The 141,136-nt window shown below is 48.3% G+C and overlaps 5 protein-coding genes across 23 annotated transcripts; 4 read left to right on the top strand and 1 right to left on the bottom strand.

Moving 5' to 3' along the window:
* On the top strand, window positions 41,475–67,405 carry EIF4B (eukaryotic translation initiation factor 4B). 2 transcript variants are annotated; one of them, XM_018047710.1, is made up of 15 exons: window positions 41,475–41,629; window positions 48,955–49,092; window positions 49,993–50,201; window positions 51,517–51,633; window positions 52,876–52,930; window positions 53,590–53,724; window positions 56,418–56,555; window positions 56,636–56,809; window positions 61,004–61,232; window positions 62,230–62,327; window positions 63,142–63,355; window positions 63,883–63,938; window positions 64,504–64,609; window positions 64,866–64,938; window positions 65,307–67,405. In XM_018047710.1, exons 1-15 carry the CDS (start codon window positions 41,617–41,619, stop codon window positions 65,382–65,384), a joined length of 1,833 nt encoding a protein of 610 aa, XP_017903199.1. In that variant the 5' UTR covers window positions 41,475–41,616; the 3' UTR covers window positions 65,385–67,405. The 2 variants fall into 2 exon arrangements, with proteins under 2 accessions (XP_017903199.1, XP_017903198.1); XM_018047709.1 differs by having other exon boundaries at window positions 62,230–62,342.
* On the top strand, window positions 68,958–87,418 carry TNS2 (tensin 2). Of its 6 annotated transcripts, none has more exons than XM_018047706.1 (29): window positions 68,958–69,122; window positions 75,760–75,868; window positions 76,331–76,368; window positions 77,242–77,280; window positions 77,603–77,641; window positions 77,802–77,851; window positions 78,088–78,259; window positions 78,562–78,612; window positions 78,877–78,999; window positions 79,082–79,146; window positions 80,179–80,262; window positions 80,658–80,770; window positions 80,864–80,924; window positions 81,187–81,262; window positions 81,517–81,646; window positions 81,752–81,817; window positions 81,895–82,008; window positions 82,225–83,436; window positions 83,522–83,690; window positions 83,818–84,407; window positions 84,523–84,612; window positions 84,905–85,030; window positions 85,216–85,308; window positions 85,434–85,511; window positions 85,673–85,750; window positions 86,159–86,327; window positions 86,424–86,492; window positions 86,599–86,628; window positions 86,771–87,418. In XM_018047706.1, exons 1-29 carry the CDS (start codon window positions 69,048–69,050, stop codon window positions 86,907–86,909), a joined length of 4,248 nt encoding a protein of 1,415 aa, XP_017903195.1. In that variant the 5' UTR covers window positions 68,958–69,047; the 3' UTR covers window positions 86,910–87,418. The 6 variants fall into 6 exon arrangements, with proteins under 6 accessions (XP_017903195.1, XP_017903193.1, XP_017903191.1 ...); XM_018047704.1 differs by lacking the exon at window positions 68,958–69,122 and adding an exon at window positions 71,468–71,488; XM_018047702.1 differs by lacking the exon at window positions 68,958–69,122 and adding an exon at window positions 71,615–73,235.
* Window positions 87,624–101,685, bottom strand: SPRYD3 (SPRY domain containing 3). Its single transcript, XM_018047708.1, has 11 exons — window positions 101,575–101,685; window positions 99,997–100,143; window positions 98,951–99,026; window positions 98,374–98,498; window positions 97,935–98,070; window positions 96,888–97,073; window positions 90,714–90,863; window positions 90,217–90,274; window positions 89,497–89,616; window positions 89,230–89,402; window positions 87,624–88,954 (listed from the first exon to the last, which is right to left on the bottom strand). The coding sequence occupies exons 1-11, from the start codon at window positions 101,595–101,597 to the stop codon at window positions 88,820–88,822; spliced, it is 1,329 nt and encodes a 442-aa protein (XP_017903197.1). The 5' UTR covers window positions 101,598–101,685; the 3' UTR covers window positions 87,624–88,819.
* Window positions 108,041–111,671, top strand: IGFBP6 (insulin like growth factor binding protein 6). The gene is given in 4 exon segments (NM_001314243.1): window positions 108,041–108,416; window positions 110,373–110,512; window positions 110,670–110,789; window positions 111,507–111,671. Coding segments are annotated over 4 exon segments (711 nt in total). The 5' UTR covers window positions 108,041–108,091; the 3' UTR covers window positions 111,633–111,671.
* SOAT2 (sterol O-acyltransferase 2) lies at window positions 112,963–123,052 on the top strand. 13 transcript variants are annotated; one of them, XR_001295667.2, is made up of 15 exons: window positions 112,963–113,193; window positions 113,637–113,692; window positions 114,209–114,345; window positions 114,693–114,752; window positions 115,102–115,209; window positions 116,890–117,166; window positions 117,581–117,650; window positions 118,234–118,318; window positions 118,749–118,852; window positions 119,062–119,191; window positions 119,793–119,890; window positions 120,992–121,090; window positions 121,605–121,740; window positions 122,242–122,387; window positions 122,604–123,052. XR_001295667.2 is itself a non-coding variant. In XM_005679927.3 (15 exons), exons 1-15 carry the CDS (start codon window positions 113,073–113,075, stop codon window positions 122,652–122,654), a joined length of 1,608 nt encoding a protein of 535 aa, XP_005679984.1. In that variant the 5' UTR covers window positions 112,963–113,072; the 3' UTR covers window positions 122,655–123,052. The 13 variants fall into 13 exon arrangements, 11 of the variants coding, with proteins under 11 accessions (XP_005679984.1, XP_005679983.1, XP_005679987.1 ...); XM_005679927.3 differs by having other exon boundaries at window positions 112,963–113,181; window positions 118,807–118,852; XM_005679926.3 differs by having other exon boundaries at window positions 118,807–118,852.

Raw genomic sequence — 141,136 nt, 5'->3', positions numbered from 1 at the left:
AGGAACCTTTGGCAGTAATTAGCTTGTCACATGGTTCCAGTTCTAAAATAATTGGGCAGTTTTTATAACAAAAAACCATCTTTTTCTGTTACAAATGTGTCTATAAGAAATTCATTTCTAAACAGAGTGAAGTAAGTCAGAAAGAGAAAGGTAAGTGTGGTATATTAATGCATATATATGAACTCTAGAAAGATAGTATTGATGATCCTACGTGCAGGGCAGCAAAAGAGACACAGATATAAAGAACAGACTTTGGACACAATGGAAGAAGGAGAGGGTGGGATGATTTGAGAGAAGAGCATTGAAACATATACATTATCATATGTGAAACAGATAGCCAGTGGCAGTTTGCTGTATGAAGCAGGGAACCCAAAGCCAGGGCTCTGTGACAACCTAGAGTGGTGGGACAGGGGGCTTCAAGAGGCAGGGGATGTATGTGTATCTATGGCTGAGCCATGTTGATGTATGGCAAAAACCATCATGATATTGTAAAGTAATTATTGTCTAATTAAAAATAAAAAATTTTAAAAAGAAATTCACTTCAAATCAAGGACATAAAAATATTAGAAATGTTTCAAAATTTTACAATGTCCTGAACTTGGAAATAATCTATATGCCCAACCATAGGGACTTGGTTGAATACATTTTTGAACAATTGTTTAATGGGTTATTAAATCTAATGAGTTGTTAAATCTATTTAGAATATTGACATGAAAAATGTATCAAATTTTAAAAAATCAAGGGTATAAAAAGTGAAAGAATGAAAAAAGAAGCTATGTAATGGAATATCAATCGAGAGAAAGCAGAAGTGGCAGTATAAATATGATACAGTAGACTTAAGAGCAAAGAAAATTGCCAGAGATGGAGACACTATATCAGAGAAGGCAATGGCACCCCACTCCAGTTCTCTTGCCTGGAAAATCCCATGGACGGAGGAGCCTGGTGGGCTGTAGTCCATGGGGTCGCTAAGAGTCGGACACGACTGAGTGACTTCACTTTCACTTTTCACTTTCATGCATTGGAGAAGGAAATGGCAACCCACTCCAGTGTTCTTCCCTGGAGAATCCCAGGGACAGGGGAGCCTGGTGGGCAGCCGTCTATGGGGTCGCACAGAGTCAGACACGACTGAAGCGACTTAGCAGCAGCAGCAGCAGAAACACTATATAATGATATGAATTCAATCCACCAGGAAGACACAGCAATCCTAACGTGTATGCACTTAACAACAGAGTTGTAAAATATGTGAAGTAAAAAAATTGAAATGAAAGGAGAAACAGAAAAATCTACAATTATAGTTGGAGATTTCAACACCTCTTTCTTACTAACTGATAGAACAACTAGACAGAAAATCAGCAAAGCTAAAGAGGAACTCAAAAACACTATCAACCACTAAAACTTCACTGTCATTTATAAAACAGTTCACCACCACCAACAGCAGAATACACATTCTTTTCAAGTGCCCACTGGACATATACTGAGACAGGCTATATCCTGGGCCACAGCACTAACCTCAGAAAATTGAAAAGAATTTAAATCATATAAAATGTTTCCTTTGACCACAATGGAATCAAACTAGAAAACAACAACGTAAAGATAAGAGAAAAATCTCCAAACACTTAGAAATGAAACACACTTCTAAGTAACCCATGAGTCCAAAAAGTCTCAAAAGAAATTTTAAACCACAATGAACTGAATGAAAATTAGAATACATTATCTCAAAAATGGTAGGATACAGATGAAGCAGTGTTGAGAGGGGAATTCATGCTCAGCTCCCATTTCAAGAATATAGAAAAAGAACAGCAACATAAACCATAAGCAAGCAGAAAGAAGGAAATTTAAAAGGAAGAAATTTTGAAAACAGTGACACTGAAAACAGAAAAGCAACAGAGAAAATAATTGAAGAAAGGACATTCTTTTGGCTGCTCTGGGTCTTCCTGGCTACACTAGGGCTTTCCCTAGTAGTGGGGGCAGGAGCTCCTCTTCATTGCAATACACAGGCTTCTCATTGCAGCGGCTTGTCCTGTTGCAGAGCACTGGCTTTAAGGACACAGGCTTCAGTAGTTGCTTAGTCACCCCAAGGCATGTGGAATCCTTTCCAACCAGGTATCGAACCCACGTCTCTTGCACTGGCAGGAAGATTCTTATCTACTGAATCACCAGTGAAGTCCCAAGAACTGCTTCTTTGTGGGGCTTCCCTGGTGGCTCAGTAGTAAAGAATCCACCTGCCAAAGCAGGAGATACAGGCTCGATCCTTGATCTGGGAAGACCCCACGTGCTGTGAAGCACCGAAGCCTGTAGGCCACAATGAGAAGCGTGAGCACTGCAGCCAGAGAGTAGCCCTGTTCGCCGCAACTAGAGAAAGTCTATGTGTAGCAATGAGTTCAGCTCAGTTCAGTTCAGTCGCTCAGTCATGTCCGACTCTTTGCAACCCCATGAATCACAGCACGCCAGGCCTCCCTGTAGCAATGAAGAGCCAGCCAAAAATAAGTACATAAATAAAATTTTTTTAAAAAGAACAACTTCTTTGAAAAGATGGACAAAATCGACAAATCAAAAGAGAGAAGAAACAAATTGCCAACATCAACGATGAAATGGGATTGTGTGTGTGCGTGTATGTGTGTGTGTGTGTGTGTGTGTGTGTGTGTGTGTGTGTAGAGACAAGATTATTCTAAAATTTACATCCCACTCCAAATATTCTTGCCTGGGAAATCCCACGGACAGAGGAGCCTGGCGGGCTACAGTCCATGGGGTTCTCAAAGACTCAGATACGACTTCCCAACAACAACCCACATATTTAATCCTCACAACAAACCAATGAAGCTGATATTATTAGTTTTAACGTCTTTGCAATCTTTTTATAGTCACAAGACTATTTTTTCCTCTATAGTAAAGTAAGAAAAGCTTTTTAAAATAAAAATATAATGTATATGGAAAGGCAAAGAAACAAGAATAGCTAAAACAATTACATGAAAGTAGGAAAAATCAGTCCACATGATGTGAACACATTATTTCACTAGAGTAATCAAGACTGTGTAGTACTGGTGGAGAGACAGACATGCAAATCACTGGAATGACATACAGAACCCAGGAATAGATTCACACAAATATCCCCACTTTTTGACAAAAGGAAAAGAGCAATTCAATGGAGGAAAAAAATGGCCTTTTCAACAAGCAGTATCGGGGCAACTAGACAATCACAAATGAAAAACAACCACCACCATCTCAACCTATGTCTTACACCTTGTACAAGAATTAACTCAAAATTGATCACAAACTTAAATGTAAAACATAATACTAAAAAACTCTAAGGAAAAAAAATATAGGAGAAAATATTTGAGATCCAGGGCTAGGCAGAGCTCTTAAACTTGACATTAACAGCAAGCTCCATAGAAGGGAAAAATTGTTAAATAGGACTTCATCAAAATTAAAAATGTTTGCTCTGTGAAAAAAGCTGTTCAGAGGATGAAAAGACAAGCAACAGACTAGGAGAACTTAGTTGCAAACCATACATCTCCTAGGTACTACTGTCTAGAACATATAAAGAATTCTTAAAACTCAACAGTAAAAAATAAACAATCCAATTAGAAAATGGGTTAAAATTTGAGGAGACAGTTCCCTGAAGAGGATATACAGATGGCAAACAAGCATATGAAAAGATGTTCAATATCACTACTGGGGAGATACAAGCTAAAATCACAACAAGATATCAGTACACACCAATTAGGATGACTAAAAATTTTTAAATGGACACCACCAAATGCTGGAGTGGATGTGGAAAAACTGGAACACTCATACATCACTGGCAGGGATGGAAAATAGCACAACTCTGAAATCCAGTTTGGCAGTTTCTTAAAAATCTCACACACAATGCAGCCTTGCACTCCTGGACATTGATCCTAGAGAAACAAAAACTTTATCTTCACAAAAAGAATCTGTACTGGAAAAGCAACTTTATCCTTTGTAAAAAAAAATTTTAATTAACTTATCTGTAAAGATTGATTTATTCGTTGTGACACAGAGGATCTTTTAGTTGAGGCATATAGAGTTTAGTTCCCCGACCAGAGAATGAACCCAGGCCCCCTGCATTGGGAGTGCAGAGTCTTAGTTGTTGGAACCACCACAGAGAAGTTCTGCAACTGTATTCTTAAAACAGCTAAAAACTAGAAACAATATAGATGTCCTTCAACAAGTAAATGGTTAAATAACAGTACCACATCCTTGCAGTGGAATATTTCTCGGCTATATGCGATAGCCCAGGTGAATCTCCAAGGAATTATGCTGAGAAAACTCAGTCCCAAATGTCACAAATTGTATGATTCCATGTCTATTTCATTCTCCAAATAACAAAATTATAAAAATGGGGAACAACTTGGTGATTTAGTGGTTGGGGGAGGGGCATGGGTGTTAAGAAGGAAATGGGGCCAGAGCAAAGTGTGTGGCCATACAAAGATAACACCAGAGATCCTTATGGTGACGGAAATGTCTTGTATCTTTACTTCATCAAGATCAAAGCCTTGTCTGTGATCTATAGTACTACAGTTTTGCAAGAGGCTACCCTTGGGGGAAACTGGGTAAAGAGTGCGTGGGATTTCTCTGTGTTATTTCCAACTGCATGTGTCTACAATTATCTCAAAATAAAAAATTAATTTCTTGAAAATAAGTTTGTAAAATGTTTCTCATTTATTCTCTCAAAAAATAACCTTAAGATTACTTTTTAATACTCGATCCTTACCTTAAACATAGACGCGCTCAACACACACATACGTGAGATTTTTCCCCCTGAGTTCTATGTGTTATGATAGGAAAGTGCTCCTCCTTCTTATCTTAGGAGACTGAGGCGTTGCAGGTGCCCCGGAACTCGCCCTGGGTGCTACCTGAAGTTCCAGAACAAACTGGAAACCAGCAGACCCAACTGAGGAGTTCTGGGGATACAGAGGCCCTGCACCGGGCGCGAACCCAGATTTGCAGAGGCCACGGTACAGGGAACTGGGGCTGCAGACACCCAGGCGCCCCCTGCTGACGCCACTGGGGACTGGGGATAGGAGAGGCAGACGCAGGGGTGTGGGGACGCAGTGGGAAAACAAGGGTGCGGGCCGAAATGCAGCTTCCCCACGCGGTTTGCTCGGGAAACGAGCCGAGACGGGCAGCGCAGAGCTGAGAAGCAGCTCCGCCAGCTCCAGAGTCCTTTAAGGAGAATTTTTGAGATTTAGGGTCCGGCTTCCTGCCCGCCGGTCCCCACCCCCTCCTGCCCGCGGCTCCACGCTCTGGCGCCGTCTCTGCGTCCTTCTCAGCACCCCCATCCGTTCCACCTTGGCTGTGGCTTTAAGGGGAATCCCACCCCGACACAAAGCTTCTTTTTGTTCTCACATTTCTCACATTTCCTCTTCGCCCTTCAGCTCCACTCACGAGGACTGCAGCCCTGGAGGAGATCTTGGATGTGATTTGGCTTGAGTAGGGCCCGCTGGGTGCCAGGGCAGTGGGTTGGCCAGGTGCCCACTGAGGGAACTAGGAAGGGAAGACGGCTTCTGGACCCAGGGGTGGCAACCCCTCACTAGACAGCCCAGCCTCAAATCCTAGGAAAACCGCTCACAGACTGGGTGACCCTGGGACAGATTCCTTACCTATCAGTGCCTTAGTTTTCTTGTTCCTAAGATAGAGCTAAGGGTAGTGCCTGCTTCTTGGGGTTGTTCAGTTCAGTTCAGTCGCTCAGTCGTGTCCGACTCTTTGCGACCCCATGAACCGCAGCACGCCAGGCCTCCCTGTCCATCACCAACTCCCGGAGTTTACCCAAACTCATGTCCGTTGAGTCAATGATGCCATCCAACCATCTCATCTTCTATCGTCCCCTTCTCCTCCTGCCCTCAATCTTTCCCAGCATCAGGGTCTTTTCCAATGAGTCAGCTCTCCACATCAGGTGGCCAAAGTATTGGAGTTTCAGCTTCAGCATCAGTCCTTCCAATGTTGGGGGGGATTAAATGAATTAACACATGTAAAGCTTGTTGGACCCATCTAATCTATGTTGTTGTTCAGTCCCTAAGTCTTGTCCAACTCTTTACCACCCCATGGACTGCAGTACACCTGGCTTCCCTGTCCTTCACTATCTCCAGGAGTTTGCTCAGACTAAGGCAATGGCACCCGACTCCTGTACTCTTGCCTGGAGGATCCCATGGACGGAGGAGCCTGGTAGGCTGCAGTCCATGGGGTCGCGAAGAGTCAGACATGACTGAGCGACCCCTTTCACTTTTCACTTTCCACTTTCATGCATTGGAGAAGGAAATGGCAACCCACTCCAATGTTCTTGCCTGGAGAATCCCAGGGACGGGGGAGCCTGGTGGGCTGCCATCTATGGGGTCACACAGAGTCGGACACGACTGAAGTGACTTAGCAGCATGTCCACTGAGTTGGTGAGTGATGCCATCCAACCATCTCATCCTCTGTCGCCCCCTTCTCGTCATACCCTCAATCTTTCCCAGCATCAGGGTCTTTTCCCAGTCAGCTCTTTGCAGCAGGTGGCCAAAGTATTGGAGCTTCAGCTTCAGCATCAGTCCTTCCAATGAATATTCAGAGTCGATTTCCTTTAGGATTGACTGGTTTGATTTCCTTGCTGTCCAAGGGACTCTCTAGAGTCTTCTCCAGTGCAGTTTTAAAGCATCGATTCTTCAGTGCTTAGCCTTCTTTACAGTCTAACTCTCACATCCATACATGACAACTGGAAAAACCATAGCTTTGGCTCTCTAGACTTTTGCCAGCAAAGTGATGTCTCTGCTTTTTAATATGCTGTCTAGGTTTGTCATAGCATTTCTTCCAAAGAGCAAGCTTCTTTTATTTCGTGGCTGTGGTCACCATCTGCAGTGATTTTGGAGCCCAAGAAAATAAAATCTGCCACTGTTTCCACTTTTTCCCCATCTATTTACCATGAAATGATGGGACCAGATGCCATGATCTTAGTTTTTTGAATGTTGATTTTTTAGCCAGGTTTTTCACTCTCCTCTTTCACCCTCATCAAGAGGTTCTTTAGTTCCTCTTCCCTTTCTGCCATTAGAGTGGTGTCATCTTTGTATCTGAGGTTGTTGATATTTCTCCCCAGCTTGTGATTCATCCAGTCCAGCATTTCACATGATGTACTCTGCATATAAGTTAAATAAGCAGAGTGACAATATACAGCCTTGTCATATTCCTTTCCCAATTTTGAGCCAGTCCATTGTTCCATGTCCAGGTCTAACTGTAGCTTCTTGATTTGCATACAGGTTTCTCAGGAGGCAGGTAAGGTTGTCCGGTATTCCCATCTCTTGTAGAATTTTCCACAGTTTGCTGTGATCCACACAGTCAAAGTCTTTAGCATAGTCAGTGAAGCAGAAGTAGATGTTTTTTGGAATTCTCTTGTTTTTCCTATGATCCAGAAGATGTTGGCAGTTTGATCTCTGGTTCCTCTACCTTTTCTAAATCCAGCTTTGTACATCTGCAAGTTCTTAGTTCACGTACTGCTAAAGCCTAGCTTAAAGGATTTTCAGCATTACTTTGCTTGCATGTGAAATGAGCACAATTGTACAGTAGTTTGAGCATTCTTTGGCATTGTCTTTCTTTGGGATTGGAATGAAAACTGACCTTTTCCAGTCCTGTGGCCAATGCTGAGTTTTCCAGATTTGCTGACATATTGAGTGCAGTACATTAACAGCATTATCTTTTAGGACTTGAAATAGCTATGCTGGAATTCCATCACCTCCCCTAGCTTTGTTCATAGTGATGCTTCCTAAGGCTCACTTGACTTCACACTCCAGGATGTTCGACTATAGTTGAATGACCACGCCATCATGGTTATCTGACCCCATGGACTGTAACCTTCCCGGCTCCTCTGTCCATGGGACTCTCCAGGCAAGAATATTGCAGTGGGTAGCCATTCCCTTTTCCAAGGGATCTTCCTGACCCAGGGATTGAATCCGGGTCTCCTGCATTGCAGTCAGATTCTTTACCTCTGAGCCACCAGGAAAGCCCTTGTCCGGATCATTAAGACCTTTTTGTGTATATTCTTCTGTGTATTGTTGACACCTCTTCTTAATATCTTTTGCTTCTGTTAGGTCCATACCGTTTCTGTCCTTTATTGTGCCCATCTTGGCATGAAATGTTCCCTTGGTATCTCCAATTTTCTTGAAGAGATCTCTAGTCTTTCCCATTCTATTGTTTTCCTCTATTTCTTTGCATTGTTCACTTGAGAAGGCTTTCTTATTTCTCCTTGCTAGTCTCTGGAACTCTGCATTCAGATGGGTGTATCTTTCCCTTTCTCCACTGTCTTTCACTTCTCTTCTTTTCTCAGCTATTTGGAAGGATTCCTCAGACAACCATTTTGCCTTCTTTCATTTCTTTTTCTTTGGGATGGTTTTGGTCACTGCCTCCTGTACAACGTCTAACCTATAGTAAGTGCTATCTAAGGCTGGATATTATGATTAGCAGGTGAGCACTAGTATTCCCCCTTCTTCTCTTCAGTTTCCATAATCGCCCTCCCTTGCTCTTTCCCTCTCTGCCACAATCTGCTTATGCCAACTGGTCACAAGGAATCAGAAGGGTGGTGCACAGACTCCTCCCAACTAGTGAGTCTCCTCACTCTGGCCCAGGTCCCTCTCCCATCTCCCCACCCCGGGGAAGGTCTCAGCTCTCCTTGGTGAAGAGGGGTAAGGAGAAAGATTTTCCAGCTCCGCTTGGGCTGGGTCACCCACTGGGGTGTGAAAAGCAGGGAAGTTCTAAACTCTGAATCCCTGGGACTTCCCTGGTGGTCCAGAGGTTAAGGACTTCGCACCTACTGCAGGGGCCCAGGTTCAACCCCTGAACCCAGTCAGGAATCTGAAATCCCACAAGCCATGGCAAAAGAAATCCAAATCCTTGTCCCAGCCTGTCACTATCTCTGTGACCTTGAGTCAGCCACCCTCGGGGCCTTAGTTTTTTCATGAGTGAAATAAAGATATTGCTTTCTTGAGCACACATGTATTAGGTGTAGACACCGGCCTGGCCTGCCCTGCCCTAACTACTTCATGGGTGGCTGTAAGGATTACTTGAAATAATACAGGTGGAAGTGAGTCATGATGTTCCCTAGAATTCCGCACATTTCACAGTCCTGGAGTTTTAGGAGGCGGCCCAGGCCACTCAGTGCTTGACTTCCCATTCCTCCCACCTCCCAGCCATGTTGGCTCCAGGAGATTAGGGATTTGGGTCTGCTTTGTCCTCAGAAGTAACAAAGGTTCAAATTTGGTCTCTCAGGGCAGGAATCTTCCTTGTGGCCCTCCTGACATCTGTCCTGTGTGTGAAGACTTTAAGATAGCCTGTAAAGGACTTCCCCCATCATCCAGTGGTTAAGAATCCGCCAGTGCATGGGACATGGGTTCGATCCCTGGTCCGGGAAGATCCCACATTCAGTGGGGCAACTAAGCCTGTATGCCACAACTACTGAGCCGCACTCCAGAGCCAGAGGCCTACAGCTGCTGAAGCCTGTGTGCCCCAGAGCCCGAGCTCTGCAACGAGAGAAGTCACTGCAGTGAGGTGCCCGAGGACCACAGCTAGTCAGTAGCCCCTGCTCACCACAATTAGAGAAAGCCTACATGCATCAGTGAAGACACTGAACAGCCAAAAATAAATAAATAATCTTTTTAAAGATAGCCTGTATCTGAAATCACTTTGCTGTATACCTAAAACTAATATAATATTAGAAATCAACTATACTTCAATTAAAAAAAAAAAACATTTTTAAAGCTAGCCTGTAAGTGACTTAAGATAGTGTCCCTTTAAGGGATATTTAGGGAGTCTGGGATGGACATGCACACATCACTATATTTAAAATGGATAAGCAATAAGGATCTACTGCATAGCACAGGGAACTCTGCTCAATGTTGTGTGGCAGCCTGGATGGGAGGGGAGTTTGGGGGAGAATGGATGCACGTATATGTATGGCGGAGTCGCTTTGCTGTCCACCTGAAACTATCACAACTTTGTTACCTGGCTATACTCTAATATTAAAAAAAAAAAAGTTAAAAGGAAGATAGTGCCCCCATTGGACACTCTAGTTACTAGAGTATTATTGCCACTGATAGTGGGCTGAAATCTACCTTCTTGTACCTTCAAGACACAGCTCTGCCCGCTAGAATTACACAGAACTCCCTTCTCAGTGAGATATTATCTGTGAAAGTGAAAGTGTTAGTTGCTCAGTCATATTCGACTCTTTTCGACCCCATGGACTGTATCCCACCAAGCTCCTCTGTCCATTGAATTATCTAGGCAAGAATACTGGAATAGGTTGCTATTTCCTTCTCCAGGGAATCTTCCCAACCCAGGGATTGAACCCGGGTCTCCTGCATTACAGGCAGATTCTTTACTGTCTGAGCCATCTGTGAGTGATTATTTTTCTCCTAACCTGTGTAGAGGGAGCCCCAAGCACTGTGTACAGATTCAGCTCCACTGTTGGCCTTGGACTCCCCCTGCTTGGAACTAAGCTGGGAAAGCACTGCTCTACCTAAAAACATACAAAGAATTTGAATGAATGAATGGTTTTAGTGATCCTCAGCTCTTGGGAAGCTGCTTCTCCCAAAGGCCCTGACCAGAACATGAAGAAGTGGCTGGTGCTGCAACAGAAGGGATTTAGGGTAAACTTCTAGGGATTCAATGCCCTGGGCCTAAAGCAGGCAGAATTCCCCCCTACCCCAGCCCAGGCAGTAGGGTCAGCAGATCCCTACCAAAGTAGCTGAGCTCTCTCCACCAGCCAACCCCCCAGGATCTGAAGACACTCATTTATATTGTTGACTTTCCTCCAGGCCTTTCCCACACATACCTGTGTTGGAGTTCTGTTTTGTGTCCCCTGCTAGAGCTAATGATTAACACTCAAGGCCAGATGAAAGGGCTTGGGAGCCCGCGAGGGGAGGGAGGAGAGCAGGAAGAGACTTTGAAGCCACCTAGGTTTGGGGAATGAACTACAGCCCTTGTGGCCCAAGTCCTCCACCCCAAGTTAATTCACTTTGCCAGACTAATTCCTCCTTTCCCTCGTCTTCCAAAGCCACTACAATCTCTTCCGGGAAGCCTTCTTCACTCTTGCATCAGTTTTCTCTTCTCTCCCCGTCACCTCACCCTACCCTCACTAATGTTTAAGGCAGAGTTTTTCAAATGAAGGAGTATGAGCAGAAGAGCTGTCTAACCAGCATATACATATAATTTTTTAACAAAATTCATAGAATACAGTAAAATAAACTAAATTGGAGTGCATCCCATGTGGTAAGGGTGGATACTGTTATACTGTTTCATGAAACTCTTAACGTGAGGAGAGAGATCTGTTTTATAAATATATATGTGTGTATGTATGTATACATATTACTGTGGATTTTAATCAAAAAAAAAGTTTAAAAGCCACAATCTAAAGCACTTCATTCTGTCATTTTGATGACATGTATCTGGATCTGGATATATGACCCATCTGTCTTACCCATCCCTCTTCCTCCTTCTGCCTCTAGATAGCATTCAAAAGAACTTTTACTTTCTGCAGTAAAGGAAGTATACTATATCTGTCCAGCATGTTAGTCATTAACTCCATAGGGCCTACTGAGCATTTGAAGTATAGCTAATGTGACTGAGGAAATTTATTTTTACTATATTTAATTTCGATTAATTTAAATTTAAATAGTCATAGTAGTGGCTAGTGGCTAAGACTACTGTATTGCACAGCGAAGTTCTACACTGAAAGCTCCCTGTGGGCAGAGACTAGGCTGTCTTGCTCACTCTTGTACCCCTGAGACTTGGCAGAGTTCCAGCAGACGGTAAGTCACCTATAAACAATCAGGTGTCTTTGTTTTTGAGACAGAATGAAGTGGGGAAAACCACTACACCATTCAGGTATGACCTAAATCAAATCCCTTATGATTAGACAGTGGAAGTGAGAAATAGATTTAAGGGACTAGATCTGATAGACAAAGTGCCTGATGAACTATGGACAGAGGTTCGTGACATTGTACAGGAGACAGGGATCAAGACCATCCCCATGGAAAAGAAATGCAAAAAGCAAAATGGCTGTCTGAGGAGGCCTTACAAATAGCTGTGAAAAGAAGAGAAGTGAAAAGCAAAGGAGAAAAGAAAAGATATAAGCATCTGAATGCAGAGTTCCAAAGAATAACGAGGAGAGATAAGAAAGCCTTCCTCAGTGATCAATGCGAAGAAATAGAGGAAAACAACAGAATGGGAAAGACTAGAGATCTCTTCAAGAAAATTAAAGATACCAAGGGAACATTTCATGCAAAGATGGGCTCGATAAAGGGCAGAAATGGTATGGACCTAACAGAAGCAGAAGATATTAAGAAGAGGTGGCAAGAATACAGAGAAGATTGTACAAAAAGATCTTCATGACCTGGATAATCATGATGCTGTGATCACTCACCTAGAGCTGGACATCCTGGAATGTGAAGTCAAGTGGGCCTTAGAAAGCATCACTACGAACAAAGCTAGTGTAGGTGATGGAATTCCAGCTGAGCTATTTCAAATCCTGGAAGATGATGCTGTGAAAGTGCTGCACTCAATATGCCAGCAAGTTTGGAAAACTTAGCAGCGGTCACAGGACTGGAAAAGGTCAGTTTTCATTCCAATCCAAAGAAAGGCAATGCAAAAGAATGTTCAAACTACCGCACAATTGCACTCATCTCACACGCTAGCAAAGTAATGCTCAAAATTCTCCAAGCCAGGCCTCAGCAATACGTGAACCGTGAACTTCCAGATGTTCAAGCTGGTTTTAGAAAAGGCAGAGGAACCAGAGATCAAATTGCCAACATCCACTGGATCGTGGAAAAAGCAAGAGAGTTCCAGAAAAACATCTATTTCTGCTTTATTGACTATGCCAAAGCCTTTGACTGTGTGGATCATAATAAACTGAAAAATCCTGAAAGAGATGGGAATACCAGACCACCTGACCTGCCGCTTGAGAAACCTATATACAGGTCAGGAAGCAACAGTTAGAACTGGACATGGAACAACAGACTGGTTCCAAATAGGTAAAGGAGTATGTCCAGGCTGTATATTGTCACCCTGCTTATTTAACTTCTATGCAGAGTACATCATGAGAAGCGCTGGACTGGAGGAAGCACAAGCTGGAATCAAGATTGCCAGGAGAAATATCAATAACCTCAGATATGCAGATGACACCACCCTTATGGCAGAAAGTGAAGAGGAACTAAAAAGCCTCTTGATGAAAGTGAAAGAGGAGAGTGAAAAAGTTGGCTTAAAGCTCAACTCTCATTAGTTTTTTTTAAATTAATTTATTTGACTGCACTTGGTCTTATTTGCAACATGTGGGGTCTAGTTCCCAGACCAGGGATGGAACCCAGCTCCCTGCTCTGGGAGCTCAGAATCTTAGCCACTGAATCAGCAGGAGAGTCCCCCTCATTCGCGCTTGAATGAATGAGTGAATGAATGAACAAATAAATGAGTGAATAACCTATCAAGATGGGATGCTGTAAGCAGAACACTTGAGGGAAGGATTAATAAGGAGAGTGAAGGTGTTAGTCCCTCAGTCGTCTCCAACTCTGTGAGACCCCATGGACTGTAGCCCACCAGGCTCCTCTGTCCATGGAATTCTCCAGGCAAGAATACTGGAGTGGCTTGCCATTCCCTTCACCAGGGGATCTTCCCGACCCAGGAGTCAAGTAAGGAGATTTTTGAAGTTGTCCACAGTCATCTTTTGGGAATTTCTTGGCAGTCCAGTGGTTAAGACTCTGTGCTCTCACTGCCCAGGGCTGGGTTGAATCCCTAGTCGGGGAACTAAGACCTCACGGAGCCTTGTGGCATGGCCACAAAAAAAAAAAAAAAAAAATCATCTTTCTCCCTCTGTAAACCCTCTTTGTGCAAAGAAGTAGAACCCATTGGGAGAATGGTTAAACTTCCTCAGTCTGTGGTCCCGCTTCACAGCCGCACACTGTTAGGAAACCTCAGACTTTCCAACAGGCCCCAACGTAAGCCATTCTAGCCAGAAGAAAATCCTGTGTATTACAAAAGCTATCGAATGAATATTAAAGTATGTGGGTTGAATACTTAGCTCATGTAATATAGTTACCGTATTTTTAAATTTCCAGGTACAGAAATTATACAGCCTCCCCCAGTCAGGTAAATAGCCTTTATAATGGGACGTGCTAAAACTATAAATCTTGCTGTCTTTTAGGAATGCGCAGAGCAAATGTTTATTGGCCCCAGGCACCATTTTCCACCTATCCTTTGAAGGGCTCCCCTGGGGTCGATCCTGCATTCCACACGTGTTCAAGAAAGGAAGGGCAGGTTCCTATTTTTCAGATAGCCTGAACTCCTGGTAGAGACCTTAGCCCTAACTGATTCAAAACAACAGAGTGCTCAAATAAAAATTCAGTCAACAAAGTATGAGACGAGGATATGAGAAAGGTCATGAGCTGAATTCAAAGCCAGGGAATGGCAGGGCAGTAAACGCGACAGGCATTGGGAGCAAAGATGGTGATTGTGATTCACGCAGAAGTGGGCTCTGAGGGGTGCCGGGGCTTGCACACTGGGAGCAGTGTGCAATCCAGATGAGAGAATACTGAGAACACCGTCCCCAAGGTCAACCATGACAGCGACACTAACACCCGCACACAGTGCCCCCCGGCTCCTCTGTCCATGGCATTCTCCCCACCCCAGGGCTCGAGCCCAGGTCTCCCCCACTGCAGGCAGATCCCTTACCATCTAAGCCATCAGGGAAGGTGTCCTCATAACAGGCATTCAATAAACACTTGTTCCTAGTGTCCCAGAGAACCTGCATCTGCTCTTGGTTATGGTAATGGCAAGAGAGCATGGGTAGGCGAATGCCAGGTGTCAGGCAGTCAGCCCATCTCTAGGGAGATAACCTGAGGCTGACAGGAGCATACCTTAGGGCTGAGCTGAGCCAAAAGCACAGACAAAAAGGTCTTGTCCCTGCAGCTGCTATCTAGGATGCCAGCTCCTCAGCTGCCTCAAAATCTCAGACCTAACTAAGGAGGTGACATCCTGCCTGCTGAACATGGCTCTGCTCAGCCAGGGTCTGAGCAAGGGACAGCCAAGGCCTGCTGTCCACCTTAGTGCTTCCTTGGGCCTGTCTGGCACCAGCCCCAGCTTCTCAGGGCTCTCAGATCTCTCTGCTTCTCAGAGCTCTCAGATCTCTCTGCTTCTCAGAGCTCTCAGATCCCTCCATTGGCAGGGCTAAGGGTGGCTGGACTGTGACAGCCCTGGTCAAAGCAGTCTTCTTGGGGTCCCCTGGAGCTATCTCTCGTTTGCCACCCCCTCCCAGGCCTCTATCACATCTCCTTAGCCTTTCCTAGCAACTTCTTTGGCTCGTTCAAGCTCCTACCAAGTAATGAAAAATCATCCTTAAAAGGCAGTATCATAATGTTCAAGCCCTTAACCAACAGTTTCAAATTCCAGAAACCTCTGAAGACCAGAATTCTGTTTTGTTTTGCTTGGCTGCGTGGCATGTGGGATCTTAGTTCCTTGACCTAGGATCAAACCCACACTCCCTGCAGCAGAAGTGTGAAGTCTTAACCACTGAACTGCCAGGAAGTCCCTAGAAGTTTTTTTTGTAATTTACTTACCTGAAACCCTGACATGAGGCTGTGTCTAGGTTTTATATATCTCACCTGGAAGGAATGTTCCTACATCTCCCTGATGAAATAGTAAAGTATCTGATTTCATGATTCCAGGGGCCATCTCAACCCCCACTGCGATTTTCTTTAAACATTATATGCACTCCATTTCCTTTCTAAAATCTAAAAGATTCTGAATTCCAGGAGTCATCTGGACCTCAGGGTTGGGTTCAGTGGTTGTGGACTTGTTGTATCAGCCCAGGCTTAAATTTAGAGCGAACAGATTCCAAGCCTGAACACCTTAGAGCTGATGATGGGCAGGGACTGCAGGAAGACAAGACAGAGTGGGGGGTGGGACAGGGACCGCTCAGGCAGTGACTATTTCCCAACTGAGACACAAGTGCAATGTTTTCATACTTCAACAACTACGAGGCGGCCTGGGGGCATACCTGCTGCCCAGCAGCCGTGGCCTCACCCTTTCAGCAGTCTGACCTTGAGCAATGCAATCTCCTCACCTGGGTTTCTTCATCCTTTAAGTGAACCCACCTTGGAGGAGCTCCGGCTGGGGACGAAACGAACTGAAACTGAAGGAACTCAGAGGGTAAGGACTACTCAAAGTGTTCCTTCACCCAGTGAAGGCTTCCTGGACCATCCTGTACTGCTAGGCCCCTGCGGGCAAAACTGTGTAAGTTACAGGGTGAACTCAAGGAGAGATAGGATGTGCACACACACACAATTAAAAGTGAAGATCAAAGTAAGATCTCCAGGGAGAGGAGAGTTTGGGGTGGAGAAAAGAAAGCTTGGGAGGTAAGAAAAGCGCCCCGGGCGGTGTCAGGAGATGTGGGTTGGGCCAGGCTGACTCACCAGGCAACTCTAATGTGGCTCTTCCCCTCTGGGTCATTTTCCTCACTGACAAAATGTAGGTTAGTCTTCAGTGTCCTCTGAGTTCCCTTCTGCTTTCTTTGATCTGAGGGCCTGTCACTCAGGGGAAGAGAAATTAGACCTGGTCTTTGTAACTCGCTGTGAATGGTCTTCCCTTGTGGCTCAGCCGGTAAAGAATCCGCCTGCAATGCTGGAGGCCTGGGTTCGATCCCTGGGTTGGGAAGATCCCATGGAGAAGAGAAGGGCTACTCACTGCAGTATTCTGGCCTAGAGAATTCCATGGACTAGTCCATGACCTCGCAAAGAGGAGTTGGACACGACTGAGCTACTTTCACTTCACTTGTAACTCCCAGAGGAGCAAAGCATGTGTATTGCAGTTGACCCCCAGAAGTCAACAAGGCATGGGTCTGGGGTCACAAGAGAGAAAGGAGATATTCTGGGGAGCCTCTGTGATTAGACTGAGCCTCTGGGATATACCCCTGAACCCAGTAAGCTAGCCCCAAACCATCCACCACCTTGCTCTTGAATTTCTGCCCTCCATTTCTCCATTCCCCATCCCCACTTTTCCACCTCCCTCCCAGTGGACTGAGGTCGCAGTGTGCTATGCAGAAGTCAGGTGGTACCAAGGAACTAAACCCTTCCCTGTAAGATGCCAGGCCCTGTGGTCCAGAATTGTTCACCCTGTCCTGTGCCACCCGGGAGGCAGGGAAGCTCCACTGTGGACAGAAGCATTCACACAGTGTAGTCTGGAGAATCCCTGGGTCGAGAGATGGGGGCACGTGTCTCAGCCCCACGCCTCCTGGACCTTTACTCCAAACACTCCCGGGCCTGCTGGGACAACAGCAACAGCAGAGGCTGAGGAGTGGGGGAGATAAGAGTGCATGGGACCCTTACCTCTCTACTCTGGGACCCTTACTTCTCTAATCTGTAAATCCACACCTGTCCCCTATCATCGCTCCCTCCCCTAACAGATACCTTCAGTGACATCCCATTGTTGAAAGCATACAATCCGACCTCCTTATCCTTGCATTCCATCTCTCCTGCGACCCTGTGTTTGTCTCCCTACTTTGCCTGCCCGTCTCCTCTTCAAACTCTTTGCTCCCTCACAATGCTTCCTCAGCTGCCTCCTGATGCTTCTCTGTCCCCGCTACTCTTCTCTTTCCTGGTCCACACGTCCATCAAGGCTCAGCACTAAGGACACCTCCTCCCTGAAGCCTTCCCCACAGCTCTGGCACCGGATATCTGGTGCCCTCTCATTAAGACCTCTGGCTGAGATTGTTCTTTTAGTTCTGGGGTGCCTGCTCCTGTATGTTGGCTGGAATTGCTTCTTTGAATGAATGTGTTTTGGCTCTATGATGCCATCTGCTCTACTCCCCAAGAAGAGAGAGTGTAGAAGAGCCCACAGCAGGGGTCAGTTATCCCCAGGCCAAACCCAGGAGATGTTCATATGATGCTGAACTTGAGATGTTCCCCTCCAGGCTCAGAGACACAGGCCCCACTTAAGACGAGGAAGCCATAGAGATGCAAAGAGACCCAAAGTTGGAGGCAAGGCCTGAAGTTGGGGGCAAGGAAAGCACTTGGGAAACAAAGATTCACTCTCCCCAGGAAAGAGGATAAACTGCAGGGACTAAAGGGGGCAGAAACTAGTTCCTGGGAAAGAATGTGTTATTCATCCTAGAAGAAAGAAAATGGGAGCTTCCTGGAGGGGAGGGGGGTACTGATCTTATCTGACATTTACATTCCAGAGGCCCCATGCTGCTGCTTTTCATCTTAATTAGAAAATACCTGAGGATCCCTGCTAAGTGCTCTGAGAAAGGAATTCAGGCACCTCTCCTGACCCCCACCCCAGCCTGGCCCCCCTCACCTCTGACCTCCAGGCTTGCTGTGTGGATAGACTGGTGGGAGCCGGGCATTGCCTGCATTTCTGTTTCTTCGTCCACATTGGGTGGATCCTTTAAGCTCCTTGAGAGATAATATGAGGGGGTCTGGGAACTGTCAGGACTCCACTCCTGCAGGAAAAAAAAAACAGTGCCAACCCCCTCATCGCCCTTCCTTCACCACATGGTATAGGGTGCTGACACTTCACCCATTCATCCATCTGGCTGTCCATTCAAAGTAATTTATTAAGGCCTGTTATATATGTGCCAGGCACAGTGCCGGGGCACAGACGCTCTGTTTTCAATAATATATGACAAAAGCTATAATCCAGCTATATATATACTATGAGTGCATGGAGACAAAACTTTGTCTTGCAGATGTCCCAAAAGCGCTGACATTTGAGCTGGTCCTTGAAGGATCCGTCCAAAATGGCAAGGCGGTGCTAAGATAGGGCACTGCATGTTTAGGGAAGAGCATGAGCCACGGTCTGGACTCCATCCCGTTCTTAAACAGCATGAACTGGCCTTCCTCTCCCTCCTCCATCAGATTTCTTTCTCACTCTCAAACATGTCCTAGTGGTCCGCATCTTAAGACAGGCCCCCGGACCACATCCCCTTTTTGAGTTCTCCGCTCCTTTCCACAGGCTCTCCCCTCCCTTGCCCCCACCCACTCCTCGTCCCACTCCAGGCTGGCCAGGGCTCCCATGAGGGCTGCACCAGTCAAGGCTCCAAGAAATTCCACATTGTCAAAATCAGTGGATGCTTGACACTCCTATTCCTTGACCTCTTAGCTTTCAGCTGCCGAACATAAACACTCCTTTTTGGAACGCTCTCTTTCCCTCATTTCCTTGAACCTCACTCCAGGTTCTCCTCCAGATGTAGCTCCTCAGCCTCTTTTCTCAGCTCATCCCTTTAATCTGCCCTATATACATTGGTATGCCTCTGCATTTATCCCTGTGTATTATTCCCTTGAGTAGTCTCACCCGTTGCCATGACTTTAACTCCATCCGCTATAGACCAAAGGCTTCCAGTCTTAGATGTCCAATCCACATCTTCCTTCTGAGCTCCTGACTAGTCAATGGAACTTTCTACTTGATGCATCCCTTTGAATTTCTCTTAGACATCTTGGACTTAACCTATTCAAAACTGAAAACTGAACTATTGATCTTAACTCCTCACCAGCTCCTTGTTAATTATTGCTCAGCTTTAATAAGTGACACACATCCAACTGCTCACTCCCAAAACCTGGGGATCATATTTGACCTCTTCTCTCTTACCCCATCCCTCTGCACCTAATGAATTACTAAGTCTACTTCCAAAATAAGTCCAAACCTATTCCCTTCTCTTCTTCTACACTTGGCATCCAGGCTGCAGCCATCTCGTCTCTGTATTACACGGTCTCCCTAAGTAAAGGCCTTCTTGGGGCCGCCTATGACCCATTAGCCTTCTTTGACACGCCAGCCAGCACTGTCTTCTTTGAAAATAAATATTATGGAACCTCCCCAGCAGTACAGTGGTTAAGATTCCAGGCTTCCACTGCAGGGGGCGAGGGTTCGATCTCTGGTCAGGGAACTAAGATCCCGCATGCTGCTCTGTGCAGCCAAAGAAACGAAAAATAAATAAATCTCATCATGTCTGTCACCTACCTGGAATCCTTCAGTGGTTTTAGAAATGTGCAAACTACATGGTCTCTCCAGGGTCTTCCCTGGTGGCTCAGATGGTAAGGAATCCACCTGCAATGCGGGAGACCTGGGTTTGATTCCTAGGTCGGGAAGATCCCCTAGAGAAGGAAATGACAACCCACTCCAGTATCCTTGCCTGGAAAATCCCATGGACAGAGGAGCCTGGCAGGCTGCAGTCCATGGAGTTGCAAAGAGTTGGGCACTACTGAGCGACTGACACAGTTTCTCCAGCCTTCAGGGACACTGAGCTTCCCCCACTTCTTGTAACCAGGAACCCTTTCCAGCCCAAGGACCTGAGAGTGACCGTCACACTTCACACACCCATGCTACTCATACGCGTTGCCCCCCACTTAGCTCCCTCCTACCTCATCCTCAAGGGATCTGTCAGGCTCTGGCTTCCACTCCAGGCTCTGGTCAAGTGCTCTGGTGCCCAGAAGGTGCTCAGAGAACGTGGGGTAGGGAGGGAGAACAGAGAGGGGAAAGGAAGAGGCCTGGTGAGGGAGGAGGCTCACAGCCAGGAGCGTGTAGGGGAGAGGGGGTGGGCAAGGGCAGTGGCTGGGCAGGTCCTCTGAGCTTCCTCTGAGCATTTAGCTTCAAGATCTGCACCTGTTTGAATTATTCTGTTTTGTCCCTGGCACTTCATTGTTATAATGATCCGTTTTATTGAATGGTATTGTACACCGCTGGCTCCAGCAGGCCCTTGGGAAGCCGCATCCTCTTAACCTTCGACTGCCCTCTGGTGGCTTTTCAGAAGTAGATGGCTGTTCCAGCCTAACCCGGGACTACTGCGCTGTGCTCTGATTCTCTGCCTTATAGCACCACCATCTGGCCAAAGCTATTAACAGTCGGCTGCTCCACCCACATTCTTTTAATTTCAATTTCAAAGAAATTAAAAGACGCTTACTCCTTGAAAGAAAAGCTATGACAAACCCAGACAGTATGTTAAAAAGCAGAGACATCACTTCATCAACAAAGTCCATCTAGTCAAAGCTATGGCTTTTCCAGTAGTCATGTACGGATTTGCGAGTTGGACCATAAAAAAGGCTGCACGTGTATGCTGTCCCTTCAGTCATGTCCAACTCTTTGCAATCCTATGGACGGTAGCCCACCGGGCTCCTCTGTCCATGGGATTATCCAGGCAAGAATACTGGAGTGGGTTGCCAAGAAGGCTGAGCAGTGAAGAATTGATGCTCTCAAACTGTGGTGCTGGAGAAGACTCTTGAGAGTCCCTTGGACTGCAAGGAGATCAAACCAGTCAGTCCTAAAGGAAATCAATCCTGAATATTCATTGGAAGGACTGATGCTAAACCTGAAGCTCCAATACTTTGGCCACCTGATGTGAAGAGCCAACTCACTGGAAAAGACCCTGATGCTGGGAAGGATCAAGCATAGGAGGAGAAGGGGGCAACAGGGAATGAGATGCTTGGATGCCATCACCAACTCAATGGACATGAGTTTGAGCAAATTCCAGGAGATAGTGAAGGACAGGAAAGCCAGATGTGCTGCAGTCCATGAGGTCACAAAGAGTCCAACACAACTGAGCGACTGAACAACCATCACCCATATTCACCTCCAATTTCTTTTCGACCTTCTCACTGGGCAGAGTTCATAGAATCACAGCTTCTTGGAATGCAAATGACCTCAGTGGACAAAGTCACATCCAGAGTTCATCTATGCTTGAAGTTCATTCCTGCAGGGCCTTGCCAGAGATAAGGACAGAGACGCAAAGACCATGGTCCAGCAGTCAAGGGTCTGGTAACGGCAGGTGCAGAGCCCCAATCCCTGACAGCTTCTTTGTACCCAAGCTATCCCAGCTTTCCTGGTCGTGCCCTCCATCTCCTCCCCACCCCACCTCGGCCCCTCCTCACACACAAACACCTATCACTCTCCTTCATCCTGGGTGGAAAGTCATTGGCCCTTTACTGGGTTCTCTTCCAGATTAGCTCAGTTGCTTCCCTGGTGGCTCAGACCGTAAAGAATCCGCCTGCAAGGAGGGAAACCTGGGTTTGATCCCTGGGCTGGGAAGATCTCCTGGAGGAAGAAATGGCAACCCACTCCAGTATTCCTGCCTGGACAATTCCGATGGACAGAAGAGCCTGGGGGGCTATAGTCCATGGGGTAGCAAAGACTCAGACTCGACTGAGTGACTTTCACTTTCACTTTCATTAACCTATTAACACAATCTTTGATTCCTATCCAGTGACTCTCACCATGCTTTAAAAAATAAATGTGGTTTTTCCTTATTGTACCTAAGTAAGATGTGTTCACTGTAGAAAATTAGAAAACACAGATGAACAGAAATAAGAAAAAGTTTAAACCTTCAGAATACCGCCACCTAGAGATAACTATTATTAACACCTTGATGTGTAGCTTTCAAGGTCTTTTATAGGGCTTGTGGCTATTAGGGCTTGAGCCTTGTGGCTCAGCTGGTAAAGAATCCACTTGCAGTAGGGGAGACCTGGGTTCAATCCCTGGGTTGGGAAGATTCCCTGGAGAAGGGAAAGGCTACCCACTCCAGTACTCTGGCCTAGAGAATTCCATGGACTATGTGTATAGTCTATGGGTCGCAAAAAGTCAGACACAACTGAGCGACTTTCGCATACTTGTCTTAATTTCACAAAAGTGAGATTAGATTGTACCCACTGTTTTATAATCTCTTCACATATCACATATATAATGGACATTTCTTTCCCTGTCAAACATTCTTCCTCTAATAATATTTTTAAGGATTGAAGAGTATCCCCTCATTGAATGGATATAGAGCAATTTATTTAACCATTCCCCTAGTTTGGGATATTTACATTGACTTTGGTTTTCTGCCATCATAAACTGAATTGCAACAAACATCTCTCTGATCATTTAAAAAATAACTTCGCATTGTAAATGTTCCCATTGGTGGGCTGCTTTCTCTGTTCCACTGTGAGGACCCCACAGATAGAACAACCCTGCACCTTTCCCCTCATACAGAGCCACACTTGCCGTCCCTGTGGTCCATCCCCTTCTCTCCTTCTGTATCATAGGGACCAGTAGGCACTTCTCATATAACTCCCACCTGCTTCAGCTCTCCACTTCTCCAGGGCTCCCTTGTTTATTTTTCTGACTTGGGACATACGTCAGTACCTACCTATGAATTAAAAGTAAGGAGATATTTCACTATGGTATAGTGGAAAGACCTTTGAAGTCAGCCCAGACCTAAGTCTGAATTGTTTATTAGTGGTGGGTGCCATAGACTGTCAGCCCACCCCATGGGCAGACTGGACCTGCCTCAGAAAGGGAAACAGGGCTTCCCTGGTGGTCCAGTGGTAGAGAGTTTGCCTACCAGTGCAGGAGACACAGGTTCGATCCCTAGTCCGGGAAGATCCCACCTGCCGGGGAGCCACTAAATCTGTGCACTACACCTGTTGAGCCTGCGCTCTAGAGCCCAGGAACCACAAGAGAAGCCTCTGCAATGAGAAGCCTGGGCACCGCAGCTAGAGGAAAGCCCGCCCAGCAGCGAAGACCCAGCACAGCCAGAAGAAATAAAAAATTTTAAAAGGTGCTTCCTGCCTAGCTCACAGGACTGACATGACTTAAAAAAAAAAGAAAGAAAGAAAGAAGACTGATAGTGAACATCTCTAGTCAGGGCGCGCCCTCCTGGTCTTCCACGGACCGCACAGCGCTCTGTGACTTACACCCCTTTACAGACGTGCCCCTCTGCACTCTGCAGCAGTTGAATTTGAGACCCAAGAGGATATTATCCCATTTGGTCTTTAACAAGGACCTTGTGAGGAGAGCAGAGCTGTGGGAACCGTCCACCCTGAATTAGGCATCAAGGGGGCTCGTTGTCAGTAGAGAAATTAAAAAAAAATAAAACTGACTAAAAGCCTGTTTTTTCTTATCTTCATGTGTAGACAATTCTAAACAAGGTCAGTAAGGGAATTCCCAGGTGGTACAGTGGTTAGGCGGAGAAGGCAATGGCACCTCACTCCAGCACTCTTGCCTGGAAAATCCTATGGACAGAGGAGCCTGGTAGGCTGCAGCCCACGGGGTCGCTAAGAGTCAGATACGACTGAGCGACTTCACTTTCACTTTTCACTTTCATGCATTGGAGAAGGAAATGGCAACCCACTCCAGTGTTCTTCCCTGGAGAATCCCAGGGACAGGGGAGCCTGGTGGGCGGCCGTCTATGGGGTCGCACAGAGTCGGACACGACCGAAGTGACTTAGCAGCACAGTGGTTAGGATTCCTTGCCCTTACTGCCAGGGGCCCCCGGTTTCATCCCTGGTCGGGGAACTATTAGCAAGAATCTGCAAGTCATGCCACCTGGCCAAAAAGTAAAAAATAAGGTCAATGATCAAATATTTCATAAGGAAATCTTTTGTTGGTCCAAGTGTTAAATGATTGCCATGATGACTGTTGAGTTTTGATAATAAATGTATAAACTTCAAATGAACATTTTCATTATTTATCTACCAATAAACATAATATTCTTTACCCAGCGAATACCCTGTTCATTTTGAGAGAAGTTTGTAACAGTTCAGAATTCTCCAAGCCTTTGGATGAAGCATAAGCTGGAATCAAGATTGCCGGGAGAAATATCAATAACCTCAAATATGCAGATGACACCAAACTTATGGCAGAAAATGAAGAGCCTCTGGATGAAAGTGAAAGAGGAGAGAGAAAAAATAGGCTTAAAACTCAACATTCAATAAACGAAGATCATGGCATCCAGTCCCATCACTTCATGGGAAATAGATGGGGAAACTGGAAACAGTGAGAGAATTTATTTGGGGGGGCTCCAAAATCACTGCAGATGGTGACTGCAGCCATGAAATTAAAAGACGCTTACTCCTTGGAAGGAAAGTTATGACCAACCTAGACAGCATATTAAAAAGCAGAGACATTACTTTGCCAACAAAGGTCCATCTAGTCAAGGCTATGGTTTTTCCAGTGGTTATGTATGGATGTGAGAGTTGGACTATAAAGAAAGCTGAGCCCAAAGAACTGATGCTTTTGAACTGTGGTGCTGGAGAAGACTCTTGAGAGTCCCTTGGACTGCAAGGAGATCCAACCAGTCCATCCTAAAGGAAATCAGTCCTGAATATACATTGGAAGGATTGATGCCGAGGCTGAAACTCCAATACTTTGGCCACCTCATGCGAAGAGTTGACTCACTGGAAAAGACCCTGATGCTGGGAAAGACTGAAGGCAGGAGGAGAAGGGGACAACAGAGGATGAGATGGTTGGATGGCATCACCGACTCGAAGAACATGAGTTTGAGCAAGCTCCGGGAGTTGGTGATGGACAGGGAGGCCTGGCATGCTGCAGTGCATGGGGTCACAAAGAGTTGGGCTCAACTGAGCAATTGAACTAACTTCCCCAGCCAGCCTTTGTGATAATACATCTTCTGGGTTTATTTAGACTGTAGACAAGAAATAGACAATGACCACACACAGTGATTATTAAGAAACAACCTTTGGCTTACTCCAATTCATCATTCTGTGTGGACATTTCAAAATTTTATTTGTGTTTAAAATTAAAAATAATGACTACAAACTGCAAGGTAGAATATTTTGCTTGGTAAGTTGTAAACTTTAGTTCATACATAAAATGTTATACTGAATTTGAATATCTTGTGTGTATATATATATTATATGTATATTATATATATATATATATATATGTAAAATTGGCTGTACCTCATGGCTTGTGGGATCTTACTTCCCCAACCAAGGATCTAACCTATGACCCCTATACTGGGGGTCATGAGTCTTAACCATTAGACTGCCAGGGAAATCCCTTAAAAAATGTTTTTAAATTTCTAATTATTCTGAAGCTAAAAAATGAATCAAGAAAAAAAACGATTCTTTCTAAAAATAATTTTGTCCTGTAGAGGAAGGAGTGTTCAAGTATGCCACTGGAGAAAGACACAGTTTTATTTTTATTTTTTAGATATATTTATTTACTGGCCTGAGGCTTCCCAGGTGGCACTAGTGGTAAAGAGCCCGCCAGCCAATGCAGGAGACAGAAGGGACTTGGATTCGATCCCCAGGTCAGGAGGATCCCCTGGAGGAGGGCATGGCAACCCACTCCAGTATTCTTGCCTGGAGAATCCCATAGACAGAGGAGCCTGGCAGGCTAGAGTCCACAGAGTCGCCAAAAGTTGGGCATGACTGAAGTTACTTAGAACTCATGCACATTTATTGGCTAATTAGAATTATTATGAGCTAATAATTATTTCTTGGTCAATTAGCATTGTTATTGAATTAATAACATTTGCCCTTCAATTACCTTGTCAGTCAGAGTTCTCCAGAGAAACAGAACCAATAGGAAATATAGAGAGATATGAAGGACAAGATTTATTTATTTATATCTGGCCATTCCTCACAGCCTGTGGGATCTTAGTTCCTTGACTAGGGATTAAACCTGGGCCCTACGCAGTGAAAGCATGGAGTCTCAACCACTGGACCACCAGGGAATTCCCAAGACAAGAATAATGGAAATTGGCTCACATGGTTATGGAGGCCAAGAAGTCTCACAGGCTACTGTCTGCAAGTTGGAGACCCAGGAAAGTCAGTGGTGTTATTCAATCGGAGTCCAAAGCCCTGAGAATTGGGGCCCAGTGGTCTGATGGGGCCCATAAGTCCTGGTTTGATGCAAGGACCCACTGAAGCACCAATGTCTGAGGGCAGAAGGTGGACGTCTCAGCTGAAGTAGAGAGAGTGAATTCACCCTTCCTACACCTTTTTGTTCTATTCAGGCCCTCAGCAGACTGGACGATTCTCATACAAACTGGTGAGGAGGATCTTCTTCACTCAATCTACTGATTCAGATACTAATACCTTCCAAAGATACCCTCACAGACACACTCAGAAATAATTTTATTACCAATCTGGGCATGTCTTAGCCTAGTCAAGTTCACATAAACTCAGTCATCACAACCACAAATTTGAATGGTAAAAAAGATATACAGTGAAAAGTATGTCTTAACAAGAGTACATGCTAAGTCCCTTCAGTCATGTCTGACTCTTTGCAACCCTGTGGACTGTAGCCTCCCAGGCTCCTCTGTCCATGGGATTCTCCAGTCAAGAATACTGGGGTTGCCATCAAGAAGTGGGTTGCCATTTCCTCCTCCAGGGATGTCTTAATATATGATGCAGGAATTCCACCCCTGGGTATATATCCAAAGAAAACAAAAATACTAACTCAAAAGATACATGCACCCCAATGTTCATAGCAGCATTATTTTTAATAGCCAAGATATCCATCAACAGAAGAATGGATAGGGAACTCCCTGGTGGCCCAGTGGTTAGGTCTCAGTGCTTTCACTGTCAAGAGCGCAGGTTCCATCCCGGTCAGGGAACTAAGATCCTGAAAGCTATGTGGTATGGCTGAAAATAAATAAAACAGAAAAATGGATAAAGAAGATTTGGTGTACACACACACACACACACACACACACACACACACACACGGAATACTACTCAGTCATAAAAAAAGAATGAAATGTTGCCATTTGCCGCAACATGGATGGACTTGGAGGGCGTTATGCTAAGTGAAACAAGTCAGACAGAGAAGCACAAATACTGTATGTTACCATTTACGTATGCGTTAGCTGCTCAGTTGTGTCTGACTCTTTGCAACCCCATGGACTATAGCCCACCAGGCTCCTCTGTCTATGGAATTCTCCAGACAAGAATACTGGAGTGGGTAACTATTCCCTTCCCCAGGGGGATCTTCCCAACCCAGGGATCAATCCCCAGTCTTCTGCATTACAGTCAGATTCTTTACTGTCTGAGCCACCACTTATATGTGGAATCTGAAAAATAAAGCGGCTTCCCTGACGGTCCAATGGTTAAGACTCCAAGCTTCCACTGTAGGGGGCACAGGTTCGATCCCTGGTCAGAGAATTAAGATCCCACATGCCACAAGACATAGCCAAAAAATAAATAAATTTTAAAAATAAGATAAAACAAACCAGAGAATAAAACAGCAAAAAAGAGTAAGTCTTCATCCTATCCCAGATGCCCAGCCTCTTACCTTATACCAGATGTAACCACTGTTTACAGGTTTTTTTAAGTTTCTGCAATTTCATAGTATAACTTAAATCTCATTTTACAAGTAAGCAAACTGAGACTGAGCATGGTTGAGTGACTGCCTGAGATCACACAGCTAAAGGGGCTAGTAGAAAGGAATAGAGATCTTCCTGGACACCATATTGCCACCAACATCATCTCAGGAGTTCACACGCATGTCCTGGATGTACAGCCTGGACTGAGGGCTGTCAGAGATACTGGGCTGCCCAGGGGGCCGGCTCTAGGGAGTCTCCAGCACTGGGTCAGTGCAACTGCAGCAGGCCTGCGATCTGGTCCGCAGCTAAGCTGCTCTGGAGGTTTCTCTGGATTTCCTCACCTGTTCTCACTCACTGGGCTATGCTGGGACTGACACATGCTAAGCAGAAAGATGTTTGGAAAGTAAAAGTGTCACATGACACACCTGAGGAAGGGAGGAGGCCGATACTGACAACAGGTTTAACTTTACACCTGAATTTGGACACACATGTCCTCACTAGATGTAAAGTTCCTAGAAGAAAGTTGCTTGCTCACTGCTGCTCTTCTTTTGAAGAGGGTGGACTCCTGCTGCTCTAATGAGTCACCAGCGCCCCCCATCACCACCCAGTGCAGACAGCGCTCCTGTTAAACAGCCCTGTGCACACCTAGAAGGTTTGGAGCCAAAGAGCATACTTAGGTAGTGATATTTCTGTCAAGGAGCAGCACAGGGGTGCCAGTCAGCTGGGGCGCAAGATATTTGAGCCAAGAAAATTCAAGCACGGGCAGTAGCCTATATCTGCTACTTGTCCCCTGTCCCCTGCTGACATTCTGTGACTGCAGAGACACCTCTCCATCGGTGTAGCCATCCCTACACAGCAAAGGAGGGTGAAGGACAAGGAAGCCTCACGTGCTGCAGTCCATGGGGTCGCAGAGAGTCGGACATGACCGAGCGACTGAATAACAACACAAAACAAAACACCCAAGACTAGAGGCTTGAAACAGCAATCATTTATTAGGTCACAGTTTTCGCTGGGTTCAGCTTGGCAGTTCTGCTGGCCTCGCCTGAAGTTGCTCAAGCGGCTACAGTCACCAGGACCAGGATGGTCCAAGCTGGCCTCACTTACATACACTAGGGTCGGCTGGGACTCTCAGTCAAGGCTCCTTGGTTCTCCTCCATGTGGCTCTCCAGAAGAAGAGCCTGGGTTTCTTACTGGGTAACAGCAGGTCCCAAGACACTGAAAGTGGAAGCTGTGGGCTCTCTGGAAGTTTTAACTTTTTGCTGGCCAAAGCAAGTCACAAGACAATTCCAGATTCAAGGAGCAGGACATTAGACTCTACATCTTGATGAAAGAGATGCAAAATATTTTGGTCATGAAGTTCAATCTACTACAAGCTTTACAATCATTTAATAATTCTCATCAGGACTTCCCTGGTGGCACAGTGGATAAGAATCCACCTGCCAATGCAGGGGACACAAGTTCCATCCCTGGTCCAGGAAGATCCCACATGCTGTGGAGCAACTAAGCCCATTTGCCACAACTACCGAAGCCCGGACACCTAGAGCCTGGGCTCTGCAACACGACTTCTGCCACTGCAATGAGAAGCCCGTGCACTGCAACGCGGAGCAGCCCCCGCCCTCCACGACTAGAGCAAGCCACATGCAGCAACAGAGCCCCAACCCCACCAAAAACAATAAACAAATAATTTAAAAAGTAATTCTCATCTATCAACCAATCAGCACTCGTGGAAAATCTAACATGCACTAGGTGCTGTGCTCAATACCTAAGTATGAAAGAACTCTAAGACACAGTCAACGTAGGAAAAATCATAGACCAAAATGAGCAAGAGATTACTGGGTGCCTTTCAGAGGACTGCTGGGCTTTGTCTAGGGACCTTTCAGTGTTACTTGATTCTGTTCATGACTACGCCTTTGGTTTTTTAAGTTTGTAAAACTATGATATGCCAAGAAGATAATGTGTTCAGTACAGTCTTTGATTGCTTTTGTTTTATGATTTTTTTAACTTATTTTATTTCTGTCTGTACTAAGTCTCCGTTGCTAGGCTCGGGCTTTCTCTAGATGTGGCGAGTGGGGGCTGCTCTTCGCTGTGGTGCACGGGCTTCTGGATGGATTCTCTTATTGCAGAGCAGAGGCTGTAGGGCCTGCAGGTTTCAGTAGTTGTGGCTCGCAGGCTTAGTTGCTCCGAGGCATGTGGAATCTTCCCAGACCAGGAATTGAACCCATGTCTGCTGCATTGGCAAGCAGCTTCCCATCCATTGTGCCACCAGGGAACTTCATTTGATGATTTTTATTAAATTCATTTATAGCTCTGCAAGTTGGAAAAACTGACAGTAATGCAGACAATGTGGGGTCACAGAAATGCAAATGAACATTGAGATAAACAGTGAGATAAAATTGCTTTCTGAATTAAAGAAGAAGACACATTTGTTAAAGGCTTTTAAGTAGCTCACAGATTTCTAAGAAGGACAGTGAGATAGACTCTATGGCTAAATATCCAGGGGTAAGGTCGCCAAAGAGTCATACATGACTGTAGCTTATACATGACTTTGCTGATTTCATGGCAAATAGATGGGGAAACAGTGTCAGATTTTATTTTGGGGGGCTCCAAAATCACTGCAGATGGTGATTGCAGCCATGAAATTAAAAGACGCTTACTCCTTGGAAGGAAAGTTATGACCAACCTAGATAGCATATTGAAAAGCAGAGATGTTACTTTGCCAGCAAAGGTCCATCTAGTCAAGGCTATGGTTTTTCCAGCAGTCATGTATGGATGTGAGAGTTGGACTGTGAAGAAGGCTGAGTGCCGAAGAACTGATGCTTTTGAACTGTGGTGTCGGAGAAGACTCTTGAGAGTCTCTTGGACTGCAAGGAGATCCAACCAGTCCTGGTTGTTCTTTGGAAGGAATGATGCTAAAGCTGAAACTCCAATACTTTGGCCACCTCATGTGAAGAGTTGACTCATTGGAAAAGACTCTGACGCTGGGAGGGATTGGGGGCAGGAGGAGAAGGGGATGACAGAGGATGAGATGGCTGGATGGCATCACCAACTCAATGGACGTGAGTTTGAGTGAACTGCAGGAGATGGTGATGGACAGGGAGGCCTGGCGTGCTGCGATTCATGGGTCGCAAAGAGTCGGACACGACTGAGCGACTGAACTTAACTGAACTGAACTGAATACACTGCTCTCCTGGAATAGGAAATAACAATCTATTCCAGTATTCTTGCCTGGAGAATCCCATGGACAGAGGAGCCTGATGGGCTATAGTCCATAAGGTCGCAAAGAGTCCAACACGACTGAAGCGAGTTAGCACACACCGGTGCACACGACATGCTGCTGGTGCGTGCTCAGCTATACCCGACTCTTTGCCACCCGATGGGCTGTAGCCTGCTAGGCTCCTCTGTCCATGGCCTTTTCCAGGCAAGAAAACTGGAGTGGGTTTCCTTCTCCTGGAGATCCTTCCATTGCAGTGCAGTTCAAGTCACTCAGCCGTGTCCAACTCTTTGCTACCCCATCGACTATACAGTCCATGGAATTCTCCAGGCCAGAATACTGGAATGGGTAGCCTTTCCCTTCTCCAGGGCATCTTCCCAACCCAGGGATTGAACCCAGGTCTCCTGCATTGCAGGCAGATTCTTTACCAGCTGAGCCACAAGGGAAGCCTGAGGTTCTTTTCAACCCAGGATCAAACTTGGGTCTCTGATGTCTCCTGCATTGGCAGGTGGATTCTTTATCACTGTGCTACCTGGTCCCAGCTGGGGCAGCTGTAGAGAAAACACCATCACTGCTTCTATTCAGCATTAATGGAGCTCCAGGCTGAATGATGGCAGTTTTGCTACTCAAGTCCTTTAATAGCCAGACTCTTCTACTGCCTTGCATGCCAGAAGACCAATTCTTTCCAGTGTTGCCATCTCCTCCCTCTGCTAAATAAATAGACTATTCATTTAAAAAATAATAATAATAAAATATACTTTAAAATAAAATTGGTTTCTGGGCTTCCCTGGTGGCTCAATGGTAAAGATCCCACGTGATGCAAACCAACTAAGCCCATGTACCACAACTACTGAGCCTGCGTTCTAGAGCCGGCTCCACAGAAGAAGCCACCACAATGAGAAGACCCCACCACAACTATAGATTAGCCCCCGCTTGCCTCAAATAGAGAAAAGTTCTCGCATCAACGAAGACCCAGCACAGCAGCAAAACTTTTTTAAATTAAAAAAATAATAAAATTGATTTCTGGCCAGCAGAAAAGATAATTCCAAATTTTAGTATATATAGGACACGGCAACTTCATTTCAGTATTCTTGATTGCCCATAAATTTATCTGCTCTTGAATCTCCTTTCAGTTGGTTTTTAACAAATTGCAGGTTTTCTCCTTAATTAGGGGAGTTAAATAATATCTTTGATGTGTATTCACTTTATGTTTGTGTGAGAGTCATTATGTTACCTTTTTGAAAATTTATACTATAACACAGCTTCCTCAACTGTAAAATAGCAATAATAATAGAACTTCCTCATAGAGTTGTTGGGCAGATGAAATTACCTTAAATACATAGATATATTAGCAAAGTACCAAGCTCATATTAAATGCTTAATAAATACTAACTGCTCTATTGTTGTTATTCTTACCATTATTCAGAGGAGTAACCATTTAGTTGGGAACTCGCACAAAACAGCAGCGAAGAGTTTAAGGATACCTTCAAGCTCTAAACTTCTGGGGCAAAGGTTATTAACCCTGGTATTCAAAACAGCTTAATGGATTCTGGAGTCATCCAGGAGGCTTCCTGAAGGATGGGCAAGATTTAGAGAAGGAAAGATAGGCGGAGGAAATGGTCCCGGGTCAGGCAAGGTCAACGTGGGAAAAAGTATAATATGGCCAGGATCTGTGACAAGCTCATCCTCAGCTCCTTATTCTGTTGTGTTTACCTTTGATTTCTCTAGTAGAGAACATTTCACTATTCATTTCTCCACAGAAATACAATAAAAAACATTAGTCAGCCAAATTATATTCTTACCAATACCTGTCAAGAGCACACAATTAACTACAGCTTTGTAAACTTCTCAGGAGCAAGGGTTGGGCCTTTAGCTATTTCTCAAACATTCTCCAGCATTAAAAAGCTTGCACTGATAAGTGAGAAGGAAAAGAAGGGGAATTTGAGCCTGCTGCTGTCAAACAAGCCTGTCCTAACGAGCAACCTGACTGCTTTCCTGCCAAAGGCCACAGTGAGTTTCAGGTTTGAAACCCTTCATGGCAAATCTCTAGCCAAAGCCCTCACATGCTCCTCTGCTGACTAACAACTTCTAACCCAGGAAGTGAAACTATGGCATCTTTGGTGTCAGAGGTTGGATTTGGGCAACAAGGCCTTGGAGGAGAGGAAAATGAGACTGTAAAATAGCTCCTGGAGTTTATCATCTAATGAGGAGGATAAAATTAACCAAGTGTTAGTAGCTCAGTCATGTCTGATGCTTTGCAACTCCATGGACTACAGCATGCCAGGCTCCTCTGTCCCTGGAATTCTCCAGCAAGAATCCTAGAGTGGGTTGCCATCCTCTTCTCCCGGGGATCTTCCCAGCCCAGGGATTGAACCCAGGTCTTCTGTATTGCAGGCAGATTTTTTACCATCTGAACCACCAGGAAGTACAAAATCAAACAAGTACACAGTTAAATAGGAGCCAGGCCAAGAAGTCTTGGGACAATGTCTTGGAGTGAGTAGGGCTTCTCCTGCGAGACTGAGAGGGTACAGGCTATTCTAGGTGAAGAGAATTGCGAGTAACAGCAGGAAAGCCCAGCATCTGCTCTGAGCAAGACAGAAGTTGGGGGCAACATTAAGTTGGAGAAACCAGTTGAAGACAGATTATGAGGTGCTTTCAGTGCTAGGGAAGAGTGCCTTGGAAAGAAATGGACTGTGTATTAGTCAGAGTTCAGAGAAAATGGAAACAACAGCACACACAGAGGTAAATATAAGAGGAGGCTTATTATAGGAATTGGCTCACATTATTATGGAGGTTGAGAAGTCCCACGATTTGCTCTGTGCAAGCTGGAGAGCCAGGAAAGCTGGTGGTGTCATTCACTCAGTTCAAAAGCCTGAGTACCAGAAGCACAGATGTCTGAGATGGGGTGAAGATGCTCAGCACAAGCAGAGAGAGCAAATTTGTCCTTCCTCTGCCTTTTTGTTCCACTCAGGCCCTCAGTGGATTGAATGACACCCACCAGAATCATTGGTGGAGGTTATCTCTACTCAGTCTAGCGAGGCAAACTCTCATGGCTTCCAGAGATACCCTCACAGAAATACTAAGAAATGATGTTTTACCAGCTGTCTGGGCATCCCTTAGTTCAATCATGTTGACATATGAAATTAATCATCATAGAGGCTTCCCTGGTGGCTCAGTGTTAAGGAGTCCACTTGCCAATGCAGGAGACACAGCTTTGATCCTTAGTTCAAGAAAATCCCACACGTCTCAGAGTAACTAAGCCCAAGTGCCACAATTTCTGAGCCTGTGCTCCAGAGCCCAGGAGCCACAACTGCTGAGCCCACGTGCTGTTAACTACTGAAGCCTGCGTGCTCTGGAAGAGTCTGCACTCCACCACAAGAGAAGCCACAGCAATGTAAAGCCCTGGCACTGCAACTAGAGAGCAGCCTCTGCTCTCCACAGCTAGAGTAAATCTGAAAAAAGACCAGGCAGCAACAAAGACCCACCACAGCCAAAAATCTAAGGAAAAAAAAAAAAAACCATCATAGAACCCAGGTTTAAGAAGACTCATCTGGGCAGCTTGTACTGGGTAGACTGGGCAAAGTGGGGACAATTCCTGAACCAGTCCAGAGGGGAAAGGACAGTCAAGGCTGGAACAGAGGTGGTGGGAATGGAGCAGAAGGCAAAAACGAGAGAGGTGGGTAGCCACCCCATCACCCTCTCCCCTGCCCACCAAGCTCCAGCCACAATAGTCTCCCTGTTGGGCAACTCCCTCCAGGGACCTCAAAACATGCCACGCATGCCTGCACCCAGGGTCTCTGCCTTTGCAACACTCTTGCCCTGAAGTACGTTAAGTCTCATTCCCTCTTTTCTTGACTTCTACTCAAGTCCCCTTGACCCCCTTCCCCCATCATGGCACTCCTTATCTCTTACTTTCTTCAATTTTCTTCAAGGCACATATCACCCTATGACCTAATATATATTCATTTTCTGCCTACTTCCAAATGGATGCAAGCTCCATGAAGACATGGACTTTTTTAGTTCATCATAGCCTCAGTGCCTAGATCAGGACACACTGTATGAATACTTAACACCTGCGTTGGTTTTAGATGGGGAGGTTAACTTGACACCAACAGTTTGAGATTGTGACATGGAAGACAGCAGTACCTTTAATGGAGATAGGAGAGTTGGGATAGAAAAATATTTGTTCAACATGAGATATCTATGAGATTAACTGGGCTTCCATGGCGGTTCAGCGGTAAAGAATCCGTCTGCAGTGCAGGAGCCACAGGAGATGTGGGCTCGATCCCTGGGTTGGGAAGATCCCCTGGAGGAGGGCATGGCAACTCACTACAGTATTCTTGCCTGGAGAATTCCATGGACAGAAGAGCCTGGCGGGCTATACAGTTCATAAGGTCGCAAAGAGTCAGACACAACTGAAGTGACTTACCAGGCACGCACATATGAAATTAATTAAAAAATCCAGACCTATTCCAGAGCAAACCCACAGGGAAATAGAAGGCAGAATCCAAATCTCTAAATAGTTAAAAAAAAAAAAAACAACTGAGAGGAAAAAGTTGAAAGGAGCTGGACTGAGTTAGGTACAAAGGGCACAACCATAAACGGCAAGGCCATATATGGGAAAGCAAATCACTAGGTCAGAAAGCATAAAGAAACATTCAGGTTGAGCATGGAATATGTCAGGCAAAGGTGACCGAGGTCAGGGCCATGAGGAAGAACCATTTAGGACTCTTACAGGCTGCATTTATCAGTGCTGGCTATAGGGAGCCAGGTCAGACTCGTGACTTAGCAATCAGCAGCTGCCCCCTACAGTTTAGACCAGGGCAAGAAACCCAGAGTTGGAGGCATCATTGAGCTCATCAGGTGCTGTGAATTAAAGAACTGATCTCTGCCCCATTTGAACAGGAGTGACAACAGAAGCTTTGAGTCACTGATGAGAACTGATGAGTCACCAAATGCAGAGCTCAAGTTCCAACTGAGTGGGTTAAGCTGACCCCCAGGAAAGTCTTATTTGGGGTATACAAGGTTTTACTTTTCTAATTAACATCTATTTTCAAATGTTGATTCATTGTCACCAAAAAATCTCATATTTCTGGTTTATCTTGCAGAAACTGGAAGATCTGGCGACACTAGGCGTGATAGTAAGAGGCTGAACTGAGCTGTGACTGCTGCCTTTAAAGAAAGTGTGTGGGGTAGGCTAGGCTACAAACTAGAGGAAGGAGCTTAGAATGAAGATTTGTTTCTTGTTCACTCCAAGTCCAGGGTCAGTCGGACAACTCTCTGGAGCAGCTCTCCTCCTGGCAATATCGCAGGGATCCAGATTGCTTACACCTTTTCCGTCTACTTCAACTTATATTCTCCGTGATCAGCAAGGAGCAGCAGCTGTTCAGATCAAGCTGCTCCATAGCTTTTAACATGCTTCCTACTTGATGGGACGCAGCTCCTCCACTGCCAGTCTGTCTCCCTCCCCACCCCTCAGCAGGGAGCTGAGAAATGGGGAGTTCATGGATTGGGGTGAGCAGTAAACATCTCTGCCGCATGGAGCAAGTACTCTGCATGAAGTTTGCCACAATGCCTATGAGGCTGCTTAAATCATTCCCACTAGCTGCCTAGCTCCTGGAGGTATCTGCATCCTTAGCCTTTGGGCAAAAAAAGAAAGAAGGGCTGGGAGAGAGCCTCCTCAAATGCTAGCTCACAACAGAATCCTAAAGTGGCAGATGTCTTCCAGCCTTTCCTCTCCTCCCCAAGGTAGCTGGCTGCCAAGAGAATCCACACCCACACGTAGCCATCTCTTTCCCACTCTTCTGGGTACACCACTGAGGAATGCCTGCTTCTTCTCCAGAGATGATTCAAAATGTGCCTGAGCCACTGCATACTTCAAATTCCTCATAGTCAAGAATACTGTACGATATTCTATCCATTTGACTCCCCCTTGCATTGTGTTTTTTTGTTTACCTTTGTTCTGCACAGATGCGTAGCAACAGAATTGCAACAAAAATCTGCACTCCTAGGCTCTTGAAAGTACAAATCCCCATGTAAACTGTTATTCAGGAAGACAATTCATGTGCCATCCCTTTCAAGTGCTTGCTTTACATATCTTATTTTTCCCCCAGCTAGTTTTTAAAATTATCATCAATTCCTCTTTTGCCTTCTTTTTGATTAAATGTCTTTAAATCCCATATTAATTAATTTTAACTATATTTCTTTGCATTATTGTTTAAGTTCCTGTTCTAAGGCTTAGAATATCTATCCTTAACCTTTCATAGCCTACTTAGAGTTAATACCGTATTTCTTCAGACAGAAGAACCATCATCCTTTACACTATAGTTGTAAATAACACAGACATTACACCTGAATACATTACAAATCCCACAAGACAATATTCTAAAATTTGCTTTTGCTCTTAACAATGAGATGAATTTCAAAGACATTTAAAGGGAAAAAAGTCTTCTTTATGCATCAGTCTACTATTTCTGAAACTCTCCATTCTTTCCTGAACATCTGAATTTCCTCTGGTGTCATTTATTCTCAGCTTTCTTCTTCTGGCATGCTAAGAATCTTGTTTCTCTGTTTTTAGACCTCTACAGTTCATGGAAAGCCCATGGCCATTCAAATCCCCTGTACACAATGTCACTTTTTTTCTGAATGCTTCCAAGATTTTTCTGTTATCATTGGTGTGTGTTCAGCATTTTGACTATGATACACCAATGCAGTTTTCTTTTTATTATTTAGGGTTTGCTGAGCTTCCTGAATCTTAACCAAATGTGAAAAGTTTAGGGGTACTATTTCTTCAAATATTTTCTACCCCAACTCTCTCCTCTCCTTTTGAGACTTCAATAACATGCTCTATTTTTTATATTCTCCACAGGTCCCAGAGAGTCTGTTCACTTTTTCTCCAATCTCTTTTCCCTCTCTTCCGATTTGATCATTTCTATTGATCTACCTTCAAGTATAGAGACTCTTTCCTATCATCTCTATTCTGCTTGTAATGTCATCCATGAAACTTATTTCAGACACTGTATTTTTTATTCTAATGTCCTCTTGGTTCTTTTCATATTTTCTATGTCTCTGCTGAAATTTCCTACCTTTTCACTCATTACAAGGATATTTTACTTTAACTCATTGAGCACTGTTATAATAGCTGCATTAAAGTCCTTGTCTGATCATTTCAACATCTGGCTCATCTCAGGGTTGGTCTCTGTTGTCTTGTCGTCACATTTTCCATTTTCCTCACATGCTGAACAACTTTGATTCAAGTACATCATGTATATTATGTTTTGAAGACTCTAGATTCTGTCATATCCTTCTGAGGCATGCCACAGCTAAGGGTTCCCAAAACTCAAAGATTCCTCCAGCTGCAACTAAAACCCAGTGCAGTCAAACAAATAGATGTCTACACCCAAACCTCTGGAACCTGTGAATATGTTATATTATCTAGCAAAAGGGAATTATGGCTGCAGATGGAATTACGGTGGCACACCGGAAGACCTTAACAAGAAGAAGACTATACTGGATTGTCCAGGTGGGCCCAATTGTATCACAGGGGTCCTTAACAGTGAAAGAAGGTGGCAGAAAGAGAAGTCAGAATCAAACTCATCAATACAAGAAGTATTCAACCCAACATTTCTGGCTGAAAACAGAGGAAGCGGACCATGAGCCAAGGAACATAGCCAGTTATACAGAAGGTGGATAAGGCAAGGAAACAGAATCTCCCACAGAACCTCCAGAATGAATGCAGTCTTGCCAACACTTTCATTTTAGCTCAGTGAAACCTATTTCAGGCTTCTGACCCAGAGTCATAAAAGAATAAATGTTTTTTAAGCCACTAAATTTGTGGAAATTTCCTACAGAAGGAACAGGGAACAAATGTATCCTCCAAAAATGTTTATGTTTTCATTTTAGCAAGCAATTAGACTGGTTGGACCCAAATTACCAACTCTCTTTCTCACATGAGGCAGATATCAGCTCAGATCTCAATTCAACTCTTTTTTTGCTTTCCTCAGCTGAATTGTTCATGCATTCATGCTTCAATGACCAGTCAGCGGTTTGGATAAAGTCAACAACAGAATTCAGGCTCTCTTCTTTCCAGGATTCCCTAACAATGCTCGGAGAAAAGAGACTATAAACGCATGGCATCACCTAAGTGTTCATGCCAAAAGCTTGGGAGAGTTCCTTCTCCTGTGCCCTTTTACATCTAGTCCACTTCCAAAATCTGCATCCATCTCTTTCCATCTCTACACTCATGTCTAAAGCACCAGCTTCTCTCACTAGGATGACAGCAGCCAGGGTTGCCTTATTCAGCAGGCATAACAGACACAGTGCCTAGACACCACCATACTTTAAGGGCCCCACAAAAACATTTTAGCTTATTTTTAAATTATAAGAAAAAAACATTTAGGTCAAAGAAAATATATTTTATCAATATGTTGGTTTTTATACCAGGATAATCATAAAATACAAATTTTAATATTAGGACTTCCCTGGTGGTCCGGTGGCTAAGAATCCTCCTTCCAATGTAGGGGGCACAGGTTCAATCCCTGGTTGGGGAACTAAGATCCCACAGGCCATGGGGCAATTCAGCCCATGCTCTGCAACAAGAGAAGCTACCATGTGCTGCAACTAAAGAAAGCCTACAGGCTGCAAGGAAGACCCAGTGCAGCGAATAATGTTAACACTGTTTTAAAGGAGAAAAGGGCCTATGAAGGCAAAAGTGCTTAGGGTCCATGAAGACATTATGAGGTCCTGGCACCAAGAATCTTTTAACTGATCTTTCTCTTCCCATCAGTGCAGGTGTATAACCCACTCTCCATTCAGTAAACTGAGTAATCCTGTTGTTGTCATCACTGTTGTTTAAAGTATGACCTCTATACACTAAGTGCACAGTTCTTGAGTGTACAATCTGAGGTACTTAAATATACACTTATGTAACCATCACCCATATCAAGATAGTAAGTAACCATTTACAAAACTATGTCAAGTCCTCACACTCCCCTGCATAAAATCTTTCCACGCTTTCCCAGTCCACTTGGAATAAAATCCAAACTCCTAAACCTGATTTACAGAGCCTCACATGATTGAACCCCAACATAGTTCTCAAACCTCATCTTTTACCGCGCCCCCCCTTCCCGTCACCAAACTGAGACTCAAACTTGCCAACATGTTCCTGTCCTGGAGCATTTGATCTAGTTCCTCAGGGGGTTGGCTCTCTGTAACTGAGATCTCAGTTCACATGTCACTTCCTCAGAGGCCTTCCCTGACCATGCAATTTAAGTTGCACAAAATCAGCTTTATCAAATTACCTTAATTACCTCTAGAGTGCTTAACATTTCTAATATTTCATTTAATTACTGCTTATTGTCTGTCTTTCCCTCACTGAACTATATAACATGCTTTGGAGCAGTTTTATTCTCCAGTTGTACCCAAAATGCCAATAAAAGCGCCTGACACGTGGTAGGAGCGCACAGCAAATTTTCATTGAATGACTATCTATGGGGTTTCCCTGGTGGCTTATTGGTAAAAGATCGTTCTTCCCATGCAGGAGACGTGGATTCCATCCCTGGATGGGGAAGATCCCTTGGAGAAGGAAATGTCAACCTACTCCAATATTCTTGCCTGGGAAATTTCATGGACAGAGGCGACTGGCGGGCTACAGTCCACCGGGTCTCAAGGACAACCTGGCAACAAGAGGAAGCGCAGATAGCATTAGACGGTGAAATCCTAAGGGCCTGAGTTTGACTGAATTTAGTTTGCAAAACGAAGGATTAAAAGATTTTTAGTAAAAGATCATGGCAAGTAAGTGATGAATGTTACCTTCTTTTCCTTCTAAACATCCCCAATTAAAACCATCCTTAAGCAGAATGGTGGTTTATTTTGCTTTAACAAAAAGCGATTTACAAAGAAACTCAGAATCTTCCCAGGAAACCAATTGTGGCACGCCCATTCTGGATTCCAGCCCGCCTCCAATCGGCGCCAGAGAGGTGGAACTTGACAACGCCGCACCACCCCTTCCGTTTACCGCACAGGCAGGAAGTCTGCGGATCAGGAGACCCCGCCCCAGGCTGAGACCTGCCCCTTGTCCGCGCGTCGCCCTACGTAAAGCGTGAGGGGTTTCGCGACAGCGCAGGCCCCACCCCTTTGGCCACATGTCGCGCAGGTCTTCCCGTCGGATGCCGCGTCACCTCCTCGCGCTGCTTTACGAACCTAGAGGAGCGCCGCCCCGCCTCCTGTGTCCCTCCTTAATTCCCCGACCCCTCCCAGTTTCGCGTCTCCTAGCCCGACGCGCTCGCTCTAATCACGTGACTGCCTCATCCGGGTCCTTTGCGTTCTCTCTCCCTCTCCCAACATGGCGGCCTCAGGTGAGTGAGCGGCCGAGTGCGGCCAAGGACCAGGCTCCGAAGCGACTCTCCGAGCCAGATCCACTGATTCTTCGGAGTCGGGGGGTGGGCGGCACCTCTTCCCTTCGGATTTTAGGGCTGCGGCAGGCTGGCGGCTGGGCCATGTTAGGTTATTGCCTCGGGATGTTTGGGGGGAGGGGAAGGTGTCCTTCCCCTCCCCCCTCACACCCTTTTCACCCCATCTGCGCGAGGTTGGACTGGGGAGTAATGGTAGACTCTGGCTTGAGTTGGAGTGAGGAGGAGGCGCAGAAAGATCAGCGGGAGATGTAGGCCTTCTCATAGACGTGAAGCACTGTGCCCGCGTGAAAGCGTGGAGGAAGGAAGGAGGCGGTTGGCGCGCGGACGGGTGCACTCTGAACTAGGTCTCCAAGGCGCGAGGCCGTTGCGGACGGGAGTGGGGGCAGGGAATAAAGGGGGGGCAGTTAGAACCCGAGCGCGAGTCGCCGGAGGGGCGGAGGAAGGTGGCGGTGCGCGTGCGCGGTCGGAGAGCCTAGGGTACTGGAGACTGGCGCGCCTGAAAAGCACGCGCGAGAGTCCAGATGGGAAGGTTTTACGGGCCTCTGTTGCTTTCTCTTTAGGTCCTTCCACTTTTTGCTCTTCGCCTTCTAGAGTGTGATCCGGCCCCTATGTTCTTCCAAGGGTAAATGTATTAGGTTTGGAGGTTGGCGCTACTAGAGTTAAGACGGGGGTAGGGAATCCGGTGTGATGCGCCCACGTGTTGGAGGAGAGGAAACAGGGTGGAGACCTAGCTTTCTTCTGGACTTTTTCTTACTCAGTCAACACAGTTTTACTTGAGTGTGAACTGTATATTTGTCAGGCATGCTTCTGGATATTGGAGATCCAGTGGTGACCAAGATCAGAGCCCTTGACAGCTTCCGTTTTGGTTGAGTTTTGATAGCCGCAGCAGTAGGGTAGGGCCTGTTTTTTTTTAGGGTAACTGCACAACTGCTAGGAGTTCCTTTTAGAAGAATACTAGTGGCTGGAGTTGACTTATTGTTTAGAATTTGAGAGGAAATATCACTTTCATGTAAGTCTGCCTGCACTTCTGATGGACCTGGTAGAGAGTTGTGCCAACATTTTGTTAACAGTGATTTTAGAATGGGGGATATGATCTCTTTTCCCTGGCATGAGCCTACATTGTACAAAACATTTATTGAACGACTTATCTCTGAACACTGATTTCTCACCAAGAATTTCTCTTCTCTCTTACATAGAGATGTATGCCTTTGGAAAATATTGAGGAAATTGACGTGCAGTTGAGCATAATATCTTTCACTAGTGTAGCACTTGACAATTGACCTGGCACTTTTCTGCGGTGGTCTAATTTGATGTTCTGTGAGATAATGCAGATGTTGGTTATCTCCTGTGTGAGGAATATGAAAATTACTCGTTCAAGGTCACTATCTGCAGATGGCAGAGTAAGGTTGCAATCTTTGAAACTTCTCGTTCTTCTCCCATTATCAACTTGGGACTAACAAGGTTGGTTTATCATCATAAGTTTGGGATGCTGCCCAGGAGCTTCATCTGAAGTACTTTGGCCTGAATTTGCCGTCTTGATGTCTTAGTGTCATAATTAGTGAAAAGCCTGTTTTCCTTTTCTGTATAACTTGTGTGGAATTTTTTTATAGGTGAAAGACGCCGATAGCATTGTGTAAATAAAGTCCAGACTAGTAAAACAGATGTGCTTAGTGAGGTCTCTTCTTCCACTCTACCCAATTGGAAGCCCTCATCTCCTTTAATACAGTTACATGAATCTTTTAGCTTGTGTAATACATATAAGGGACACTTATGCTGGTATCCGGGTACAATACATCTGACAGCCCTTGAGAAATTATCAAATTTCTTTCCCCACTTTGGATCTTTTCCCATCGTATTGATTTGGTGTATAATGGGTATACACCCATTATATTAATACAGGCCCACTGTGTTAATGGGTCTATAAAATTAATCTATTTTCAATATACTTCTTGATGGCCCCTGAAAAAACATCTTATATTTTCTTTGTGAAGAAACATGATAAAACTTAACAGGCCTTTTACTTTTTTTTTTAATTAGAGGAAAATTGCTTTACAATGTTGTGTTGGTTTCTGCTGTACACAGGTGAAACAGCTATAACTGTACATATATCCACTCCCTTTTACTTTTAAATGAAACCAAAAATTCTTTGCAATAATATAGTATCCAGTGTGACTAATTACTGAACTTCAAGAACTGGAGGTGTCCCAAAGCTAACTATTGCATCTGTGTCCTTCCTTACCTATAGGGGATCAAATGTATTTGACATGGGTTAGCAGTTTGTGAGACTAGATTGCCTTGGGATTGTTAACAGTGTACCTGTGTGCGCACAAGGCCTTTCATTTGCATAACACTTCAGAATGCCATTATATGTGGCATCTTGTTTATTTTTTATGGTAAGATAGTGTCCAGTGGTGGTTTTCATACAGTGCTGACTCCTATAGTTAAAAACGGTTTCACTGGTTGCTATTATATGCAGTTCATGTATTACCTATCTTCATACCCCTTCCTGTACCATATGTTTGTTATTCTGGGAGTAAGATACCCAGATACCCAGAAGGTGAAAGTTAAAATGTCTTATGAAAATTTAAGTACAAATACAAAGAGAAGTATCAAGGTAAAACATTGTATTTCTAAGTAATGTCACTTTTAAAGAATGTATAAGTCACATACCATGTATGTATCACTTGAGATAGAATAACCTACTACATTGCATTCATTGCAAAACATCCTAGAATTTGTTTTCCTGATCATGGGGAAAGGGATTACCTTTGGAGTTTTGGGTGTTCTTGTTTTAACTGGTTGGTTGTAGTTAAATATATGTGTGTACATTTATAAGTTCACTCAACCAAAGTCAGTTTCTTAGATTTGTATCGGATATTGCTGTGGTCCATATGTGATCAAAATTGAGTATGTGTGGAGAGGTAAGGAAAAAATATTGTGGCATTTTCCTCAGATTGCGTCAAGATGAAGTTGGACAAAGAGATCTCATAACAATTAAACACAGGGGTCAAGGCTCAGTGGTTTAAAAAAAAAAAAATCAACCTGCCAGTGCTGGAGATGCAGGTTCAATCCCTGGTTCAGGAAGATCCCCTGGAGAGGGAAATGACAACCCTAGTAATGACACTCTAGTATGCTTGCCTGGAAAATCCCGTGGAGAGAGGAACCTGGCAGGCTACAGCCCATGACTTCGCAAAGAGTTGGATATGACTTAGCACGAGCAAGATGCTGAAGCTTGTTGATCCTGACTCGGTCTTTATTCTCTGGTCTGCAAAACGGTAGCATGGTAAAGGTCAAGAACTCTTAATGTTATGATACTGTGCCACACTGTATGAAACATCTTTTCATGCTGTGCTCTAAACAGCAGTACATAAGTCTAATTCTAGGCAGTCTGGTCTTTGGGCGGGTTGCATTTTTTTATTACCATTGTTATTGGCTGCATTGTGTCTTCGTTACCCTGAGAGGGCTTTCTCTAGTTGCAGAGCACAGGCTCTAGGTGTATGGGCTTAAGTAGTTGCAGCTCACTGGCTCTGGAGCGCAGGCTCAGTAGTTGTGACACACAGGCTCAGTTGCTCGGTGGCAGTGTGGGATCTTCCTGACCAGGGGTTGAACCCATGTCTCCTGCATTGGCAGGCAGATACTTATCCAATGTACCACCAAGGAAGTCCAAGAAACTTATTTTTTTTTAACAATGCCTCATTTAATTATTAAGAACTATGTGAATTCTCCTTCCTGAATAAGAGATACTAGTTTGAGAAAGAGGGAGAAGTAGGGCTACGTTGTACAACAAATAAGCGTTTATTGCTTAAAGTACTTTAAGGTGTCTACTGTTTTATTTAAAGAACTAACAGCTTGTCCATAGATTTTATCACTCCAGTATATGTCAGTTGGAGCTTTTTATTACGAATACAATGGAATTAGGACAGGAAAACATTCCAAGAAAACTAAAGCATTTTTACTTTTGATTAGCCTGATAATCCTGAAGATTTGGTTTATTGTAGTCACTTTTCTGCTAATGTGCTTTGTATAGGGCTAACATTTCCTTTTGTTTGTCTACTTATTTATTGATGTGAAAATACCACTTAGAATGCTGGTTCTCAACCATGGGCAGTTTTGTCTCACCCACCCAGGACACTAAGTCTAGGCTTGGAGATTGCTGTTAAGTATACAGTACATGGTGGAGAAGGCAGTGGCATCCCACTCCAGTACTCTTGCCTGGAAAATCCCATGGATGGAGGAGCCTGGTAGGCTGCAGTCCATGAAGTCGCTAAGAGTCGTACACGACTCAGTGACTTTCACTTTTCACTTTCATGCATTGGAGAGGGAAATGGCAACCCACTCCAGTGTTCTTGCCTGGAGAATCCCAGGGACGGGGGAGCCTGGTGGGCTGCCGTCTGTGGAGTCGGGCAGAGCCGGACACGACTGAAGTGACTTAGCAGCAGCAGCATGTAATACGTGGTACATTGTCTCCCCGCCTTCCCCCACAAAGGATTACCCAACTTAAAATGTCAGCCAACAGTGCAGAAATTGAGAAAGAGTTAAGCTGATCAGTTGTAGTATTTATTTTTATACCTGTCATAACAAAGCTTAACTAGATGAGTATATAAAGAGCTTCACAAGTATCTAGTATTTAGTCAGTAAATTACAATTGTAATGAGACAAGCAGGCAGTTAGAGGGTTTAATAAAATTTCTTCTTGTCCAAGTGGATTTGGTCTTAAGTAATTGGGATGTGTTTTATTACGTGGTTGGACTTTCACCAATTCATGAAAAATTTAAAGACATTTAAGAGTTGGATCAGCTCAGTCATTGTGTCAAGGGTTTGATATTGCTGGAGCATTAAAGGATGCTTTGCTTAGTAAAGAAGAGAACATCAGTGAAGTCCTAAACATGGAATGGACATAGATATTGTTGGAGCAAAAGGTGCATGAAGGATTTAGATAACATTGTTTCTCAATTGTTAGAATAAAAGAGTGGAGAGAGCATTTAGGTTTGTTAATTTTACTTTTTTAAAGGCTTGTTCTGTTAAATCTGCTGCTTATATTATGATTGAGCCAGTGCTGCTGCTAGTTTTAAAGAAGTTGGAGGTCTTGAGGAAGAGTTTTAGTTTGTATATGAATGCTATCCATCATCCAACAGTGATTTCTCAGCCGGAAGTTTTTGGAGGGGCCAGTCACAGAATCAGAGGGGAAAGGGATATGTATCGTTTGAAAAGATATTCTAAAACAGTGTTTTAATTTTCTTTTTTGGACACACTATTTTGAAATTTCAAATGACGTTAAAGGAGAATGTGAGATTAGTTTGTCAAGAGGTAAAAACTGAGAAAACCTGATTTAGGAAATTGATTTACGCCAAAATCAAACAAAGGGCAGATTGGTTTTCCAGCTTGTGCTGTTTTGGCATTAGATTTGTACTCAGATGGTAAAGCATCTGCCTGCAATGCGGGAGACCCGGGTTCAATCCCTGGGTTGGGAAGATCCCATGGAGAAGGAGATGGCAACCCACTCCAGTACTCCTGCCAGGAAAATTCCACGGATTGAGGAGCCTGGTAGGCTACAGTCCATGGGGACACGGCTGAGTGACTTCACTTTCACTTTCACTTGTATGTAAAACAAAGGGGGAAAAGCGATACCTCAATCAAACTATTATTCTCGCGTTGGGCTTTACCTTATTGTATGGGCTGACCACCAGTTCTATTTTTATTTTCTCAATGACCAGACAGATCATGAAGCCCCATGAAGGTAAAGCTCTCTAGCTAGCATCATACTAGTCCCACTCATTTTTTAATTAAACAACTAAAATAAGCCTATACATTATCATTCTACCACAAAGGTATGTTTTATGTATTCAAATTAAAATTTCCCCCGGCCTTTGCGTATGAACTAGGAGCAGTATCGGTATTATCAAACTTTGCATAGCTACTTTCTTCCAAAGCATAGGATAGATCCACAATATAATCTGGTGATCATAAATGAGTTTTGGAACAGGGTTGCTATTAAGTTACTTGAGAGAAGCATGAAAACTTCACATTCAAGACCATATTTTCCCTGTGTAATTGTAGCCAAGTTTGTCTGTTTTGCACATCGAGACCATAATTCTTGAGGTTCATTTTGTGTCCAGAAGGTTCATAACATTCATAGCAAACAGGTCTTTAGTTCTTGAAAATTGTATTTTAAAGGACAGGTAAGTACCAGGTGAGAGAATAGCCTTCGTTCAGTTAAGTAAATGGTGCATCAAGTTACAGACTCTTCATCATTTTGGATTGAAAATTGAAAGTTTGTTGAAAATTAGAACATGGAGAAGGAACTCATCATTATAAAAGGCATGAAACTGATCTTTGTTACAACAGAGCTGCTTGTTACGGTTTTGGGGGTTTGTTTGTTTCCCTTAGCCGCGTCACAGCTGCTCTGAAGGGCCAATTCTAGAACTTCAGTTAGTCCTTTCAGTTCTTCTGCATTAGCTGCTGACTGGTGCCATCTCAGAAGAAGTTCTAAGGACTGGAGAGTTAAAGAGCCATGGTCAGGATTCCTAAAGACTTCATAACCAGGGAAAACATTTAAATTGCTGGTTCTCAGGGCTTTCTTACGTTTTTCCTTTAGTATAACATCTCGTTTTCATATGTGGTGTTAAGGTAGGGAAGGAGTGTCAGAATATTAAGAGTAAGGATTTTGTTTTGTTTCTTTGTGTCCCGGGAGCAATGAATGTAGTAACCTTTCTTAAACACAAATAGTTAAAAATCTCAAATGATACACAAGAGAATGTAGTAGGAAATAAAAGCTTGCCCCTACCTCATTGGCAATGGTACCCCACTCCAGTACTCTTGCCTGGAAAATCCCATGGATGGAGGAGCCTGGTAGGCTGCAGTCCATGAGGTCGCTAAGAATCGGACACGACTGAGTGACTTCACTTTCACTTCTCACTTTCATGCATTGGAGAAGGAAATGGCAACCCACTCCAGTGTTCTTGCCTGGAGAATCTCAGGGACGGGGGAGTCTGGTGGGCTGCCGTCTATGGGGTCACACAGAGTTGGACACGACTGAAGTGACTTAGCAGCATTTTATTTTTCAGTTCTCATTGGGCTTTCTGTCCCAGTACATTGTGCTTTCTCCTTTATGTCTGGATGAAATTCTTTCATATAAATGTACCACAATCTAAACCTTTGGTGGGACTTTTTTGTTACTTTCTTATAAGTACATTTAACAATAGTGCCGTGTACAATTCTGTAAAGGCCCAAGTATTGATGAGTAATCTTTCTCTTGTCTTTTTGAAACAGCGAAAAAGAAGAATAAGAAGGGGAAGACTATCTCCCTAACAGACTTTCTGGCTGAGGATGGAGGGACTGGTGGAGGCAGCACCTATGTCCCCAAACCAGTCAGCTGGGCTGATGAAACAGACGATCTGGAAGGGGATGGTGCGTTTCCTTCTGTTTTCCATCATGCCTGGAGTTTCTGGACAAAATCTATCCCATAATAATGCTTCACACTTGCAGTTTGGAAGACGCTTACTAATTTTGTAGAACCTGAAATCTTATGTTTATGTATTTGTACATAACAAAATAGGTTAAGGCTGTGAGTTTGAAGTAGGGACTGAAGTGGTGATTCAAGAGGGCTTAATGCCAAGTATGACTATTACAGTAATAGAGTTTTGTCAGGGTACTGTCCTTTTAAGCCTTGTTTTCATTTGGAAAGTAAGGACTAGATGATTTCATTTTAGGTCTAAAATTCTGTAATGTCCTCATAAAATAAGATAGCAGTATAATCTGTAAGCTGTTTATACTTAACAGTCAAGGAATAATTTGTTCTAGGAGCTATTAGTATGAAGGCATGGTGTTCCCGGGTAAACAAAAATGGTCTGAGGGAAAGGAATGGGAATAGTAATTATGGTGGGGAAATATTTGAAGAAGTTCCGTGCCTTCACAGAATAGCTGGCAACAGGCAGGAGCTATAAAGTCATTGGGCCTGACACATCTGATCACCCATCATTTTTTTTTGTATTAAGAAATTTCATCTGGATGGTACCTTCTGTAAGTGTTGATACCTGAAGTACAAACTCATGGGCAGTACCGTAGGGACAGTATCTCCTAGCTCCACTAGGATCACCATCCTGCTGGGCTACCACCTGTGAGACCTTGGTAGGCAAGTTACAAAACCTTCCCAAAATCTTGGTTTCCTTTTCTGTAAAACACAAGATTCCTACAAAGGTAAGATGGAATAAAATGGTCTAGCACTTGGCACGTGTGTAGGTCCTCTCATTCTGCAGTGGCACCAAGGGAAGTTGCCTCAGCTGTTCAATGTCTACTTTTCTACCCTAGTTTCAACCACTTGGCATAGTAATGATGATGATGTGTATCGGGCACCTCCAATTGACCGTTCCATCCTGCCCACTGCTCCACGGGCTGCTCGGGAACCCAATATCGACCGGAGCCGTCTTCCCAAATCTCCACCCTACACTGCTTTCCTAGGGAACCTGCCCTATGATGTGACAGAAGACTCCATTAAGGAATTCTTTAGAGGATTAAATGTAAGTGTAAAGGATTTAGGTAATTAACTACATAGGGAGGGTAGCATAGTGATTGTCTCTTGAATTCCTGTGTTGAGAAAAGTTCTGAGGTTATATATGGACTTAGAAAAGAAAATCATATAATTAAGTGGCATTTAGGCCCTCTGGCTGAGAATGTTCTCATCCAGCAGCAGTCGGACAGTCTTATCAACAAATTTAATACCTTACTGAGACAGGGAGAGTCTGTCAAGAACATATACCATTCTCATTAAGAAATCTAAAGGTAATGTACCCAGTTGAATGTTGAAAAGTGGGAAGAAAGTTTCTCTAAACTCAGCTATTTTGTTAATTACATTCAGGCTTATAGCAAAACTACATTTAAATATTTTATATGAATACATTTAACTGAACAGATATGTAGTTTATGTTAACAGAATCTGTTCACATATAATGGGATTCACAGGCTTGCTTAAAAAGCGTAAGGCAAGATGTTTAAAAACACTGATCGGAAAGTTTCCAGAAAGACAAAGTATGAGGTGTGTAAAAAGTCCTTTTTCCAAACTTTGATGAGAGGACATCGTTATTCCCCTTTATTTTATTCCTTTTCCTGCTCTACTCATGAGTGGAGTTAAAATAGAATTTGAAAGCAACTAACAAAATCCATATCTCAGAAGGCCAGAATAAAGTATCAAGTCAGTGATGCAAAAGATAACTTGAATATATGCACAATGTTAGAGAAGTGAAGAAATACATAATAAGGATTAGAAAACAGACACAGAAGGTGACAAGAAAGTAGTTAGAAGTATGGTTCAGTGCTTTATCATCTCAGAATTTGGCAGCGGGTAAGGATGGTGAGAGTTTACAATCCAGTGTTTGATTCAGCCAAGCTATAAATAGGTAAAAACAGTAAATAATGTTTCTCAGATAAGTCAGCTTGTCATAAAATATACTGCCCAGAAAGCCTTTTGGCAAAAACTGAGTCTAATATCTGAGAGAGAAAAATTGAAAATCAATTAATTGTGGGATAGGCGATTCCTCTTAATTGAGAAACAACTAAAAAATAGAAATACAAAATGAGGCAGAAGTCAGGGGTGCAAGAAATATACTGAACTTGTCCAAGTTTTCTAAGGGTTAAATTCATACTATTCAAGTTGAAAAGATTTTAACAAGGTATATAGTGAAGTCTCTCTTGTATCCCTCTGTACCAGTTTTCCTCCTGGAGACATCTAGGTTCTTGTGTATTCTTCAGATAAATCTATTGCATACACAGTGTCAAAAAAGAAGGCAAGTGAACAAGAACATTGAATTTGGGAACTATTTCTTATTTCTTCTTTAGATCAGTGCAGTGCGTTTACCGCGTGAGCCCAGCAATCCTGAGAGGTTAAAAGGTTTTGGTTATGCTGAGTTTGAGGACCTGGATTCCTTGCTCAGTGCCTTGAGCCTCAACGAAGAGGTAAATAAAAAGGGTGGGGTTGAGGGCTGGGAGCTAACAACTCTTTATGTTTAGCAAACTGATTATTTTTTAGTCTGGGTCTGTAGCTATTTCAAAGATTCCCACAATATCTACAGAAAAAAGCCTGGATTATTTATCAGTATTGCACTTTCAACATCTAGCAAGTCGCACTTCCCTTCAGCAAGTTCAGCAGGGCCTAGTAATAATTTTGAGAGGGCTCAGAAACATTTCTAAAATGTCATTTGTAGCAGTAATGCTTGCTCCTGGGAATGACAGTGAACATCCAGTCCTGCGTTCCTACTATTGCCTGTAAATGTTTTCCTGTCTAGACACACCAGAGGTTCAGCAGGGGGAAGAAATGCAGCTCTCAACACATGAAGGGGAATGGAGATTAAATGTAATCAGTTATTTAAGGCCATGTATGGATTGTTAGGCTTGCCCAAGCAGGAATATTAAAACAGTTAGTTGCTTATTAGTAATAAGTTTATAATCCAGGAACTGCTTTTTTACCTCTAGTGACTTTAGAAATCAAACTGATTATATCTGAAAAGGAAAAGAAAGGCTCTTTTTTAAATTCCAGAAACCTCTCATTGTTGAGAAGACAGTTTCCAATGACATTTGTGGCATAATTCTGTTGTCCAAATCTGACATTGGACATGATTGAAAGCAGCTCCTCCTAAAATATTTTTCCTGTTTCAGGCTTGAGTACCACCATGATAATCTGAAGCAAATGTCAAACAGGAATAAAATTTGTGTGTTTAGTTAAATATTAATATATGAAAAACAAAAGTTGGAAGTTTTTTCTTTTCATGTCATTTTTAGGTTTCATAGCATTCCTAATTTTTAATTCCTCGGTCTGGATAAGAAAAGGATACCATATAACTGTTATTGTCTGAAGTTTGCTGAATTGACTATAATGTAAACGGATTACACTTAATAAATTGCCTGTGATAGTTAAAAAGTTGAATCTATTCTGTGAGATTTGACTTTATAAAAATAGTAAGATAATTGAACTGACATTTATTTAAGCCCGACTTAAATGTTAATTCTACAAGGTTATTTTATATTCAAGTCTTTATAGAGGATTCTTTAGCCAACAGATTGTAGTGTTGGCTAGATTACAGTGTTTTTCCTTTATCTTCCTTCCCCCAGTGCTTCTGCTATGCCCAGACGTTCAAGGTCACTCATGGGATTTGTGCATAATGGGGCAAAAGGTTGGTTAATATGGTCCTATGCTCTCAGTCTCTAGGTAACAGGAGAATTCGAGTGGACGTTGCTGATCAAGCACAGGATAAAGGTGAGAAAGCTGACTGAATGTGTTCGAGTGTTCTGTTTCATCTGGTCCTAGGATGACAAACCAGAGGTGCTCTTCCCCAGAAATTTTTAGTGGAGGCCTACCTTAATCTCAGTCAGTAATTGTTGCCTGAGGGTGGTTTTGCTTCGCAGGGGACATTTGTATTGGGAGTATTTGGGAGTATTGGGAGGCATTTGGGTTGTCACAAGTGTGAGGAGGGCTGACATCTAAAAGAATCCAGGGGCTGTGCTATAGTGTGTATGATGGCCCCCCACAACAAAGAATTGTCCAACAAAATGTTGGTTGTGTTGAGACTGAGAAACCCTGATTGACTTAGATGAACGTTAAATATATGCTAAATAAATTACATACCTAGCACTCTGGACACCAAAGGAGCCCGATTCACGTATGTTTTAGAGGCTCCTGGCCTATATAGAAAATGAGACAGGTAAGCATTAAACCAGTAGGAATAAATGTGAAGAAGGGAGTCACTTGGTTGAGCTGAAGAGTGCACTTACAGGGTTGGGATGGCTTCATGACAATGCTGTGGTATAAGCAGGTTCCACATGTGAGGCAGCAGGGGTTGTCTACGCATGTGAGAAATATTTGGCAACAGTTTTTGTGAGCTAACCTGTGGTTTTTTTTATTTGATGTATCTGTAGACAGGGATGATCGTTCTTTTGGCCGAGATAGAAATCGTGATTCTGACAAAACAGATACAGACTGGAGGGCCCGTCCTGCTGCAGACAGCTTTGATGACTACCCGCCTCGAAGGGGTGATGATAGCTTTGGAGACAGTAAGTTCATTTTCATCCAGTTGGTTTCTTCTGTGTTCTGGGGGTGTTTTGTGATTAGACAATAAAAGAAAATTCATTACCTTCAAATAATCCTAAATGTCTACCCATACACTAGGTACTTTTGTGAGCTCAGGATATAGCAGTGAACAAAACATGAAATACTGCTCTCTGGACATTATTTTAACAGGGGAGAGAAATAGTATGCAAATAAAATGTGTTATTTAGAGGTGACTAAGTAGTGGTTTGTTGATATAATTGAATACTTGATAACGTACATGTGATGACAGGGATAAAATTCAACACCTGTTTGGTGTGGCCAAGCTTCATGGCTTATGGGATCCTAATCCTCCTGACTAGAAATTGAACCCAGGGTCCTGGCAGTGAAAGTGCTGAGTCCTCACCACTAGACCGCCAGGAAATTTCCAAACCCTGTTATGGTGAGGAAGAAAAGCAAAAATGTGGAGGAATTTTAGAGCAGTATCATGTAGTGTAAACATGTAAGTTTGTAAAGATATGTGCATGGTAATGTAGCCACCTTCATGATTATGGATAGAGGATGGAGGGAATTCTTTCACTACGTTTGTAACATGCTACTTTTAAATTTTAAAACTGAAATAAACATGGCAAAATATTGCCAAAATATCCACTCAACCTAAGTAATAGATTCAAAGTCAGTTATCATTTCTATAGTTTCTTGTATGTTTGGAATATTTTTTAAGTTAAACAATGGAAAGAGCAACTTAAATCCACAAACATTTTGATTCTTGTGAGACACTAGTGAACCCTGTGCCAAGTACAGTTGAGGAAGCAGAGATACAGTCCTATTTTAAGAGCGTCCTTGACATAGTTAAGATGTAGAAGGACGAAGTCACGTTTGTATCTGATTTTTAGATGAAGTCTTTATGACTCAACAGAGCCTTGGGACAACTACTTAGGTACTTTTTACTTCAGTATCTATGCAAGAGGTTTTATTATAACGAGGAGAAATGGCTCTTGAAAGGAAAAGCAGACAGTCAACCCAAGGGGTCCCAGGAACATGACAGTTTTGTCACCTCAGATATTAAATTTAGAGCAAGCAAGATGGATAATAACAAAGACTAGGCCAGGGCCCCAAAGTTAGCCCTGCCAACATGGTAGAGGTAGGCCCCACACTGTGCCACAAAGGGTAGAGACCCCTGTCCCAAGCCAGTAGCCCATAAAAGACACCTTGGGAGTAGGGCAAAGTAGTATGCTAAATGTTTTGTATATTTCCAGAATATGCTATCTTATAATAGCATAACTCCTGTGCTGCTTTTCTTCACTGTGGATCCCTGCTCTCTTAGTGCAAGTTTATAATTTATAAAGTTTGTTTATTTAATTTTTTATTTTGCCCATGCCACGAGATATTTGGGATCTTAGTTCCCCATCCAGGGATTGAACATGTGCCCCCCTGCGTTGGAAGCACAGTCTTAGCCACTGGACCGCCAGGGAAGCCCCTTAATTTATAAAATCTAAACTACCTGTGGATGAATGTTCATGTAGACAAAATGATGATCTTTGCAAAATGAAACCATTGTTTAAAATGAAGCTGTCACAAAAATAATATCTTTCTTTGACCTACTTGTGTAAACTCAAAACATCTTTTAAGTTGGCTGTTTCATTTTTTAATTAATTGGTTCATATTGAGACATTGAGGTGTTTGAATTAACCAGTTGTCATATGTTGCATGTATTTTTCTCATTTTGATTTGTGGTATATGTAATTTTTTTTCCATGCCAAATTTTTGTTTTCCCCACTGCCACACCACACCCTGTTTTCCCTAACCAGGGATCGAACCCATGCCTCTTGCTATGAAAGCTTGGGGTCCTAACCACTGGACCACCTGGGAGTTCCCTCCATGCTAAACTTTTAAGTAGTCTTTGATTCTTTGATATCAAGTGTGAAAGATTCCAGCTATATTTTCTTCTAGTGTTTTGTGCTTATATTATTTAATGTTTAAATCATTAATCCTGGAAGTTTATTACAGACTACATAGCAGTCCATATCCCCCCCACCCCACCACGTATCTGTGGGGATACATTTCAAGACACCACCACCCCCACATGGATGCCTGAAGCCTTGGATATTACTGAACCCTATGTGTTACACTGTGTTGTCCCTATACATAAATAGCTATAATGAAGCTTAATTTGTAAATTAAGTATACTGGAGATTAACAATAATGATTACTAATAAAATAGAACAATTGTAACAGTATACTGTAATAAAAGTTAAATGAATGTGTTGTCTCTCTCAGAGTATATCTTACTGTACTATATTGTGTGGGTACGCCGGACCAAAGGGATGATTTGTATCCTGGACAGGTTGGAGGGAGAGAGCATAGGATTTCATCCATGCTGTTCAGAACAGCACAAACTGTTGTTACATTTTAAAACTTAAGAATTGTGTATTTCTGGAATTTTCCAGTAAAAATTTTTGGCTGTAGTTGACCACAGGTAACTGAAACTTCAAAAAGCTAAACCACAAATAAGGAAAATAACTACTGAGAAAACTTAATTCAATACAAATTATTCTGCCTTGGATATAGTATTTTTGTTATTAAAAACAGACACCTCAGTGAATATGAACTCGAAACCAAACTGACCTATTGGGCTGTTTTTATTAGTATCGTCAAAGAAAAAGGAATGACATTACCTGTCTCTCTTCTCCTCTAGAGTATCGAGATCGTTACGATTCAGACCGATATCGTGACGGGTATCGGGACAGTTACCGTGATGGCCCACGCCGGGACATGGATCGATACGGGGGCCGAGATCGCTATGATGACCGAGGTGGCAGAGACTATGACAGAGGTCATTATAAAACACAAATTATTTTAAGAGCTTCCTTCTTCCCTCCAGTGTGATGATTACAATTTGGGATCTGTTCACAGGCTACGATTCCAGGATAGGCAGTGGCAGAAGAGCGTTCGGTAGCGGGTACCGTAGGGATGACGACTACAGAGGAGGCGGGGACCGCTATGAAGACAGATACGACAGACGAGATGACCGGTCCTGGAGTTCCAGAGATGATTACTCGCGGGATGATTATAGGCGGGATGACAGAGGTAATCATCTTGTCTGCTTGCTTGATGGAGTGTTACAACTAGAGTAGTAACTGGTTGAAAATTTCCAGTTATGGGCACAAATAGAATCTGCACATAGTTAAAGAGAAAAATGCATCAGAACAGGATAGAAAGAGCATTAGATTAAAATGAACATGATGAACATAAAGCCTAGTTTCAATCTGTCTTAGGATATAGATTAAAATTTAATTGAACAGACAAAAAAGGAAAAAACTATTTGCCAGACTCTTACAGTAAGGTCTCACTTAAAATAGGCTGTTTTAGCCCCACTTTTCAAGTGAAGAAATGAAACTCAGTCACGGTCTCATAGCCAGTAATTGGTAGGCGGTATGGGTCAACACCCAAATCAGATTGATTATATTCTTTCCAGCCAAAGGAGAAGCTCTATACAGTCAGCAAAAACAAGACCAGGAGCTGACTGTGGCTCAGATCATGAACTCCTTATTGGCAAATTCAGACTTACAATTGAAGAAAGTAGGGAAAACCACTAGACCATTCAGATATAACCTAAATCAAATCCCTTATGATTATACAGTAGAAGTGAGAAATAGATTTAAGGGACTAGACATGATAGACAGAGTGCCTGATGAACTATGGACAGAGGTTCGTGACATTGTACAGGAGACAGTGATCAAGACCATCGCCATGGAAAAGAAATGCAAAAAAGCAAAATGGCTGTCTGGGGAGGCCTTACAAATAGCTGTGAAGGAGAAAAGGAAAGATATAAGCATCTGAAAGCAGAGTTCCAAAGGATATCAAGAATAGATAAGAAAGCCTTCCTCAGTGATCAATTCAAAGAAATAGAGGGAAACAACAGAATGCGAAAGACTAGAGATCGCTTCAAGAAAATTAGAGATACCAAGGGAACATTTCATGCAAAGATGGGCTCGATAAAGGACAGAAATGGTATGGACCTGACAGAAGCAGAAGATATTAAGAAGAGGTGGCAAGCATACACAGAAGAACTGTACAAAAAAGATCTTCATGACCCAGATAATCATGATGGTGTGATCACTCACCTAGAGCCAGACATCCTGGAATGTGAAGTCAAGTGGGCCTTAGAAAGCATCACTATGAACAAAGCTAGTGGAGGTGATGGAATTCCAGCTGAGCTATTTTAAATCCTGGAAGATGATCCTGTGAAAGTGCTGCACTCAATATGCCAGCCAATTTGGAAAACTCAGCAGTGGTCACAGGACTGGAAAAGGTCAGTTTTCATTCCAATCCCTAAGAAAGGCAATGCCAAAGAATGTTCAAACTACCACACAATTGCACTCATCCCACACGCTAGTAAAGTAACGCTCAAATTCTCCAAGCCAGGCTTCAGCAATACGTGAACCGTGAACTTCCAGATGTTCAAGCTGGTTTTAGAAAAGGCAGAGGAACCAGAGATCAAATTGCCAACATCCACTGGATCATGGAAAAAGCAAGAGAGTTCCAGAAAAACATCTACTACTGCTTTATTGACTATGCCAAAACCTTTGACTGTGTGGATCACAATAAACTGGAAAATTCTGAAAGAGATGGGAATACCATACCACCTGACCTGCCTCTTGAGAAACCTATATGCTGGTCAGGAAGCAACAGTTAGAACTGGACATGGAACAACAGACTGGTTCCAAATAGGAAAAGGAGTACGTCAAGGCTGTATATTGTCACCCTGCTTATTTAACTTATATGCAGAGTACATCATGAGAAACGCTGGGCTGGAGGAAGCACAAGCTGGAATCAAGATTGCCAGGAGAAATATCAATAACCTCAGATATGCAGATGACACCACCCTTATGGCAGAAAGTGAAGAGGAACTTAAGCCTCTTGATGAAAATGAAAGAAGAGAGTGAAAAAGTTGGCTTAAAGCTCAGCGTTCAGAAAACTAAGATCATGGCATCTCGTCTCTTCGCTTCCTGGGAAATAGATGGGGAGATGGTGGAAACAGTGACTGACTTTATTTTTTGGGGGCTCCAAAATCACTGCAGATGATGATTGCAGCCATGAAATTAAAAGACACTTACTCCTTGGAAGAAAAGTTATGACCAACCTAGATAGCATATTGAAAAGCAGAGACATTATTTTGCCAACAAAGGTCCATCTAGTCAAGGCCATGGTTTTTCCAGTGGTCATGTATGGATGTGAGAGTTGGACTATGAAGAAAGCTGAGCGCCGAAGAATTGATGCTCTTGAACCGTGGTGTTGGAGAAGACTCTTGAGAGTCCCTTGGACTGCAAGGAGATCCAGCCAGTCCATCCTAAAGGAGATCAGTCCTGGGTGTTCATTGGAAGGACTGATGCTAAAGCTGAAACTCCAGTACTTTGGCCACCTCATGCGAAGAGTTGACTCATTGGAAAAGACTGATGCTGGGAGGGATTGAGGGCAGGAGGAGAAGGGGACGACAGAGGATGAGATGGCTGGATGGCATCACCAACTCGATAGACATGAGTTTGAGTGAACTCTGGGAGTTGGTGATGGACAGGGAGGCCTGGCCGTGCTGTGATTCATGGGGTCACAAAGAGTCGGACATGACTGAGCGACTGAACTGAACTGAATGGGTTAAAAACCAAGTGTTGCTTATTTCAATGCCATTATACCAAATGGTTGCTATTCATTCATTAATGGTAAGATGTCAGTGTACCTATTGTAAAATTAATGCCCCTAACGTTATGATCACTTACATAAAACGTGTTGTATTATAACTCTACCTCTCAAAAAATATTGTAAATGGCCACCATTTATTGTTCTGACTTCAGCGATGTCATTTTTAAAAATAATATATCTGGGAGCTTCCTAGTTGGCCTGGTGGTTGGGATTCTGGGCTTTCATTGTCCTGGCTTGGATTCAGTCCCCAACCTCAGTTGGGGAACTGAGATTCCGAATGTGACACAGCCAAAATTAAAATTTAAGTAAGGTATCTGGTCCAGAATTCTTCTCTGTAATTCTATTTAGACAGCACACCTAGAGTTAATGATTAAGTATTCAATGTGGTAGACTATACAAGTATTGTCTCCACTTTGAAAAATAGAGGCTCAGATGCAATCTTCGTCGGCTACTGACCTTTGCCTTTCATGCCTTTTCCTCCCCCAATAGTTGATTTCCACCCCACCCCCACCCCCACCCCCGACTCCTAAGATCTGCCCCCTTTCCTCCAGGGTCACTGCCACTGTCACTGTTCAGACGTCGTTGCTGTGCCCATGTTACTTACATTTCCCTCTGTTTTCACAGTGGCTTGGATTGTCTATGGAACCATATCTAATTAGGTTATTCTTCTTCTAAAACCCTTCTTTTGTCTCTTCATGGCCTAAAACATACCCCTTTGTACCTCTGACATAGACAAGGGCCTTCACTGCTCTGCCTCTTCATGTTCCTGGCGTTGATATGGTATCTGAAATAGAAGTGTTCAGATTATTTGTTGAGTAGGTAATGCAATTATCAAAGGAGGAAGAAGGGGACACTGTGTACCACAGTGGGACGAGTGGTGGAGTTGCTTCAATAATGTGGATTTCATTTTCTGGTCCACCCTATATTAGGCGTGTGACTTCAGTGAGTTCTTGTTTCTGACTCCAGTTGTATCCTGTCCACATTGGTTGTGGCCCCTTGACAGTTAAACAGATGAAAAATGTTACCGTAAAAGTTAACGGAAACCACTAATGTAAAACCTATAGCTTTTGTATGTTTGAAATGTTTAGGATAAACACTGATTTTTGAGAAATACAATCTCCTTGAAATATTCTGAAATTCTGACAACTTGGATCCAGGAAGAAATTAGACCCCTTTAGAAAAGTTGACATTGTGGTATTCACTGTTGCATGCTTTGCCCTGTGAATCCCTATCAAATTTATATATTATACACAGAGATAAAGAATATAAGAGCTGGAGTCTTCCCCAGCATAGTGTTACAAGTTCTTCTTAACCTGCCTACTAAAATGATTCATCTTCCAGACCACATATTTTAACAAGATACTTTCATCCAATATTTTATCGTAATTAAAAATCCCCCCAGATAATAGTAATCATGGTAAATGATCAGTTTAATGATCTGCCTCCTTACCTTTGGATTGGCTAGGCCACTCTTTAATCTGAATACTAAATAGCATTTCATAAGAGATACATCTGGCAATCTGACTTTTAGCCATCAGCTTCTGGTGATTTCCAAAAACTGTTACTTTTTTTTTTTTAACTTAGGTCCCCCCCAAAGACCCAAACTGAACCTAAAGCCTCGGAGTACGCCTAAGGAAGATGATTCCTCCGCTAGCACCTCCCAGTCCAGTCGCGCAGCCTCTATCTTTGGAGGGGCAAAGCCTGTTGACACAGCTGCTAGAGAACGAGAAGTCGAAGAGCGGCTACAGAAGGAACAGGAGAAACTGCAGCGTCAGCTGGATGAGCCAAAACTAGAACGACGGCCTCGGGAGAGGTGAGACGATCTTCAGGGACAGATTTCCCATCCACGAAGCCCATGATTCTTAACGGGGCATTGTGTCTCTAGGACTCTTGGGAAATTTGTGTGAGTGTTACTGGTTGTCACTTACTAGCATTTAGTGCTCATGGGCCAAAGCTGCCAAGTAGCAGTGAGTGAGACAGTTTCTTTAGTCAGGGAAGAGTTGTGACCTGTCCCTCATGATTTTCAAAAGGCTTCCTGGGCCCTCACAAGCATCTGCAAATTTTGGCTGACCTTTAAGAAAAAAATTTGCCAAACCCTGCCTTAGTGTATAGAGTAAAATCCAGCCAAAGTGAGGTGAATGGATTTACCTCTTCGAGTTATTGGAGATGGAATAGAAAGAATGTTTTCACTAGTACTAAGTATAGGCTGTAAATTATTTTCCAGTTATAATAATCTAATAAAACTAGGCCTGGTTTTTTGATTGATTGGCAGAATTGTGTTGTCAATAACAGAGCACAGAGTTACAGATTCTGTAGGAGAATGTTCTTAACCCTAGCCAACACTTAGTGAAGTACAGGTTTCCCCAATGTCCAGAAGTAGAGCATTCCTACAAAACTTTATAAGCCAAAATGGTGTAAATCAAACAATTATTTTAGGACACATTTTGCTAACAGATAAAAAGCTTGCTGCAAAATCAACACTGAAAGCTGTTTTCACTTTTCATCTTTTTTGTAAAAGTAGAACCCTCTTAGGATTTCTTTCCGGTAGCAGCAGCATATATGAGTCTTTTTGTAAAAGTAAAGTGGCATAAAGGTAACTTTGAAGCAAGTGATACTTATATTTGGAACCCAAGTGTGTTAAATGTCTGCCACTTTCAAATGGTTTGAGCAAGAGAGACAGGTTATACCCCCACAGATAAAGCCAATGCGATAAAACTTAAAAAGTGATAGTTCTTGAGGGGTCAGCATGGGTCCAAGGTAGCCATCACTGAACTGGACCTGATGTATTTTGTTAAATCTCTTTTATCCAGACACCCAAGCTGGCGAAGTGAAGAAACTCAGGAACGGGAACGATCAAGGACAGGAAGTGAGTCATCACAGACTGGGACCTCAGCCACATCTGGCAGAAGTAAGTCAGACCAGGGTGGGTATCTCATTATTGCCCTTTTCCATAACCTAACGGATCTATAGCCAAATAATGCATAGACTTTGGAATATGAAATTTAGTCACGGACTCTCTATTTGGGTTATCATGGATCGGTCTGACTTTAATATCTGCTCTGAAAAAACCTGGGTAATGGGCACCAGAAGAGACCTAGTTATCAGTTTAATAACCTCCCACTGAAGAGTACCGTTGGCTGTTGGCTTGTGTCCTCCTCTTGGGTTCCTGTGTCACTTCGCTGTTGTTGTTGTGCTGGGTCTTCACTGCTGCAGGTGGGCTTTCTCCAGCTGTAGAGAGCGGGGGCTGCTCTCCAGTCAGGATGCATAAACACTTCTCGTGGTGGAGCCCACGTTTAGACGATGGGCTCTGGTAGTTGCAGCACACAGGCTCCATAGTTGTGGCACACGGGCTTAGTTTCTCCACGGAATGTGAAATCTTCCAAGACCAGAAATCCAATCCGTGTCCCCTGCAATAACAGACATCCTTATCCAGTGTGCTACGAGTGAGGTCCAGACTCTTGGATCACTTTCTGTTGCGAGTGTTTCTACATGTGTATCAAATACCAACATTTTAACACTGGGAACAATAAAGTTCATAATCTTAGAAAAAACAATACTATTTTATCTGCTGGGAGCCAAAGTCAGCTCTGTATTTAAGAATAATGATGGAAAGCAGTATACTTGGATGTGGACCATTTTCCACTCTTGAGATTCTAATAGATTGAATCTAATAGATTTTTTTTTTTTTTTGATGCTTTGACCTTCCCATTTTGACCTCACAGATGCACGAAGAAGAGAGAGTGAGAAGTCTCTAGAAAATGAAACCCCCAATAAAGAGGAAGACTGTCAGTCTCCAACTTCTAAGCCTCCCAAACCTGAACAGCCTCTAAAGGTAATGCCAGCCCCTCCACCAAAGGAGAATGCTTGGGTGAAGCGAAGTTCTAACCCTCCTGCTCGATCTCAGAGCTCAGACACAGAGCAGCAGTCCCCTACAAGGTGAGTCAGCTTGGAAACATAGCAGTTGGTTGGCTATAGACTCTTCAGTGCTGTTTTCTCATGGTGGAAGGTGCCCTCTGGGGCGCTGGCCTGATGGCATCTGCTAAGCTCTGCCGTCTTGGCTTTCGTAGTGCAGATTCTGTGGTGTGCCGGCGGTTCAGTTTTCTGGAGCTTTGCCAGCTGGTTGGCACCACTTTGGTGACTCAGTCTGCACACACTATAAATTGGAACCTGCAAGTGCCACATTTTGGCAGTATGGCCTTGGGGGTCACGCACTTCCCTTAGTCTTAGGGTTCTCATTTGTAAAGTAGAGGGTTAAGATTAACATGACTGTGACGATTCTGAGGATGTGACACTTGGTCAGGTTCACATGATTGCTCTGATTGTTGTCTTTTCCCATATTTTAATGTTTAAAAGCATTAAGCATGTGTTTTTGGTTTTCTGTAAGACTTACTGCACTTGACATAGACATTTCTGTTCCTTTCCTAAGATAAGCTGATGAGTGTGATTATATGTCTTCTTTCTAGTGGTGGAGGGAAAGTAGTTCCAGCTCAACCATCTGAGGAAGGATCAGCAAGGAAAGGTGAGGCCAAGAGCGAAGTAGGTCATTTGCCAAGATAGAGACCTAAATTAAAAAAAAGATTCTGTAGAGGAATTGAAAAATACTGAACTTCATTGTATTTTGCACCTTTTTTGTTGTTAAAAGTTGATTGTCTGCCTTTTCTTGCCAGTAGAGGGCAGGAGTGGCTTGTTTGGAGAAAACATTGAGCCCTGCCCTTTCCTGGTAGTACATTTCTTTGAAAAGGGAAAGAAAAGTGGGTGGGGAGGAAACTGACATGTTTGGTCCAGATTAGCAATGTTGCCATCTGCAAGGCCAAGGTCATTACACGGCGTCATAGTCCTTATTTCCACTTTGCTTTTCATGATGGCGTTAACCGCATGGCAGAATTTTTTAGTGGATCTTATTTAGGGTGTGTGACTGATACAGAGGATGCGGAAGAAACGCCTAGGAAGGAAGTCTGGATCAGGGGTAGTTTTCATTTCCCTCAGTACCTTTGGGCACACTTCTCTTCAGCTTAAGGGAAACCTGAGAGAGTGGGAGTGTTTATTTTACTTGACTTCCATTTATTTTTGTGTCCCTCAAACAGATGAAAATAAAGTAGATGGGGTGAGTGCCCCAAAAGGCCAAAGTGGGAACTCCAGCCGTGGTCCGGGAGACGGAGGGAACAAAGACCACTGGAAGGAGGCAGACAGGTATGCATGTCCTTCTTTCTAGTCTCTGCCCTGTGCTTGATAGCTGCCACTTTGTAATTATGTTCTTCAAGCATTGCTAGTTCCCACTGTGAACCTGTTAAAGTCAGCCAATATAGTTAGTTACAGTTCTGAGAATCTAGAAATTACAAAAGGTCCAGATAGCCAATATTGTTGACTGGGTGTGCCTATTCAGTATCTGAAAACTGCTTATTGGTGTTGGGAGAGTCCTTTCCTAAAGGTATTTCTGCCTTTGCAGGAAAGATGGCAAAAAGGATCACGACTCCAGATCTGCACCTGAGCCAAAGAAAGCTGAAGAAAATCCAGCCTCGGTGAGTGTCAGACTTCCTCAACTTCCTGTAGCCCACTTTTACCATTGAAATTCTGTACATGCTGCAGACGGAGTGGTTGAAAGTGGGCGTTGCTGCTTGTTTGAAATAGTGGAAGAAGCTTAGGCTAGCTTTTCCTTCATTCTGCCTTTCACTACTCTGATCCCGTCTTCGAGATAAAAGGTGGTGTATGCCTTCCATAAGAATACACCTGCCTCCAGTCAACTCTCCCCAGCTACAGCTCCATCAGAGAAGCCCGATAAGCAAACGAGTGGGTGTGGTCTGGACATCCACCTCCCATCTGCCGCAGTATCCTGGACCTTGGTTTTTGCTGTGAGAATTCAAGGCCTTATCTATCTTGTCTGTTACAGAAGTTCAGTTCTGCAAGCAAATACGCTGCTCTTGCCATTGACGGTGAAGATGAAAATGAGGGAGATTACACCGAATAGACCTCTGCATTCTGTGCTTTCTCCTAGTCTCTCTCCACCCTGGAACATTCGAGAGCAAATCAAACCTCTATCCAGACAAGACAAAATAAAACTCACCATCTCCTGGAGACCTTTCTTAACTTTTTTTTAAAAAAACACAAAATGAAATTAAATTCTCTTGCATGCTGCTGCAGCCTTTAAAGTATTGAACTAACAGGAGAATCACCAGTGTAGCCAGAGAAAGAGGCGCACAGCTTCTAATGGGAAAGTTGTGGTGTGTGTTTATGACACGTGCAGTTGCCTGTGTGATTAGTGCCTAGGGGCCTCCGTTTAGCAGAATGCAGTGACGGTGATGCCGTGTATGGAATCTAGTTGGGCAGTAGACAGGTATAAGGAAGAGTGAGGTTCCTGCCTTTACTTCTTATCCTGTTGTGGCATACATGAATTCTCAAATATTACCTGAATAAATTCTCCATCCTCGGCAAGGTAGGTTTAGTCTCTGATGTTTTAGTCTCCAGGAGGCTGCCAGCCCCTCCTCTCATTTAGTTCTGAGTTACTGGGGCCAGCCTACGGGGAGTTCCTTCATTTGTACCCCCCAGGGGGGTAGGTGGAAGTGAGTCTACAGGCCACTGAAGAATAGGACTGTTTGGTGACCAAAATAAATGGGGAAATCGTGGTTTGAAAAGAAGCTTCGGGGTTTGGTGAATTATTTTGCACCAGTAATAGAGAAAATGGTATATGACCTCCAGTAAACACATGAATGGTTTACTTCCTGGAGCAGGAAGCACTTAGGGTTCGTGGGAATTCCCAGATCTTTTATGTGTCCTGGTTTCACCCTTTCTTAAATACTATCCCTTCTGAAAGTTCAGATAAATCCACATTCTGTTGAAATCTTGACGTTTTAAAAATTCAGACTCTTGTCATCATCTTAGGTTCCTCGTGCTAGTCTTTCCTGTTACCTTCCCACAGACGGCTTGGACTTCGGTCACACTCTTGGTCTCCTAGGCATCCGCTAGAGCCCCCGGGAGCTGTCCCGTGAGGAATCACTACTGCTTTTCTTAAGCGATTCTTGGCTCCTTCTTGTCTCGAGTCTCACTCCTTCCCTCCAGCCATTCCTGCTCCTGCTGCTTTGACCCCTTTTGCACCTCAGAAAACTTTAGAATTACCAGTCTTGAGTGGTGTGTGTGGTTAAGTTGGAAACCTTTCTTACAACCTTGATTGGTGTTGGGGGGTGTGCTTTTTCAAAAAGTTTCCATCTCTGCACTGAAATCCCACACAAATGTTTGGGTTTATAATGTGGCCTAGACCAGTGTTGGGGGGGGTTGGTTCTTTTTATTTTTTAGCATTCCTTGCGAGAATGAATGATAATGGAGAACAATTTAAAAAGGTTCTTGCTTCTCTTGCAACACAATAGCTTTACTTGCCCACTTTTATGTGCACCTTGGTACTGTCAGCTCATTAGATGGTGACCTTATGGGCAGTACTGGTACCTACAGAGAAAAGACACCTTGGTCTCTTATTTGCAAACTTTTTTCCCATCAGTCCTAGGTTAGACCCTGTCCACCCTTGCAGGGTGTTGGTTTATGAGTGCTGCAGCAGTGAGCGTAATGAATCATTTACCCAGTGGACATAAAGGACATACCAAGTGAGGTAACTTTAAATAATTGGCTTGGAGTGGCTAGTAGCTAGGAAGTGGCTTTTAGAGATACCCAAGGTTGAAAGGGTATTTTTTTAAACCATTTGCTATAGATGTTGAAAAGGTAGGGTTTGCCCTCTAAATGTCTACTCCTTCCAAATAGATGTATACAAAAAAAGCTGGTTTTTTTCCCCCCCGTTCCTCTACTCTGTCACCCTGTTAGAACAAACAGGGATTTATGACCCGCTCCTCATTACATGTAAAATTTGTACAAAAATATCTTCTATGAAAATGATTTGTAATCTGTAGACTTAATACCTGGGAGATGTCTTGAAATGTAAAATCCCATCCTTTGGGTTTTGGGGGTTTTTTGTTTTCTCCAAATAAATCTGATCTTTAAAGTTCACTTTAATGCTTAAGTTTCTTGATACGCATACCACATTCTGTCCACTGACAGTGTGCTCTCCACACACACACCTTGCTGAAGTTCTCTCAGTACTCAATACCACTTTATGCAGCTGAAGTGTGGGACTACAAGCAGAATCTGTTGACTAAGGCCTCAGAACTGGAAATGATAGTATCAACTCCCCCTCCATCATTTGTGTCTGGTGTTAACTTTACCTGAGTATCTGCATCCCATTTCCTGTACTGTTTATTTTAATCGTAAGATGAAGCAGGAACTCTAGGGCTACATCTGCAGGTCCTTGAGGTGTTGTCTCTGCAAACCTGCACTCCAGTCTGGACGGGTGCTGTGTCTGCTCTCCTAGCTGCACTGTGCAGGCAGAGGGGAGTTGACAGGGTGGTCCAGGTTACAACTGAGGCCACTTTTAAAGCACCAACAGTGGGAATTTTCCAAACAGCTAGAGACAGACTGTTCATTGTTTCAAGGCAGGAAAGAGGTTAGAACAGTGGCAGAGAATCCTTAAGGTCACAAGGGGGTGGAGCATAAAAGGCACAGAAACCACAGTGGACAATTTTGGGGACTTGGAGCCAAGAGGAAGTGTGGGGTGGGAGATGGGGGAGATGGGAGCACAGTTAAACAGGTGGCTTTCCTGGGCCAGTTCCAGCAGCAGCTCATGTAGTTTAGGGCTGGTGGGTTGACTTCCAAGTTGAGGGATAATGACTTCCAAGTTGGTTAAGGGGCGTGTGCTGTGCTGTGATCCCCGTGGGCAGGGAGGAAAAGCTCCCACCCAGGCTGCCTGTATAGCCTGCCTCACATCTTCCAAAGCCTTCATTTCAAGCCACCCTCTTCACTGTAATACTGAGGTCTGAATAAAGTGATAGAAAGAAGGATGAAGATGGGAAAAGGGCTGACTGGCAAGAGGTTCACATTGGTTGTGCACAGAAAAGGCAGGGAGAAAGGAAGTCCCCGTTCTATGTCCCAACAGGGTTAAGTTCACTGGTCTGCCCCCCATCCTCAGTCAGAATGTATGGACTCTCAGAAGTCCAACCGTTGAACTGGGTTTCAAGACGGGTCAGCCCTGTCAACCTGTTGTCTTGAGCAACTGGAGGCTGCAGGTTTGGCATCAGCTTGAGTCTGGCCAGGTCCCACGTGTATTCCAGGCCACATGGCCTAGTTTCTCTTGAACAGAATTAAGCATTAGGCTCCGGATCCCAAGGCAGGGTCCCAGTAAGTGCCCAGCATTTGGTTTCTCAGGAAGTGGGAGACCTATACATCTTCTGGAAAGCTGTTGCTCAAATAAAACCTTCTCAGTAACCGTCATAACCCCCAGGGCCACAAGTGTGGATGACAGGCTTTGCCTTCTCTCACCCCCAGTCTCACCAAAAAGAAAAATTTGGAAGAGGCAAGCTGCACTGCTCCCCGCCCAGCAGCAGCAACCTCCCAGTTGGACAATATACCCTCTGTCCTCAGCCAGGAGATCCGCCTCTGGAGATAGCTCTGCCCCTCCCCCGCCCTTCCTGGTTCCCGGAGCCCAAACCCTTCCCTCAAGTCCCCCTGACCTCTTTGTGCCAGAACAGCCTACTCTTTCGATGCCCTCCTCCTGTAATCCCACACCCCAAGGATCTGAGCACACTGCATCACAAGCATGGGATCACCCCAGACCACGGAAGAGGGGGTTCAGCCTTCCGTGCCAAGATGGGCTGCCCTCTGCATAGTTAAGGTAAGGAAAACCTGCAAGAAGGGTCAGAAGGTGTTCTTCGACTTGATTCACCTTCACTGAAACCATCCTGGTTTTTTTCTCCTCCCTTTCCCCTTCCTTTCTAAAGTTCCCTCTGCTCTCAGCTGGTATGGTAGTCAGGATGCCTGGCTGGCCCCCCATGCCATCCATTATAATTTCACCCTCTTCAAGCTGCCACCTTTATTTTTTCACTCTCCACCTTCCTCAGCGTCCCTCCTGCAGCCCCCTTCCCCTGAGCTGTAAGTTCAGCTACCCATCTTATGACCCTCCCTCAATTCTTTGGCACCTCAAAATTTCCTTTTAGTGGGAATTCCCTGGTTGTCCAGTGGTTAGGACCTAGCACTTTCACTGCCAGGGGCCAGGTTTGATCTGTGGTTGGGAAACTAAGATCCTGCTAGCCAGGCAGCATGCCCCCCCACCCCCACCACACCTGCCAAAAAAGTTTCTTAGGGGTAGCAATACCAGCATGAGTGTGAGGCTCTAGCCCTGCCCACCGTTCTGGGATCCAATCAAGGATGTTTTCTCTGAGTCCCAGTCTCTCCTTTGGTACCTCTACAACCTACCCCCTTTGGTGTGCATCCCAGGGCCCAGCCAAAGACCTTAACAAATTCTGGAAGAGGAAAGATTTTGTAAGAGCTAGCCTGAGGTTCGAAAGAAGTGAGTGAATTTTCCTATCTCAGTATCTCGATTACATAATCAGATCTGGCCAAAATACACTAAATGATCTTCAGCCCTACCCCTCCCCAGTAGGTTCGGATTCCCTGTCCTCCGAATTCTAGCCCCTCCCCTTCTCCTAGTGCCTCCTGATCTCTTCCCTCCCCTGCTCCATTCCAATCCTTCACTCCTTTCTCCAAAGCCCAGTGACTCCTGCCGCTCTAATCTGAGACTGGCTATTGGACACCAACTCAGTCAAGAGCAGTAAGTTCAAGAGTCCCAGCCACACCTACCCCTCCCAAATGCCAGTCTCTGGGGGCCCTGCACTGTCACCATCCACCACTCCCCAACCTCTTCCCTGCTGCCAGATTAGAATCAGGTGCTCCACTCTCTCGTAATCAGAACCAGACTTCTCAGCCTTTGCCAAAGGCTAGATGAGCACAGAAAAGACCCAGATGAGAGATGAGCCAGTGAGGAACAGAGGGCCTTAGTGCTTGGTGTTGGGCATTGAGGCCAGGGCACTGGCTCCTCAGAATCCGCCTGACCCCCTTCCCCCCCCCTCCCCCGCCAATTTTCATCATGGAAAATCCAAAGGGGAGGGGGAAAGAGGGAGAAACTTTCAGGAACCACTCACTGCTAAAGAACAGTGGGGAATCTGGGAATGGGAATAGATTGCGCTTCTAGAAAGACATCTCTTCCTTCCTTCTACCTTCCCCTCCAGGGCAGCAAGACTCAAACCAACCCCAGAGCCTCAGTTCCAAGAAGTGCCGATCTAGTACCAGATCCAGACTGCAAAAATAGTGAATGAGATAAGAATGAATTTCCGTGTCCACTGGGAAGCCAGAAACTTGAGTTAAAAGTGAAGACTTTTTAAACAGAATTCTCCTAGGGAACAGGACAGGCCAGGTTCAAAGCACGGGGGTGTTTGGGCTCACTGGAGGGGCTTAGGGTTAGGGATGAGGAGTTGAACTTGACCTGGAGGTCCTCAGCTCTGAGTCCTTTGGGGGAGCATAAGTGGCATCCGAGAGAGGTCTCCCGTGGGGCAGAGGACCAGGGAAGCGTCCCCAGCGACTTGGGACACAAGTGACACCCGGTGCCTTCGTAGGCCAGGCCGCGGGTGGCCCCTAATTTGGGGGTCAAGCCCACTCTCAAATACACTCCTGAGAAGGGGCCAGATTGAAAGAGGCTGAGGCAGTCCTCTGCGCCCTTGCTTCTGGTGCCTTCTGTCCACCTTTTCTTCTGCTGGCTCGTAAGCTTCTTTTCCCGTCTCTCTTTGGATCAGTCTCTGCGGGGCTCTGTTTCCTGTCCCTCTGTTCTCCTTGTCCACCTCTCTCCCCGAATTTCTGTCTCCGAGGGTCTCTGCCAGTCCCCGCATGCCTCCTTCCCAGCTCCTGGGCGCGTGGACTCGCCGGAGAAGGTGGGGAGAAGAGAGAGACGGAGGAGGAGGGGCGGGGAGCGGGCGGCACGTGGGGATTGGAGCCCGGGAAGGAGGGAAAGAGGGAGGGAGGAGAGCGCGCGGGAGGGAGCAGAGGGCGGCGCGGGGAGCGGCGGGGGCGAGCGCGGCGCGCCCGTCCCGCCTCCTCCGCCTCAGCGTCCGCTCGGCGCGGGCCCGGGGCGGGATGGGCTGGCCCGGGGGCTCCCCCTGTTGCTGCCCCGCCCCGCCGCGCCCCCGCCCCGCCGGGCGCCCCCCGCAGGTGAGTGGCCGCGAGGCGCCGGGCGGGAGGGCGGCGGCCTGTACGTCACGGCGCGGCGGGCAGTGCCGTTGGTGGTCGCCAGGGGGCGCGGGGCCGCTGCGCGGGGCGAATGGGCGTGGGGAGCGGAGCGGGCGCGCCAGGTCGGGGGTCTGGAGCCCGAGGCCCGAGGGCCGCGGCCGACAGAGGCCGGAAAGGTGACCAGGGGGCGGGGCCAGCCCACGGCCACTCCCCGGCCAGCCGTCTTGCCTTCGCGCGTCGGGACAGCACTCGCTGCCGCTCGGTCCCGCCACGCACGCGCACCGCCCCCGCAGGCCCGGGACTTGGGCGGGAACTGGCCGGGGAGAGTGTGTATCAGGGTTTTCCTTTTCCACCTCACATCTGGGGAAACGGAGGCAAATGCGGCCTCCATCGTCAGTTTTCCAAATCACCCTGGGCACTCTCCTTTCCTCCCTGTCTCCTTCCCTGGGCCTCACCCCTCCTCCGCGGCTGGGCTCCCAGCTGCTCATCCAACCACAGCTATTTCCAGGAAGGGGGAGCGCGGGTGGAGGGGTTTCTCCAAACAAACCCAGGGCTTTGGAGTGAGAGGGGCCCAGGCTGGGGGAGAGACTGATACAGGCTCGGGAAAGTTGCGGGCTGGAAGAGGGTCAGGGTCCCAGAGCTCTGGCCTGGCTTTCCCAAGCTTGCCCCAGGGAGCTGCTTTTCCTGTCAGCACTAGCAGCGGGCTCAGCGCTCTCCCACTTCTTTCTCACTTGAGAGGCGCTGCGCAGGGTGGGGAGGGACTCAAAGCCATCTTCCCTGACCACCCAACACAGGGGCTAGTGAGCCACCCACGAGGTCAAGAACGAGGGTCCGAGGAGGTTGGGGACCTGTTGCCAAGCTAGGGGACTTTTCAGCCCCTGTGGAGGCAGCAGAAGTAGAGACAAGCCTGCTGGAGGAGTCCTGGTCGGGGTAACTGCAGTAGGAGGGGAGAAAGACCACCCACACCGGCACCACCACAATACCTTCACCTGCTCCCAGCAGAGCTGGGGCCTGGACCAGGCCGGCCCGATTGCCCACACTGGCCAGGGGCCCGGAATGTCCTGGGAACCAGCCAGAGCTGGAGGTGGGAGTGGGTTGCAGAGCCAGTGCCCCTCTCCAGTTACTGGTTAGGCTTCCCTCTGGCCAAGGTACCCTGGGGACAGACTTCCTGACCTGGAAGGGGAATTAGAGCTTCAAGGGAGACATCTCAGGCTAGGCCCAGCCCAAGGAAGTGTCCTGAGTGGGCTCATCACAGAGGAGGCAGGGTTAGACCAACCTTGATGGGCATGGGGGAGGGAGAGGGGAGGCTGAGGGCCTGGTGGGAGAAGCCAGAGCTGGGGGAGTTGCCAGAGCCCTGGGACATTCAGTAACTACCGTGCAAATGTTGGGGGGGGACAGGACACACACATTTGCGCATTCTTTCAAGCAGCTGGACTGTTCCACTGGACTGCTCTGGGGGGCTGTGATCCAAGACTTAGGGCTGAGAACCCCCAGGCTGTTAACCCCTAACATTTTTTGGAAGATTACTGTCACCCCCCCCCCCTTCCAATGCCCCAGTCCACCTCCTTCCCTTAACTCCTGGGACAGGAAGCTGGCTGTGTTCCCAGGAGGGAGGCAGGAGGCCCGCAGAGGGGGGTGGAGTATGTGTTGGGAGGGGGGCCTCCTGTCCAGTCCTCCAGCCCTGGGACAGCTGCTGAGGAAGAAGAGCGGAGCTGGGGGAGCCATGAAGGTAGTACTAACGCTTGGGGTGGGGGGAGGGCTGGACGGGGAGGAGGAGGGCCCAAGTGGCAAGGCTCCAAAGAGGAGCTAGGGACCCAGGGAGGAGGTGAGTGAAGGACTGTGTCTGGAGCAGGGCAGCTGGGGAGCTTTCAGGAGAAGGGCCTCAAATGCCTTGGGCTAGGGCAGAATAACTGACTCCTGTGGGCAGAGCAGTCTCAGCTGGAATTTGGCTTTCGATGTAGATGGTGGGGGCAAGGGGCCAGTGCATGTTTTCCTCTTCCCGTTGCTTCCAACTAGTGAAACTGAGGCAGAACGCTGACCCTCAGGATGCAGTCCAGGTCCTGAACTGGCTGGGACAACAATTCCCAGCTCCCCCTCCCTCCCACTAGAAGGTCCCTAGAGAGCCTGAGAGTTCAGGCAGGGAGGCTGGCCTGGCAGGGACGCAGTGTTCCCCTCTGGCCCTTGAGCCAGGGCCCTGAGACCTAAATTCCCACCCCGCCCCTGCCCCGCCCCACTGGGGGCTGGACCTCAGGATCCCACAGATCCCTGGATAGGGTAGATCCCAGGCCAGGGGGCAGCTCCAGAGCAGGATGGGGTGGGGGCAAAAGATCCTGGGCTGACACTCCCAGCAGGGTAGATCCTGGGAATCTGATCTCCTGGCCTCCCCCACATCCTCCCCACCCCCCACTTCCTGGAGCAGCGACCTGCCCCCTTCCCGCCTGCACTCCCCTCCACTTCCAGGGCTGGGCTTCTCCTCACACCAGCCAGACAGCCTACTCTCCACCCAAGGGAAGCGGCTGCCTCCGCCAGGCCGCTTCCAGGAAGCCCCGGGCCAGGCCCCAGCATTGTTCGGGCCCCAAGGCCAGCACCCCAGGCAGCCAGACAACCATGAAGTCCAGCGGCCCTGTGGAGAGGCTGCTCAGAGCCCTGGGGAGGAGGGACAGCAGCCGGGCCACCAGCAGGGTAGGAGTGCCCTTGACTGGGCAGAGGGGTCTGGGTGGAGGAGTGGGCAGTGGGGGAGGGGGCCAGAACTCCGGCCAGAGCTTCGTCCCAGTTTCAGCCTTCTTCCCTAGTCCCGTGTCCCCTCGTTACTCTGTCTCTTTGGAGCGGCCAGGGCTGTGACATGAGCAACAGAAGCCTGGGTGATAGCAAATCCTCATCAGCTCCCCTGTCACCTTCCCTGCCCTAGCCCAGGCCAGCCCTGCACGGGCAGGTATACATTATGGTAGGACCTTTCCGGGTACTATTTTGGAGCCCAGGAAGATAGGGGAAATGGGGCAGGGGTGGCGAAGGAAGGAAGGGAGGCGGCCAGGTCTTAGAAGTGCCTTAGACAAGGGGGCTTGACTTGCTTTCCACTGACATCATCTGCCTGTGCCATTAATACCAAAATGCACCCAAGTTTCCTAGTGGGTCTGGCAGAGTTGGTCCAGCCCAGAAGAGTTCAAGTTGAATTTAATCCAGTAGCTTCAAGGACAGCCAAGGCACCAGAGGTGCTGCCTGCATCCCCAGGCTGGGGGGCCTAGAGGCCCCATCACTGCCTTTCCCCACATTTTTTTCAGCCTTACCCCTCAAAAAGGCATCTCAGGGCAACATAAGACAGTACTATGTATGGGGGAGGGAGGCGGGAACTTGAATGCCAGAGGAGAAGAAAAATAGGAGAGGAGACAAGGAGGTAAACGGTCCCCAGAGGATGGACAGATGGGAACGGTAGTCCTGGGCTGCGGGGGACATCCCAGCCACCTTGCTCACTGCACTCTGGGAGGGGAGAGGCCGGAGAGCAGCGGGTACACCCTCTCCCCTTTCAGTGCTGGAATCCCTCTTGAACCTTCTCAAGTGACTGGGTGCTTACTACACCCTGGAGCAGTAAGGCAGCTAAATATTTCCATGTCGTGCCTCCATCTGCCTCTCCCTCCAGCATGACCGCCCCCTCCTTACACAATTGCTGCCTGCTGCCTTGGTGCACAATGAGTAAACATGTTGTTCTGACAGTGGGGGGGAGGAGGGTGTGTCAGCTGCTGGGAGGACAGGGACAGTGGGCGCCAGGGAAGCAGGCCTGGCTGAGGACACTCCTGCTGGGTCATCTGGGTGCTTGTGACTGACACCCTGCATTCATGTCTGACCCCCTCCCTGCTTACTTCCTACAGGCGCCTCCTGCTAGGGAGGGCAAGATGGGAGGAGAAACAGGTTGCTTTCATAGAGGAGTCGGGAACACCACCCCCTACACCAGAACGGAAGCTCTAGGGTTTGGGTAACAGTGACCACAAGGGTATCACACACCAGGGCCACGTGAGGGGCCTAAGTGATCCCTTGGGGAGGAGCTGACCCAGCTAGGGTGACGCAAGGGGCCGGGTTCTATGCACTGTCGAGGACAAGCACTATAACTGGTTGGAAACAGCTGTGGCCAAGTGCATTTGACAAGTTTGGGGGCTATAGAAAAAGAAGACAGAAAAAGTGTTGTACTCAGGCCCAGCCCCGTCCTGGAGATGGACCCGTGGGAACTGACACCGCTGTCTGTCTGTCCCTCCACCCGTCAGCCTAGGAAAGCTGAGCCACATAGCTTCCGGGAAAAGGTCTTCCGGAAGAAACCACCAGTGTGTGCCGTGTGTAAGGCGGCCATCGATGGGACGGGCGTCTCATGCAGAGGTGAGGCGTCCCGCCCTAGGCTGTGGCTCTGAGAGCATCGCCCGGCGCCCCTGGGCTGCACAGCCCCAGCAGGCAGACCCCAGAACAGAGCATGGGCTGGGCACCGTGAGGGTGAAGAGGAACTGCCTCCCCTCCAAACAGCCCTTGCACCCCCAGCACCCAGGAAGCCTAGTACTCTAAATTACCCTCTCACCTGACCTGGAACTGGGGCTTCCCTCCGTGCCTTCCTCCTCACCTGCACCCACCCTAGAACATTGCCCCTGGGTCCCCCACTCCCTGGCCTGGGCAGTAGCACACCCCTGCCATGTGCTTCCCTTGAACTCTGCCCCTGCTCCAGGACTCCAGCCAGCTCAGTACAGCTGGAGTCCGGGCAGTTTCAGGACCTGGGGAGACAAGAGAGCCACCCCTTCCACTGCCCCAGCAGGCCCGTGCTAACACTCTCCTCCCCTCCATCCCCTCTAGTCTGCAAGGTGGCAACACACAGAAAATGTGAAGCAAAGGTGGGTAATCTGATGTGGGGAGGGGGGCTTGGGATCCCTTCCTCCTCTGAAATGGGCTTCTCCTCCCCTCTACCCCTCTCATCATTGGGGAACCCCTGCTGGGTAACAGAGGGTACTGTACTGGGCCCTTTAAGAACCACCCTATTCCACCCCCTGGAGGACTGGCCCAGGCGGGTGGACAGCAAGACAGCACGTTTGTCTTGGTGCTGTGCCCAGGCTGCAGCTGGCGCGAGGACGGGGGTTGGGGGGGGGGGAGGTGTAGGGAAGAGGAGGAGAATGAGGAGGAGGAAGGATGGGATGGGTGGGGGTCAAAGCAGAGACTGGTGGCCGGATGGGCTGTGCCTTCCCTCTGGGGAAGGGTCTTCAGGATGCGTGAGTGGGTCTTATCCTGGGCCCTGGAAAGGCTGGGCAGAAGATGCAAGATGTATGCAGCACCCACTATCCATTGGCAGCCCCGTCTCTGAGGTGCCCTAGTCCTCCTCCTGCAGTGTGAGGGGTCCTAGGCCCTTGGAGCTTGCTTTGGGGAGCTGTGTGCCCAGGGGCGGGGTCTCCCAGTGAAAGAGGCCAGTGTCTGTCCCTGGCTGTGGCCTGCCTGCATGGCTCTATATATAACTCCTACCCTGCAGCTGGATGAATGGGGGTCTGTGTGGGCAGGGGGCTGGGAGCCAAGAGTAACATGTTGGGGGCCCAGGGGTGGGAGGCCGAGAGGCCAGAGGGGAGGCTCCCTTAAATAGAGGAACCTCAGTTGCAGCCTGTGCCCATCTGCTGACAGCCCCTCCACTTTCTTGCTGAAGCTGAGGGGTGGCCCCATCCTTAAGCCCAGGAGAGCCCATTTCACCAGCAGCTCAGCTCCTCACTCCAGTCTCCTTCCAGGTGACTTCGTCCTGTCAGGCTTTGCCTCCCGTGGAGCTGGTGAGTGTGCTCTGGGATGGGGTGGGGGATCCAGAGAACCAGGCTGCAGTGTCCAGAGGTCTGGTGGCCACAGACGGGCCCCAAGAAGTTCCCTTGAATGGACTGCTGTGCATAGTGGCCATCCTGAGACAGTGGAAAACTTTTTGAGCTCTCTGCTCTTGCGTCTTGGGCCTGCTCTGGCTTAGGACTCCTCCCTCTCTCCCTGCCCCACCTAATACATCCCTCACAGGGACACACACAAGCCCTCCCCACTGCCCCCAGGCCCAGACTGGTCCTTGCCCCTTGCCTAACCTCTCCCTTTTCCTCCCCCCTCTCCCTCTAGCGGAGAAACACCGCCCCTGTGAGGCGCATAGAGCACCTGGTAAGGTGAAGCTGCAGGGGGCGTTGCGGGGGCGGAAGCAGATAGCTCTGGGACTAAGGACCTAGGTCTCTCCTGGAGCAAAATTCATGGAACTCTGGAGTGGGGAAGCCTAGAGTGAGGGGTACAAAAGATGTGTGCAAAATCTCATCTCATCCACCAGGGATCCACCAAGTCTCTGAACCACTCAAAGCAGCGCAGCACTCTGCCCAGGTAAGTAGGGTGCCGATTGTGGTCCCATATGAGCCCTTTCCTCATACCCCACACCTCAGCCCAGGGCAGTTCCCCCCAACAAAGCTCTCTAGGACAGCCCACCCCCAAAAGGTCAGGACCCAGGAGGCCTCACCTGTAGTCGGCCAGACACCTTTCCATCACACCAGCCTCCCGGTGCCCGCCCCACACCCTCTCCCCGCCCCGCTCTTAACACAGCTTCGCCCCCTCCTCCCCAGGAGCTTCAGCCTGGACCCGCTCATGGAGCGCCGCTGGGACTTGGACCTCACCTACGTGACGGAGCGGATCCTGGCCGCCTCTTTCCCCGCGCGGCCCGACGAGCAGCGACACCGGGGCCACCTGCGCGAGCTGGCTCACGTGCTGCAATCCAAGCACCGTGACAAGTACCTGGTGAGAGGCGGGACCTGCTTCAGTCAGCCAATGAGAGAGCTGGGAGGGCCAGCAGGGCCCGGCGGCTCCCTGACGTCAAACCTGTGGAGGCGGGGCCCCGAGTGGGCGGGGCCCCGGACGCTCCACCGAGCAGACCTAGAAGGCAACTGACGAGGCTGTCAAAGTTAGGCTGGGCCTTAGTCACTTCCTCCTTTTGGAGAAAGACCCTTACTTAGGGTCACAGCAGCTGACACCTCCAAGAATCACCACGCCTCGCTGCCTGGGGTCACTTCGCCTAATGCCCTAACCCACTTTTCTTGCAGCTCTTCAACCTTTCAGAGAAAAGACATGACCTGACCCGCCTAAACCCGAAGGTAGGAGGGAATTAAAACCATCACCCCCAGCCTTCTCAGTATTAATAGTAGCACTTGCCCATATGGTTTGTCACTTGGGACAGCCCAAAGCATGGTGCAGCAGGTATCCACCCATCATCTCGGTGAGGAAAGAGTTGAGGCTGTCATCGATACAAGAACAGGCCCCTGACCTTGTCTCCAGGCACCTAAACCCTATCCCTCTTCCACCCCACTCACCTCTTCTTTGGTGGCCACCAGCCCCAATTCCACCCCTGTACCCCTCAGGTCCAGGACTTTGGCTGGCCTGAGCTGCACGCACCCCCCCTAGACAAGCTGTGCTCCATTTGCAAAGCCATGGAGACCTGGCTCAGCGCTGACCCGCAGCACGTGGTCGTATTGTACTGCAAGGTGAGCTGGAACTTCAGGTTCACAGGACTGGGGGCCCTCAGCAAAGGGCCCCAGCAAGCCCTCTATCCCTCTTTGTCCTCAGGGGAGCAAGGGCAAGCTCGGTGTCATCGTCTCTGCCTACATGCACTACAGCAAGATCTCTGCAGGGTAAGGTGCCCCAGCCCCAAGTTCCCACTTCCTCAGGGACCCTCCCTCCAGCTGGCCCTTTATGAGCCCCCCCTCCTCTAAAGCCCACCTCAGGGTCCAGAGCCATTTACTATAAACTTGAGCTTTCCACCTCCTTTTTCTCATTTGTACTTCACCACTTTCCTAGGGCTGCTATAACAAAGTGCCACAGACTAAGTAGCTTAAGACAACAGAATTTTGTTGTCTCAGTTCTGGAAGCTAGAAGTCTAAAATCAAGGTGTCAGCTTGGCCACACTCCTGCTGAGACTCTGGGAGTGGCCTCTCCCCAGCTGCCGGTGGTGGCCAGCAGTCCTTGGTGTCCCTTGGCTTATAGGTGGATCGCTCCAGTCTCTGCCTTCATCGTCACATGGCCTTCTTCCTGTGTGTCTGTGTCTCTTCTTCTCTTCTTCTAAGGACACCAATCACATTGGATTAAGGGCTCACCCTACTCCAGTATAACATCTTAATTAATTACATCTGCAACGACCCTATGTCCAAATAAGGTCACATTCTGAGGTACATATCTTCTGGGGGGACACAATTCAACCCGTTTTTGTTGTTTAGTCGCTAAGTCATGTCCAACTCTTCTGCCACCCCGCGGACTGTAGCCCGCCAGGCTCCTCTGCCATGGGATTTCCCAGGCAAGAATACTGGAGTGGGTGACCATTTCCTTCTCCAGGGGATCTTCCCGACCCAGGGATCAAACCCATGTCTCCTGCATTGGCAGGTGGGTTCTTTACCACTGAGCCACCGGGGAAGCCCCAGTTCAACCCATAGCATGGTCTTATTGTCCCATTTTACCGAAGAAGAAACTAAAACTCAGGAAACGGTTGCCTGCAGCCCAACAACTAGTAAAGTGACTGCTTGTGGGGTTTCTAGTTCTCTTCACCACCACTCTGAACTTCCTCTAGACTTGCGGGGAATCACACCACTCTTCCCTCCCCTGGAGCTTAGGAAAGGGAGACCAGGATGTAACCACCCCCTTAGCCCCCACACTGGCCCCTGTCTCCCCAGGGCAGACCAGGCACTGGCGACCCTTACCATGCGGAAGTTTTGTGAAGACAAGGTTGCCGCAGAATTGCAGCCCTCCCAGCGCCGGTGAGCAGCCTGGGTGGGGATGGGCCAGGCGAGCAGGTCCCTCCATGGCTGCCCAGGCTAAGCTTATCTCATTCATACAGCGCACCTTCTGGGAGCACCTCCTGTGTGCTCGGGAGCACCTCCTGTGTGCCCGGGGCTTGTGTCAGGTGCTGAGAATGCAGAACAAATCCAAGGTCTCTGCTCTCACGGGGCTTATTTACATGCTGGTGGGGTAGAAGGCAACAGACCTATGAATAAATAGACAAGATCGTTTGGGATGTTAGCCAGAGCTATACAGAAAATAAAGCTAAGTCTTGCGATAAAGAGGGACTCACGGGATAGTCAGGGCCCATTGCTGTATCACGTGAGGCCGAGACCTGGAAGGGGCTTCCATCCCCCTTAAATCCCGCCACCAGGTACATCACCTACTTCAGCGGTCTGCTGTCCGGGGCCATCCGCATGAACAGCAGCCCTCTCTTCCTGCACTATGTGCTGGTGCCCGTGCTGCCAGCCTTTGAACCTGGTGCAGGTGAGTCTGCCTGGAATGTGCTCTGTGGGGGGCACTGTCCCCCACCCCCTCCACTCACTGCCCTTCATGGACCTTTTCTTTTTTGCCCTCTAGGTTTCCAGCCCTTCCTCAAGATCTACCAATCCATGCAACTTGTCTACACATCAGGAGTCTAGTGAGTGCTCTGTTACCAGACCCCTTCTCCCTGAATCCCTGTTTTTCCAGCCTTTCCTGGACAGCTGGGCCTCCAGCTCTGGCCACTGCACCCCAAAACTAATAGCATCGTAGAATCCGTTTTACAGATGGGGAAGCTGATGCTTAAAGGGCTCGCGCTCAGGGAGGGCTCAGTCTCTGATCGCCCAACTCTCTCCTGACTCTTGACAGCCTCCGGTGCATCCAAGTGCCCCTGATTCAGCTCTGCCCTCTCTCTTCCCCAGTCATGTTGCAGGCCCTGGTCCCCAGCAGCTTTGTATCAGCCTGGAGCCAGCCCTCCTCCTCAAAGGCGATGTCATGGTGAGGGGGCCTTAGCCACAGGGAGAGTCCTAGGGGTGGGGTCGGGGTGGTGGTGAACGCTGCCAGCTGCACCGTCTCTGGAGAGCCATCAATTCAAGGCAGGTTGGAGGGCAAGGAGGTTGTCTTCCTGATGGGGAGGTGACCTTGGAGTTGAGGCAGAGCAGAGCCGCACCCAGATAGTCCCCAGGGTAGAAGCACAGAGGAGACATGTGTGGACACAGAGCCTGAATGCTGGTCTCCCTCCCCTCCCCCAGGTAACATGCTATCACAAGGGTAGCCGAGGGACTGACCGGACCCTCGTATTCCGAGTCCAGTTCCACACATGCACCATCCATGGACCACGGCTCATCTTCTCCAAGGACCAGTTGGATGAGGCCTGGGCCGGTGAGTTGGAGACAAGTGGCCTGGGGGCTGGAGCCCGGGTGAAGGCAGGCAGGTGGGTAAGGGCAGGGAGGGGGTCACCTGCTCCTCACTGTCCACTCCCCACAGACGAGAGGTTCCCCTTCCAAGCCTCGGTGGAGTTCGTCTTCTCCTCCAGCCCAGAGAAGATCAAAGGTAAGAGCCAAGCCTGGCAGGGGGCAGGGGGCAGGGGTTGTCTCCCTGCTCCTCACCCCCGGGGCGCCCTTCTATAGGTAGCACCCCACGGAATGAGCCCTCCGTCTCTGTCGACTACAACACTGCAGAGCCCGCAGTGCGCTGGGACTCCTACGAGAACTTCAACCTGCACCATGAGGACAGTGCGGACGGTGTGTGGGGTGCCCCCAGAGGGGGAGGGAGGTGGAGCTTCCGGTGGGGGGACATGCTTCCCTCCCTAGACAGACACCCTCCCAAGAGACACGCCCCGAGCTGGAGTCTCCGGCACCATCCCCTATTAACACACGCGCTTTGTCTGTTTCTCTCTCTCTCTCTCTCTCCCCCACTGTGGCCTGCTTGCTATCCCGCCCGATCCTCTCCCCACTCAGACTCTGTCACCCACACCCGGGGGCCCCTGGATGGCAGTCCTTATGCCCAGGTGCAGCGAGCCCCCCGCCAGACCCCACCGGCTCCGTCTCCGGAGCCACCCCCACCCCCGCTGCTTTCTGTCAGCAGCGATTCTGGCCATTCCTCCACACTGACCACGGAGCCGGCCGCCGAGTCCCCTGGCCGGCCACCTCCGACGGCTGCCGAGCGGCAGGAGCTCGAGCGCCTGCTGGGAGGCTGTGGAGTGGCCAGTGGGGGCCGGGGAGCTGGGCGCGAGACGGCCATCCTTGATGATGAAGACCAGCCCGCTGCGGGCGGAGGCCCCCACCTCGGAATATATTCGGGACACAGGCCTGGCCTCAGCCGCCACTGCTCCTGCCGCCAGGGCTACCGGGAACCCTGCGGGGTCCCCAATGGAGGCTACTACCGGCCAGAGGGGACCCTGGAGAGGCGGCGGCTGGCTTTCGGAGCCTATGAGGGGGCCCCTCAGGGCTATGCTGAGCCCTCCGTGGAGAAGAGGCGCCTCTGCCGCTCGCTGTCTGAGGGGCCGTACCCCTACCCGCCTGAGCTGGGGAAACCCGCCAATGGAGACTTTGGCTACCGCCCCCCAGGCTACCGGGAGGTGGTGATCCTGGAAGACCCAGGGCTGCCTACGCTGTGCTCGTGCCCCACCTGTGAGGAGAAGCTAGCACTGCCCACGGCAGCCCTCTATGGGCTGCGGCTGGAGAGGGAGGCTGGAGAGGGCTGGGCGAGTGAGGCTGGTAAGCCCCTCCTGCACCCGGTGCGACCCGGGCACCCGCTGCCCCTGCTGGTGCCTGCCTGCGGGCACCACCATACCCCGCTGCCTGACTACAGCTGCTTGAAGCCACCGAAGGCAGGCGAGGAAGGGCATGAGGGCTGCTCCTATGCCTTGTGCCCCGAGGGCAGGTATGGGCACCCAGGGTACCCTGCCCTGGTGACGTATGGCTATGGAGGCGCGGTTCCCAGTTGCTGCCCAGCATACGGCCGGGTGCCGCACAGCTGTGGGTCTCCAGGTGAGGGCAGAGGGTATCCCAGCCCTCGTGCCCACTCCCCCCGGGCTGGCTCCATCTCCCCTGGCAGCCCGCCCTACCCCCAGTCCAGGAAGCTGAGCTACGAGATCCCTGCAGAGGAAGGAGGGGACCGGTATCCGCTGCCTGGGCACCTGGCCCCAGCAGGACCCTTGGCATCTCCAGGTGAGGCCCTGGGAAGGGGGATGCCCAGGGCAGAAGAGGGTTCTGGGGAATGGTGGGGAAAGCACAGACTGAGGAAGAGCTACAGCCCCTTCTCTCCCTGCAGAGTCGCCGGAGCCTGTGTCCTGGAGAGAGGGTCCCAGCGGGCACAGCACCCTGCCCCGGTCCCCGCGAGATGCCCAGTGCAGCACCGCTTCCGAGCTGTCTGGTCCTTCCACACCGCTGCACACCAGCAGCCCCGTCCAGGGCAAGGAGAGGTGCTTCGTGGGGCTGGGCAGCTCAGGGGCCTCCTTATCTGGGTAGACACTGAAGCCTGTGTTGGCAGGCACCTCACACAGGGCTCTGCAACCCAACTAAACTCCTGCCCGCCCTCCCTCCCTGCAGCACCCGACGGCAGAACACCCGGTCCCCCACCTTGGCGCCCACTCAGAGACTGAGTCCCGCGGAGGCCTTGCCGCCTGTTTCCCAGGGAGGCGCTGATAAGGCTCCAGAGCTGCCTGCAGGAAGTGGGCCTGAGCCTCCAGCCCCTGGTGCCTTCTCCCCAGCCTCCCCACCCAGCTCTCCCAACGACTGGCCTCAGGAGAGGAGCCCGGGGGGCCGCTTGGACAGCACCAGTCCAAGGGGGCCTGTACCCAACACCCTGCCCGGCCTCCGTCACGCCCCCTGGCAGGGCCTGCGAGACCCCCCGGACAGCCCAGACGGGTCCCCCCTCACCCCTGTGCCTACTCAGATGCCCTGGCTTGTGGCCAGCCCAGAACCCCCTCAGAGCTCGCCCACACCTGCCTTTCCTCTGGCTGCATCTTACGACATCAACGGCCCCCCCCAACCCCCCCTTCCTGAGAAACGCCATCTGCTGGGGCCTGGGCAGCAGCCGGGACCCTGGGGCCCGGAGCAGGCATCACCACCAGCCAGAGGCGCTAGTCACCATGTCACTTTTGCACCTCTGCTCCCGGATAATGCCCCCCAACCCCCAGGTATAAAGGCCTTCAGGAGGCTGGGGCCACCTTAGGAGAACCCTGGTTTCCAGGGAGGGGCATGGCATGGGGACTGGGGAGCCCTGGGGTAAAGCTTAGTCCCTCCCTGTTCTAGAGCCCCCGATGCAAGAGAGCCAGAGCAATGTCAAGTTTGTCCAGGACACATCCAAGTTCTGGTACAAGCCACACCTGTCCCGTGACCAAGGTGAGAAGCCAGCCTGCCCCTACTCCCTCCGGGCCTCTGGCTCAGCTTCTGGTTTGTGCCACTTCATCAGTGGGCCTCCTCTGGGCCGAGCCTCTTTCTAGCAAGTGATTCTGGGTTTTAGGCCCGAGGAGGTCTCACCCGCTCAGTGCCCAGTGCACTGACTCCCCAGTGGCATCCTAGGTGCTGACACCACAGCTGTCAGGGCCAGAGGTCTGGGGGGCTCGGGCAGCAGAGCGGAGGGGCTACCTGGGGCTTGGTCTGCCCCTGTGAAAGCTTCTCCCGCCTCCCCCAGCCATCACCCTGCTGAAGGACAAAGACCCTGGGGCCTTCCTGATCAGGGACAGTCATTCATTCCAAGGAGCCTATGGGCTGGCTCTCAAGGTGGCCACGCCCCCTCCCAGCGCCCAGTCCTGGAAAGGTACAGAGTGGCCCAGCCTGAGGGGGAGGGGATGGGGTGAGGGAGGCACAGAGGCAAGACCGGGCAGGGTGGCCCGTGTCACTTCATAGTAGGGAGGAGGAGGAGATGAGCTCTCCTGCTTGGTAGAGAATTCCAGCAGAGAAGTAGAACCTGGAATCTTCTCCCCTCCTCTCCACTCCTGTCAGGGGACCCCTCGGAACAGCTGGTCCGCCATTTTCTCATTGAGACTGGGCCCAAAGGGGTGAAGATCAAGGGCTGTCCCAGCGAGCCCTACTTTGGTGAGAAGCAGGGGTGGGGAAGGCTGCACTTGGCATTGCAGGGAGGCCAAGAGGTGTCAGGAGGGAGGTGGAGGACTGGAGGTGTCTCTGGGCACCTCGGGAGCCCACTCGCCTCTCCCCTGCAGGCAGCCTGTCAGCCCTGGTCTCCCAGCACTCCATCTCCCCGCTGTCCCTGCCCTGCTGCCTGCGCATTCCCAGCAAAGGTGGGTGTCTGGGCATCTGTCCTCCCCCTTCTCCCCTCCCACTGTGGCCAAAGGCACAATCTCCGGTCCTGGCTCCCTGCCTGCCTGCCTTCCCTTGGGACGGCAGAGGGTGCCCTCAGCTCCTGGGACTGCCACTCCCTGCTGACCCCCATTTCCCTCAGATCCTCTGGAGGAGGTCCCAGAGGCCCCAGTGCCCAGCAACATGAGTACAGCGGCAGACCTCCTGCGTCAAGGCGCCGGTACGGGCCTCTCCCTCCTTCCCTTCCCCGAGCACCAGATAGGACACCCCTGACACATGGGGAGCAGAAAGGCCTTGTGTGTGGGCCAGCCCTGGCAGATGCAACTCACCCAGGAAGGCAGGGGAGGCCTGTCCCCATAGACATGATGGGATGGGGAGACCTGTCTAGGCTGCAGGGGTGCGGTCTTGCTAGAATGCAGATTCTCCGGCCTCTTTCCAGCATCTCTGACTAAAGACCTCGCGCAGTCACCTGCCTTTTTAACAGGCTACCTGTGTGACTTATGCATTTTGAGCAGCACTAGCTGGGGAAAGTGCGAGAGCTGGGTGGGTGGAACACGGAGGGGAGATGGAGCTGGGGTTGGCAGAGCCACCGCTCCCTGCTCCCTTCAACCCACTTCTCACCGTGCAGCCTGCAGCGTGCTCTACCTGACCTCAGTGGAGACGGAGTCGCTGACGGGCCCCCAAGCAGTGGCACGGGCCAGCTCTGCAGCTCTGAGCTGCAGCCCCCGCCCCGCGCCAGCCGTTGTCCACTTCAAGGTCTCAGCCCAGGGCATCACACTCACAGACAACCAAAGGAAGTGAGTATATGTGCCGGGTAAGCCCCTGGGGGACCCCAGGCACAGACCCTGGGGGCCCCGATTTCTGGGTGACTTTCCCCACCCTCGTCCTTCCAGGCTCTTCTTTCGCCGCCATTATCCAGTGAACAGCATCACCTTCTCCAGCACTGACCCTCAGGACCGGAGGTGACCCTCCCTCCCAGCCCTTTCATCCCACAGTCCCCACAGCCCAGCTTCTCCACTAGTAGCTCTTCCCTGGGTGCATCCCTTCACAGTTCTTCTCCTTCCGCAGATGGACCAACTCCGACGGGACCACCTCCAAGTAAGCCTCCGCCAGGGTGCCATCTCCCCTCCCAGCGCAGCATCAGCGTGGTGTCCAGGCGCCTGCTTGCTCCCCATCCCTGGCATGCCCATCCCTGAGGAAGGGGTGCTCAGCGCTCCCCACCCTGCCTTTGTGCCCCCAGGATCTTTGGTTTCGTGGCCAAGAAGCCGGGAAGCCCTTGGGAGAATGTGTGCCACCTCTTCGCAGAGCTTGACCCGGATCAGCCTGCAGGCGCCATTGTCACCTTCATCACCAAAGTTTTACTGGGCCAGAGGAAATGAAGGAAGGCCACAAGCTCCAAGCCCACGTCGACACTGTGCCCCTCTCAGCACCACACAGCCCTCACTTCCCTTGGCCTGGACCCAGGAGACCCAGGAGCCGGCCTCTCCCCTAGGAATGGGGAGCGGACACAGCGGCCTGGGACGCTGCTCTCCTTCCCCGCCCCCAGCCTGCTAAGCGAAGTGGATGGGCCCATGAGATGACCTTGCATGTGAGCAGAGGGCAGAGACGGTGTGTGAGGGTGAGGTGGTGGAGCCTGGAAGGGGTTATCTGGACAGCCCCACCTGCAGGAGAGCATCTGCGCTGGAGGGGGAGACAGGCCTTGCCTGCTCTAGCAGCTGCAGGTCCCAGCACGGCAGGGAGAGGGGAGAGGTGTGGGGAGCAAGGCACTCCCTCCTTTGCCTCCCCTCTGAGCAGAGAGATCAGAGTAGGATCACATGAAAAGGGGGGGAAAGAAAAAAAAAATAAGAGTCTATTTTTGTCTAATAATAAAGAGTTTCTATAATGTTTAGTTAGAGTTGGATTCATGCCTGTTTCCAGGAAGGACAAGGCCTCGGGTCTCCCGGGACCACACCTGTTTCTTAGGGCACCCCAGGCCCAAGCCATGCCTGTGGGACATACACGATCCCTCTCCCTGACCCCACAGCCCTTGGCCGCTCCCTCCTCCAGCCCTGTCCCCGGCTCTCGCACTGGGAAGGATTCCCCTGTCCCAGCTGTACTGATAAATATGGAAACTCCATCTTTATTGGCTGTATAAACATCTCTGGTCTGTACATACATTTCATACATCATAGTGCAGGGCCTGAAGGGAGGGCCAAAGTGGAGGCCCCCGCAGTACAACAGCTCACTGCTTCCCCTAAAGCCCTGCCCACTCTCCCCAAACCAAGGCCAACGGCTCCTGCTCCCTCTCCCTCCTGCTCCTGCTCCCTCCCCCTCCCGGAAGCCACAGTGTGGGGAGGAGTCGGGGTCAAGAGGCTAGGAGACTGGAGGGCTTGGCGGGGGAGGACACGTGTAAGTGCTCGATCAAACACTGAAGCAAAACAGGCAACTGGCACGGGCAGCAAGCAGGGTGCGGGCGGGGCAGCGGAGCCCGGGCTCTCACTGGGCTCTGGGGCCCTGCCCTCACCATGTGGGAGAGGCTTTGGGGTCTCAACCTGCATCCTCAGGAACTAGAGACAAAGGTGCCACAGGTGAGCTGAGGAGGCCCAGAGGGAGACAGGAGCAAAGGCTCCATTCCGGGACCTGACAGCCCCTCTCTCTACGTGCCATGGGTACCATCTACGTGTGTACAGCTGGGGGAGCCAGAGATGGGGGTTCTCAGGGGACCACGGTGCCCCAGCAGGTCGTGAGGGAGGAAGCTGGCTCTGGGGGGAGACAAGAGAGGCCCTCAAGTAGTCTTCTAGGGACAGCATTCAGTGAAGGAGAGCGAGGGCCCTAGAGAGCCCCCCCAGCCCAGCCAGGGGGGTGAGAGCAGCAACTGGTTCACACAATGACGAGGACAGGGAACAGAAGACAGCTGCCCCAGGAACCCCGGTAAACGGGGAGGGGCTGTCCGGCCCCACCCTCTCAAGCCTTAGGCCCAACAGCAGCTGAGACAGAAGCACTCACTCCTCTCCCCTCACAGGGGCCAGTGCGGAAGGGGGCGCGCCCACGCCCCAAACCAAGGGGACCTGGCCATAGCACACCACCACCACGCTTCGGGCCTGTTCCTGTCCAACCAGGGTCTCTCACCCACAGACTGACAACTGGGGCAGAAACGTGGGCATGGAGGAGCCTGGCAGGGGCCTGATCTGGTAGGGCCGACATGCCCCCTGGGGCCTGCTGGGTAGGCAGATCCATGGGGAGTCAGGAACTGGGTACCTGGTTCTGCAAAGGGAGGGGACAGAGGGGAGGGGCAGGTCCGGGAGAAGGCCTAGCCACTCAGGGGGTGCAGATCCACTTTGACTTTTTCCCCACAGCTCAACATCCCAATGGTGGGGAAGAAGCCCCCAGAAGGTACAACAGCATCCTTCTTCCCGATGATCTTGCCATTCCGAGTGAAGAAAACCTAGGGGTGGAGGAGGAGAGTGGGATGGGCAGCAGGCTCTGCCTGATGCTGGGGTTACACAGGCCTGAACCCCATCCTTCCCAACTCCCGCCACCGCAGGAGAGAGACGGAGGGCGATGCAGGAGGTGACCACGAGAGGGCGTCCAGAGGCCGGAAACCAGCCTCTCAGCCAGCCTCCCCACTCGGCAAGCCTGCGCCCCCTCCCCAGGTCCCGCCCCCTCTTCCGCAGGGACGCCAGCCCTGGCCCAGCCCCAGCCCCAGACCCCCGCGCTCACCACCACCTTCTTGCCCTCGTGTTCTTGCTCTATCTCCTCCCCGTCGTCTTCCTCTTCCTCCTCTTCCTCTTCCTCCTCCCCTTCCTGGTGCAGATACATGACATTCCGGACATTCCGCACAGCTCGGGCAGTCGGGGACAGGATCACTGTGTCACAGCTGTCGTCGCTGTCACCTAAGAGGCCAGGAAACCTGAGCTCCTGCGGTTCTGCCCTCAGAACCCACCCTCTGCCCGGCCAGCCAGGTTGGCCACGGCTACCCCCACTCACCCTCACTGTCCAGAATGTAGTCCCGGGGGAACATGATTCCACAGCCCATTATGTCCCCTTTGTAACAGCGTGGCCCAAAGGGGTCCCCCACGCCGCTGCCATGAAAGATCTTCCCGTCGTCTGTTGGGAGGAGGGGAGACTACACGCACCTGCAGGAGGGGCTGATACCCTACACCCCCAGAGCACGCGCCCGTTGGAAGCCCAAGTGCCCCTCCTTCCCTTTCTGGCCCCAAGGAAGGGAGGAGAGACAATGTGGGCACCAGAAGAGAGACACACGTCTGTCCCCGCAAAGGGCTGAGGGGGGCTCCCTTGGGAGCCGATCAGAGAGCGGAGAGGGGCCTCGGAGGGGAGGGAGAGGCGGGACCAGGAACTCAAGGCTCGTCCTTTCTAAAGAAAGCCCGCAAGGAAATCGAACCAGTCAAAGGAAGAAAATGCAGAATCTGCAGGAAGGGAGCAGAGGGAGCCAACTCAGAGGCCTGGAATGTCCAGTTTGGGCCCAGCTTCCCCGCCCCTGTTCTGCTCCCCTGGCTTGTCAGGCTGGGAGGGAAAACAGAGGAGCAAGCGGTAGCAGCTTGGGAAGGGGACAGCAGGGGGCAGCAGGGGAGAGTCTCTCAGGTCAGATGCTGGAGGAGAGGCCCCTCGTGCGGGGTCTGGAAAATGAGTGTCCCTGCACCCCCCACCCCCACAGCCCCTGCTCCCCCAGGGCAGCCCCTCACGCACCTGCATGATAAGCCACAGACCCTCTGCTCCATCCAGGGTGCCTGTTCTTGGGATAATCCTATGCCAGCGTGAAAAAAGGAAAGCTGTGGTACCACGCAGAAAAGAAGATGGGAGAGTGGCATCTGAACCCTCACCATCTGGAACAAGCTACAACCCAGATGGCTGCTCCCACCCCGACAGGCTCACACCTTCAGGCACTGGAGGTTGCAGGGGGTGGGGGCAGAGTGAGAAGGTGCTGGGGTGCCTGAGTTGTGGGGTGCCCTCACCCCCCATCTAGGCCCTGGTGTGTGTGTGTGGTAGGCTCACAACCCTCTGTCAGCCCCGAGGTGACTGGGAGTCTGTACCCTTACACAGCAAACACATATGACCTTTCTGTCTCAGGTTAAGACCCCTCTCTGCAGCCGGGCCCCTTCACCTCCCTAGGAGCTCCCAGCTCTAGACCAGAAGCCCCAGAGCTTAGCATCCCCCCAGGGCAGAAAGCCAGCATTAGTGCCCACCTTCCGGGCCAGCCCCAAGGCGATGTAGCATTTCTCTCCAGGGTCCACGATCTCCACCTCAAAGTAGTGGCTACGGGTGCTGAGTGGGCGCCGGGCCTGGGCCAGCCCCACGTCCACGATGCTCTTGCCCTTGCCCAAGTACTCCAGCAGCTGTGGGGAGAGAGCCAGGGGTGGGGGCCAGGCTGACACCCCCCTAGAAACCTGGTTCCAAGGCTGTCTGGGGACCAGTTTCCTGTCTCTTACAGAAAGCCCACTGAAAGGGAAGTGGTACTGGAGGCACAAGGCGGGACTCGGTGCTCCCAGCAGGCAGGGGAGAACAGGGATGGGGCGGGGGAGTGGAGGCAGCAGCAGGAGCATGAGGGCTGAGTCCCTGCTCAAGACTGCACCCACATGCCTACTGAGCCAAGGACCCTCTCCTTGCTGTGGGGAGACAGGAGAGCAGCCCCAAGATCCCAGTGGCTGGGCGCCAGGACCACACAGGGCTCTCTCGGCCATCTCTTCCCTCAGGTCACCATGCCTGCCCGGAAAGGGCCACCCAGGGGCCCTGAACACAGAGAAGAGAGAAGCGAAGGCTAGGCTAAGAAGCAGCCTGCCGGCTTTCTCAGGGTGCCTCGGGAGGCCGAGGAGAATGCAGAGGTTAGGGGCCAAGTCCAGACGTCTTGGGGAGGGGAGACAGCTCAGAAGCCAGTTCTGCCTGGGATAGGACTGATACCGTTTGTCAAGGTCTTTGTTGTACTTGGCTTTGAAAAGAGCTGTTTGTAGCCGTCGGGGAGGTGCTGGGGAGCCAGAGACCGACCAGCTCTGCTCCTGCATTCAGTGTGAGGGAGGGGGGCAGGCGGAGCAGGGCTAGAAAGGCAGGCATTCCTGCTCCCAGCCCCTCGAGACTCTGGCTCTTTCAAGCTGGAGCAGGGGTGTGGAGGGGAGCTGACTGATGGGCTCCTGGGGCTCCTCAGCCCCAGTGATCCTGCCTGGGCAAGACGGGGCGGCAACCCCCAATCTGGGAGGATTTATTTATCAGTTGTCATGGTAATAGTGGGGCCGTGACTCAACCCTGTCCCGTCTGTCCCCCACCCTCAGCATCACCTGGGATTCCTTAATCCCTTTTTAATTAGCCAAACTGCCCCTCAAGACTTTCTTCTACCCTCCCACCCTTCTGGCCCTGAAGAAAACTCACTCCCTGGGGACCTCCTCCACTTCTCTCTGGCAAGCCTTGGATGGGACACTGGCCTCTCACCCCACAAAGAACTCCTGCCTGAACAGGAAAGGCATCATGCTCGCCAGCGCCAGCACCCAAGCCTCCGTGTGTCTTCAGCAGAGGGAGAGGCCACATCCTCGCCACCCCTTCAGGGAGGCACTGGCCCACCCTCACCCTGTAGCCCCGAAACCCTGGCCCAGCAAGTCCATCCTCCCCTCCGCCCCAGAGAACCTCAGGCAGGCGGGGATCAGGGGCACCAGGAGAGCTGGAGGTCTGTGGCAGCTCACTGGACCTTCCTCCCCTCCCTCCTCCAGCCAGGACTGTACACACTTCAGGGCACCCTGGCTCCGCAATGCCCCACTCCTAGCCAAGTCTCCATTATCTCACACTGCATTCTTCCATCAGAAGGAGGCCCCTGCAGGTGGTCTTCTGATTTACCGGGTACTGCGAAGGCCCACCCCATCTAAATTCTACTTCTGGTCCTCTGGGTGGGCTCGGCTCGGCCTGAATTCCTCCACTGTCTCTCTCCCACAAGGCTGGGGGTGGGCTTGCAGGGTTATGGGTCTGATGCACATTAACTAGCATGGACTCCACCCAGTCTGAGCAGCCCCCAGCCCACCCTCTCCTCTGCATTGCCGAACTGGGTGGGGGACCCCACAGCTGCCCTTGACCCAGAGCATCCAACTGGCCTCAGTGTAGGAAACACAGTGTTCTCCATTCTCAGAGCCAAAAGACAGCAGATCCAGATCCTGAACCTTGGGAAAAACCCGCCCAACCATTCCCTCTGCCTCGGCCCTGAGGACGGCAGGCTGCCTTTTTGTCTGCGGATAGGGTAGGGAGGCTTCCTTAAGCTACAAGGCCAGGAGGATGAAACACACTAACGCAACACACTAATTCAGGGCTCTAAAACCTACTCCCCACCCTGCAGAGCAGCTCAGAAAGCACAGCACCTCATCGCCCAGAAGCCTAGGTTCCTTGCAGTCAGGAGAGGAACCACCACCTGCCTCTCCAAAAACCGGTGACAAAGTGACTGAGTGCCAAGGGCTTAGTCTGCCCTCCCACCCCCCGCCCCCCCGCAGGTGATAAATGCACACGCTGGCCTTTCCTGAGCTCAGGAAATGGGGGTTATACTAGAATACCCCAGTGTTCCAGCGCTCCCTAAACATCAACAATCACCCCAAAGCTACAACAGATTGGAACTGCCAATCACAAAGAAGGAAAGGATCTTTCATCTCAGCCCTTACCCCCCTCCCCCACACCGGAATAGCCCCTGATCATCACCGTTTCCCTAGGATACTCCCCAGATGACTCCACCCAGATGACCAACTGCCTTTCTCCCAAGGCTTTCTCCTCAAACAATGCCTCTATCAACATCTTTGGTGGGGGTAGGGGAACTCTTTCCTTAAGGCTCTCAAGACCCCTACACCTCCCTCTACACACAACAGAAGCCTTGAGAGGCCCAACAGTTCACAGAGCAGAGGCTGCAGACCAGAGTGCAGAAAGCCTCCTGCACCCCACCCCTCCCTCATACCGGCAGCACCTACTCTCTGCCTCCTCTCCTGCTGCGACCCGCCCTCGTCTTGCCAACAGAGACCCTAATCCCTCTTGACAGGAGCAAGGGAGGGCTCAGTGCCCCGAGGGCCTAGAAGCAGCTGAAACACGAACCAGGAACAGGCTTCCCACCGGCCAGCTCAGGCCCCAACACGGTCTCCTCCTGGGTTGGGTCTGGGGAGGACCCCTGAGAGGGTGGGGCCTCATCCACCCCTCTTTGTGTACGAAAGCTGTTGCCCTGTCACTAAGAAATTGTCAGAGGAGCTATGAACAGAAATGAGGAACAGAGAATGAGTCTCACCCCCCAGCCCTACCTACTGCCCCTCGCCCTCAGCATGTCACTTAAGCACACTGCGCAAGGCCTGGGGATGGGGATGAGGGGCAGCAACCCCCATCTCTGAGCGAACACTGCAACAGCAACTCTTCAGCATCCCACAGCTCTGGGAAGGGGGCGCTCTCTGGGAGGAGAAAGTAAGGCAGAAGGAAGCAGGGACAGACTGCCCTCTGGAAAGAGCCAGGTCTGTCCATACACAGATCCTCAGATCAAACAAACACAACTAAATATTAACAATTGTTAATCTAGGCAGTGGAGACCCAGGGGGCGTTTACTATGCTACTTTTTCAGCTTTTCTGTATGTTGGAAACTTCTCAGAATGAATTGTTAGGGTTAAAAAAAAAAGTCTGGAGTTGAAGTCTCTCTTCTGTCTGGGGAGAACCAGTGAGAAACGAGTAGAGAGGATAACTGACACTACAAAACTGAAAGAAACAGGGGTAAAAGACTTCCATGGTGGCCAAGAAGACTCAACTGGCTAATGACACTGCTGTACTGCGGCTGCTAAGTCGCTTCCCTCGTGTCCGACTCTGTGCGACCCCACAGATGGCAGCCCGCCAGGCTCCCCCGTCCCCGGGATTCTCCAGGCAAGAACACTGGGGTGGGTTGCCATTTCCTTCTCCGATGCATGAAAGTGAAAAGGAAAAGTGAAGTCGCTCAGTCGTGTCCAACTCTTAGCGACCCCATGGACTGCAGGCCACCAGGCTCCTCCGTCCATGGGATTTTCCAGGCAAGAGCACTGGAGTGGGGCGCCATTGCCTTCTCTGGCTAATGACACTAGACAAGGAAATCTCTGGGAAAATGGGCTTAAGCCCAGAACTCTGGACTCAGCCTGTGAGAAGGGGGCAGGAGGGACCAGTTGCAGTAGAGTGGGCCTGGGTAGAAGGCAGCATATATCAGATAGTGGGAAAGATGGGGGAGGGGTCACAAGGAATATCTAAGCTTAGTTCTGCTACTAATTCACTGTGACATTTGATCAAGTCTCTAATTTTCTCTGGGACTGTTTTCTCAGCAGTACAAGAGGATACGTGGGAACGTGTGCGCAGTCACACAGCTGGGGCGAGGGGCATGGTTTGAGGAGCTACCAGCATCTTGGGTCTTGGAGCCAGGGATGCTAAATGTCCTGCCCATCAAGAAACTGTTTCACTTAGGATGCCCACAGTCTCCACACTGAGAAACCTGGGCGGGATGGCATCAAAGCTCTCCCCAGACTTTTATGGTTCCACAGGGTGCTCTCCTGGGAACATCATCAGGGCAGGAGAAATAGGCTGCAACCACAGCAGAGGTCGAGGTCCCTGGGAAGGGCTCCACACAGACCGGGACGTAAAAACAGGAAGGGCAGAGGGGAGAAGCAGCTGCACTAGACATCTTTAGAAACAGGAGGCACAGGCGCAGCCCAGTGACCTCTCCCAGGCTCCTGCAGGCTGACACCACTCAGATCACCAGATCGGAAATACAGTGGATGGTCAGAAGGGACACGGAGGAGGCCAGGAGGCAACAGTGGGGATGGTGGGTCAAAGGGCTGGAAGAAACTGGGTAAGTCACCCTCACTTGAAAGATGGGGTGGTTGGCAAGACTAGAAGAGAGGCGCCCCTCAAGAGGCTCATGTCCAAGGCAGCCCCAGAGGAGCAAGTACACAGGGAACAGCATGCCTACCCAGCCAGCTGTGCCCGGCTGGGGCTGGGGCTTAAGAGAAGAGTTAAACTCAATAGCTTAAGTCTAAGAAAGAAAAAAGATTCTTAAATGCGCGGCCTGAGGGCACTGGGGGAAGGGCAGAGAGGAAGGAAGGCTATTTATAAACATCTACAGGATTCCACATCAATTAGAAAAGACTGCCTGGGAGGAGCAAGGAGCAGAGTGGGGACATGTCCAGGCAGGGAAAGGGTGCCAGGAAAACTCTTGAGGAGAGGTCAAGGATGAGAGCTGGAACATCGCCCTGGCTCAGCCCCAACTTCAACTCTGTAGATGTTGTCAGAATGATGGTGGAAGGGGAAAAGAAAGGAGAGATGAAGATCAGGCAGTGGGCATATGAGGTCTCTGGGCTGGTGGCCATTGCAGTCCCTGGACCCCAGGGCCAGAAGGGGGTGCAGAGTGTGAGAAGCTGCAGGAGTGCACGCTTCCTACCATCTTCCCTGGGTTGGATGCGCCTTGCGCTCCAGAAGTGGAGAGCCTTGCTCTTAACCCACTCCCACCCCCCACTGCTTCTGTTTTGCTATCAGAGACTGAGTTAAAAACAGCCTGGCTTGGGGTGAGAAGGCCAGAGGGTGGAGGAAAAGGTTGAGCCTGGAGCAGGAGGGCAGCAGAGGGACAATTCCACGTGGGAGGCCCGAGCAGCCCACTAGAGATCAGGGCCAGACCCCTGACTCAGCAGCCATCCACTTCCAAGCTAGCATGAGGCACAGAGGGTAGGTATGAAGAGTTTCCTTCCCTTGAGGTCTATACACTTCCCAACCAAGTTTAAAATCTAGTCAGGGGACTAACGCAGGTATGATGAGATGTATGAAAAGGTTAGCTCTGGAGGGTCAAGGACTCTCACTGAATCATCATCTGCCTCTATTCTCATCTCTATAAAATGTAGGAAGGCCAAAGAGACTGACATGGATGCTTATTCAAAACACTTCTCAAAGAACCTCTCCCAACACGAGTAGGATTTATGATGACACCTGTCCCACATGGCAGAGAATGAAAAGCTGGGCCAGCTGGGCTGGGTTCAAGCCAAAAGGGAGGTCCAGGCATCCAGCCTCTCCAAAGTCAGCCCTGCCTCTCAAAGGCAGACAGACGTTCAGGGCAGCAGTGCGCACCACCCTGGGGACTGAAGGAACCAAAGAGGCAAAGGAGAGCCACTGCTTTCCCCAGGGTTGAGTGATGAGCCTGAGCTCTCTAACAAAAGGGAAGGTGGGAGAGGAGGACCAAGGCTAAGAGAACACAGACCTGGACGCAAGGACCATGTCAGGGTGCCAGGCACTGCTGCTCAAACTCTCACTTTCCAAAACCCTACAGAAGACACTGTCTTCACTGCCTATTCCAAGCAATCCTAAGAGCTGCTGGGGCCCCCGGAGTTCTGCCCAGTGCCCTCCGCCCACTGCCCCTTACTTACGGTTCCACAGACTCGGACGTCGTGCAGCCGGCCCCACTCATCCTCGTAACTGTCCACCATCATGACGCTGTCATCCTCGCGGCCCAGCTCGGCGTTGAGGTGCAGCCGCACCTCCTCACCCAGCGAGTGCATGCCCACTGCCGGAAACAGCCCATCCGGGGACATGGGCATGATGGTAGAGCCCACCTGAGTTGTCGGGAGGGAAGGAAGGAGGGAGCTGCCGCCTGGCTCACTTTCCCCAGGCTCATCTAATTCTCACAAGGGGACTTTTGAGAATGATGCAACCAGTCATCACCACACATGCTGACAGGAGAGCAACACAGAGGCACAGAGAAGTGTGAAAAAAGCTGCTGAGCACTCCTGGCTGAGCAAGCAATCCACAGAGCTGGAAGGCAAACGCCAAGTCTCTCGACGTGCCTAATACTTTTGGTACATGTTGAGTGTGGACTGCAGCAGGAAGAGAGCTCAGGATAGATGCTCAGGGAGGAAAACCCCTCAGCGGAGAACTGAGAAAGCGATTTCCCTGGGCAGGAGGTGGGGCTGGGGAGGAGAAGGAAGACAGCCTGGGTCTCTCCTATGTGTTCCTATCCCAGCCCTCCACCGTCACTAGCCTTTGAAGAGGGAAAGAAAGGAGAAGTGAAACAAGGAACACAATCACAGAGAAGACATATCCTCAAAAGCATTCAAGTCAAACGTCCCAAGATGACCTCCAGCTTACGGAGCCAGGCCATAAACTCTCCCTCTTCCTTCCTGCTCAAAACCTTCCCCACATCACCCCATTCTGTGCCCCCCCCAAACGCTGCCCCTCCTCCACTGCATAAACTTACCCCTCTGTGTCTATCACCTGGGGACAGTCCCAGCTTCCCCTGCGTGAGGGGAGGGTCTTCTACATGCAGGAGAGCCCAGCAGAATTTAAGACTGAACTGAAGAAGATGGGAAATGAGCCCAGGGGGCCCTGGGCCAGTCCCAGCCAGCAAACTCACAGCACTCACACAAGTCCCTGGACTGCTTCAAGCATTTAAATCCCACTCAGGATGCCCCACTTACCCGCTTCCCATTTTTAGTGAAGAAGATCTGGGCAGTCTGCACATCAAAGGACACTGGCTCAATGCCACAACCAATCCGGTCCCCAGAGTTGCACTTTGACCCAAACTGGCGACCCTTGGCTCGGCCATTGTAAAGCCTGTGGACAGGGCGGAATGACACACGATCTGAGCCTGGCCTCCCAGCTTCTCCCCAGTGCTCCTGCTCGCCATCACTCTGCAACGCCATCTACCTACGTCCTCGTATGAGCTCCACCCTCCCCTTTAAGTCTGCAAGCCTCCAAGGAGAGTCAACAGGCCACCTTCCTGACCTGATCAGAAAAATCTAGGAAAATACCCCAAGGCCAGCAAAGGAAAGGCCAAAGCCACCCTGAGGCAGTCCATTGTATCTAAGATTCCCAAATCTGCAGAAAAGGGGTTGGGTGCCACAGGAGGCAACTCACTTGCCATCATCAGCATGGTAGGCCACAGAGTCAGGCAACCAGCCAGGCTGGTGATCCAGGCTATAGTACTGAGGGACCAGTCCCACAGCAATGGTGCCCCGGACCCCACTGTCCACAATCGACACCTGGAGGGAGGAGAGCAGGGCACAGTTAGCACGGAGTGGAGCAGACATGCAAAGGGCTGAGGCTCAAAGAGCCAGGAGGCGGGGCATCAAAGAGAAAGGACCCCCAGAGGACGAACTGGGGAAAGTGGGGGCCCACTTTACCACAATTACTTAGTAATTTCCAAGCTATGGAAAAAGATAGGAGATGGAGTAGATGCCGGGCTTGGGTTAGGGTGTGAGAAAAGATATGGGTCAAATTCTACCTAGGTGAAGGGCAGGAGAGCCAAAGGGACAGGGTGACAGGACTCTACGGTGCCTCTCAGATTAGGCATCATGATATCCTGGGCCCTCTTCCCAGCCAACAGGATAATCCTGATGGAAAGTTTAAAGAACTACATCAAGAATCCAGTAAAAGAGCTTCCTGGAGCTAAACCATTTCACCCCCTGCTCTACCCACCCATAGCCTTGATCACCTCAAAATAATTGCTGTCCTTTGTCAGGGGTCGAGAAGCCACATAGCAGCCAACTTCACCAGAGTTTCCATGGTAACTGAAGGAGAAATGAAGAGAGAGGTCCATTAGCATCCTAGCCCCGGAGTTTGTGGGAGAGCCTTAATGTCCCCAACCCCCACCCTGTGAGGGCCAGCAGAGAGGAGAATCCATCTGGTCACATCTGCACAAACACCATAACAAGATACTTGAGGTCACCCGCTGCCTCCAGCAAGGGTCCAACCCATACCAGACCACTGTAAGCCTGGCTTACGCACTGCCAGTGGGGAACAGCAGGCAGAGCCTCCCGCAGTTGCCTATTAGGCGGTCTCACACCCTGTCTAACTTCAATCCTTCATGCTGCAGCTTCAGCCCTTTTCCTCTGGCTCTGTCCTCAGTGGTTTGAGAATGGTTAGTCTCTATCCTCTGGACCAAAGCCTTTCATAGATTGAAAGAGTTATTCACTCCCCACTCCTCAACTTTCTTGTTTCCAGGCTAGATAGCACTACTTCTGTCCCTCTTCCAGTGACAACTCTGTGAGAGAATTCGGTTCCAACGGAGTCGGGGGAGAGTTTCAAGCCAGAAACAGAGAGAAAACAAACACACAAACCAAAGGGTTCGAAGGCAGTGAGCAGGACACACTACCAGGCCATTCTTCCCAAAACAGGAAGTCCACTGCCTTTGAAATGGTCATTCTTTCACCAAACCCAACTCAAGAGATGCAGGCAGGAGACCCAGGCATCCCACAGACTCACTGGAGTCCTCTCAACAAGACAGTTGGGCAACTCCTGACACCCCAGCAGCCTCCATCTCTGACATGACTACTTCCAATGCAGTCCAGGACAGAGAGACCCAGAGACACAGGCACAGAGGGGTGCAAGGTGAAGAAGCACACTGCTCCATCAGAAAGGCCTCCAGAGTCCACTGCAACCCCATGCAGTGTAGACAGGTCTCTGCTTCTGCAAAAGCCCCTTTTCACCTCTGAGACCTGACATAGAAAGGAAAATGTGAAAGCCCTCCCTGAAACTCACCTCAAAGTGTCTCCATCTACAAGAATATGCTTGAACCTCTCCTGATATCGGAAAGCCCGGACCTCTCGAATCTCCCGGATCCGCCGGCGCCAATTCAGAAACCGGTAGTGCAGGTTGAGGTCATCCATCTTGTTCATGAGAACAAACCTGCCAGGGGAAGAAGGGACTTGAGAAAGAGGAAGCAGGGCCCTGAGCACCTTAGCCGGTTCTACCCAGAATGCGGAAAGGACTCTAGACTTGAAGCCAGTTGCCTAGATTGACCTTAACAATCCCCACCCTCATCCTTTGATTCAGGAAACATTTACTGAGCTCCCGCTATGTGCTCCTGCTGTCCAAGGTGCTATGGATACAGCTGTGAACAAGGATGGGCTGCCTACTCTCATAGCACTTCCATTCTACCTAGACAGCGCAGGAATAAGCAGAGTGACGTGATGAAAGAATAACAAGTTGAACTCTATGAGGTGAAAAGGTGACTGGCATGTGACAAGCCCAGGAAAGAGCATCCCAGGCAGAGGGGACAGCCGGAACACAGGTCCTGAGGTGCAAGGCAGCTGGCATGATAGGAAAATAGAAAGGACAGGTGGCTGGTGTGCAGGGAATGTGAGGCAGAAAAAATGTACCAGAAAAGGATGGAAGGAAGGTAGGGGCCAGATCAATGCTCTACAGACCATGTTAAGGAGTTTGAATTTTATTCCAAGTATGATGGGAAAGCTCTGGAGGGTTTTAAGCTCGGAAATGATATGTTTCTAAGGCTTATCTGATTGTAAACATCATTCAGGCGGTTGGCTGGAGACTAAATTCATCCCAAGATGAGCAAAACAGAGTGGCAAATAATTAATCAGGAGGCTGCAGCTGCTGTTCTAATGAGAGATGGCATCCACAAAGATGGTAGTAGTGAAGATGGAGAGGAGTCGGATGACCCAGGTATTTAAACCACCAACAGTGCTAACGCATAGGTGAATGAATTTTCCCCACAGTGACAAAAAGAGGGGTTACTTTCTCTTCCCATATTCCAAACCCTGGGACAAGGGTTCCATCACGGCCTGACAGAGTCCTGCACACAGTAGGGGGTTAGGAAGCTGGCTAGGCTAAATTCACTCCCCATGCGCATATTACAAGCTTCTGCAGTAGCTACAAGCCACTGCGTGGCTCAGGAGGGTAGGCATCTGCATGGTAGCCCTAGGACTGGCCTCCTCGGACTGGCCTCCTCGGCACTCGGCCAGGGCTCGACCCCAGGTTGATGCTGGCGCCCCAGACCTAGGGGCATCTGCTTGCCTAGAATCCCATAGCCTTGGCACCAGCGAGAGGAGGCCGCACCGGGCCCCGCCTCCACCCGGATCACTCAGAGGAGACCCGGGGGAAAGGAGCACTGGCCCGTCAGTGTGACTACGCCCAGACTCCCCAGGCCCTGCACTGGGCCGAGAAGGGTCCCCAGAGAGGAAGCCCAGCGACCAGAGCGCAAGGCCCCGCCCCTGACTGCGAAGCCTCCGCCCAGGACCCCCGCCTCCCGCCTCCCGCCTCAGGCTCGGTGGAGACCGACCCGAGGCCTCCGGGACCCCGCCCCCGATCCCCGCCTACCGGGGCCGCCGCGTCCTCCTCATCCATAGGCCTCTCAGCTCCGCACACTAGCTCTTCGGCCGCCGCCACCACACACATCCGGGTCCCCGCCCTTCCTACGCTCCCCGAGCCCCGCCCCTTTGCACCCACTCTGGCCAATCTGAAGCGGCCGAGGACGACAAGCACCTGCAGGAGCCAATCGAAGGACGCAGGCCGGACCGGGCGCGGTCCGGTGAACCGGGTACCTAGCGCCGGGTAGGGGCTGGTAAACCCGGGTGTCGAGAGGGTGGTAGGCGGCGACGTGGCGGCCCGGACGCCGCACTGGCGCCCCGGGCGCTGACTGGCCGGTCAAGAGGCGGCTCCCACCCCGTGTGGGGCGGGCGGGTAAGGTCGCTGCGTACCCACAAATACTGTGACTATTCCCTCAGCCCCAGTTCCGTGTCAGACGTGATGCTAAGAGCTCTGTAGGAATCTCCTTTTAATCCGCTCAACAACCTTATGAAATGAGTCTTATTAAATCCTGTCTGCGTGTGCAGACCCTGAGACTGGTCTCCATAACGTGTGTACCTGTTAACCATATGTTTTGTGTTCTCCAGAGTTATACCATTACCGTGTGCTTTATATTCTCCCGGGCTCCATTTCATGTCACCTTGCCTTCATTCTGGGCAAGGCATTCCTACCAGGAGAGAACTTCGAATGTAAAAAGCAGAGGGATTGGTGTGACTTAAGAAAAGTTACGCTGGGGCCATAATGAGTAGGGAAGAAGGATATGGTACTGACCTTTATCGCACACCTACTGGAGGGTGATTATTGCCCTTCTGGGGAGGACGTTCCCCATTTCCTCCCATTAACAAATTTCTTTTCTCCGGGTAGGAAGGTTTTTTCCCCTCCTCTGTATTTCTTTTTTTTTTTCCTTTTTAAAGTCTTTATTGAATCTGTTACAGTATTGCTTCTGTGTTTCGGTGTTTTGGCCATGAGGCATATGGGGTCTTAGCTCCTCTTCCCGGGATGGAACCCACAGGTTCTGCACTGGAAGGTGAAGTCTTGACCACTGGACCACCGGGGGACATCCCCTCTCCTCTGTCTTCTTATACCATTTTCTCTGCACCTCATTTAGAGCACGTTATTACAGTCTCACTTTTACTATTAAAGTGATCTATGTGTGTAGATCTGTCTCTGCTGGAGTGTGAGGTCCTTCTGACCCGTGGGAGCTATCCTATTCTTATCATAAAGAGGTGCTCTACAGATGTTGGATGAAATGGGAGCCATGCTCTCTTATAACATAAACAGTGGCCACTTGGCATAATGGAAATAGGTGTCAGAAATAGGGGTAGACTGGAAATTAGGGAATCTGAATTAGAACCCCAGATCTCTGACTAACATTTACTTGTCATGTTTCCTTAGGCTCCTTAATCTGGGACAGTTATTCAGTCTTTCCTGAAAAGTAGATGCCAGTGATTTTGTATAATGTCCCTCGGTTTCATTTTATCCGACTATCATTTTACTCATTATTAGATTGAGGTTATACATTAACAACTTATTCAGATCTATGAGTAATTTTTGTATATGTTAGAAGGTATAGATGAAAGTTCTTTTTTTTCTTTTTTTACACATGGAGATCCAATTGTTCCCGCAGAATTTGTTGGAAAGATTGTCCTTTCTCTACTGAATTCCTTTGCACCTTTGTAAAACATGTATTGAACAACCGTTATTAAAAAGTCTTTAGGGGACTTGTTTGGTGGTCTAGTGTTTGGGACGCCATGCTTCCAATAGAGGGGGTGTGGATTCAATTCCTGGTTGGGGAATTAAGATCCTATATGCTACAGGGTGTGGCCAAAAATAAATAAAAATTTTTTTAAGTGTTTTTAAAAAAGGAATCAATTAGCCATATTCTTGTGGGTCTATTTCTAGACTCTCTGTTCCACTGATCTGTTTTTTATGTTTTGATTATTATAATTTTATATTAAATCTTGAAATCAGGTAGGATAAGTCTTTCGATTTTGTTCTTTTTAAAAGTTGGTTTGAGTTACTCCAGGTCCTGTGCATTTCCATATGAGACTATCCGTTTGCCAATTTCTACCAAAAAAGCAATCTGGGAATTTAATTGGCATTACACTGAATCTATTGGTCAACTTTGGGAGAACTGACATTTTAACAATATGGAGTCCAGTCCACAAGGATTGTACTGATGTCTTCCACTCTCATCCAGTACCACAGAGCTCATTTTAGCCTTCCTCCCTACTTCTCTATAACTTCTCTCTCAGACAAAGAGAAACCCAATATCCATTTCTTATTTGCTCAACCCCAATGTACATTAAGCAGTTTCAAAATTTTTAATCCATAAGCCCATGAGAAACAAATTTATCAACTAGAGTACAGTTTTTATGTAGTGTATAGAGCATGCCATTCCATTTATCATTAACCTTACAGTTTTCAGTCAAAACACTGTTTTTCACAGTTACTTACTTAGGTCAGCACCTCTTTTCCCCTCACCACCTTAGTGTGTCGCCTTATGTGGTACATGTATAATACAGTTAGATTTACCTGTTACAGTCTGCATTCTATCCTGGAATACCCGCCCATCCTGTTTGATGTTTTTAGGTGTTAAGCATGTGTTGGATGGACAGATATTAATTCTAAGCTCCCTGTGAATACAATTCCTCCTTAAGTATGTCCATGTCGTATAGTTACATCCACATAAATAAATGCTCTATCAATCTATTGATTGTTATTCATGTAATTATCAAAAAAAGCAAACTTCACATCTGCAGTTATTACTCCTTCTTCACTAATGATTCCCAGCTCCTAACCATCTGGCTAACTCCAGCCCCGTCTAGAAACCTCTGCTCCCTTTCTGGCTTACCTTTCTCTGGCATAACTGGGACACTGGGAATCTAGGCAGAACAAGTCATGCACACACACCCGCTACATGACCCTATACTCTCATACCTCTTACACAAAGATGTGCGTTTCTGAGACAGCCTCTACCCTTCCCTCTCTTCAACCTATCTTAACCTATCTCTCTCCTAAATTCTATTTTAAAGACCTGTTCTCCAGGAAACCCACTTTGATTTATCCTGGGGCCAGGTTTCCCTCTCTTATTGAACCCTGACCACACTGGGCCTCTCAGTCTCTTTGGCCTTTACTCTGAGAACAACAGGAGGGACAGGGAAAGCGAGAGGGGCTGGAGGACTGAGAAAGCCAAGAGCTGCCCTGGGCGGCCTGGGCTAGCTCACAAGTACAGAAGCACCAGTGGAGCCTCCAGGGAGTTACAGTGCGCCCCCTTCACCTCTCAAGGCCCTCCCCCAGGACTGCCTTTGTTCTCACCCGAAACAACAACCTTTACTTGTATCAATTCCAAACATAAGCTAGGAGCTGGGGGTCCAGGGGTGAAGAAGGTAAGGGGCTCTTGTTCTCAAAACACTCATAATCTAATTGGAAAAATAAGACACAAGAAAAGATAAGCAGACACTCAAGACAGCAACACAATAATACGGATGAAATCAGAGAAAGGCAGACCGCTGGCCAAGCAGGTGGGGAAGAGGTGGCAGAATCTGGTCTGTAGTAAGAGGAATCGCAGGGGGGAGTTTCGTCCTTATGAGCTGAAGACTTGTAGTCCAGATTACCTCTGAGCATCACACCTTCACTTCCCCTAATCTCAGTTCAGGCTCAGAGATGAGAAACTGCCAAGGGGTTCTGGGGAGGGTGATCCCACCAACTCATTGAACCAGAGTGTGCTTCCAGAGCCAACTGTCCACCAGGCCATGACTGCCATATGGGAGCACAGGTCCTTGGGCAGGGAAGAGGGGCACAGAGTACCACCAAAGGCGCTTGAGGAGGAGAGAGCCACAGGAGCAAGACCAATTGGGAGGCTGCATGTGGGACAGATGGCAGAAATCAAAGCTGGAGACCAGCTGAGGTTATCACAACAGTTCCCATCAGACCCATACCAGACTCAGGCCACGTCATGATGTGATCATTTAGCCATCTCTCTGGGGCTTTCCATCTGTAGACTGTGCTACCACTTGTCTTTCTGCAGACTCAGCACTCAAAAGGATCCAGGCAGACCCCCTCCTTTACCCCTGGTTCTCAAAAGGAAGTCAGCACCTGATGGGGCTATGGGTTTGGAGGGACCGGTTTGGGTGAGAGGAGTAGGAGGACAGAGTGTAACCTGCAAGAGGAGGAAGTCCTGTCAAGGTTTATTTATAAAAAGCCTAAGTAACAGCCCAAGCTGTCTAGCCTTTTCACAGCCCCGACAGAAGCTTTCTTTCCACAGAGGCCAGACAGGGTCCCAGGGGTCTGTTTTGACCCACGCTCCATCCTGAGCACTTACTGTGACCTTCAGACTTCTGCTCTGGGTGCTGAGGTGAAAGGCATCCCAAAGGGAGGAAAGCAGAGTTTGAGAGTCTCAGTCTGCAAGAAAGAGCCTAGTTAGATCTCAGCACTGGAAGCACACAGCTCTGCACACCTAGGCTGAAGGCATGGGGAAGAGGGAAGAGCAGTGCTGGGGAGGCAGATGGGAATGGGCTGTTCAGGGCTGTGCTGAGACTACGTGGCAGCACCAAGCTGGGCAGTGGAATATAACCAGGGGAAATCTGTAGAGGTGATGTAGGAGGGTGCATGGGGGAATTTGGGAAGGGAGCGGTGGATGTGAGAGGCTAGCAGAGTATTGGGCTTCTGTGCAATATAACCTGCAAAATCACTTTACCCAAACTTTATTTAAAAGCCACACTGAGATCCTGCAGGGAGCGTGGCCATCTCTTTCCCATCCCAACTTTCCGTAGAACTTTCCATCTTATTCGAGAGCAACAAGGTGGAGTCAGGAGAAAAGCCCTAGCCAGAGACATGTGCTGGGCAAAATAAATAGCGATCAGGACGGAGGGACAGGATGGAGCACACTACCCCGGGGTCAGAGCTTGAAGCAGGAGGCCCCAGAGCCTGCTAGAGTAGAGGAGAGCTGCCCCTCCCCACTGCCCCAGCACCCTCCTCCTTGCCTGCCCAATCTGCGTCACTGTCTCTGGGCTATTGGAAGATACTGCTTCCTAAATGTCCTAGGGTCCTGGGGTAGCCCTGCGGGGAGGGGGGCTGGGAGTAGCTTTTTTTTTTTTTTTCCACTTACGCAAAAGTTCAGGAAGCTCTTGCTGGCATTCTTGCTTGGGGGCCCAGAATTTAAACTTAGTCACTGCCCAGAGCCCTTGTTTTAGGAAAGAATGAGATGGCCATTGTTGCGTAACCCAGAGCTGTGTGGGTGGGGGCTGCAGAAGGAAATGGTCCTTCTTCCTCCCTCTAGGAAGAAAGGCTTAGCTAGTTCTGGGGATGGGCAGGGCACTGCCTGGGGAAGGGAGGCCACGGGTGGGGGAGGTGGGGTGGACAGACCAATGGAGTGAAAGCCGCAGAGAGCAGGCTGACCCGAAACACTCAGCCCCATCACCGTCCAACCCCCCTTGGCATAGAACAACTTGAATAATCCAGAAAACCCAGTGGATGATACTGGGTGGGGATGGAGTGGGGGCCAGATTCTGGGAAATGAGAGGAATGGAGGGGTGGGCTGACTTGGATGAAGGACAGAGGTTGGTTGAGGTCTGCTCTTTGGCCACCGTCCCTTAGAGCAGCCAGAGTGTGGGTTCCTCTGCCTCCCCACCCCAACCCCCCATAATTTCAGCTGGTCAGTCACTCATCCGTACCTCCCAGGTGTTCAGCCAGCTCTCCTGTTGCCACACTGCCGCCTCGCTGCCTCCCCCTCCACGCCCCACAATCCTTCCAGACTCTTATGGCCCCAATATAGTCCTAGGATTTCTGACAGTTCATTCCAGGTGTGCTCCCCCCCTTTTCCAGCATTCCAGCATCCTACCCAAGTCTGGCCCCATCACCTGCCTTCCCCTCAGTCTCGTCTCAGGGAAACTTTCTCTTACTCCTCCCTCAGCTTTGCTCTTCCTCTCCTGGCCCTCGGTTTACTCTCTCCCATCAGCAGTCGGTTCTCCCAAGACCCCACTTCTCCGTCGTCGCCGCCTTTTCTCTCTTTTCTTCGCCCGCATCCCCTCCTGACCCCCACACCACCCCTTCTCCGTCCATTTAAGTCCGCCATCTTCTCCCTCCCCACCGGAGTCCCTGGGTCTCCTTCACCCGCCACACACACACACCCGAACTGGCTTTCAGGTTTCCCCCTCATCCCAACTCCGGTCCTCTCCTGCTTCCACCCCTTCCCACCCTCCAGGGCCTCCAGCCAGCTGTCCAGCTCCCAAATTCCGGGCGAGATTCCCGGGAACAAAGCAAGAAAAATCAGAGTAATTTGGGAAGAAAACAGACACTGGGAAGGGAGGAGGTAGAGAAGAGTGGGGAGGACCCAGGTGGAGGGGGGGGGCCTCTCCAGTCCCACCCAGTTTAGGGAATGCCCCTGCCTTCTCCACACGCCCCCCCTTCACCTGGCTCTTAAAGGGCCCGGCCCCTGCCGGCGGCTACTTAAGGCAGAGGGGCGGCGGCGGGCAGCAGCTTTGCTGCGACTGCTCTGGGAGGAGTGGACGGGGCGAAACTCCTGACCATGACCCCCCACAGGCTGCTGCCGCCACTGCTGCTAACTTTGCTGCTCGCTGCCCGCCCAGGAGGCGCCTTGGCAAGGTGCCCAGGCTGCGGGCAGGGGGTGTCGGCGGGTTGTCCAGGGGGCTGCGCGGAGGAGGATGGGGGGCCGGCGGCGGAAGGCTGTGCGGAAGCTGGGGGCTGTCTGAGGAGGGAGGGCCAGCAGTGCGGGGTCTACACTCCCAACTGCGCCCCAGGACTGCAGTGCCAGCCGCCGGAGAAAGAGGATTTGCCTTTGCGGGCGCTACTGCAGGGCCGGGGCCGCTGCGTCCGGGCGCGCACGCCCTCGGGTGAGTCCGCCGCGCCCCGCCCCTGCCCCGCCCACGTGAGCCCCGCAATTCTGCAGACTGGGTCCCGAGGGATGAGCTCGGGGCAGATGGACGCTTCCTTTTCCCTATCTCTGGCAGATTCCAAGCAGTGCCTGCTCCCCTCCCTGTCTTTTCTTTGCCCTAACACCCTGACTTTCCCTTCCCATCCTGAGCTCCGGGGGTGGGGGGGTATATTTTGTGGGGTGAAAGGGCAAGTGCGGGGAGCTCCTACAGGGCTGGAGTGAGGCTGCCAGCCCTAGGAATGAAGCAGGGAGCTGTCTGACCCGGCAACCTTTTTTGCCCCCTCAGCCTATTTTCTCTTGAGGGGAAAGGGAGGGTTGAAAGGGTTTAGGGGCTTGCTGTATGCCACAGAAGCCCAGCTCCTTCAGCCCTAGACGCCCAAGCTGGAGAAAGCACCCAGACATTGTTCCCAGCTTCCAGTTAGAAAAAGAGGGAAGAGAACTCCAGACTCCCAAACCCTGAACACACTGAGAAATATCTCCTTTTAATATCAGGGTGTCCAAAGCACCTGAACATAGAGTGAAAAATAGAAGATGGCTCAAGTCCAGAGCTGTTTTAGACTAGACTAGGGTCAGAGGGTTGGCGCTGGCCCTCTCCCCCGCCCCCAGGGGGAGGGTTAGAGGTGGGAAAAGAAGGAATCTGCCAAATCAGGGTTATGGTTTAAAGCTTTTCAGAACCCTCCACCCACCTCACCGCACCCTAAGCCAGAGAGGAGAATAGAAGGCTGAGTCATTGAGTGGGTGGGACAGAACTGAGTCAGAACCAGAAAGATGGGGGGCAGCAGGGAGAGCAGGAAATGTAAACGGCTCCCACCCGAAGGCATCTGAGCGCTTCCGTGGGAAGGGATGGGAAATCAACTTTCAGTTTCTTTCAGTCCCAAATGCCTGGGCCCAAGCTGCTTGGGGTTCTCTTGGAAAGTAGTGGTCTGGGTGGGTCAGAGGGGGCAGCTGGGAGCATGGTCATGGTAGGATACTGAATAGAGAGAATGAGAGGCAAGATCTGAGAAGTGTGGAGGAAGAAGGATCAGGCTTGGGATTGCAGAAGAAATGGTTCCTGGGTTTTGAGATGGGAGCAACTGTCTAGGCTTGAGGTCTGGGAGCTGAGCAGAGCTTGTCTTTGTGCATGGAGAGGGAGAGACATCACTTCAGGGCTCATTATTTCATTTTCTAGTTGGGGCAGGTTCCAAGCAGCGCCAACTCTCCTCCGTGTCTTTTTTTCGCCCCGACACTCTGACTTTCCCTTCTCATCCTGAGCTCTCCCCAAACCTCCCAGTACCGTGCGTGAAACTTTTTTTCAGACAAAGGAGCAGCCTGCAGGTTGGAACCTTTCATTTCTGCACCTTTACAGCCTGCCCGCCTTCTACCTCCTGGTGAAGGGCTGAATCGCACAGGTTCCTGGGACCGCGGGAGTTGAGCTTGGCTGAGCCTCAGGGGACCAAAAGGCCCCCATTGCAGTGCCCCTAAATTAACTGTGTCTCCGGCCTGGGAGGGCTAGGCTGAGTCACATTAGGTTCACAGCGGGGACACACATTCCACTTGGGTCCCTGCTGACCCCCTCGCATCGCCGTTTCCCTTCTGCCCCATCTCCCTGGCTTGGTGCGCCCCCTGCTGGCCTCCGGTGGAACAACCAGGCCATTTCACCCAAAGCCCCAAGGCTCTCTACCGACGCATGTACGGTATTGATTTTCGCTTTCCAAAGTACTTGTCTTTTATAAGCCTTAAAACTAGCCTGGGGATATCATCATGAAAGGTAATATCACCATTGTTCAGAGAAGGAAACCGAGGCCTTGAGAAGGTAACAGTGGAGCCAAACTCTAAACCCCATCACTGCTCTGAAAACCCCGCTCATTTCCACTTGACTCTGTTTGACATCTATGATTTCCGAGCTCTTCTTCCCCCATTCCTCTTGCGGCTGTAGGAGAGAATCCTAAGGAGAGTAAGCCCCAAGCAGGGACTGCTCGCTCGCAGGACGTGAACCGCAGAGACCAACAGAGGAACTCGGGGACCTCTACCACTCCTGTCCGGCCCAATTCTGGGGGCGTACAAGACACTGAGATGGTGAGTTTGGGGCTGGCAGGGTGCAGAAGGGGTGGGGAGCCCTGGAGATTCTCCTCTAAGACCACTCCCTTGGGCTTGGCAAAGTCTCCCATCCCAGTCCTGGGAGCCTGGCTGGTGGGCCCAGCAGGCTCTGCAGCGGAGCTATCCTTCCCCCCAGGGTCCCTGTCGCAAACATCTGGACTCCGTGCTGCAGCAACTCCAGACCGAGGTCTTCCGCGGGGCTCACACCCTCTACGTGCCTAATTGTGACCATAGGGGCTTCTATCGGAAGCGGCAGGTGAGGCCATTCCTCCCCTCCCTTGGCCCATCGTACAAGATGATTGGGTTTTACAGAGTTGGGGATTTACAGAGTTGTATAAATAAGACGCTGCCCTTCCTTTAGCGCCCTCCCAGCTTTAGGGCCACGCAGCTGTGGGGAGGGGTTAGATTATCTAAGTGAAACTGAAAGTCGCTCAGTCATGTCCCACCCTTTGTGACCCCCATGGACTGTATAGCCTGCCAGGCTCCTCTGTCCATGGGATTCTCCATGCCAGAATACTGGAGTGGGTGGCCTTCTCCAGGGGATCTTCCCAACCCAGGGATCAAACCCAGGTCTTCTGCGCTGCAGACAGATTCTTTACCATCTGAGCCACCAGGGAAGCTCTTAGATTATCTAAGAAACATCTAACTCTGAGGGAGGTTCACATAAGCATCAGAATCACCCTGCCATAAACACCAGTAGCAGAGCCCCACCCGCGGAGCCTGAGAATGTGGCCCCTAGTGATGCTGTTGGTTCAGAAACCACACTTTGAGAACCACGGCTCTACCCTGGAAGAACGGGCACGCTCTGGTGGGTGGAGAAGGGAAGCCAGTGGGCCTCACTATCCTGAGAACACTCAGATGTTTCCACAGACTCAGACTCAAGAGTCCACAGCCCATTCCCCACCCCGGGGCCCCTCCCATCTCTCCCGCTGGAGCCTCGAGGCACCTCTGATCCGTGTGCTTCTCTCCCTAGTGCCGCTCCTCCCAGGGGCAGCGCCGAGGTCCCTGCTGGTGTGTGGATCGCATGGGCCAGCCCCTGCCCGGGTCCTCAGAAGGCGGCGATGGAAGTTCCCTCTGCCCCACCGGCAGCAGCGGCTAAGCCTGGGCTGGGGGGCTGCAGGGCCACTGGCAGGAGCATGGGGCCGTCCTTTTGGGTTATTTGTTGAGTGATGGGCAACTACACGTTCAGGCCCTGCCCCACGGTCCCCCTCACCCCTGGGACCTCACATGTGGAAAGATTGTTGGTGTCGGCCTGGGGTATTAATAAAGCTGTGTTGGGGGGGGATCTCTGGTTTATGTCTCTGTGTTCACTTCTCACATTTATGGAGTCACTGGCCCTTCTTTCTACCTCCGTCCAGCCCCCCATAGAAGCTCTCTTCTCTTGTGGACTGCCTTCAGTCCTTCCTGCCACACTTGGAATGACAAAGACAGCCACACAGCCTCAAATCTCACCCAACTGCTCACCAGGGAGTGGGAAGCAGGAGATGGGGGTGGGGAGACATTGAGGCCTTGGCAGGCCTTGGTCTGAAGTTGTGACCTTGTTTCTACCATTGATCTTTTGACACAAAGGGAGAGGAAGGATTAATAGTTAATCCCCACCAGGAGTTCAATGACGAGAAACTCAAGGCACTTACCCTTCTGTTACTTCATATTAAAAAGGGAAGGGAATTAGTATTTATTGTGCTTTTCCATGGACCATGCCCTGGACCATCTGCTTTTACCTGGACTACCTTATTTTGTGCTTACCTTGTGAGATAGGGACTTTTGAACCTGTTTTTCAGAGGAGGAAACTTTAGCTTAAATTATTTGGGTCCTTTGCCTGAAATTCCACAGCCAGCAAATGATCGCGGGAGGATTGAAATCAGGTTCTTCCATACATGATAATGCTGGGCATCGCCAGGTGCTGAATAAGTTTTTGCTTTGACTCCTTTCTGCTTACCTGCTCACCCAAGCAGGTGTAAGGAAGAGCTGGTGTACAGCCCCCAGCCCCAAGCTCCCCGGAGGGGCCATAGCCCCACAGTTGTCATAGGTGCCCACCTCATAGAATAGTAGTCATGTGCACACAAAGCTGTGTTGACAAGGTTCTTTCAAACACCTTATGGCCTCAGGGAGCTGAGTGCCCTGATACCTGAAGATGTTGCTGACTCCTCCCCAGCCTTCAGCCTACTGAGCAGGTGAAGCAGCCATACCAGGTGATAAGCCTCAGAGGGACAAAGTCCCCCTCCCCATGACGTGTATGGGTGCAGAGCCCCCATTCCTGTGGGAGAGAGCTGGGCATCTGGATGGTGGCCGGGGGTGTTGGTGGGGGTGGGGTGGGGTAGGGGAATGTCCTGTGACAGCCAGCAAAGCAGAGCCTGTAGCTGAGATGGTGCTGCCTTCTGGATGGGGATAGGGGATCGAACAACCTATAACCCCTCCTCCTGAAAGGACTTTAGTCTTTGGTGCTGTCAGAGGTACCGAGATAAGCGCTCAGCCAGGCAAGCTTGCAGGAAGGGAGAAAACACTGATCAGTCGCCACTGCCCGGTCAAGACTCACATCATGGAGCCAAGGGCGGCCCAAGTGCGGAGGAGAGAAAGGCTAGGAAGACAGCAGAAGGACCGGCCGTCCAGAGAAGGAGAACCCTGTTCTGGGGGTGCAGAACGCCCAGGTGGCATCGGAGGTGGGGATGTGCTGGCGAGAGGGGGCTCCTGCTATCCACCTTCAATCCTTCCTGCTGTCCTGAGAAGCCAGTAAAGGCAGACCCCAGCCTCTGCCTCCTAACTCCCCAGCTGGGGAAGTAAGGAGAAACGGGCTATTCAGTGCCTTGCCTTGTCTTTCTGACTGTTTTTCACTGTTGTCGATGGTTAGAGTAGCTTCTTGTTCCCTGGGTACCCTGTTTCCAGTAATGTCATCAGGCTCCCTGCTTGCCAGTGGTCTGCTCACCCCTTGCAAAAATGCCCTCTTTCTGACTACCCCCACCCCTCTCACCCTCCCTACCCTGGCCATGATACTAGATATTGACTGGTTGTGGTGGGGGAGGCTGTTGAGCACACAGCAAACTTGCTGGACAGAGAAAGCCTCTGGGTCTGCACTAGACAGCCGAACCCTAACTACTTTTCCTAGGAAACGTGGAGATGCACAGAGGCCCAGATTTGGTGCAATGGACCCAGCATATGCAGGTGAGGGATGTTGGAGGTCAAATGGACAGGTCCGGGAGTAGAGGGAGGAAAGGGTGAGGACTTGTTTACTGATAAAGACAATTTGTTCTTGGGTTCAAACCTCTCAGATCGGGGTAGAGCTAAGGGTTAAGATGGAGGAGTTTGAAGCACAGGCCATCAGGGGAGGGGCCCAAAGTCAGCCAGTAAACAGTCTTCTGTTAGCGGGACTGGAGGTCAGGAGAGGAAAGGCTGGGGTCAGGGAGAAAAGAGTAGGATCAGAGAGGACGAGGTGGTTGGGGGTCAGATCCAGAGACTGAAAGCGTCTTTCCCGGATCCTCACAGCTGCCCTGGGAAACCAGAGGGAGTTAAATTGCGGGTAGGGGGGACCTCTGGGCAGGAGCCATGCTTGTTCTTCTGTCCATCCTGGGCCCTTAGCAGTGTGCCTGGCATGGAGGTAGGCTCGGGAAGTGTTTGGTGAATGGGAGGAAGGCTGACTGGATGGAGGGACCGTGCACTCTGCCCTGCTTTGTCCTGCAGGCTGTCAAGACACAGTTGCTGGAGCAAGCGCAGGGCCAGCTGATGGAGCTGCTGGATCAGGCCATGTGGGAGGCCGTTCAAGCTTACCCACCGCAAGACAGACCAGTGCCCTCCGTCCCTCCAGACTCCTTGCACAAGTAAGAGTCTCAGGAGCCGGGGGCTGGGGAGCGGCTGTGTAGCCTCCTCCATCATAAGGACTATGAGCCATAGATGGTATCTCCTGTGCCCTTTTCCAGCATGGATGTAACTTTGACTTCAGTCTTCCCTCTTCTTCCCTTATCGCCTCTGTCTTCCTGACATTGACTACTGGGCTTTGCTTGCCATTGGCCATGACATTTTCACCTCTTCCTGCCTGCTGGCCCTAACCCTGACTTTCCCCTACTACTGCCCTTGGCTCCCAAGTAGTGACCTCCTGCAAAGCCCTATGCTCTGCTTATAGCCTTCTTCCTTTGGTTCCTAACCCAGAACAACTGTCTCAATTCAGGACCCGGGAGTCGTCCCTGGGGAAACGAAAAGTTTTCATCATCCGCAAGTCCCTGCTTGAGTAAGTCAGGGGTGAGGACAGGGGACGGGAAAAAAAGAAAGAGCTTTGTCTGGGGGTCCAGGACACCTCATTTGTCATCCTCAGGCTCTAGGTGGTTTGGGAGAGGACGTGGAGATGGTTTCTAAGGTTCTGTTTCTCTATTTGCCCTGGGCATAATCATGGAAGAAAGGCCACCAGGATGAGAGCTGTCTGGGCTGGAAAGGGCTTTGGACAGAAGTGCCAGCTGTACCATAGCCTGTCACTTCAAGTTCCCAGTCACTAGGCCCCATCCCCACTGTGTACAGTGCCTGCGCTGGTCTGCACCACCTCAAGGACTCTCCCACTGACATTCAGGGCCCTGTCCTTCCAGCGAGCTGATGGAGGTGCCACACTTCCGCACCATCTACCATATGTTTGTCGCCGGCCTGTGTGTCTTCATCATCAGCACCCTGGCCATCGACCTCATTGATGAGGGCAGGTAGGCACCCCTCCCTCTCATAGGCCCACAGACCAGATCAGACAACCTGGGCTCCTGGAACTCCACCCGCCACTGGGGCCCCATACAGCAGGTCCATTCTATTATTAGACACACATCAACATTGCTTCCAACCACCTTCCTACCCCCAAAGCCCTCTTAGATTTCCCTGCACAGCCTTGGATGGCCTTTGGCCTGTTTACCCAGGATCAGTCCCCTGGGGACACTAGGCCCTCACTCACCTCCTCTGGAACCCTTGTCCTGAGGCAGACATGCATGTATATGCATCGTAAGTGTGGTTCCCACCTCACTGCTCTCATGCACTCCATTCCAAGACAGTGCTGTTCAGCTCAAGCAACCTCCAGTGAGTCCCCTAAGTACCAGCCCCGGGGCCCAGAGGACAGGCCATGCCCGTCTGTGAGGCATTCCCAGTCTTGTGGGGAAGACAGATGTATGCACACAAGAGCCCAGGTTTCCCTACAAAACCCCTTCCCTCTCTGGGATGAGCCGCAGGGGACTGTGGACCCTTGGGGGTTTGGATTTGCATGATCCCGCCTCACCCTCCAGATAGCTTGCTGCTGCTGCTAAGTCGCTTCAGTCGCTTCCGACTCTGTGCGACCCCAGAGACAGCAGCCCAACAGGCTCCGCCGTCCCTGGGATTCTCCAGGCAAGAACACTGGAGTGGGTTGCCATTTCTTTCTCCAATGCATGAAAGGGAAAAGTGAAAGTGAAGACATTCAGTCGTGTCTGACTCTTCGCTAGATAGCTTAGGAAGCAGTAAAAGGAAAAGGACCAAAGATTTGCAGGTTCAGCAACAGCACTTCCTTTTGATAAAATTGTTGTCAGTCCTTAAAATTAAGGATCAAATCTCAGTAAATTTTCAAATATATGCAGAGCGACTCCTCCACCATCCCCTCTATCCCAGACTGCTCCCCAGAGGTAACATATTTAACAGTTATAAGAGTTTCTCTCCAGGGCATTTTCCACACCTCCACTTCCAGATGTAAGAACCAAGGGGATGTAATGGGCGGCGGTGGGGGGGTGGTGGGGCGCGGTGCTTACATTACTAAGATACTTACGGTACCTTTGGTTTCCTTTACACTCCCTAAAGACCCACCTTAGAGATCTTTCCATGTTGCTCCCTTGATTTTAATGGCTGCAAAGTCTGAAAGTGCCAGCTTTTGATCTTTTAGTTCTTTACTAATGGACCTATAAATCGCTTCTAATTTGCCATTACAAGCCGTGCGCTCTTTTTTGGCCACACTGTGTGGCTTACTGGATCTTAGTTCCCCAAACCAGGGATTGAAGCTGAGCCGCTGCAGTGAAAGCGCAGAGTTCTGACCACTGGATCTCCAGGGATTTCCCAAAGTATATACATAATATATATGCTATATAATTTTATACCTATATATAGTATTGATAATTTTATTCATTTACTTTAGGCCGTGCTGGGTCTTCTTTGCTGCCTCTAGCTGTGGAGGGCAGGGGCTTCTCTGGTTGTGGTGCAAGGGCTTCTCATTGCGGTGGCTTCTCTTGCTGCAGAGCATGGGCTCAGGGGCCCGAGAGCTTCAGTAGTTGCGGCAGGTGGGCTCAGGAGTTTATCTTCCAAGAGCTCTGACTGCAGAGGAAGGGAACAGGGATGGGCCTCACGCTTGTCTACTTTGTCGCCTTCCCCACTCCCAGGCTGATGATGGAGTTTGATCTACTGACCTTCAGCTTTGGACAGCTGCCCTTGGCTCTGGTGACGTGGGTCCCCATGTTCCTGTCCACTCTGCTGGTGCCCTACCAGGCCCTGCGGCTGTGGGAGAGGCCCCAGTCTGGAGGGGCCTGGACCCTGGGGGTGGGCCTGGGCTGCTTGCTGCTGGCTGCCCACACCGTGGTGCTCGGCATCCTCCCGGTCCACGTGGCAGTGGAGTATCAGCTCCCGCCAGCCTCCCGCTGTGTCCTAGTCTTTGAGCAGGTAGGTGATGGGTGGGACCAAAGGTGGGGTGGAGCCCCTGGGAGAGAGGGCTTTGCATACTGTATTGGTGGGGGTGGAGCTAATTATCAGGGGCAGAGTCCTTTGTGAGCCAACCAGCAGTCTCCAAAGAAATGTAAACAAATGGACACTGCTATGCAAATATAATCATATAATCGTGGGGAGTTGGCTGGCTAGAGGCTCTGCCCTTTCTGGTAATCCTTTACCCTAGATTCATCACAGCAGCTGTCTGTGTTAGGCTATAAGAGTGTCCAACAAAAAGATAAAAGTGTGGCTTTGACTATACAAAGTTCACAGTCTGCCTGCCCTTCTCCCTGTGTAAACGTGAGCACAGAGAGGTTAAGTGATCTGTGCAAAGTCCCACAGCATCTTAACCTCTTTCCTATTCCACCTCAGGTCAGGCTCCTGATGAAAAGCTACTCCTTCCTGAGAGAGACAGTACCTGGGACACTTAGGGCCAGAGGAGGTGAGGCCTTCAGCGGGCGCTGCTGTGAACTCAGTCCTCTTGGTTGGTTGAATGAAGCCAGCAGGTGCAAGAGCCTCATAAAAGCTCCAACTTTCTAAGCCCATCTTGCCCACAGGGCACACCTCCAGCCGTCGACTGGGCTCTCTGGGCCTTAGCCAATCGGCGTTCTCTTAGGTCCCACTTCTGAGAAGGCTGCTCTACTGCCCAGGACTTCTGGCTCATCCTTATTTAGACCCAGGGTATGAGAGCCTTATATGAGAAAGTCAAACCAGAAAGAGAGAGAATCGGATGGTGGGACCTGTGGTTGCCAAATGAAGCTCTGGCCCCCGTCGGTCTTGCGCCAGAAAAGGGGGGAGGTACCTGGAACAGAAGCAAAAGGGGGCTGTTAAAAAGCAGGTTAACTCCTGCCCAGCTTCACCTTCTCTGCCCACCTTCGGATCCCATATCCAGGTGCTGACCCACCCCGCACTTCTATACTCTCCAGCTCTATTCACCAGTTCCGCTGCCCTTCCCTGGCACCCCACCCACCTGTGTCCTCTCTCCCTTCCCTCTTCACTGACAGCCCCCTCTTACTCCTCCTCAGGTGAGGGGATCCGGGCCCCCAGTTTCTCCAGCTACCTCTATTTCCTCTTCTGCCCCACACTCATCTATAGGGAAACTTACCCCAGGTAAGAGCCTGCACCCCCTTCCCCACATGCCCAGGCCCACCGGGGACCCAACCCTTCTACTCTCCTCTCCCTGAGGTGGTTAGTCTCAATCCAGACACTGGCCACTTTCTCAGGAAGCACCTCACAATACAGATGGGAATCAGGGACAGGTACGTTACCCCTTCTTCTCGCCCCAGCGCATGGTGATGCCAGGGTGACTGACTGTCCTGGTTTGCCCAGGACTGCCCCAGTTTTAGCACTGAAATTCCTATGTCCTGGGAAACCCCTCTGTCTGGAGCAAACTTAGTGGACGCGTAAGCTAAAATTCCACTTGTCATCTTTGTTAAGGAAGATCCAAAGTGTTCTAGATCCCCACCTCCCCAGGTAATCCTCCCCGGCCTGAGCAATTGAGGGAGCTGTGGATAGTGGGCCCCGGATGCTATGCCTGCAGGGGAGGAACAAGACAAAACGATGGGAAACACACCGTCTCCATTCCATTGCTGCAACAGGACACCCAACGTCAGGTGGAGTTATGTGGCCAAGAACTTTGCCCAGGTCAGCAGACAGAGTCGAAGCGTGGACTACCTGTGACTCATGGTGGCTGAGGCAGCATTTCTGGGCACGAAGTAGGGGAGGCCCGGGAAGAGGTCAAAGGGTTGTGCAAAGAGAAGGGAAGCAGATGCTGGGCCAGAGTCCAATTCCAGAGGAAGAGGGCAGTTGCCAGTGACTCCTCTCAAAGTTATGTGTCCTCTGCCCCTCTCCAGGCCCTGGGCTGCGTGCTCTACGCCTGTTTCATCCTGGGCCGCCTCTGTGTTCCTGTCTTTGCCAACATGAGCCAGGAGCCTTTCAGCACCCGTGCCCTGGTGCTCTCCATCATGCATGCCACCTTGCCAGGTATCCCCACTGGAGGCAGAGCTGCGGAAGGCTGCACCCTGGAGGAGGCTTAGCAGGGAGCTCCCCTCTCCTCTCACTCTTAGTTTCAACAGCTTCTCCCTCTGATATCTGCCCGCTCCTCTGGTTGCTCATTGCCAGAGTCTCACTGCAGATTCGGGCTTCCCCGGTGGCTGCCTGCCAGTGCAGCAGACACAGGTTCGATCCCTGGGTCGAAAAGATCCCCTGGAGAAGGACATAGCAGCCTACTCCAGTATTCTTGCCTGGAGAATTCCATGGATAGAGGAGCCTGGAGGGCTACTGTCCATGCGGTTGCAAAGAGTCGAATACAACTTAGTGACTAAAAGCAGTGGCACTTCAAATTGCCGTCCTCTCCCCAGCCTCTCCCAACAGGCAGAGGGTTTAGCATTCATCTCGATGTTCCAACGTCAGGCATGGGCTTCATAAGCAAATGGATTGAATGAATGAATGAATGCATAAATTAGTGAGTGGTTAATAAGCGATTGGTAGGTTGCTGGGTGAGGGCTTCCTGGGAGGACCCTAGAGGTTCGTGGGGGGCCAGGGAGACCAGTCTGACTTGCAGCCCCTTGTCTTCACTTCCCAGGCATGTTTATGCTGCTGCTCATCTTCTTTGCCTTCCTTCACTGTTGGCTCAACGCCTTCGCAGAGATGCTACGATTTGGAGACAGAATGTTCTATCGGGTGGGGCCTGGACCTGGGCTACTTGGGAGCTGGATGCAAGGAGAGCTAGGGAAGGATGTAGGGGAGGATGGTGGCTATGTTGGTTCTCACCTTGTTACCAAACCAGGTGCATTTGCCCAATTCTCACTAAGTCAAACACTGAGATACCGAGATTTACAGCAGAGAAACGGTTTCTTCAACAAGGCAGCCAAGTAAGGAGAAGTGAGAACAAGCTCAGATTTGCTTCCCCAAAGGCCAAGGGCTTGAGATATTTACAGGATAAAGAATCAAGGAGATCCTAGGCTTGGGAAAAGTGATTGGAGGTAGAGAAAAGGTGAGGTAATCAGTGTTCTGCAAAGGCGTATCTGAGTTACATGCTTCTTCATGGGATGCATGTTAAAGAATGGAGGCACTTGGCAAGATCGGAGAGTGGAGTTTTTGGCTCTCTGATGTCAAAAAGTCATTCATCCAACAGCTTTACAGGCCCAGTTTTAGGATCGGTAGTCCTAGCCAATCTTAGCCCACTTGAACTAGACAGGAGCCAACTTCAAGTTCCTGGAAAATGTATGCCTCCTGTTGCCATAGTGACCCATACATCAGAGGTGTTATCTGTACAGGGATGGTTAAGGAGTCAAATTTTAAAAAAAGGCTTTGTCAGTGAAGGCAGGTTACAGCAGAAGAATTTTTAACAAACTGTTCCCTTACCTGCTATTCTGTAAGACAAGCTCAAGAATTTCTGTTAGTCACCAGTTTCTGTTAATCCCAAGGGGCACGATTCCATCTCAGCTGTGCTGGCAGTCTCCCGCAGTGAGAAATGTGCTCCTCTGGGTATGCTTATAATGTCACCCGTCCACCTCCTGACCAGCCAGGGCTCATTGCTTTTGTGGGGATGGTACTTTGGAACCTTCTCCTGAGAGTAGAGAGGGAGGGCAGGGGCCCCAGGGCCTGAGGAGGGAGTTAGGCGGATGCTTGCTGTCTCTCTCCTGCTGGGAGCCAGCCCTTGCAGAGAGCACGGACGGACGGGGAGTGGGGAGCAGGGAGGGGCAGCTGGGAACTGGGCAGAGCCGGGGCCCTGATGCTCACCTCCTCCCCCGCCCTGACCCCATCCCACCCCGCCCCCAGGACTGGTGGAACTCAACATCCTTCTCCAACTACTACCGCACATGGAACGTGGTGGTCCATGACTGGCTGTACAGCTACGTGTATCAAGATGGGCTTTGGGTACGGGCTCAGCTCCCACGGTTAATAGAACCTCTCTGGGACCGCCTCTCTTTCCCTTTCTCTGCACATTCCATTTTTTCTAGACCTAAGGGCCCCTTTGACTTTCACCTTCCTCATTCTACCTAACCCAGTGGGCAGAAAGAAAGTCTTTCTTATGATCTGACTTCCTTCCTTCCTTGTCCTCAACTATATCCTCCACAGGGCATGTCTCCCCTCCTTAGCCTTCTAAGGAACATGCATAGAGCAATTTTCAGTTACCAAGAATTTTCCCACACTATATAATCTGCACTGGAAGCCTGAGAAGTAAGTATTATCATATCCCCCTTTTGAAAGTGGCCTCTAAGGCCCAATAGACTAATATAATGCTTTTAAGCAAGACATGTCAGCCTTTCTGATCCCAAAGCCCATATTCTTTCCACTGTACTAGATACCCTCTGGCTTCCTTAAAGAGGGGGTTCTTTGCAGGGGGTGCTTAGGGAGACTCACTCTACCCCCCTCCCCCGAACCCTGCCAGCTCCTTGGTGGCCGGGCCCGAGGCGCAGCCATGCTGGGCGTGTTCCTGGTCTCAGCAGTGGTCCATGAGTACATCTTCTGCTTCGTCCTGGGATTCTTCTACCCCGTCATGCTGTTGCTCTTCCTTGTCTTTGGAGGTGAGCTTGGCCTCTGTATGCCCCTGTAGAGACATCCCGAGGGAAGAGTCCTGGAGATTCCAGACTGATGGGAGAGGCCACGTAGCCAAGACGGAAGGGGGGTGTGCATGCCTCCTGGGGGAAGGCATAGTGCTGTCTGTGAGCATTGGGGGGGGCAGGGGACTTAGAAGCTGGGAAGGGGGCCGTATCGGGAGGCAGCACAGGGGTATCCTGGAGGGGGGTACAGTGGGAAAACACTTCTGGCAGGGCACAAATAGAGGGAGGCAAAGGGGAGAAAACTGGTGTGGGCTGGCAGGCTCAGCAAGGGAGCCAGGATAGTGAAGTGCAAACTGAGGAACCCTGAGGAATGCCTGAGACCTCCGTGGGTGCCTGGAGTTGGGCTCAAGATCTTCCTCAGCCTTCCTGTTCCAACTCTCCCCTGTGCCCTGAGATAAGAAGGCAGCCAGGAAGATAAATTACAGGTGGCTGGAGCTGAGGTGACCACCTCTCCTCCTGCATCAGGGCCACTGAACTTCACGATGCACGACCGGCGCACAGGCCCAGCGTGGAACGTGCTCATGTGGACCTTGCTCTTCCTGGGCCAGGGCATCCAAGTCAGCCTGTACTGCCAGGAGTGGTATGCACGGCGCCACTGCCCCCTGCCCCAGGTAAGTGGCCATGACACCCCCCTCCCCGCCTGCTCAGCTCCTCACCCAGGAGGACACGCCTCCTCTCCCCAGCAGCCAGCCCCCTATTGTTGCCCTGTTCAACAGCCATGGTCAGGGGCCAGGGCCTGGGTTGGGGATGATGGGTTCCTGTGTCTTAGATGCACAGGGTAAGCCCTGGGAGGGATCTTATTCACAACTCACTTTTCTCTGGCACAGACAACCTTCTGGGGGCTGGTGACACCTCGATCTTGGTCCTGCCATACCTAAATGCCAGGATACTGTCACTGCGCAGATGACACCACCAAGTTCTCTGCCTGCAAAGTCTGGGACCAGGGCTCCTCTCTGCATTCTCAGACCGAGCTCTGAGTCAAGGGGGCCTGCCATGCCTGACCCCACCAAGGAACTCCAGGGACTGAGATCTGTGGACTTGTGAGCATTGACTCAGAATGGTGATGACTCTTGAGCCCCCCTCCCTGTGGACTGGGCAGAGGGCCCCCTCTCATTCCATGGCTGTTCAGACCGGCAGAGACACGAAGGACCTTTCAGATTTGGTGAATGTGGCTTGACTTAAAGCAAGCTGGAGTATCAAGGTCTGAGAATGATTCGTTTCTTTGTACTCTTTCCAATACAATAATAAACTGTATGTATCACTTTTTATTCATTCATTCATTTGTTGAAGACCCACTTTTTTGGCCATGCCACACAGCATGTGGGTTCTTAGTTCCCCGACCGGGGATCCAACCCATCCTCCTTGTATTGGAAGCACAGAGTCTTAACCACTGGACCACCGAGGAAGTCCCTTGAAGACCCAGTTTTAAAAACTTTCTACAATTGAAGTATAAGTCGATTTACAATATTGTGTTAATGTTTGCTGTACAACAAAGTGACTTCTTTTTACATATGTGTGTGTGTGTGTGTGTGTGTGTGCCCCAAACTCAAATTTTATTCTTTTCCATTGGGGTTTATCCCAGGACTTTGAGTATAGTTCCCTGTGTTATATAGCAGTGACTTGTTGCTTATTCATTCTAAATATCATAGTTCACATCTCCTAATCCCAAACTCCCACTCCATCGCTCCCCAACCCACCCACCTCCTTGGCAATCACAAGTCTGTTCTCTATGTGAAGACCCATCTTTTTTAAAAAAACTTTTCTTTTATACTGGAGTATAGCCTATTGTGATAGTTTCAGGTGGACAACAAAGCAACTCAGCTATCCATGTACATGTATCCAACTCCCCTCCCATCTAAGGTTGCTGTATAGCATTGAGCAGAGTTCTCTGTAATAGGTTCTTGTTGGTTATCCATCTTAAAGATAGCCTTGTGTACATGGTGACCAAACCAGTCAATTCTAAAGGAAATCAACCCTGAATATGCATTGGATGGACTGATGCTAAAGCTGAAGCTCCAATACTTTGGTCACCTGATGTGAAGAGCCAACTCACTGGAAAAGACCCTGCTGCTGGGAAAAATTGAGGGCAGAAGAAAGAGGTAACAGAGGATGAGATGGTTGGATGGCATCATCAGCTCAATGGACATGAGTCTGAGCAAACTCCAGGAGATAGTGAAGGACAGGGAAGCCTGGAGCGCGGCAGTCCGTGGGGTCAGAAAGAGTCACACACGACTTAGCAACTGAACAGCATGTTGACGACCCGCTTTTGACAGGCATGACTGAAGAGTGTGGACTTTTGTGATGGGAGGAGCCGAGGGGCTGAGTGACATCCTCCCTTATCTTTTCTATGCCACCCCAATCTGCCCAAAACTCAAGTCACTCCTCCTTCTACCTCTACTCCTTCAGATCACATTTCCACAACCCTTTAATCCTGCTAATCCTGGCAATCTCCAGCACGTTTTCAGAGAGCACATAGGGGGCCTCCTTTCCTTCAGAGGACCCAGGAGAAGACCCTCCTATACAGACCTTAGCCAGATCTTTTAACTTCATGAGCTTCAGCTTCCACACCTATAAAATGGACATTTAGGGAGTTCCTTGGTAGTCTAATGGCTAGGGTTTGATGCTTTCACTGCTGTGATTATCATTGCATTTGACTTTGCAATTGTAATTCAATTTCTTAACTTTCTATTGTGTTCCATTTATTTATTTGGTCTTTCTTTACACCAGCACCAAACTTTCACGATTGCTGTAGCTTTATAATGTCTTGAAAACAGGTAGTGTAAGTCACTCAACCTTCTTCTTTTTCAGTCATTTTGCCTATTTGAAGTCCTTTGAATTTTCATTATAAACTTTAGAATCGGCTTGTAAGTTTCTTTTAAAAAAAAGAAAGAAAAGTCTGCTGGGATTTTGATTGGAATTACACATTATAGCTGAGACCAGTTTGGATAAAATTGACATCGTAACCAAATTAAGTCTTCCCATCCATTGATATACTATAGCTCTCCATTTATTGAGGTCTTCTCTAGTTTATGGCAGTAACATTTTGTAGCTTTTGGTGCACAGGATTTGCACATTTTGTCAGAATCTCCCCTAAGTATTTCATATGTTTTAATGATATTTTTAATTACAATTTCTGATTGTTAATTGCTAGTATAGTGAAGTCAGCCCTCTTTTTTGGCTACCCTGGGTCTTCACTGTTGAGCATGGGCTTTCTCTAGTTCCAGTGAGCAGGGGCTACTCTCCAATTGTGGCACACGCGCTTCTCGTTGCGGTGGCTTCTCTTGTGGAGCACAGGCTTTAGGGCGTGCAGGCTCAGTAGCTGTGGAACAGGGGCTTAGTTGCCCCCCAGGTGTGGGAATCTAAACTCCCCAACTAGAGGTCAAATCTGTGTCCCCTGTCTTGGCAGGTGGATTCTTAACCCGTGGACCACCAGGGAAGTCCCAATCAACTGATTTTTGTGTATTGTCCTTGTATCTTTAAACCTTGTTAAATGTACTAATTATTTCTAGGAGTTGCTTACTTTTGAAGATTCCAAAGGATTTTCAACAGAGATGGTCATGTCATCAGCAAATAAAGATAATTTTATTTCTTCCTTTCCAATGTTAATGCCATTTATTTCTTTTTCTTGCCTTATTGCACTACCTACACCCTCCAGTGTTGGAAAGAAGTAATGATAGTAGACATCTTTGCCTTGATCTCAGGGAGAAGCACTCAGATTTTCACATTAATGTTAGCTGTAGGTTTTTCATGGATGGCCTGTATGAAGTTTAGAAAGTTCCTTTCTGTTTCTAGTTTGCTAGGAGTTTCTTTTTCCTTTTTTTCTTACCAGAAATGGATGTTTAGGAAATTCCTCGGCAGTCCAGTAGTTAGGACTCAGTGCTTTCACTACTGTGGGTTCGGGTTCACTCCCTGGTCAGGGAACCAGGATTCTGCAAGCCATGTGTCATGGCCAAAATATAAAATAAAAATAAATGGATGTTTAATTTTGTCAAATGCTTTTTCTGCATCTACTGAGATGATTATATTTTTTCCTTTTTAAAACTTTCAGTATGTAAATTACATTGAGTTAACATTCTGGAATAAATCCTACTTAGTGATGTTACATTTTAAAATGTGTCATTTGTTTCTATTTACCAAATTTTAAAAATAATTTTTGCATCTCTGTTCTCAGGGGCTCAGTTCAGTTCAGTTCAGTCACTCAGTCGTGTTCGACTCTTTGCAATCCCATGAATCACAGCATGCCATGCCTCCCTGTCCATAACCAACTCCCGGAGTCCACCCAAACCCATGTCCATCGAGTCGGTGATACCATCCAACCACCTCATCCTCTGTCATCCCCTTCTCCTCCTGCCTCCAATCCGTCCCAGTATCAGGGTCTTTTCCAGTGAGTCAGCTCTTCACATTAGGTGGCCAAAGTATTGGAGTTTCAGCTTCAATATCAGTCCTTCCAATGAACACCCAGGACTGATCTCCTTTAGGATGGACTGGTTGGATCTCCTTGCAGTCCAAGGGACTCTCAAGAGTCTTCTCCAACACCACAGTTCAAAAGCATCAATTCTTTGGTGCTCAGCTTTCTTCACAGTCCAACTCTCACATCCATACATGACCACTGGAAAAACCATAGCCTTGACTAGACAGACCTTTGTTGGCAAAGTAATGTCTCTGCTTTTTAATAGGCTGTCTAGGTTGGTCATAACTTTCCTTCCAAGGAGTAAGCGTCTTTTAATTTCATGGCTGCAAGAATTGATGCTTTTGAACTGTGGTGTTGGAGAAGACTCTTGAGAGTCCCTTGGACTGCAAGGAGATCCAACCAGTCCATTCTGAAGGAGATCAGCCCTGGGTGTTCGTTGGAAGGACTGATGCTAAAGCTGAAACTCCAATACTTTGGCCACCTCATGCGAAGAGTTGACTCATTGGAAAAGACCCTGATGCTGGGAGGGATTGGGGGCAGGAGGAGAAGGGGATGACAGAGGATGAGATGGCTGGATGGCATTGCCGACTCGATGGACATGAGTTTGGGTGAACTCTGGGAGTTGATGATGGACAGGGAGGCCTGGCGTGCTGTGATTCATGGGGTCACAGAGTCAGACACGACTGAGCGACTGAACTGAACTGAATCACCATCTGCAGTGATTTTGGAGCCCAGAAAAAAAAGTCAGCCATTGTTTCCACTGTTTCCCTGTCTATTTCCCAAGAAGTGATGGGACCGGATGCCATGATCTTCGTTTTCTGAATGTTGAGCTTTAAGCCAACTTTTTCACTCTCTTTTTTTCATTTTCATCAAGAGGCTCTTTAGTTCTTCTTCACTTTCTGCCATAAGGGTGGTGTCATCTGCATATCTGAGGTTACTGATATTTCTCCCGGCAATCTTAATTCCAGCTTGTGCTTCTTCCAGCCCAGTGTTTCTCATGATGTACTCTGCATAGAAGTTAAATAAGCAGGGTGACAATATACAGCCTTGACGTACTCCTTTTCCTATTTGGAACCAGGCTGGTGTTCCACGTCCAGTTCTAACTGTTGCTTCCTGACCTGCATACAGGTTTCTCAACAGGCAGGCCAGGTGGTCTGGTATTCCCATCTCTTTCAGAATTTTCCACAGTTTATTGTGATCCACACAGTCAAAGGCTTTGGCATAGTCAATAAAACAGAAATGGACGTTTTTCTGGAACTCTCTTTCTTTTTTGATGATCCAGCGGATGTTGGCAATTTGATCTCTGGTTCCTCTGCCTTTTCTAAAACCAGCTTGAACATCTGGAAGTTCACGGTTCATGTATTGCTGAAGCCTGGCTTGGAGAATTTTAAGCATTACTTTGTGAGATGAATGAAATTGTGCGGTATTTTGAGCATTCTTTGGCACTGCCTTTCTTTGGGATTGGAATGAAAACTGACCCTTTCCAGTCCTATGGCCACTGCTGAGTTTTCCAAACTTGCTGGCATATTGAGTGCAGCACTTTCACAGCATCATCTTTCAGGATTTGAAATAGTTCAACTGAAATTCCATCACCTCCACTAGCTTTTTTGTAGCTATTGATGTGTAATTTTCTTGTAACTCCTTTATTTTGATATGAGTGCAATTCTGGCCTCAGAATTAGTTGGGAAATACTCCCTTCACTGATTTTCTGAGTTTGTGTAGAAGTGCCATTTAAAAAAATTAAATGTATGGTAGAATTCAGCAGTAAAGCCACCTGAGACCAGAGTATTCTTTGGAAAAAGGTTTTCAAAATTCAAGCTCTTAAATATATTTAGGGTTTTTCAGGCTACCTATTTCCTCTTACCTGAGCTGTAGTAGTTTGTGACTTCCAAGGAAATTGTCCATTTCATCTGTATTGTCAAATTTATGGGCAAGATTCAGGACTTTCCTGGTGGTCCAGTGGTTAAGAATCTGCCATGCAATTCAGAGGACACCGGTCAGGAAACAAAGATCTCAGGTGCTGCAGGGCAACTATGCCAGTATGGCGAAACTACTGAGCCTGCATGCTCCAAGCCCGCACACTACAACTAGAGAGCCTGTGGGCCACAAGGAAGGTCCCAAGTGCTGTAACTAAATTTATGAGCAAAATTTTATTCATAATATTCCTTCATCCTTTTCCATGTCTGTAACATTTATGGTTACGTCCATTCTTGCACTTGTTATCTTTTTTTTTTTGGCCAAGCCAAGGGGCATGCAGGCATGCAGGATCTCCCCACCAGGGATCGAACCCATGCCCCCTGCATTAGGAGCATGGAGCCTTGACCAGTGGACCACCAAGGAAGTTCTTTCATGTCTAATATTGGTAATTGGGTGTCCTCTCTTTTTTTTTCCTTGATAATGTATGACTTCAGTTTATCAATTTTATTCATCTTCACACAAAAAAACCACTTTCTGGGGGGCATTGAGTTTCTCCATTGTTTTTCTGTTTCCAGCTTCACTGATTTCTGCTATGATCTTTTTAACTCCCTTGTTTCTTACTTTGGGGTTAATTTTCTCTTCTTCTTTCCAATTATCTTAAGGCAAAAGCTGAGGTCTTCGAAATCTTTTTTTCTTTATAATATAGGTGTTTGGTGTGTAAATTTCTTTCCAAGCAGTGCTTTAAGTGCCTCCCACAAATCTGGATATGTTTCATTCAGTTCAAAATTATTGATACTTCATATTTTCACTTTTCATCTTTGGTCTGTGGGTGGTTTTGAAGTATGTGCCTTCGTTTCCTAATATTTAGGGGACTTTCCAGATATCTGGTTTTTTTTTTAGTGTATCCTAATGTTTGTTTATTCTGGCTGTGCTGGGTCTTTGTTGCTGCTTGCAGGCTATGTCTAGCTGTGGCGCAGGGCCTTCTCTTTGCACTGGCTTCTCTTGCTGCGGAGCACAGGCTCCAGGGTGTGCAGGCCTCAGTAGTTGTGGCTCATGGGCTCAGCAGCCCTGGTGTACGGGCTTAGTCATTCCGTGGCATGTGGGATCTTCCCAGACCAGGGATCAAATCCATTTCCCCCACATTGCAAGGCAGATTCTTAACCACTGTACCACCAGGGGAGTCCCTCTGTTTTATATTTCTAATTTAAATCATTTTGATCAGAGAACATGCTTTGTTTGATTGGCATTGTTTTAAACTTACTGAGACTTGTTTTACTGTCCAGAATGTGGTCTACCTTGTAAATGTCTAGTGGGCACTTGGAAACAATATGTTGTTGGGTGGAGTATCTATAAATATCAATTAGGTCAAATTATTCATTGGTATTGTTCAATTTTTTATGTCCTTACTGACTTTTTAAATGTTCTATCAATTACTAAAAGAGAGATGATAAAACAATTGTGCTTGCTAAGTCTCTTCAGTCATGTCCGACTCTGTGCGACCCCGTAGATGGCAGCCCACCAGGCTCCCCTGTCCCTGGGATTCTCCAGGCAAGAAAACAATTGTGGGTTTTTATATTTGGTTTTAGTTTCACATATTTTTGAAGCTCTTTAAAAAGTAATTTTTAAATTGTTACACAATTTTTAAAGGTTACTTTCCATTTACAGTTATTACGAAACATTGGCTGTATTCCTCAATGTTGTACAATCCACCCTTGAGCATACCCAAGAGTCTGTGCCTCCCACTCCCCCACCCCTACCCTGACCCTCCACCTTCACTGGTAACTGCTATTAACTCTTGTACCTGTGAGTCTGAGAAGCTCTTTTTGAAAGTGCATAAACATTAGGTTATGCCCTTTTAATGAACTGACCTCTTTATTATTATAAAATAGCCGTTTTTATCCCTTGTAAAATACTTGGCTTTGAAATCTATTTCATCTAATATTATTCTAATCACACTGCCTCTCTTCCAATTAGTGTTAGCATGCTATATCTTCTTCCACCGTTCTATTTTTTTCATCATTCTATTTTTAATGTATTTGTTTCTTTAAAACGGGTTTCTTATAAGTAGAATATAGTTGGGTCTTGCTTTTTTAATCACATGTAATAATATTTGCCTTTAAATTGCAATGCTTAAACCATTTACATTCATTTTATTATTACCTACATATTTATGGTTGCACTGGGTCTTCGCTGCTGCCTGTGGGCTTTCTGCAGTTTCGGTGCACAGGCCTCTCGCTGCGGTGGTTTCTCTTGTTGCAGAGCACAGGCTTTAGTGAGCATGAGCTTAGTCGTTGCGGCATACGGGCTTTACTTGCTTCACGGCAGGTGGAATCTTCCCAGACTAGGCACTGAACCTATGTTCCCTCATTGGCAGGCTAATTCCTACCCACTGTATCATCAGGGAAGTCCTTAAACAATTTACACTTAATACGATTACCATCTTTCTATTGTTTTCTATCTGTCCCATCTGTTCTTCGGAGAAGGCGATGGCACCCCACTCCAGTACTCTTGCCTGGAAAATCCCACGGATGGAGGAGGCTGGTGGGCTGCAGTCCATGGGGTCACGAAGAGGCAGACACGACTGAGCGACTTCACTTTCACTTTTCACTTTTCACGCATTGGAGAAGGAAATGGCAACCCACTCCAGTGTTCTTGCCTGGAGAATCCCGGGGATGAGGGAGCCTGGTGGGCTGCTGTATGACTGAAATGACTTAGCGGCAGCAGCAAGCAGGCCTCATTCAGGGTCTTCATTCTCCTACCAGTAATCGAACCTGCACCCCCTGCGGTGCAAGCGTGAAGTTCTGGCCACTGGACCACCAGGGAAGTCCCAGATTTTATTATGTTTTATTGTTCTTCGATCTGTCTGTGTTTTTGCTGTTTCCAGCAAGCCGTTACTCATTCCATTTCCTCTCCTTCCTTGCTATTTTGAAAGTTCTGTTAATACTATACTTCTCCATTCCTTTGATAGTCATCTTCCTTTCCAGCACTGATAATCAAATATGTATTTCTTTACCATTATTTGAAAATATACCAATTATTTCTTTCATTAATGTGTTTTATTTCCTGTCACTTCCACCTCAATAAAAGAGACCTTTAGAATCTTTTTACTTCCTCTTTCACTCTGCTTCTGATTCCTAGGTTTTGCTGAAATAGTATGTTTATGGTTCTAGATATAATTAGATGCCTATCAGTCTCCATAAACATTTAACAGTATAATATTTTACCAGATTTGTTGCTCACTCTGTATTCTTTCTCCTTTTCATCTTCCCCAATCTTGACTTCTCTGTTCTCTAGCCAAAATTTTCTTGAGTATTTTCCTCAGGTGAGAAATGGAATTGATATACCCTCTGAATCCTTTACATCTCCGTGTATCTTTCTTTTGCACTAACAGTTGGGTGCTTCCTTAGCTGCGGTATGAGATTCCAGGGTAGCCATCCTTTTCTCTCAGTATATATGCACTGTTAGATGTCAATGCTGCAGATGAAAAGTTCTGTATCAATCTGATTCTTTTTGCTTTGTAGGTAACTTGTTCTTTCTGTCTAGATACTTGAAAATGTCTTCCTTTAATCTTGGAATTCAGGAGTTCCAAGCGTAGATGTCTCCCTTCTCTTTTTGTATCTTCCTGGGTGCCCTTTCAGTCCGTAAGTCACAACTTTCTTCGGGTCAGCAAAATATCCTATTTTTAAATTATTGCCTCTCCTTCTTTTATGCCTTTTTTCTTTGGAACTAATATACTTGAATGTTAGGATTACTGGGTCTGTTCTCCAAGTCTCATATTTTCCTCATTATTTCCATTTCTTTGTATTATTTGCTCTGTGCTTTGAAATATTTTTCCACTTGTTCTGCCAAGCCACTAATCTGAGTCCCAGCGGTGAACAGACTTCTTTCTTTCAATAAATATGCTGATTCTTGTTGTTGTTGTTGAAAATAATAGTTTTAGTTTCAGAAAGTACATTTTTAGTACACTCCTTGAATCTTTTTAGCTGCTCCTAATATTTCCTTGAGTTGTCACATACCTCTTCCGTGGTTCCTGCGCTGTCTGGTGGGCAAGACCGGCTGTAATGATCTCATTCCTGCAGGGCCAAAGCCTTCTGAGTCATCTCTTACAGTATGCCCACCAACCTGACCTCTGCTCCAGGGCTCTCCAAAGCTGCTCTCCAGGCTCCTGCGTGGTGAGAATGGGGAAACTCCCCACCTGTCTCCACACCAGGCCTTCAGACTAATGCCAGGTCCAAGCCTACACTTGCATACCCTGCCCACTAGCCCCAGCAGCAATATCGCTAAAGAGAGCAAAGTGTTCAGAGATGGGAGTAAAAAATTCCCTTAGAACGGTGGTTCTCAAATTCAAGCATGCATTAGAATCATCTCCAGGGCTTGAAATATGGATGGTTGAATCATATCCCAGGAATTTCTGATTCATGTGGTCTGGGGTGGGGCTTAAGAATTTGCATTACTAACCAGTTCCCAGAGAACGCTATTACTGCTGATCCAGGAACCACAAAGTGACAACCACTGTGTTAGAATATACCAATCCAAGCCCTCCTCCTTCATCTTCTTCAAAATGATACTGTTTTGGGGGGCACGGAAAGTAATCCAGTTCCAGGGAGGTATCATCCCCTCCTCTTATATTGGGTTCTCCCATTTGTTCTTAATACCAACACTTGTACACAGCTGGGCTCTATCCAGGCCACCTCCTCCACCAAGGTTACAAGTAAATTTAGTTAATTTCTACTGACAGTTCCTTCCATCATATTTATGCACTGCATTTTATATATCTCTTGGACATTTGAAGTGAAATGAAGTGAAGTCGCTCAGTAGTGTCCTACCCTTCACGACCCCATGGACTGTAGCCGACCAGGCTCCTCCATCCATGGGATTTTCCAGGCAAGAGTACTGGAGTGGGCTGCCATTTCCTCCTCCAGGGGATCTTCCCAATCCAGGGATCAAACCAGGGTCTCCCGCACTGCAGACAAGACGCTTTACCATCTGAGCCACCAGAGAAGCCCTCCTTGGACATTTATTTTGGAATGTGGACCATTTTAAAGCCTTTATTAAATTTGTTACAATATTGCTTCTGCTGTATGATTTGGTTTTCCAGCTGCAAGGCATGTGGGATCTTAGCTCCCCGAGCAGGGATCAAACCTACAACCCTTGCCCTGAAAGGCAAAGTCAGCCACTGGAGCACCAGGGAAGTCCCTGCAGGGACATTTAGTATGGGCCTGAGGAGCCTGGGGTTCTCTTTGGGATTTCCTAGGAACTAGTTCTTAAGACATATTTAATTTTACTAAATTTACTAAGAGCAGCCAGAAGTTCTCCAGGATAGCTAGACTTGGAGTCATTTACATGTTTACCATCAGTGCCTGAGATTTTCTCACATATTAAGAGCAGGAGATATTTAACTTAACTTTGTATATAAACAGCCAGTTGTTCCATTTGTTGAAAAAGACTAATTTCTCCACTGTATTGCCTGTGCAACTTTGTCAAAAACCAACTGATCCTATATGTGTGGATCTATTTCTGGACTCTGATTTCTGTCCCATTGATCTATTATCATGCTAATACCATACTGTCTTTCTGGCTTTCTCTAGTTGCAGCCAGCAGGGGTTACTCTCTAGCTGCGGTGGCTCCTCTTGTTGCAGAACACGAGCTCCAGGCATGCAGGCTTCAGTAGTTGCGGCACGTGGGCTCACTAGTTGTGCTGTACAGGCCTAGCTGCTCCAAAGCATGTGGCATCTTCCTAGATCAAACCCATGTCCTCTGCATTCTCAGGCAGATTCTTAACCACTGGGCCACCAGGGAAGTCCCTCCACATGAATTTTTGAATCAACTGTTACTTTCTACAAAAGTTATGCTAGGATTTTGACTGAGATTACACTGACTCTCTAGATCAGTTTGAGGAGAACTGATACCTCAGCAATACTGTGTCTTTCAGTCCATAAACATGGTATACCTCTCCATTTAATCTTGCTTCATTTCTCTTAGCAATGTAGTTTTTGGTGTATAGAGTTCCCACATCTTTTGTCAGAGTTGTCCCTAAGTATTTCATTTTGGGTGATATTGTAAATGATACTGTCTTTTCACTTCAACTTCCAATAGTCTGTTGCTAGCAGCAGTATATAGGAAATTGATTTCTGAATTTAGTATCTTGTGCCTTGTAATCTTGCTAAACTAGGTCTATTAATAGCAGCATTTTGCAGCTTCATCAGAATGTTCTACATAGATGATTCTATTACCTGAAAATAAAGACGATTTTTCTTTTTCCTTTCCAATTGCTATGTCCTCTATTTTTCTCGCCTGATTGCCTGGGTAGAACCTCTAGCACAACTTTAAATAGAATGAGTGACATTATTAGAGAAATGCAAATCAAAACCACAATGAGGTACCACTTCACACCAGTCAGAATGTCTGCGATCCAAAAATCTGCAAGCAATAAATGCTGGAGAGGGTGTGGAGAAAAGGGAACCCTCCTACACTGTTGGTGGGAATGCAAACTAGTACAGCCACTCTGGAGAACAGTGTGGAGATTCCTTAAAAAATTGCAAATAGAACGACCTTATGACCCAGCAATCCCACTGCTGGGCATACACACCGAGGAAACCAGAATTGAAAGAGACACATGTACCCCAATGTTCATCGCAGCACTGTTTATAATAGCCAGGACATGGAAACAACCTAGATGTCCATCAGCAGATGAATGGATAAGAAAGCTGTGGTACATATACACAATGGAGTATTACTCAGTCGTTGAAAAGAATTCATTTGAATCAGTTCTGATGAGATGGATGAAACTGGAGCCGATTATACAGAGTGAAGTAAGCCAGAAAGAAAAACACCAATACAGTATACTAACACATATATATGGAATTTAGGAAGATGGCAATGACGACTCTGTATGCAAGACAGGAAAAAAGACACAGATGTGTATAATGGACTTTTGGACTCAGAGGGAGAGGGAGAGGGTGGGATGATTTGGGAGAATGGCATTCTAACATGTATACTATCAAGTAAGAATTGAATCGCCAGTCTATGTCTGACGCAGGATACAGCATGCTTGGGGCTGGTGCATGGGGATGACCCAGAGAGATGTTATGGGGAGGGAGGTGGGAGGGGGGTTCATGCTTGGGAATGCATGTAAGAATTAAAGATTTTAAAATTTAAAAAATAAAAAACTAAAAAAAAAAATTATACGAGGACAAAGCAAATAAATAAATAAATAAATAGAATTAGTGAATGTGGACATCTTTGCCTTGCCCCTGATTTAGAGAGAAGGATATGCGTAGATGAGCTTTTCATCAGCTTTATTCAAATATAATTCACATACCATTTATTTTATCTACTTTAAAAGGGCAGAAATTAATAGTTCTAGTACATTCACAGATTTGTGCAACCATCACCAGAATTCATTAATTTTAGTACATTTTCATCACTGTCTCAAAAAATCTTGTACCCATTCCCTTTTTGGGCAGTTTTTTTCTAAAGTGGCTGCACCAGATTATAATCCCACCAGAAGTGAAGGAGGCTCTAATTTCTCCACGTTCTCAGGAACACTTGCTATTTCTCTTTTTAATTATAGCCATCTTAGTGGGTATGAAGCGTTATCTTGCTCCCTGATAACTGATGATGTTGAGCATTTCGTCATGGGCTTACTAGCCATGTATGTATCTTCTTGGGAGAAATGTCTGTTCAGATCCCTTGTCCTTTTTTTGGCTGCACCATGTCTTAGTTGAAGCAAGCAGAATCTTCATTCTTGGTTGTGGCATGCAGGATCTTTAGTTGCAGCGTGTCGGATCTAGTTCCCTGGCCAGGGATCTAACCCAGGCCTTTTGCACTGGGAACGCAAAGTCTTAGCCACTGGACCACTAGGGAAGTCCCAATTCTCGCCCATTTTTAAAGTGAGTTATTTGTCTTTTATTACTGAGTTGTAAGAATTTTTTGCCTACTCTAGACGTAAGTCCCTCTCAGATATGACTGCAAATGTCTTCTTCCGTTCTTTAGGCTGTCTTTTCACCTCCTTGATGCACAAACTTTTAAGTATAAAATTTTAAAATTTTGCTAAGAAAAAGAAAAATTATCTATTTTTTCTTTGGTTGCTTGTGCTTTGGTGTCATGCCTAAGAAGTCTTTGCCTACCCCAAGCTCACAAAGATTTACTCCTCTACTTTCTTCCCAGAGTTTCACAGTTTTAGCTCTTACATTTCGTAGCTCAGGTGGTAAGGAATCCACCCTACATGCAGGAAACCTCGGTTGGATTTCCAGGGTTGGGAAGATCCCCTGGAGAAGGGACAGGCTACCCACTCCAGTATTCTTTGGCTTCTGTGGTGGCTCAGAGAGTAAAAGAATCCGGCTGCAATGTGGGAGATGTGGGTTCGATCCCAGGACTGGGAAGATCCCCTGGAGGTGGACAAGGCTCCCGTATTCTTGCCTGGAGAATCCCCAGGGACAGAGGAGCCTGGCGGGCTACAGTCTATGGAGTCACAAAAAGTCGGACACGACTAAGCACAGCACAGCTCTTACATTTAGTTCTATGACCTGAGTTAACTTTTGTGTATAATGTGACAAAGGGGTTAAACTCTGCGCGTGGATATCCAGTTGTCCCAGCATCGTTTATTGAAAAAGACTATTCTCTCCCCTAATGAATTGTCTTGGCATCGTTGCTGAAAACCAATTAAGTGCAAATGTGAGGGTTTATTTCTAGATTCTCAGTCTGTTCCATTGACCTGCATGTCTATTCTGTAGCCCGCACTGTCTTGATTACTGGAGCTTTGCAGTCATCAAAGCTTCCTTTGTAACTGAAGTTCCGTTCAGGACATGGCCCTGTCTCAGCATTGATGTGTGACAGTATGTAGCAAAAGGGAACAGCACCACAACACCTCCAGTTGACAGTAAAAACACTTAAACCTCTGAGCCAACTTTAAAATGTATATGGTAACAAGAAAGAGCTAAAAATAACATGCTACAAACTAAGGAATGTGCAAGCTCATTATGTTGGCACCAGAGAATTTGCTAAAAATTCTCTGGTGAACTTCAGGAAAATTTCAAAACTAGGCCATCAGACTACCAGATTCTTCTAACAGGCGGAAACTGGATCTCAAGAACTAAAAGATTATCAGTGTAGAAAAGAAAGCACAGAACTATTGCACTGGGGGGATAAAATTAAAGAGATGGTGGCTTATACAAACCAATGATATTCCTCGTTAGAACTAAATACGTCCTCTGCTTAAGAGACACTTTCATGACCTTGTTAAGAATCTGAACTTTGCCCAGCCTCAGCTGCCTTATTTGTAAAATAAGGGTTTTAAAAATCTACCTACAGACCGAGGTTGTACCAGACAAGTTCCTGTGCTGGCCTCTCAACTCGAAGAAGGAAAATTCTATGACACTTGGAATGCTAATGCTAAACCAGGGTCTGTAAGAGAATTGCCACCTTATACAAAACCCAATCGGCAAGGTCCTTCACTCAACATTAAAAAAAAAAAAAAAGAAAAGAAAACCTCTAAAAAAGAGATGAATCATGGTGAGACGTGGGGAATGGGAGGGAGGCTCAAGAGAGAGGGGATATATGTATACATATAGCTGATTCACGTGGTTGTACAGCAAAAACTAACACAAACATTGTAAAGCAATTACACTCTAATTTTTGAAAAAAATTTTTAAAGATTTAAAAAATGCAAGGGTCTTCCCTGGTGGTCTGGTGGCTAAGACTCCATGCTCCCAATGCAGGGGTCCTAGATTCAATCCCTGGTTGGGGAACTAGATCCCATATGCCACAGCTAAAGATTCTGAATGCTGCAAATAAGACCTGGCGTAGCCAAATAAATAAATAAATTTATTTTTTTTAAATGCAAAAAGAAAGAGATGAATAAACTAAGCACCCCAACTCTGTACCTCACCTCCCCCACTACCATCCTAGGTTATCAATCCATTCTCTCTGCTATTCCCGTGCCAGCTCCCAGGGGTACATCACTTCCCCCTTTAAAGCTCTGGTCCTTTGTTTCCCTTGGCACAGTTAAGATGGGTTAGGAGCTCCCAAGGATGTTAGTATACATTTTAAGCGTACATGCATACACCCAGTATCAATGAACACACCTGTGCCTAGGTTGTGGTTTCTAAAGGCTCCACTAATCAGGGCTCCTTGCAGATTGCAAGACTGGGCAGAGAAAGGACAAGGTTTTTGCTGTGCCAGAAACAAAAGCTGTGTGTTTTTAAGACATGTCTAAAGGACATGGGAGCCAGATAAAAGGAGCTCTCTGTGGTCAAACTGGGACAATTTGAGCATTAAAAAATAAGTAAATATATAAATGGATTAGAAATTACTGAATAAAACAAGGGTCCATGTTGAAAAAATATAGACTAAATGAGCAAGGAGAAGGGAGGGCTCTTCTTTATAGTCCCATACAAATCCCAAATTGTAAAAGTGGAGGGAGTGTTGGAGTTACAAAAGTACCATTTGGCAACCATTATACTAAAAGGTGGCTTGGCAAGATATATGAGAGGATGCTAAGTCTAGGTGGGGAAAATATGAAGAGGAACAGGCTATTTGCAAAATTTCAGAATGTCTCCTCAGACTATTAGATGCAAAGGGAATAACAGTAACTATGCCATGGAGAAACCAGATACCACCTTGACCACTTCTGACCTTGCTGAAAATTACATCACCGATAAGGAGCAGATGGACGTTACAGACCCTGCGACGTGCTTCTCTGAAAAGGACACACATGGCAAATTATATTACAGCTTAGAACGCATAACCCGAATCCAGCTGCGAGGAAGCAGCAGGAAAACACAAGTCGATGAACGTTCTATAATGCAGCTGGCCTGTATTGTTTTTAAATGTCAGCGCTAATGACAAAGAAATAGACAAAGAATAGGCTGAGGAACTATTTTAATTAATTAATTAATTTAGTCTTCGACCATGCCACACGGCATGCGGGATCTCAGTTCTCCAGCCAGGAATCAAACCCCTGCGTTAGAAGCTCAGAGTCTTAACTACTGGACCACCAGGGAAGTCTTGGAGTTATCTGAGAATAAAGGAGACAAAAAGACATGACAACAAACTGTAATACATGATCTTGGACTAGACTCTCATACTGGAAGGGGAAAAAATGCATTGTTGGGACAATCCACAACTTCAGAATATAGACTTTAGACGAAAGTATAATGTCATGTTAAATTTCCTGAATTTGATCATTATATCATGGTTAAGACACTGTTCTTGGGAAATATAAACTATAACATTAAGAGATAAACAGTTGTATTGTTTATGACTCTCCAATGGTTCTGAAAAAAATAGGTTCTAGTACATATATAATGATAAAGAAAATTTGTGAAAATTATACATTCAGGTAAAGAGTATACTGAAGTACTTGCAGTTTCAAATTATTTCAAAATATAAAGATTTTTTTAAAGTATATAAACAGAAGAGAAATAGCCAACTGAGGACCTAGGATGCATTGGAACAGTTCCAAGTATCCAAATACTAAGTTACTGTAGTCTGCTCCCTTTCATCCACGCTCCTAAAAAGACTCTCACCCCAGTCTCAAGAGCTGCCACATCCAATGTGCCCCACCCAGCTTTTAGTTCCCCAGATCTTGGCCTGCCACCCTCCAAAGTCATCATCTTCCTTCTTGAGCCATGGGGAGGCTAGCCTCTTTAATACTTGACCCGTTTAAACAAAAACAAAAAAATACCCATTGCAATATTGTAATTCACCCAGGTATTCCCAAAAAGTTCATTTCCTGTTTGATAGAAATATGATTTCTCGAGGCCAAGGGCAAGGTGAGGGACCAAACCTGCGCATGCCTTCATCCTTCCCCAGAAGCAGTAGGTCTATGGCACAGGGTTAACAAAACAGCCTTGACATGCACACACCTATGAATTACATAAACCTGTCATCGGAAGCAGACTAGACCCACGGTTCAGACCCAGAGGAAGACGGTCTCAATTTAGCTTTGACCCACCACTTAAGAGTGACGTGCCTGGGGACTTCTCTCGTGGTCCAGTAGGTAAGGTCTGAGCTCCCAATGTAGGGGGCCTGGGTTCAATCCCTGGTCAGGGAACTAGATCCCACACGCCACAACAAATACCCCACACAGTCAAATAAATTTTAAAAAAATGTTATGTGACTGAGAGCAAGTCAACGAGTACCTGGAGTTCATTAAACATTCCCTCAACATTACCCACCTAGGAAGTACCAGACTCCAGTTTGGGAGGCAGTGATACTAAATCTCTGCTTCCAGAGCAGTTGGGTGAGACCCACAGGGACGGAGGTGTTGCCGGGTCAGGGGAAGTAAGTAAATAAGTTAATTAATTAGTTAGTGTATGCCAGATGCTTATACATGCTATAGAGAAAAACAGGTCAGATAAAAGAATAGAGGGTGAAAATGTAATTTCAAATAAAGAATTCAAGGAAGGCTTCACTAAGGATAGAACATCTGAACAAAAATCTAAAGGCAGTGAGGGAGCGAGAACCATGTAGACCGGTGAACACTGAGGCCAAAGGGGACAGCAGCGGAAAGGCTCTGGAGCGGGGACAGGCCTCAGTTGGGGAATGACTGCTTCAATCTTAGGTAGGCTCTTGGAAGGCAGGGAAAGGAACTACAACATAGCAGGAGCTTGGTAACTGTGGATGAGAGAAGAAGAAAGAAAGAGGTTATCATATTGCATCCAGAGATTCTGAGGTTGAATTTTGGGGATGGAGGAAATAAGAATCAGTTTCATAAAGCTGGAGAAAAATATGTGATTGATTTTATGTCTTGTTTTTCTAGCCTTAAAAGATACTTTGCTGATGGAGGTGACTCAAGAAATTTTAAGATTTCTTTTTTTTTTTTTTGCTTTCTGGTTTTGCTTTGAGTTGAAAAACAGGGATTTTTTTTTTTTTTAGTTTGCTTTTACAGTGTTTTAAGACATTTTTCAGATAAATAACTCTTTAAGATTAGGGCTTGGAGCTCAGATTACTAGCACTCTTAAAACAAATTTATTATTTGGAAGAAATTAGATATCACTTATAATAAAAATAACAAGTTTATAGGGAAAT

This window comes from Capra hircus, chromosome 5, assembly GCF_001704415.2.
Source record: "Capra hircus breed San Clemente chromosome 5, ASM170441v1, whole genome shotgun sequence".
NCBI classification, from domain to species: domain Eukaryota; kingdom Metazoa; phylum Chordata; class Mammalia; order Artiodactyla; family Bovidae; genus Capra; species Capra hircus.
The sequence above is the reverse complement of the archived record's forward strand: the minus strand, read 5'-3'. Positions and strand labels throughout refer to the sequence as shown.

Coding starts and splice junctions, on each gene's coding strand:
- EIF4B (XM_018047709.1), top strand. Junction 49,093..49,992: donor AGACGATCTGGAAGGGGATG/GTGCGTTTCCTT, acceptor TTTCTACCCTAG/TTTCAACCACTTGGCATAGT. Junction 52,931..53,589: donor TGATCAAGCACAGGATAAAG/GTGAGAAAGCTG, acceptor ATGTATCTGTAG/ACAGGGATGATCGTTCTTTT.
- TNS2 (XM_018047702.1), top strand. CDS start 72,888: ATGTTGGGGGGGGACAGGACACACACATTTGCGCATTCTTTCAAGCAG. Junction 77,642..77,801: donor TGAGGCGCATAGAGCACCTG/GTAAGGTGAAGC, acceptor CTCATCCACCAG/GGATCCACCAAGTCTCTGAA. Junction 86,493..86,598: donor ACTGACCCTCAGGACCGGAG/GTGACCCTCCCT, acceptor CTCCTTCCGCAG/ATGGACCAACTCCGACGGGA.
- SOAT2 (XM_005679926.3), top strand. CDS start 113,073: ATGGAGCCAAGGGCGGCCCAAGTGCGGAGGAGAGAAAGGCTAGGAAGA. Junction 115,210..116,889: donor GACCTCATTGATGAGGGCAG/GTAGGCACCCCT, acceptor CCCCACTCCCAG/GCTGATGATGGAGTTTGATC. Junction 117,651..118,233: donor GACACTTAGGGCCAGAGGAG/GTGAGGCCTTCA, acceptor ACTCCTCCTCAG/GTGAGGGGATCCGGGCCCCC.
- SPRYD3 (XM_018047708.1), bottom strand. CDS start 101,597: ATGAGGAGGACGCGGCGGCCCCG. Junction 98,071..98,373: donor TACCATGCTGATGATGGCAA/GTGAGTTGCCTC, acceptor CCCTGTCCACAG/GCTTTACAATGGCCGAGCCA. Junction 97,074..97,934: donor TCACTAAAAATGGGAAGCGG/GTAAGTGGGGCA, acceptor CCGACAACTCAG/GTGGGCTCTACCATCATGCC.